At 42.1% G+C, this 144179-nt stretch overlaps 2 protein-coding genes and 2 pseudogenes across 6 annotated transcripts; all 4 read right to left on the reverse strand.

The window, feature by feature from the left end:
- Positions 1-2993: 2993 nt before the first annotated feature.
- On the reverse strand, positions 2994-3423 carry LOC112605390 (annotated as a pseudogene).
- Positions 3424-13423: 10000 nt separating this feature from the next.
- Positions 13424-21094, reverse strand: IL36G (interleukin 36 gamma). 2 transcript variants are annotated; one of them, XM_025354557.1, is made up of 5 exons: positions 21035-21094; positions 20416-20489; positions 19786-19890; positions 18956-19095; positions 13424-14240 (listed from the first exon to the last, which is right to left on the reverse strand). In XM_025354557.1, exons 2-5 carry the CDS (start codon positions 20468-20470, stop codon positions 14034-14036), a joined length of 507 nt encoding a protein of 168 aa, XP_025210342.1. In that variant the 5' UTR covers positions 20471-20489; positions 21035-21094; the 3' UTR covers positions 13424-14033. The 2 variants fall into 2 exon arrangements, with proteins under 2 accessions (XP_025210342.1, XP_025210343.1); XM_025354558.1 differs by lacking the exon at positions 19786-19890.
- A 15806-nt stretch (positions 21095-36900) lies between these two features.
- On the reverse strand, positions 36901-63051 carry LOC112605320 (annotated as a pseudogene).
- An 11316-nt stretch (positions 63052-74367) lies between these two features.
- On the reverse strand, positions 74368-80280 carry IL37 (interleukin 37). Of its 4 annotated transcripts, XM_025354763.1 has the most exons (5): positions 80145-80280; positions 79385-79447; positions 76005-76124; positions 75468-75610; positions 74368-74687 (listed from the first exon to the last, which is right to left on the reverse strand). In XM_025354763.1, exons 1-5 carry the CDS (start codon positions 80278-80280, stop codon positions 74439-74441), a joined length of 711 nt encoding a protein of 236 aa, XP_025210548.1. In that variant the 3' UTR covers positions 74368-74438. The 4 variants fall into 4 exon arrangements, with proteins under 4 accessions (XP_025210548.1, XP_025210549.1, XP_025210550.1 ...); XM_025354764.1 differs by lacking the exon at positions 79385-79447; XM_025354765.1 differs by lacking the exon at positions 76005-76124 and having other exon boundaries at positions 74439-74687.
- Between the last annotated feature and the right edge of the window lie 63899 nt (positions 80281-144179).

A 144179-nucleotide genomic window follows, 5' to 3' on the forward strand; every position in this document is an offset into this window, starting at 1 on the left:
GTCTCGAACTCCTGACCTCAAGTGATCTGCCTGCCTTGGCCTCCCAAAGTTCTGAGATTGCAGGTGTGAGCCACCACACCTGGCCATTCCTTTTCTCTTTTCTGTCATTGGTGTCAGCCCTGCCTCACAGTCTGAATGCTCTCCCTGCCTACTCCTGATCCCTTTTTTGCCTTTCAGGCATGTCCTCCATTGAATCTCTTAACATCTTCTCATGAAAGCACCCAAACTGACATGACATATCACCATGAATCCCAAGAATGTGAATAAGCAAGATGTAAAAGAATACATACAGTATTATTTCATTTATATAAAGTTTAAAGCATATACAACTAAAGAATATCTATTTTAGGAACGTATACATAGATGGTAACACTATAACGAAATTTACGAGAATAGTTGCCATCAAATTTAGGATGACAATTACATCTGTGGGAAGGAAGAGAAGAGGATAGAATAGAGGATGGGCATACAGTTCTTCTAAAATTTCTAGTTTTGTTTGTTCAGCTGGGTGATGAGTTTATATAGGTCCCTTTTATTCAGGCCTTGGATATATTTGTTACAAATATTCCTTCTTACCTACTCAATATTTATCTTATACCATAGAAAGAAAATGGGTTCTAAAGTAATTTCCTGGATTTCCTGGAGATGATCAGGACAATACAACAATAAGTATTATTGTTTATTGTCTTTTAACTGTTTTTGATATTTACCTCCATATTTATTTGAGTTTATTGCTATTCTTTACTGAGTGTTTACATAATCTCATTACTTCATTAAATTTCTATAGAACCTTTTTAAAAAGCCATATGTAAATCTAAAAAAACAAAATAAAATAATAAATATTTAAAAGACAGAAATAAATCAGACATCAGCAATAAAGATGAAAAAATAAAGTCATTTATATAAGAAAGCCAGAAAGTCTTTTATCTAAATCTTACAGAAAGAAAAACTAAAATAAAATCCTTTATGACCATTTTAAGTGTAAGTATACTACATTAAAATTTAAAGACATGGACCCACAAAGAATGAAAACATGTAGTCCCTCTGCATAGACTTGGATTCCAATCCAAGGCAACATCAGAGCAGGGTCCCACAGGCAGAATGATGGTGCATCCTTCCAGTGCAGAAAAGGACGGTTGCTTTCTCAGGCTATGGCCTCCAACCCATTGGTAAAATTGACAATCACAATTTGCTTAAAACAGAAAGAGTATTAACAACAAAAGGAAACTATCTTAAATTCAAATATCAAGGGGTAGACAACTTACTTGAAAATAGTTCACTCAAAGACCATGAACACAGCCTGAGTTTTCCATATAGTACAACAATGAATTTTTTCATCAATCCTCTTGGCTCTGCTATTTTCATCTCCAGAAACAAATGCTTCACATAAACGTAGTCTGTTTTCTCAGGCTTCAAAGTCTTGTTAAAAAACAGAATAGTCATTATTTCCTGCTACTTAGAGAAAACCAGTTTTTACTCTTTTAATTGTTTTTGATACTTGCCTCCATTTTTCAAAGTACTATGGGCGTGTTGCTACTTTTTTATTTTTCGGTTTGAGCCATTATGTGTTAACATCCTTCCATGGAAAATGGTTTTAATTATCATACACAGCTCATCTAACTCACTACTACACACACACACACACACACACACACACACTCTCTTTCATCCATGCATTCTTCCAAAATGTTTATATCATGATTTTGTATAGCGTATACACTATTGCAATATAAACATTACTGACAATTAGGCCACATAGTAAATTACGATTACATTTTGTCTCCTGAATAACTTAATGTTTTCTCTAGAATTAAGAACTGCTGGGGGGAGCCAAGATGACCAATTGGAAGCAGCTACAGTGTGTGGCACTTATGGAAAATAACAAAAAGGGGTGAGTAAATACAGCATCTTCAACTGAAATATCCAAGTACTCATATTGGAACTGATCAGGGAAACAACTCAACCCACAGAGAACAAAGGAAAGCAGGGCGGGGTGACGGTCCACCTGTTAGCGACACAGAGACAAGGGAATCCCCATCCCCCTGCCAAGGGAAGCAGGAAACCACACTTCTCCCATGAATCTTTGCAACCCTCAGATCAGGAGGTGGAGTGAGCACACATTACCGGGACCTGGGGTCTGACACAGAGCTGCTTGAAGTCTCTGCTCAGCAGCTGCTCAGGCATGCACAGAGACCCAGGACTTTTACATACTCCACTAGGTCAGGTGCAGTGGCTCACACCTGTAATCTCAGTAGTTTGGGAGGATAAAGCAGGAGGATCACTTGAGGCCAGGAGTTTAAGACCAGTCTGGGCAACATAGTGAGACCTGCCCTCTATTAAAAAAAAAAAAAGAAAGAAAAAAAAAATAGCCGAGATTTGTGTTGCACACCTGTGTCCCCAGCTATCTGGGAGACTGAGGCAGGAGGATTTCTTGAGCCCAGAAAGTTGCAGTGAGCCATGATTGCACCATTGCACTCCTCCAGCCTGGGCAACAGAGTTAAGACCCTGTCTCAAAAAAAAAAAAAAAAAAAAACTCGAACAATAATAGCGGTTTAATTCTTCCTTTGGCATCTAATAAAACTGGTCTTTCTCTATAAAGTCTACTATGTTGTTCTGGTTTAGTTTCAAAAAGTATAAACACACTGAAGTTAAAACATGAAGTATTAAGAATACAAGATGGCATAGGGGCCAAAAACCGTGAATGAGGGAGTCAACAGTATGGCTTATACGACCCCCCACCCCGCAACCTCGGCCACCTCATACTTCCCAGAGGCACACTCAGGAAGCCACTGGCAGCCACTGCTCAAGGCTGCTCCAAGATTACATGTCACCTGGACCTAAGAGTGACTTGAAACAGCAACCTAACCCACCACCAAGCTGGGCTGTTTTCTCCAAAGGAATTCCCAACTGCCTTCTCCAATAGAATTTCTGTGCAAGTCAGCCACAGACCCTGTGGGGACATAGTTTCTCCAAGCAGCAGTAATGTTTAGAGATTAATACTGAAAGCTGCGCTTTGTCTGGCTACCCTCAAGAATCTGCTACAGCTCCTCATCTTCAAACCACCTCTCCAAGCTTGAGATTAGAGCCTTGGACTCCTCAGCAGTCTCTGGGCAAAGGTTAGCCAAACAGACCAACTTAAATTTATGAAGCTTTTTCTGGAGTAACAAGCTACAAATACTGGCAATGGTCTCTCTGTTTTCAAAACCACTGAAACAGCCTGTGTAGTTTCTTTGTTTACACAAAGACTTCTGAGAGTTCCTGTTCATCCTCTGCACTCTCGTTCTATTGCTTTCGATGTTCCAGAAGCACATGAATTTCTGAATTTAGAAGTGTCTTCGCTGTTTCAAACTCTTCAGGAAACATGAGCTGTTAAGTGTCCTCCTCTACATTGCCAGCCTGCGGATTGCTGCCGCCTGCTGCCATCACTGTGCCACCACCCACATCCTTAATTTCTTTTTATTGCTGAGTAGCACTGAATACACCACAACTTGTTTATCTATTCACTGCTTGATGGAAATTTAGGTTCTTTCCAATTTGGGGATATTATAAAATTTTATTTGAGGATGTGAACTTTTTATACAAGTCATTTTCCTTCAATTTGCTTTTAAATCACTCAAGAGAGAAATTTACAAAAGTAAATGTCAAAAAACAGCAGGAGGTATGTATTTTTACATATCTCTTTATTTCTATAGAAGCACATAGATCATTCCAACCATGATTAATTTGTGTCTTTTTACACACAAAATTCCACTGGATGGTCCGGAAGAGTATTTCCCATGTTTACTTAATAATTAGCACTCCCTATGGTCTTCAGTAAAATATTCTTTAGGTCCCACCATAAACTTAGTAAGTTGCAATTTCTAGAGGTAGGGGTTTTAATCTACTAGGCATGGAGTGAGCACAAGCGCCCTAGTTTTTCAGTGAATATCCAAGTGATTCTAATGTAGTTTCAAGTTTGGGAAATACAGGTGTGCTAAAAACTTCTGTACTTGTGTCACTATGTAATGACATTTGGGTGGCCACAGGTGATCCACCTTGGGTGACTCCACCCTGGGTAGGTCATTTGCTGACGCCCTGCTAGATAGGGACAGCCCTAATGATGACATGTTTCAGACTTTGCTCTGCCATCTTGCTCAAGGTGATTGTTGCTGATTTCTCACAGCAACAGTGTAAGAAACAAAACAGTATTTTATTGACATGTATTAATAATTATGACCATTGTTTTCAGCACACTGTGGGCAGCATCTTCAGTCCCCATGCCCAGTTTTTCGTGAATTATGAGACAATGTCTTTCTGTCCAGATTCAGGAAACAGCCATTACCCTTCAGCAGTACTGACTCTTTGGTGGCATGGTTACAAGACTATCAATTCACCCCCTGCTGGAATCCCCCTTCTCCAAGTGCATCAGACCTTCTATAACACCAATTGCTAACGGTCCAAAAAAACCAAATTATTCAATGAGTATTAGCCTAGAGCTTGTGCTTCCCAAATGCATAAGTATTTGCTATAGCAAATGTGTAAAAACTAGGTGTGGACCAGACTATTCACCTGAAAATGAGGATATTACTCCTTACAGGGATCCTCCACGATTTCATAAACTATGGCATAATATACTATTTCTCATATGTGATGGGCAAGGCAGGGATCCCAGAGAAATCTGTGTTTTCTGGGTTCCACATGCTTTCTATGAGATTACTATAAATTAGTGTTTTCATTTTGATTATACTCTGTCATCATAGCCTCTTCTGTATCACTAGAATGAACACCTTACCCTTGAGTCCAGCCACATGATGTCAGGACTCATATTTGAGCTTTTGTTTGAGCTCACATTTGTGCCAAGTGAAAGTCCAAGGTATCAGTGGCTGAACAAACAAAGTTTTTCACAGTAGAGAAAAGAGGTGGGAATACCAAATCATCACACATCCTGTAGCAGGATGGAGATGCTGTAATACTTACAACCGTAATCATGTTGCAAGCTAATGTGTCATCAGCTTCCAATTAATAATATAAATTGGCAGATGTTACAACCTGCCACCATTTATTAGCATAGTATGAGTATACGAGTGAATATCCAACAACTAATTCGTCTATTGGATATTCCAGAATTAATTAACTTTAATGCTCATTTTAATGTTGATTTTTATAAAACTACAATGCCAACATTATATTCAATTGAGGAAGAAAACTTTAGAGGAGAGTGGCAGAGCAAGGAGGTAAAGTAGGACTTTGCATTAATCATCCCACACAGAAACATCAATTTGATCAACTATCCATGCACAAAAAAAAAAAAAAAAAAAAAAAAAAATCACAAGAGCAAAGGAAACCAGGTGAGAGATCACAGTACTTGATTTTAGCATCATCATATTAAGAGATGCATTGAAGAGAATAGAAAGGACAGTTTTACATTACCCACATCACCCCTTCCCTAACCCCAGGCAGTGCAGTACAGAGAGAGACATTATCTCTTGGGAAAAGGAAAAGGAATTAAGAGTAAGACTTCACCTTGGAACTCAGTACCAGGCCTGCCACAGTAAAACCACCACTGGGTGAACCACTTGATTCCCACCACCAGGCTTATACCTGTAGATGGAGCCTATAGATCTACCTAGCACCAGACAGGAACCTGTGGCACCAGTGAGATTGACTTGAGTTTGGCACAAGTCACTGCCAGCAGTGGGCAGGCCATAGTTGCCATGGTCTTGAGCATGCCCTCTGTAATGCTGTGCTGGTCTCAGAGACTTTAAGCTTTGGATGTGACCCAGTGCTGCCTCAGCCTCTGCTGCCAAAGGATTCTGGCCATCATGGTCCTGGACTTAGAGCAGCTCCTAGTGCTGCAATTGCTGAAATGGTCACAAGCTTATGGACCTCCCCAGTCAAACTTCTCTGAATCTCTGGACAGGCTTACTGCTAAAGAAAGTTCTCAAACAAAGCCAGATTGCAAAGACTAGATAAGGTACCTACATCAATGCACAGACATCTACAAAAGGCTACAAGAATCAAGATAAATCAGGGAATGATCACTTCACCAAGCGGGCAAAATAAGGTACCAGTGACCAACCCTAAAGAAATGGAGATGGAAGAACTGCCTGACAAAGAATTCAAGATATCTGTTTTAAGGAAGCTCAACAAACTTCAAGAACATCCTGAAAAACAATCGAAAATTTTGTCAGAGAAATTTAACAGAGATAATGAAATAACTTTCAAAAACTCAAATAGAAATTCTGGAGCTGAGAAAAAAATTTTTTAAATTAAAACTACAATAGAGACCATCCACAGCAGAACTAAACAAGAAGAGAAAAAGAATCTGTGAATTCAAAGACAGGGTAATTCAAAATATACAGTCAGTGGAGAAAAAGGAATACAAATAAATGAAGAAAGCTTATAAAATTTAGGGAGTAACATCAAAAGAGCAAATGTATGGGTTACTGGTACTCAAGAGGAGTAAAGAAAGAGAAAGGAAAAGAATAACAATGGAAAACTTCCCAAACCTGGAGAAAGATATAAATATCCAAGTACAGGAAGATCAAAGATCTCTAATCAAACTCAACCCAAATAAGACTACCACAGAACATATAATCATCAAACTGTCAAAGACAAAAAGACTCTCCTGAAAGTAGCAAGGGAAAAGAAGGAAATAACATATAATAGAGTCTCTATATGCCCAATAGCAAACTTCTCAACAGAAACCTCATAGGCCAAGAGAAAATAGAATGATATATTTAAAATGCTGAAGGAAAAAAAAAAACCTGCCAACCAAGAATATTCTAGTCAGCAAAGCTGTCTTTCAAATATGATGGAGAGATAAAGATTTTTCAGACATACAAAAGCTAAGGGAATTCATCACCACCAAACCTGTCTTACAAGAAATGCTAAAGGGAGTTCTGCAAGATGAAAAAAAGATGCAAATGAGTAACACGAAAACATCTGAAAGAATATAACTCATTGGTAAAAGTAGGTACATAGTCAAACTCTGAATACTCTATTAACATAATGGTGGTATGTAAATCACTTATATCTTTAGTATAAAGGTTAAAAAACAAAACTGTTATAAATAATAACTACAACAAATTCTTAAAGACTATGCAATATAAAAAGATATAAGCTGTGATATCAAAAATTCAAAATATTGAGAGAGGAGTGAAATTACAAAGTAGAAATTTTTGCAATCAAATTTAAGTTGTCATCAGTTTAAAATAATCTGTTGCAACCATAAAAAGTCTTTGTAAGCCTCATGGTAACCACAAAGCAAAAACCTACACACCAAAAATAAAAATCAGGAATCAAAACATACGACTAAAGAAAATTAGCCACAAAGGAAGACAGGAAGAGAGAAAGAAGGAATAAAGGATCCACAAAACAACTAGAAAACATGTAACAAAATGGCAGGAGTAAGTTCTTACCATCAATAATTACCTTGAATATAAATGAACTAAATTATCCAATGAAAAGACATAGAGTAGCTGAATTTAAAAAAACAAAAAACAAAAAACAAGGCCCAACTTACACAGCCAAGAAGAGACCCACTTCATCTATAAGGATACATGTTCAATGAAAGTGAAGGGATGGAAAAGATGTTCTGTGTAAATGGAAACCAAAAGACAGCAGAAGTAGCTATAGCTATATTGGATAAAATAGATTTTAAATTAAAAACTTAATTTTTTATTTAAGTAAAAATGAGACAAAGGAGGTCATTATATAATGACAAAGGGGTGAATTCAGCAAAGAAAATATTGATAGATCTACAGAAAGGGATGGATTGCAATACAATAATTGTTAGGGATTTCAACATCTCACTTTCAGCAATGGAAAGATCATACAGTCAGAAAATTAACAAATATCAGATTTAAACGGCACTCTAGACAAAATAGACCTAACAGAAATTCACAAAAACGATTGCATTTAACCGCTACAGAATACACATTCTTTTCAATTGCACATGGAACATTCTTCAGAATAGGATATATGTTAGGCCACAAAACAAGTATTAACACATTTTAAAAGATTGAAATCATATCACACATCTTCTCTGACCACAATGGTATAAAACTAGAAAGAATTAACAGGAGAAACCTGGTAAAATATGCAAATACATGGAAATTAAACAACATGTTACTGAACAACGAAGGGGTCGATGATGAAATTTAAAGGAAAATTTTAAAATGTCTTGAGAAAAATGAAAAGGGGAACACAATATACCAAAACTTATGGAATACAGCATTAACAGTCCTAAGAGGCATGTTTATAGTGCTAAATGCCTACATTTAGAAAGAAAGATCTCAAATAAACAACATAATGTTGCATCTCAAGGAATTAGAAAAACAAGAACAAACTAAACCTAAAATTAGTAGAAGAAAAAAATAATGAAAATCAGAGCATAAATCAACAAAATAGAGACTAAAAAAAGATCAACAAAATGAAGAGCTGATTTTTAAAAAAGATAAATAAAATAAACAAACTGTAAGCTAGACTAAGGAAAAAAAGAGAATATTCAAATAAATAAAATCAGAGATGAAAAGGGAGATGTTACAGCTGATACCACTGAAACACAAAGAATCATAGAGACTATTATGAACAATTATATGCCAACAAATTGGAAAACCTTGAAGAAATAGATAAATAGAACTTGGACACGTAAAACCTACCACTATTGAAATATGAAGAAATAAGAAGCCTGAACAGATGAATAGGAAAGGAGATTGAATCAGGAGTTTAAAAGTCTCCCATCAAAGAAAACCTCAGGGCCTGATGGCTTCATTCCTTAATTCTATCAAACATTTAGTGAAGAACTAACACCAAGCCTTTTCAAACTGTTTCACAAAGTTGAAGAGAATGGAATTCTTCCAAACTCATTCCATAAGGCCAGCATCATCCCAATGCCAAAACCAGACATGAACACAACCAAAAAAGAAAACTACAGACCAATATCCCTAATGAACATAGATGCAAAATTCCTCAACAAACTACTAGCAAAACAAACTCAACAGCACATTAGAAAGGTTATTCACAATAGCCAATCATCCCAGGTATGCAAGGATGGTTCAATACACGCAAATCAATAAATCTAATAAACCATGTTAACAAAATGAATGAAAAACATATAATCATTTCAAAGAATGCAGAAAAAAACATTTGACAAAATTCAACATCTCTTCATGATAAAAACTCTCAATGGATTAGGTATAGAAGGAATGTATCTGAACATAATAAAGGCCACATACAACAAACCCAGAGCTAACATCATACTGAATGGGGAAAAGTTTGAAGCTTTCATTCTAAGATTTGGAAGAAAAAAGAATGCCCACTTTCACCACTTCTATTCAACATAGTACCGGAAGTCTTAGCCAGAGCAAGTCAGGCAAAAGAAAGAAATAAAGGGCATCCAAATCGGAAAGGAGAAAGTTAAATTGTCCATGTTTGCTTTTGACACGCTCTTATATATTAAAAATCTTAAACATGACCCCGTCTCTACTAAAAAATACAAAAAACTAGCCGGGCGAGATGGCGGGCGCCTGTAGTCCCAGTTACTTGGGAGGCTGAGGCAGGAGAATGGCGTAAACCCGGGAGGCGGAGCTTGCAGTGAGCTGAGATCTGGCCACTGCACTCCAGCCTGGGCGACAGAGCGAGACTCCGTCTCAAAAAAAAAAAAAAAAAATCTTAAACATGAACAAAAAGCTGTTAGATCTAATAAACTAATTCAATAAAGTTAAAGGTTACAAAATGAACATTCAAAAAACAGTAGCATTTTTTTTTCAACTTTAAGTTCTGGGATACACGTGCAGAACGTGCAAGTTTGTTACACACATGTGCCATGGTGGTTTGCCACACCTATCAACCCATCATCTAGTTTTAAGCCCTACATTAGGTATTTGTCCTAGTGCTCTCCCTCCCTTTACCCCCCATCCCCTGACAGGCCCCAGTGTGTGATATTCCCCTCCCCATTTCCATGTGTTCTCGTTGTTCAGCTCCCACTTATGAGTGAGAACATGTGCTGTTTGCTTCTCTGTTCTGTGTTAGTTTGTGAGAATGATGGTTTCCAGCTTCATCCATGTCCCTGCAAAGGACATGAACTGATTCTTTTTATGGCTGCATAGTATTCCATGGTGTATATGTGCCACATTTTCTTTATCTAGTCTATCATTATGGGCATTTGGGTTGGTCCCAAGTCTTTGCTCAAAAAGCAGTAGCATTTTTATACACTAATAGCAAACACTACTCTAAGCAAATTATTAAGCAAATGACACTTTTTAAAGCAAGTGATCAAGTAACTCTACGACATGAGATTTAATGGTGAAGACCTACTGCCAAGGCACTGGGGACACTGATGAATCAGTCATGGCTCCCACCATTGTGAACATGATATTAACAACAAGCTTTGTGTTAAATAAATATATACCTCTATTATATATTTATTATATCTTAACCATAAGTCTTAATGGTTTGATGAATTGACACTGAGAAAAAATGAAATATGAAAAACTTTAGCATCATCATAACTAATGCTGCTAAACAGAGTTAATAAAGGTATGGGCATTATTACATACTTAATTAAAGAAAGGATCTCTAGATGTAGTGGGCAAGATTATGACATATGCTATAATATAACATCAAAGTCTAAGGAAGATTTACCTAATCAAAGTAGATATTGTTTTGTCCCCAAAAAAGAAGGGAAACATGATTTAAAACAAATAAAGTTTTTTGTAAGTCTCTTGTAATTTTTAATTCATGAAATAGAAAATTAATTTGCTTTGCAACAGAATTTTAAATGGTTTTTGTCAAGACTATAGTAATTGCTTTACACTAAAAAATACTGCATCTTCTATGGGGTTATAGTGCCTTTGTGACAATTTGTAAAATATTAAGACACACACACACACATGCACCTTAGAGTATTAAAAGTCATTATAGTAAATGCTGTAATTGTCATTATTATTATCAAAAAATAATAAATAAATGATGTTGAAAAAATTGGATATCCACATGCAGAAGAATGAAATTAGACTCTTATCTCTCACCAAATACAAAAATTAACTTAAAATGGATTAAATACTTAAACGTAAGACTTGAAACTATGAAACTACTAGAAGAAAACATAGAAGAAACATTGTCTGGGCAAGGATTTTTTGGATAAGACCTCAAAATCACAGGCAAAAAACAAAATCAGAAATAAACAAATGTGATTATATCAAACGAGAGAGCTTCTGTACAGAAAAGGAAACAATCAACAGAGTGAAGAGATAATTTACAGAATGGGAGAAAATATTTGCAAACTATACATCTGGCAAGGGGTAAATATCAAAAATACATAGCGAACTTAAACAACTCAGTTGTAATAATAATAATAAATAAATAACCTGTTTGAAAAATAGTCAAAATACCTGAATAGACATTTCACAGAAAAAGACACACAAATGACCAATATGTATATGAAAAATGCTCAATATTCCTAATCAAAGAAATGCAAATCAAAATCTCAGTGGCATATCACTTCCCCCTAGTTAGAATGGCCATTATCAAAAAGACTAAAGATAAGTGCTGTCAAGGATGTGGAGAAAAGGGAGCTCTTATATACCCTTGGGGAGCATTTTAAATTAGTGCAGCCACTCTGAAAAACATTATAGAAGCTCAGAAAATTAAAAATAGAACTACCATATGATCCAGCAATCACACTATGCAAAGGAATTCAAATCCTTATGTCAAAGAGATATCTGCACTCCCATGTTTTTTGTAGGACCATTCACAATAGCCAAGATATTGAGTTCACCTAAGTGTCCATCAACAGATGAGTAGATAAAAGATAAAGAAAATGTGGTACATACACACAATGGAATACTATTTAGCCACAAGAAGGGATTGAAATCCCACCATTTGTGACGACATGGATGAACCTGGAGAACATTATGCTAAATGAAACAAGCTAGGCACAGAAAGACAAATACCACATGATCTCACTCATATGTGAAATTTTAAAAAACAGTTGATCTCATAGAGGTAGAGAGTAGGATGGTAGTTACTAGAGGCTGGTATAGTTAGGCAGGAGGAGGGACGGAGGGATATTAGCCAAGGGCTACATAATTACAATTATGTAGGAGAAATACATTTCAAGAGACCTATTGCACAGCAAGGAAGCTATAGTAAATGGTGATATATTCTCTCAAAAAATGTAGAGAGTGGATGTTATGTGCTCTCACCACAAAGAAGGATAACCATGTGAGGTAATACATTTGTTAATTAGCTAGATTTAACCATTCCACAAATGTATATGTACTTCAAAACATCATGTGGTACCCAATAAAAACATACACTGTTATCCGTGTATGTTTAAAATTTACATTTAAAAAGATACATAAAAATTGAGCTTTAAAAATTATTTTTAAATTTTTAATTAAAAATAATTAACCCCCCAAAAAGAAAAAGTTAAAGAATAAAGAGATATCACATTAAATCCATGCTTGCCGATTGCTTACTGTAATTGTTAGTAGTGGATGCAGTCTGACTGTCCAAAAGTAGAAAAATAAATAAGTTGCTATGCGATTTTGAAGAATGTACTTAAGCAAACAGAATGCTCTGCATTTTCAGTGTTAGAGTAAAAATAAAGAAATCTATTATATACAGAATCAGATCTGAGGTATATATTTCTACAAGTATACCCACAGTCAGTGTGTTAGGTTGTTCTTACATTGCTATAAAGAAATACCCATGACTGGGTAATTTATTAAGAAAAGAGTTTTAATTAGCTCACAGTTCTGTTCTGCGGGCTTTACACGAAGCTTGGAATTGGTATCTGCTTGGCTTCTAGGAAGGCCTCAGGAAGCTTCCAATCATGGCAGAGGGTGAAGAGGGAGCAGGTATGTCACATGGCAAAAGCGGGAGCAACACAGAGAGTGAGGGTGGAGGTGTCACACACTTGTAAACAACCAGATCTTGTGAGAACCCACTAACTATGGTGAGGAAAGCATCAAGCCACAAGTGATCCACCCCCGTGACCCAAACACCTCCCACCAGGCTCCACCTCCAACCCTGGGGATTACAGTTCAACATGAGATTTAGACGAGGACAAACATACAAACTATATCAGTCAGTTATTTAATTTTGTCAGAATATATCTTCTAAAGGTGGCTGTTGGGAAAGCAGCCTTTCTCTTCCAAGAAGAAAAAAAAAGACACCTTTACTGAAGTTTTTGAAAAAGGTATGTGAATGGTGAGGTGCTCTAAAAGGAAAAGACTAGAGGAAGCTGGGAAAACCAAGGCTATTCGACCATAAAGAAAGGAGCCAAACAGCGGAGCCCTGTTACATACTGAATTTCTCACCCCCACCCCATCACTATCCAGCAACGAAGGCCCTTTTGTCCCCAGCTAAGCCCCAGTCCCAGGCTTACCCACTGTGATGGCTTTATTCAACTACTCTTGCTAATTTCAGTTTACTCTTTATTTTATATCAGTTTTAGCTTTATTATTATATAAATATACAAAATTTATTTAACTTTGAGATCACACATTACAATTAGGACAAAAATGATTTAACACAAGAATTATTTTTGTTTACAAGGTCTTAATGCTAAAAAGGTTCTATTACACACAATGAGGTATACTGGCAACATACAAAGATTATGGATGATATCATCCCAAAAGGAAATAAAGCAAAACAGAAACAGAGATCAGCTCCATGCTAGTCATGCCATCATGGGTAAGACACAGGAGTTCTGAAGCATCTTCCTACCCAGCCCTAGGAGAAAGCTCAGTGTTTGGTCTTTGAGTCTTAAAGTCACTCATGCAGTTGTCTTGTGGCCTACACAGCATCAGCTTGAGAGGAGAGCCTTACACCACCCAGCTCTCCTGCTTCTGAGCCCACATCCTATTCTTCAGTTGCTATGAAGTAATTGCTTCTTCTTCTTTATAAAATGAGATGATAACAGCAGCCTTGCTCCCATCTCAGCACCAGTGTGAAAATGACACTAAGAAAATGTAGAGGAAAACACACTGGGAACCGGAAACTTTAAGACAAAGACGAGCTTGCCACCTCTAGGCTGAGTTCAGTTATTTTATATTTAATTCAAAGGCAGTGTTGTATGACTTCCCAAGTTCTGAAGTCAGGATGATGGGCTGGTCTCTCGTGGAAGAGGCAATGAACCAGTTTGGGAAGGCCACAGACTCAAGGGTGGAGGTCCTACCGGTCTTGACACGGTAGAAAAGGAAGGGTTTCACAGGCTCGGGTTGGCCATACAAATCCATGATCTTCTGCTCCTGAAATGTGAGAACAAGTACCCATGAGGAGAAACAAAAGCTGTTTGAGATATTCAAGGTTATTCATAATAATTCAATAGATGTTCCAATGTCCCAGAAAACCGTATCCATCTATTAGAGCAGGCCTGGAGAAACACACATTTTGAAGGAGCAGCAGGGTAAACATACATGAAATTTTACCTTCCAGGCCCCCACCCTCAAATCTAGAGATGGTGTAGGAAGTTTACAAGGGAGAGTTTAATGAACAAGCAGCCACATTTGAACAGCAAGTGAGAACTCTTCTCACACAAGAGGCTGAGGGGACCCTTAGGAAAAGGAAGAAACTGGAAATTACCTCCCTTACCAATACCACAACAGTGAGAGCCACTACCCTGCAAGAACCACTGGTATGACAAAGGACAGCCAGGTTAGGGTATGAATTTCTGACTAATTGCCAAATACATGAGAAAGATAAATATCAATGATAAAGACACAAGAGGGTCTAACAAATCAAAGGATTTGTATCAAACGAAGAAAGTAAATAGAGCAATCAGAAAATGCCTTCTATATTGTATATGGAACTATATTCTATATGTCTGTATATTTGTATGTACGTGCATTGTATATTTAGGCAAAATAAGTATTTCTAAGTAAATTGCATGTGTTCAAGATCTCAAGAGAGACACAGAAATGATCTGTAATTCAGCTACATTCCACTCTGAGTGGGAAGTTCTTCTCCCATAGGGAGAATAGTAATTCTCCCAATTAATGGCTTCCAGTTAATCTGATTCTTTGAGTGACCAGAAACCTAGGAGTCATTCTTGACATGTCTTTCCCCCTCCCCCCGCCACCCCCTAACATCTAACCCAGGAGCAAGGCCTGTGGACTCTATTTCCAAAATACCAAAATATTTCCTGAATCGAGTCACTTCTTGCACTCCACATACAACGTTAACCCCAATCCCAGCCATCATTCTCTCACCTGGACAATTAGGGTGACCTTTTAAATGTTCTCCTTGAACCTACTCCGTTCTCTAATAATCATTCTCCACAAGGCAGGTAAGTGAACTTTAAACTAAAGTGAATAAATAAGGTTATGATACACTTTTGCGTGATTTTCTATTGTTATTACAGTGAAACTCCTCAGCAAAGCCCACAGGGTCTATGCCACCCAGCTCCTGCCTACCTGCTGCCCTGCCCTCTTACCACCCTCCTGCATGCTCATTCTGCCCCCACAACACCTGTCTTCTTCTTTGCCTTCCAAGACACCAAGCTGTTCCCAGCCAGGGTCCTGGCACTTACTCTCCCTGCACCTCACACCAGCCCCTCATCTTCCCGTGACTGGCTTCTCCCCAATACCTGGGTCACCTCCTTGGGGAGAGCTTCACTGGACATTCCATCCCAGCCAAAATCGGTTTGGAATCCCCCACTCCCACTCATTGCGATCACATTCCTGCATTATTTTCTTCACTAGCACCAACTGCTATCTAAACTTAGCGTATTTATTTATCAATCCCAGAATGATCATTAGACTTCTTCATCACTGTATTCCTCAACACAGAGGAAAGCCCCCAGCATTCTACTCAACAGAGATTTGCTGTTTCATAAATGGAAGAATGCTTTCTCCTTTGAAACTCCCATACCTCCTCCATCATCACCTTCAACTTCCTACCCACTGAGAAAACTGAAGTAATTAGAAGAAGACTTGTACAAACCACCCCATAACATGGGCTCCCGGCACGTGGCACCCACATCTGCACCTCCCCGCTTTAGGAGTACTGGGTGAAAGGTCCCATCTGCACTTGCAACTTAAGGACATCCCTCTAGCCGTTCTCCGTGCTCTCTTGTGCTCCATTAATTTTGCTTGCTCTTCTTAGTCATTTCCATCAGCATATATGCTGTCATTTCTACCATCTTAAACAAAATAACTACTTTGCTTACCCACCACCGCCGCCAGTTCCCGTTTGCAGAAAACTTCTTGCAATGGCTGTCTATATCTGCTGTCTCTGATTTCTTTCTTGTAATTTCTCTCTTTAAACTTACTCCATCCAGGCTTTTGCCCCTACTACAGCACCAACACTGCTCCTGCCAAGGTTCCCAAAGACCTACACATTGCCAAACGCAATGGTCAATTCTTAGTTCCCATCTGAGAACAAAGGCACAACGTAAGGGTGACTTAGCTGATAGGACAAAGTAGAAAATGTCCTTCTCAGTCCTGATCTTATTGATCACACTCACAGTCCTGTTTCCTCCACTTAAAATACTACCAGAATCTGACTCACTTCTCCCCACCTCTGCTGCTGTGTCCTGGCCCATCAAATCATACCTAGATCACCTCATAGTCTCCTGAAGGACTTTCCCCTTTTCCCGCCACAGTCTAAGATCAACAAGCATCCAGAGAGATCCTTTTTAGACCTAAGCCCCTTCACACCATTCCTCTGTTCAAAACATTCTGGTATTTCCCATTTCACTCAGATTGCAAGGCTGAGTCCTTGAAAAGGACAAGCCTTTCATGTCTGCCTTTGTCTCTCTGGACTCATTCCTCGGTTCACGCCTGCACAACTGCCCCCACTGGTCCTGGAACGTGCCCTTACTAGACAGCTGCTGACTAACTTCTCTAGCTCTTTCTACTCCCTGCTAACATCTCACCTAGGCAATGATGCCTATTGCACTATTCACCACTGCATCCTGACCCTGCCTGTGTTCCTGGTACTGCTGGTCTATCTATCCTGCTTTAACCATTTTTATTTTTCTAGGAGAGGTAAAGACCTCTAACACAGCACAAATTTAGCTACTATTACATTTATTGCTTGCCATTTCTCTCCTTTCACTAGAATCCAAGCCCCATGTGGTCAGGGTTCTTTGCATTCTGTGCACAGCTGTATCTCAAGCATCTACGCAGTGCTGGAGGCCAGGAAGTGCCTGTTCATGTGCTTAATTGAATTGGCTTGAGTTGAATCAAATTGAATTAAACTGAAGTTTGTGAAACAAGGACAAACAGTCATTAAAAAAAATAAAAGAAGAACAAACCAGAGAGCTTGGGAATGAAACAGTAAAGATTGAAATTTCAGGAAAGGCTATAGAAGGATGATTTCCAGAAGGGACAACACTGAAAATGTAACCATGAGCTGGCAGAGCAAAGCAAGAAATTCTTCCAGACGCAACACCAAAATTTTGAAAAGCAATGAAGGGATAGAAAGTATAAAAAATTAGATGAGATATCGTGAGATATTGAAGTGAGATCCATAACTTTCAATGATGGATGAATAGGAATTCCAAAAGGAAAATAAGGGTGAGCATATACTCGAAGAAATGATGGCCAAGAATATATCAAAGGTTAAGAAAGACAGAGCAGTGTGAAGAAAAGGCAAGAACGGCCCCCAGACTGACCAAAACCCGCACACCGCTGCATCCCGCACCCAGTGCCTACATCCCCTCAGGGTCGCCGCCACCATGCCCAAGAGAAAGGCTGAAGGGGATGCTAAAGGAGGTAAGCCAAGGTGAAGGATGAACCACAGAGAGGATCCGCAAAGTTGTCTGCTAAACCTGCTCCTCCAAATCCAGAGCCCAAGCCTAAAAATGCCCCTGCAAAGAAGGGAGAGAAGGTACCCAAAGGGAAAAAGGGAAAAGCTGATGCTGGCAAGGAGGGGAATAACCCTGCAGAAAATGGAGACGCCAAAACAGGGCAGGCACAGAAAGCTGAAGCTGCTGCAAATGCCAAGCGTAGTGTGTGCATTTTGGATAACTGTGTACTTCTGGTGACCGTACAGTTTGAATACTATTTTTTATCAAGTTTTATAGAAATGCAGCTTTTTGTTTTACTTTTTTTTAAGCTATGCTGTTAGCACACAGAACACTTCATTGTAGTTTTGGGGGGAAGGGGCATATGTCACTAATAGAATGTCTCCAAAGCTGGATCGATGTGGGGAAGACGCCTTTCCCTTCTAGTTTTGAGAGTTCCTCTTGGCTCCCAGGAGGAGGGATTCTCTGACTTTGACACACATGGCCACCTTGGCACAAAAGCCTTGTGGTATAGAAAACAAATTCGTTTTTATGTCCTCTTCTCCCTTTCCATCTTTCAGCATAGATTTAACTCCCTTAAGCCCAGACATCTGTTAGGACCTGACCCTCAATCATTGGTTACCAGTGTGTCAGGCACTCTGGACTTTCCAGTGATGCCGCTGAGATGGCACCTGTCAAAAGAACAGTGGTTCTGTTTCTAGATTGTGGATCTTCAGATAAAGGCAACCATTTTCATTTCACTTCCTGAAAGTCAGGGTTGGCTCGTGAAAAGTTGTTAAACAACATGCTAAATGTGAAATGTCAACCCTCACTTTAAACGTTCCCTGTTCAGAAAATCAGATGAAGACTTCATTGAGTTTTAGAGTGGCTTTCTGATTTTTGGTAGTCCATTGAAGATGGGAGTTTGAAGGTTGCTGTATACTGTTAAGGACTGTCTGCCCATATCCTGCCTGAAATACTATGATTGTTTATGGAAAGTATATTTAATAAAGCTAGATACAGTTTGGCTTGAAAAAAAAAAAAGGCAAGACGAGGACCTCAACTACTGACAGCCAGGATATAAAGAAAAGTGTATTGCATGCACATAACTTAAAAGAGGCTGGGAATAAATACGCTTAGGAAAATGAGACTATTTCTTTTTTAATACTAAAATTAGGTATTCAACCAAACACTTCTAAAAGAGAAGGCTTTTTAAATATTTTCTTAGTTACTCACTTTTAGCTGCAACGTGGGCTGTCCTCCAACCTCCTCACAACAAAAACACATTTCTGGATTCCGGATTCCCAAATAAATGGGATCCCCTCTGCTTTGGTCAAGAGCCTCTGGATACTTGCATGTGATAACAGCGACAGTGACTGTAAAGATAAGAGGAGAGATGGTATCTGTTTCCTTTTGAAGTCAGAAAATATTATTTGATTTAGCACGGCAGTATCCTCAAGTGGATCTGGAAGACAGCCGAAGAGTGTAATCCCAACTAGACCCACCAAATGGCCAACCTCCATATTCATTCTTCTTTCATTCATTCATTCATTCATACCATGTGCCAATCAGTGCCCTAGTAAATAAGCAAACACAGAGAGCTAGGCAGACAGCAGAGTATGCTCTTGAGATTCTCACACCTCTGCTTGAGCACGTGGAGACGGGGAGCTCCTACACCAAGTAGCCCCTCTGATTCTTGGAGAGCTCGGTCCTTTTTGCAAGTTTTTCCCAATGTGATGCTGAAACCTGCCTTTCTGTGGCATTTGCCCATTTAGTCATTTTAGGACACTTTGAAGTCATGAGAACAAGCTACTCCTCTTCCATAAGACAGGGCTTCAGATGACTGAAAGCAGCTTTCCTATTCCCTAGGAGTCTCCTCCACCATCTCTGGCTTCTTCATCTTAGTGGAACACAAAGTTCTCCCTGACTTCTCTTCCCTATTAGGTGTGAAATTCTCCCCACTCTAGGTAGGCCCCATTGTAAAGTCACACTCTTACAAAAGGCTGGTGCCAGCTTCCCAGTCACAGCAGTGCAAACAGTGGGGCAGACACAGGGTGACCACTCACCTGGGGTCACACTGTCACTTCGTGGAACTGCCACAAGGATCTGACCCTGAAGGGTCCACACTTGCTGATTCAAATCATTAATAGTCCCAGTAATAGGTGTACGCACTGATTTTGGGATAGGGAAAAAAATGAAGAAATATTATAATCAAGGCTGCTTTACTAGACCCAGGAGAAAAGTATCTAACCCAGGCCATTATGTAAGGAAGGTGTGGGGTTTTCATCCCCAAATTGGCAACACTCACATCACCCACCAGCCCAGCCTTTCTTTCTAGTGAAGTTGTGAGCTCTGGTGAGGAAGGCAAGGGCTACCAAGGGAAGTCACTGGGTTAAGAGGGCAAACTATCAAGACAGAGGGCAATGGGCAGTCTCACAGAACCTGTGTGCCAAGGCTCAGCTACCCTCTTTTGTGCCTATTCTGTGCTTGGCCCGATGTTGGGGACTGGAGCTGGAGCAGTGACTAAGCAATAGCTCCCACACTCCGGAAGCCCAGGGTCCAGTGGTAGGTGAGCAGCACCAGGTGGGAAGGGCAGTGCACAGAGAGGAGAGAGAAGGATGGGGCTTCCACAGGAGATAGCATGAGTGCAGACGGTCTAAGCCTCCAGAGCCCCATCCCAACAGCACATGATTCACTTGACTGATAGACGACCCTTCCTCCACCGGCAGGGTTTCCTGGAGTGCCTCTCATGGTGTGGTTGTCTCAGCACCTGTGAAGGCAGACATAGGAGAGATGAACCTCTCCTATGGAGATGTTTCCAAGACCTTCCAGGACACTAGCTCCTCAGGCCCTCATTCTAGACAGGGAGCTGGGAGACCTAGCCTGATATGAAGCTCTGGTCAGAAGTTCTGAGCCACATCTGGGACAAAACTTGAAGGAAGCATCAGCAAAGGGAGAGCAGGTAGAATTTTCCTCCACCTGGAGATCCAGAGAGTATGATAGTGTCTCCCCTAGGAGTCTGAAGGTCAGGCATAAAATTTGACTTTGAATAACCCACAGACACCTGATGCCCATGCCTCCTCTTCTCTGAAGCCTCCACCCCTTCTTCGGCATTGTTTTTGCCTAGGAGCAGGGGAGGGCATGCCAGGGCCAATCTGCTAGGATCCCAGCAACTCCCCAGTGACAAGCAGCCCCACACAGGACAAGGCACAGAGCCAGCCTGATATGGCCCTTCCCTTCGTTAAACCCCAAAGCACAGACGAGAGGAAAGACTCCAGAGGGCCGGAGAAGAGGCTTTCCAGCTATTGACTATACCTGGCAAGAAAGGGCCTTTATCTACAGTTCAGGGGACCGAAACGTGGCTCCAGCAGCTTCCAAGGGCAGTGATGGGCTCTAACAGAGCCTGGATCATTTATCTGGATGAGCACAGAGGGAGGCCCCAGCTTCCTGGGTGGGACATGAGAAACGTATGACATGAAAGAAAACCAGCTCCTCCTACCAGAAGATCCTGTGAGGCTCGGAGGAAGAAATCACAGAATTAGCACAAGTATGACCCATCCGGGCTCCCTGAGAAATAAGTGTTGAGCCAACCCACACAAAATCAACCACAAGGAAATGAGGTTGATGACAGATCCTAGGTTTCTCATAAAGAGGAAACTAAGGGACTTCCCTGGAGTTCAGTTCTCCTTTCATGTCATTCTGGAGCTAGAACTGGAAATGCCAGGCACTCTCATGTCAGGGATTCCATCTCCTGGGACTGGGAGCCTTGCCCTCTGCAGTCAGGCTAAAGGCATCCTGTAAGGGCCAAATTAGCCACACGTCTCAGGCAAGGTCCCTATGGCATTTCTCAACTACCCCACCTAAGGCCACACCTGAATGGAGAGCCAGGCAGTAGAGCTCCCCTACCTAACACTCTTTCAGCTCCATCCACATGGGGAGCCACAGGGACTATGTAGACTGGTCTTTTAACTGAGGCAGTCCTGGTCTCAGGCACCCTCAAAATGCAGTGGACTCCAGAACTGCCTAAGGAAGTAAAGAGGTGGGCAGTGATTTCCCCCAAATCTGAGCCCCAGATGCCAACTTATCCCCCACCCTCTGCCCTATTAATGCAGGACATTTCTAGGTTCCTGCTCAGTGGTAATTGTTATTTTTATATCTTATTTGTATACCCCATCCTATTTTCTGTAGCCAAGCCTAAACATGTACTGAGGTACAAGTTAACTACTAGAGTGAAGTGAGTTTTAGGAGACAGACCTGAAGCACTAACAGCTTCAGGTTTACCCATCTGTAAGGAAGAAAAGCACAAAGAATGAGACAGAACCTTCCAGATAAGCTCGTCCATGAGCCCCTCTTCCCAGCCCTGCAAAGAGTCTCCTGACTCAATATCTCTTACTTTTCACCCTCATCTCCTTTTTGGCCTTGGAAGAACACGATCCTTTCCTGCCATAGCCCCAATTCTATCGCTTATGGCTTCCAGTGTTTCTGTGACCCCAGGAGAGAGTATGGTAATGTCAGGTGCACTTATGTTTGAAGTCAACCTGAGCCAATGCCACCTCACTTGAGTCTCCTCTGCCCTGTTAAAGATCCCCTCCATTACACATCAGTCAACATATTTCCTTTCTTGGGATGTTCATCACAAAACAGCATCCAAAATCCCCATCATTTGACACCCCAAATCCCTTAAGCCTGAGTTTCCAATTGGGATCCCTCTGAAAGCAGAATCCATGCTAGGAATTGCAAACAAAGGGAATTGAATAAAAGGAACTAGATACACATGTGTTGGAAGGCCAAAGAAGATTAAGGGATTGATGTGGTATCCCGGATAGTAACAACTACAGGAAGGAAACAAAAGGGAACAAAAGAACCTAGGGTCTCAAAGGAGGGCTTTTACGGGACTTATCTCCAGATATGAGTCGGGGGTGACGGGTTCTCTGCCTAACTGATGCTCAGACCTGAGGAAGGGGTCTAGGTTAAATGCCTAGCGTTTAAAATTCCTAGACAAAGAACCAAATGACAGAGAACCCTTAGCCTTCTTTGCCCCAAATCACACAAAGTGCAAAATCCATGAAAAAAAAAAATATGATAAATTGAATGTCACCCAAATTTTAGAAATTTGGACAAAACACATCATGAAATGAACTTTAAGAGACAGACTACCCAAGATAAGATATCTGCAACACATCTAACAAATAATTAATATCCATAGTTTGTAAATAATTCTTACTAAGCAGCAGGAAAAGTGCAAATAATTTCATAGGAAAATGAGCAATCAATGTAAAAAGTATTTCACTGAGTAGAAAATATAAATGTCCAATAAATATAAGTAATTACAGTAAACCACACTGGTAATTAGCAAGATGCAAATCAAAGTAATACTGAGATTCAGTTTCCACCCATCAGGAAGGCACAAATTAAAAAGATGGCAAGCCATAGTGTGAGAAAATAGATTCATTCACCACATGAATGTCCGTGTGAATCATTGCAGACTTTTTGGAAAGCAATTTTGTAGGGGTTATTAAAAATGTTAATGTGTTTAACCTTGACCTCATATGTATACTTATAAGAGTCTATCAATTTAAGTTATTTTCAGCTTCAAAACTTGAAAAATCCTATTCAAAGTGGCTAAAACAACAAAAATATTTACTAGGTTACATAATTGGAAGTCCAGAATTATTAATTATCAGAGTTGCTGACCTGATAATTCTATGAGGTGAGCAAGGACCAGCATTTTAAAAAATTATCTCTGGCGTTAAGTTTAATTCATAACTTAAGGCCAGGTTTCTCCAAGGTCATAAGAGGGCTGCCCGTGTCAGTCAGAACTGTGTGCTCAGTCATTCACATCTTGTAGAAAAAAGGAATGGCTCCCCGACATCTATTAAAGTCTTTCTAGTCTGTTTGGACCAACTTGGGAGCCATGCTGTGTCAATTGGGGTCCTAACAAAAAACAGATGACACGTTCAAATGTGGTAATTGGAGGTAAATGTAATGAAGGAGTTATTTATAAAGATATGGGTAGAGTACAGGGAAATCCCAAGGCATAGTACAGAACCTCTGGCTACTAAAAGTGGGGCATACCTCTCGCCATCTCTAGGCCTGAAAGGACAAGAGGAGGTTATTAGAACCCAGAGAGAGAGAGAACTTTGTGAACAAGGCTACCTAATAGGAGCTGTGACCTTCTCAAGAAAAATAGCCTGCAGTGACCCCATAGGAAAGGAACCAGGGAATACAGTCATGCATGGCTTAATGACGTTTCATAGTGCAAACATCATAGAGTGAATTTACGCAAATCTAGGTGGCACAGCCTACTACACACCTAGGCTATATTGTACAGTCTATTGCTCCTGTACAAACCTGTGCAGCATGATACTATACTGAATACTTCAGGCAAATGTAACAGAATAGTAATGATTTGTGTATTTAAACATATCTAAACATAGAAAGAATATAGTAAAAATATGGCGTTACAATCTTATGGAGCCACCATCACCTGTGCAGACTGAAATGTCATGATGTAGCACCTAACTGTAAATACCCTGACCTCATTTTCTTCCTAATATATAAATAATGTATAACGTTTTGTGATCCTAGATGTTTTAAAATGGAGTCACCTGTGACAAGTGACTCAGCCTGCAGTGAAATTGCTGACCCCTCAAAGTGATAAACATATGCATCTGAGGGGATAATGTTATATATACCTGCTGTGGTCAGGCACTCCCAAGACTGGACAAGAAAGCAAAGGCAAAAGCTGCTGAGATCATGACTACAGACACTCCTGCACAGGGCCATAAAAACCACAAAGAAACTGGCATGGCGAGATGCCTGTAGAAGCTCTGCTCATGAGAACTCAGTCCTCTTTTCTATCTGGCATCGCCATCAGGAGCCCTACCGGGAAAAGAGCAATGACAACCACCTCTCTCTAACACCCTGCAAAATATATTTGCATGATTGCTAGTGTATGAAAGCCTTGCAATAAGCCATGAATTTGTAAGCACCTAATTGGCCACTGAGTCACTGTGAAACCTCTTTCCCTCACCCCTACTCCCATTCAAGTTAGCACAAGTACGCTGATTTGAACCTGACATGACACTTCCCATTCTCCAAGTGCCTTTCACTACTCCCGCTTGGCCAAACTCAGAAGCCAAGGGCAACCAGAAGCCAGAAGGCAAGGAAGCCCACAGATGCAGGTCAGCTTCCTGGGCAGACAGCCAGGAGAGAAGCATGGAGAGTGGATTTGGAAGGGTAACTGGAGATTATCCAGCATAGTCCATGCCTCTTGCCCCTCAGGTCCATATTCTTTCTGGGGTAAGACATTTGTGTTCCCTCTCACAGGTGAAATTCTGAATCATCACATTAGGTCAATGTAATCATACTCCTATGTGAAACTTTTAAAAGCCACTCCCAGTGTTACTCATGTAAGGTGGTTAGAGAAAAAGGCAGGGATAGGGAGGAAACAGTTAAATAGAACATCGAGACTCCTTGATTCTATAGTTACTCACCAAAGCCAAGTTTGGTAATCACAGCTGCCTTGTTCTACCACCCATCCCATGTTTCCCTCACCCTCTGCCAGCACCTCTGCTGGATGCTGTTCTTCACTTTACAGTTGAGTCAAGCCTCCATTTCTGCGCAATCCAGGTCCTCAGTGCTCATTTTTATTGGGTGCTTCAATTTTCCATTGACTGAAACTACCAGACATGAAAGAAGCAAGAGATTCCCTGGAATAATAAGACATGCTCCTGGGGAACTCCTGGGCTCCAGACATTGTCCTATTTACTTCTATTGAGTAGCAGCGATCCAGTTTTCCCCTGAGCAATTAAGATCAATCAGCCCAGCCAGTAAGGTGATCCCTTTCTGCCCTTCTATATAAAATTAAACACTGCATGCTCTCATTTATAAACGGGAGCTAAACAATGGGTACATTGTGGGCATAAAGATGAAAATAACAGACACTGACAATTCCACAGTGGAGTGGGGTGGGAGAAGGGCAAAAGCCGAAAAATCACCGACTGGGTACGACGTTCACTGTGTGGGTGATGGATACACCAGAAGCCATGCCTCACCATTCTGCAATATGCCCAGGTAACAAACCTGCACGTGTGCTCCTTGAATCTAAAATAAAATAAAATAACCAAAAAAAAAAGAAAAAAAAATCATAATGATTTACTGGCATTCTCCACAACCTATGTAGTATCTGTACCAGCAAAAAGGCAAATTAAGTGGAGATATGAAATTAATACCCTAATATCTTTCAAGTCTGTGATGGTGACACTAACTCTAGTCACTCCCCCAGGGATGGAGTTTTACTTTGGGTTTCTGGTTTATCATCTTGGCAGAGGGTCAGGAGAAATTCTAGGGGCTTCCCCTTGACCCTCTCTCCATAACAACTTCCACTGTATAAGAAGGAACCCAGTGTGGACATGCTGCCGGTCACTAAATTTATCTTGTTGCACTGTACATTTTGCGCCCAAAGAAATAATCTCAGACTGCCTCTTCAGGCAAAATCAGACCCAGAGTCCATCTGTCTCCTCTGCTATATAATCCTTTGCTGTGATGGATGGACCACTGTGGCATTTTTTTGCCCCTGGAGATTTCCATCAATACAGAAGCAGTATCTGAAACCCTCAGATACTATTTTGCTCTCCCAGCCCTGATAAATGGTATGTCTGGGGAAGGCTTGGGGAAAGATTCTTACTATATTCCAGTCACCACGTATTAGTCTGCTCAGGCTGCCATAACAAAATGTCACAGGCTGGGTGGCTTAAAGAACAGAACTTCATTTCTCACTGTTCTGGAGGCTGGAAGTCCAAGATCAAGGTGTTGACAGGTTTGGTATCTCCTAAGGGCTCTCTCCTTGGCTCACAGGTGGCCACCTTCTCTCTGTTGTCACATGATCCTGTGTGCATCCCTGGTGTCTCTTCCTCGCATTATGAAGTCATATTGGATTAGGGATCCACTCTTATAACCTCATTTTACCTTAATTACCCCTTGAAAGGCCCTATTTCCAAGTAGTCACATTGGGGGTTAGGGCATCAACGTATGAATTAAGAGGGGACACGATTCAGACCATAACATGCCACTATGCAAAGCTCCCCCTCAAATGGACCTGACCTTCATCTTAGGAATCCAGGGCTTCGATCTTCCTTAGACCTGGAAATTGGGTTAAAAGCCGTTCATTTCCACTACAGCAATTTGAGTTCTTTTCTGTACACCAGACCTAAAAACCTTCCTCCCATATGTGTTAAGCAGCACCTTAGAAGCTTTTCCATGTATTTCTTTTCTACAGACCCTGAGATGAATTTGTCATTGCCACAGGATCCTGAAGTTCAAATACTCTAGTTAGTATCCTGCCCCTGTGGTTAACTGTGATCATTTCACTCACCTTGCTTTTGATGAGAGGTGCCACCATCTGGCCTCTTCCACTCTGCAATCCTGTTCATTCCCATCAGAGCTGCAAACCTGCTGCAGCACCCACACCATCACCTCCAGCCTAGAGAGGGAAGTCCAGTGAGCTCTCCTGGATGCCAGTGTGCCCCTCGCGAATACATTTCTTCTTAGTCCCTGGGTCATCCTGAGGTGTGTGATTAATGGACAGCTGTGTGGACTGTACATAATAGATGTACTCCAGCATCCTCATCCCTGAGTTTCCTGTACAGAAATCACTCAACCTTAGCAACATGTGAAAATCACCTGAGGATTCTTTAAATCCCTCTGCCCACATGGCAACACAAACCACTTAAATAAGAATCTCCAGGGAGTCACTCAAGCATCAGTGTTTTTTAAAGCTCCAACTTTAAGGATCATTACATTATGTCAAAGAAATGATAGTATTTCAGCCTTACTTATTGTAAACCACCACCATATCTAAGCTTCCATTAGTCAACCTAGCAGAGAATAAACTAACATCACCTGCAGGTACTCAAGTCAATTCATTGCATCCCAAATCCTTGATGGGCCCACCCTTATTGACAAATTCAGTCCAATCTTGGTTGAACACATTTACAATATATTTCCGTGAACAACACCCAGTTGACAAGTTTCTTTAACTTTTCTGGAGTTTAGGCCATTTCCTTTCACAGTAGCCTTCCAAATTCCCTGTCAGGACTCTATGGGGGTCATGAGGAGAACTCGCATTAGCCTGTGAGGCAACTTGGCTCAGGTGCAGACACTGAAATGCTTCACATGCAGTGGGAAAGGACAGTGATTGTCTACCTCAGTTGTCAATGGAGCCTCAAGGACATATGAAGGTTCAAAGTTCTCAACTCATATATATATGTCTGATCAAATGTCCCCATGTGGTGTCTCAGAGTTGACTCCTTCCCCATCAGCCCCCTGACTTCGGCATAACAAACCTGGCAGATTAAGTGATTAATCAGTCCTACACAACTGTAGCACTTAAGCAGGAAGTACTAAGCTCCATTTTCATTTATTTCTTCCCTGGAACTGCAAGAAATGAGGGATTCCTTCTGCCATGAAGTCTTGCTGATTGTCCACTTTGCTCTCAATGAGATATTCACAGTTTTCAATTTATCTTTCTCTCCTACATGGTCTTCATACCTGTCCAGAGAAGCCAGTTGGCTCCATCATCTGTAAAATCACCATTGTCACCAGAGTACTTGACTTCCTGGTGCCCTGCAATCCACCTGCACTTTTTCTCATGCCACCATGACAATGTAGTGTTACTGCATTTTACAGTCAGCTGTAAGAAATGTCATGTTCATTTACCTAAATCAAATTAAGTCTGCTCACTCAGTCCCCCACAGTGACCAACCTATAAAAGGGAAGGTAAATTTCAGTCATCACCGGGGTTCCCTCTACCACTAGAAAACTGAGGAAAGGTCTAGAGTCCACAGTGGTTAACATCATTGCATCTGTTTTTTCTCCTACTCGATGCAAGTGTCCAAGGTTACTCACAAATTCATAAAGAGAGGTCTTCACCTCTGCTCTCAAGACCAGAGGGCTGGGTTCCAGACTCAAAAGCCAATGTTCCCCAACTTTTTGCATTGTTTCAACATGGGGACAAACTCAAGGGGATTCTAGAATGGCTATATAAGCTTTGTGGGAAAATGTATTATTTTTTTTAATTAAAATACAAAGTATTATGAAAAGCACTAAATATTGAATTTATATAAATATTCCAAATATTTTTCTAAATTTTCAGTGAGAAACTTGAGCTTGCTTCTTTGAGATATTTATTTTAAAACAGATTGTACACTTAAAATGTCTACTCAAGCCTTTTAAATCATGATCTATCTCTTCAAATTCTTTGGATGCCACCATCAATAAGAAACTCTGTTCACACAGGTAAGTGGTAGCAAATGGCAGGATGTGTATCGTTTTTTTTCCTGATGAAATCTTCCTTGCCACTAGTCTGGATGGTTTGATACATTTAAATTGTGCTTCCAGAGTACAATTATCCTTTAAATCTATACCTGTTTCCTTTCTTTTATTGACAAATACAATGTTACACTTTTCTGTTATTGCAGCCACACAACCAGAACACAGATCCCAACAGAGCTGTAATATTTTATTAGTTTCAGAGTTTCAATTTTTTATCGCTTTCAATACTTCACGTGCAGGAGTTTTATTTGGTACTTCTTTACAAAATAAATGATGTGCTTCCAAGCATTTCTTTTCAATAATTCCAATCAGTGTTATCAACTGAGTAATACTAATATCTGTTTATTCATAAATTCACAGGAAATGCTTTTTTACTTATTAGTCTTTGGAATTCCACTGTTTGTATAAACATCTTTCATGATGGCTTTGTGTCTACCAATAGCACTATTGCCAAATGGCACCTTTTTCTTGTTCCTTTACTTCATTGGTCCCAAGCATGGTACTAACAACTATCACATAGGCTGGGAAATGAGCAATTTTGCCACGTGCCTTTAGCTATTGATGGTGGCACTCCGTAATTAGCACCTTAAGCTCAATTTCATGAAAGAAATGTGTCTCTTATTTTGTACTTGCAGGTACTTTTTAAACTTATAATCTTTTATTCATACTTTAAAATTAAAAGAGAGTAATAGAACCCATAGAAGGAAAGAAATACCCACGAGCCCATACTGATATAAATAAATAGTTAAATAAATAAATGGAGGGAGAAATAATGGCTCTTCCTTACAGAAAAATTTCAATTAATAAATGAAGAAGGAATCAGGGAAATACAACATTACCATTAAGCAACCACAGTAATAATCATTACAGGCAACATCCAACAATAAATTCCAAAACCAGTAGGCAAAAGTTTGAGGAGATACAGGACATTAACATAGTCTCCAAATATCTCATGCTATTTGTAAATTACAAAAGGAAACATAACAACTGTAGAGTGAAGAAACTCAGCAGCATTACCTTAGCCAAGTGATCAAGGTTAACGTCACCAGTAATAGGACTTGTTGACATGCTGGACCCCAGTCTGATACACTGATAAGGACACATGACTTCTGCAGTATTCTTACCAAAAACAGACTTCTAATGTAACTAAGGAAAACGTCAGACAAACCTATTCTGAGAAACATTCTATAAAACAACTAACCAATACTTTCAAAATTGTCAAGGTCATAATGACAAATCAGACGAGAGTCACAGATCGCAGGAGACTAAGGAGATGTAACAACTAAATGCACAAATGGAACCATGGGATCCTTGACTGGATCCTGAAACACAAAAAGGACATTAGGAGGAAAAACTGGTGAAATTCTAATACATTCTGTAGTTAAATTAATAGTATTGTGCCAATATTAATTTCCTGGATTTAATCATTATACTATGGTAAAGTTTTTAACATTAGAGAAATCTGGGAGAATAGTATATGTAAACTCCTTTTCATATATTCATTCAGCTTTTTCAGTAACTATTATTTCAAAGTAAAGTTAAAAAAAGAAAACACAATGAATGTATTATAGTAAACTGCTAGAGTGTTTGGTTTGACATATTGATTGTTTTGATAATTTTCTATGCAAACAAGATATTTAGGCTAAAGAGGAGAAGAACTATCAGGATAGGCAGATCCAAACTGAGAAATTCTTTAGTATATCACCTAATTTCTTCTTGGTTTTCTCCAAACAAAACAAACAGTGGTCACCTTATAAACCTGAGACTCCCAACTTTAATCAAAAGTTATCTATTATACTGGCCAGAAAACAAATATCCATAAAACAATATATTTACATATAAAATACATAAAGGCCTTTATGGCTTCAGATAATTCCTAAAAATTTAGGATTTCTCTATTCTTAAGGACGTTTCAAAGCAAATCGCATAAAACATTTGGAAAACTTAAAATATGAAAATACATTTAACGCAACAATAGAATTTCTAAACTATTCACAAGATTTAAATACAATAAAATTTTGGACAATGTTTTCAAAAAATAAACTATATTCCGAAGCCCTAAGGCCATCAGTCCCCCACTTAATGACTTAATTAATATGTCTCTCTACTTACTCTTTCTTTTCAAAATTGACTTAGCTTTTTGGAGATCTTTAGAATAAGTTTATTGAGTTCTTAAAGAATTCAACTGTGGGATCATATTGAACTTACAAATTAATTTGGGAGAAATATAAGTACTTGATACTACAGTTGGCCCTCTGTATTCATGGGTTTCACATCTGTGGATTCAACTAACTGTAGATGAAAAATATTTGGGAAAAAAAGGAATAGCTGCATCTATACTGCACAAGTGTGTGCTCTTATTCTTGTCATTATTCCCTAAGCAATACAATATAACAACTATTTACATAGCATTTACGCTGTATTAGGTATTATAAGTAATCTAGAGAAGATTTGAAATATACAGGAGGATGTGCTTAGGTTACGTGTAAATACTATGCCACTTTATATAAGGGCCTTGAGCATCCTCAGATTTTGGTATCCATGGCAGTCCTGAAATCAGTTCTCCTGCAACATCTGCATTTGTTCAGATGCTTTTCTATATTATTTTTAGATCAGAAAATCTACATAAGATTTTTTAATGTGTTCATTTAGGTTTTGTGTATTTTTGGTTGTTAATCCCTAGATATATGCGGTATTTATTGCTATTATGAGTAGTATATCTTTACCACATTTTCTAGTTGGTTATCGCTGACAGAGAGAAATGTTGCTGGTGTTTCTAAGTTACCTTGTTTCTAACAACCTTGCTGAACTCTTATTAGTTCTCATAGTTTTTAATTAATCTTTCTTTGTTCTGATAACATAATCTGCAAATAATGACAATTTTATATCTTTCTTTCCAATGCTTATATCTCTCAGTCCTCTTTATCCCAAAGTATTTTCCAGGATCTCCACTATAACATTAAATAGTAATAAGAATTTCTGTCTTGTTACTGATCTCAAAGAGAATAAATCTAAATTTCCTCTATTAGGGTTTTATGCTTGATACAGATTTGTGATATATAGCCTTTCGCAGGTTAAAAAAATGCTTTCCTACTAGTCTTAATTTTTTTAAAAAAATCATCATCGATAGATGTTGAATATTATCAAATGCTTTTTCTGCATCTATAGAGACAATCATGTGGCTTTTTACTATTTACCTATTAATGTAATAAATTAGAACAATTTTCTAATGCCAACCCTTCCTTGTATTTGTAGGGTAAATGCTACAGGATTATAAAATACTTTTAATACATTGTTAGATTTGAAGAATTAACACCTCATTTAGAACGTTTTAGTCACAATCGTAAGTGAAATGGTACTATAGTGTCTATTACTATTATCTTTTTCTGGTTCTGAAATCAAAATTATACCTACCTCATACAGTAAGTTGGGCAACGTTTGTTCTTTTTTTTCTGGAACAATTTGTGTAGAGAAGAAATGAATTGTTCCTTGAAAGTTTGATAATAATCATCCACAAAATTATCCCCATCTAGGGCTTCAGGAAAAGGAGACTCTAGAATACCATTTCAGTTTATTTGATGTGTATTGGCCTCTTTCATTTAGGCTTCCGAATTTTTGAGGGCATTTTTTCACTATACTCTTTTTCTTTTTCTTCTTCTTCTTTTTTTTTTTTTTTTTTTTTTTTTTTTTTTTTTTTTTTTTTTTTTTTGAGATGGAGTCTCCCTCTGTCACTCAGGCTGGAGTGCAATGGTACAATCTCAGCTCACAGAAACCTCTGCCTCCCAGGTTCAAGCAATTCTCCTGTCTCAGCCTCCGGAGTAGCTGGGATTACAGGCACACCCCGCCATGCCCGGCGAATGTTTTGTATTTTAGTAGAGATAAGGTTTCACCGTGTTGCCCAGGCTGGTCTTGAACTCCTGAGCTCAGGCAATCTATCCGCCTCAGCCTCCCAAAGTGCTGGGATTACAGGCGTGAGCCACCACGCCTGGCCTGTTTTTGAATATCTATTGATACTGTAGTCTTTCCAGTGCCCTAATGTCAAACAGAACATTTGAATAAATGGCTCTTTTCCTAATGACACCCACCTTTTCTTCACTAAATGATTCTAATACAGGTCCAACAAGAGTTGACCCAGAGATAAATCTAAGATAAACACACTGAACTATGTACAGTGTGTTCCAAATCACTCCTCTGATTAAAAAACGTTGTTATCACTAATGAGGTAACCTCCCCAACCTGTGTTTTTTCTTCATTTTAACTGACTGCTCTCCTGAAAATAGGCTTCTAGTGAACTCATCCTACTACTTGGTCATATATAGCTAGAAATGCCTGAATCTCAGGTTAGATTCAAATTAGAAGCCCCAACAATACCCACATTTTAGAACTGAACAAATAGGAGTGCCAAAACTTTCTCACTGTTAGGCAAACTTTCCACTTTTCCTAGTCCCTGATTCCTTCCTTGACCCAGGAAATGTCCTGGGGGAAGGATATTAAGACAGAGGGCTCATGGGGAGCCTGAGAGACAAGTTTCTAGAAGGCCATTGCATGTTTAAAGAATTAGAAGAAGCAGAAAGCTAGATCAAATCTTCTCATCACACAACAAACCAGGGAGTTAACCTGGCTGGCTCGGTTCACTTTGAAACCACTCAGAAGGAAAGAATTTGGGGGCAGTAAAAGTCACTGTGTAACCATTATTTCTGATGTGAAATTCACTTCAACTTAATACATATCAGTACCTCACTTACCTGACCTGGATTAATTATATCTGTCCATTCCGTCACTCATACATGTTTCCACTGGAATGATCTAATACATTGCTACTCAAAGTGTGGTCCATGTGTTAGAAGGGCAGAACGTCAAGCTCCACCCCAGCCCTATGGAATCAGAATCTGCAAGCATTTTTAATAAGACCCCTATGTGATTTATACATGGAGCTTTTAGAAGCACCGCTCTAGCACCCATTTTAATCCATTAGTTGCTATGAAGGGACACGTATTCAGGTGGCCATATACATTGTGTGCAGAGGGCAAGGCTGCACACGGAGACATTTCCCTGGAAAATGAAGGCAGCCTCAAGGATGGAGGCTGAGGCTCACGTTGTTCCATGTCACTGCTGCTAATATGTCTGCACTATTTCCCCAAATCCCAACCTAGGAAACAAGAATAGAAAGGCTGGGGATGAGAGACTCATTGTGTAGCTCGGATTCTGCTGCTAAGTGTCAATGAAGCCCACTAGAAGTCACTTTACTTCTCTGTGCCTTTGTTAATTTACCTATAGCTGAGGGAAACATCTCTGTAATCACTTAGAGCTCAAAGCGTCAATGATTCTAAACAACCATGATGCAACTCAACGACTCCCAACTCTCAGTAACTGGCACTTTGATTTTAGGGTCCATCAACAGAGATGAAGAGTTGTGATGTAAGTAGCCATCACTCCATTTTACCATTCTGTGCTGTCACTGGTCCGCTATATTTAGCCCCCAGTATTATTTAAGTTTCTGCTACAAAAATGCTACATAAACAAACCCCAAACGTTAGAGACTTATACACGTTTATTTCACTCTCAGGTCTGTAGGTAGCTGCAGTTCAGTTGACCTCATGTGGGCTCAGCTGCCCTTCAGCCTTTGAGTCAAGTTCATTATTCTCCATGTTTGTATTCTAGGACATGGGCTGAAGGTACAATCCAGGTGTTTCTCTCTTCATGGCCAAGGGAAGGAGTTCTGAGGAGGCTGGCATAGGCTCGCCATGCTTCCCAAGGCCTTAGCTTGGGACTGGCTCCCAGTCACTTCTGCCCACATTCCCTTGGCAAAAAAGTCACATGAGTAAGCCCAAAATCAAAAGGACAGGGGACTCCAGTCCATCAGTGGGGAAGAGCATGGCAAGAGCGGAAGAGAAGGAATCCTCATAGGCGCGCGCACACACACACACGCACACACAAGGCATAATCATAAAGCAAACTAAGGAGCTACCTAATATCCTTGTGGGCTTTGGTAACTTATATAGACACAAAATGGGGATACAGCTGGGAACGCTGGCTTACTCAAATGTGAGAATCAGATTATTTCTGTACATGCCTGGTCCAGCTATCTGTGGACTGACTAGAAACCTTCCCCAGAGGATGTAAGGAGACTTCTAAGAGAGAAATCACTCCAAGGGAAGACAAAGCAAGGCTTGGGGAGGTTAACCCAGGGACAGCATCTCAGTTATTAAGCAAAAGAAGGGACTTTGAGTTTACTATGCTCTCTGTGACTCGATCTCTGTGACTTGCATTTGCCTCCTGAAGCAGCTCCCATTGGCCTCCCATCTGAGCATCCCTTTCCAACAACACCCTGGTCACCATGCAAGTTGGTGCTGTGAAGACACAGGTGCTTCAGGCACCATAGCTGGCCAGCCTGTGCAGAGCTGCAGCAGCAGCCTTAGCAAGAGCAGAGGAACAGCACGAGTGGACTCGTTGTGAGTCCACGTCCACACTCAAAGACGGAGCACCTTACAAGGCTGAAAGGTAACCCCATCTCTAACCCATGGGCTGTGAGACCTGACATGGAACTTATTTTAAGGTCCACTCAGAATTACTGTGAATGCAAAGCACAATGTACATCTATGTAAAGACTGATTACTATCCCAGGGGCTAGGCCCAAATGACATTTTTGGGACAAAGGCAGAGACACTGACAAAGGATGGATGTAGACCACAGGTTTGGGAACCACCTATGAACTGTGGTCAGCCAGCAGGACTCCACAGCCTGCTTCAGAGCCCTTGGAAGTATATTCTGGGGGTAAAGCAACTCACTCTTACACTCAAACATTTCCTGGATGCCTCCCATGACCCAGGAGCTAGATCGGACAATGAGAACTAAGCGTTAGTAGAGCTATCCAGAGGCGTTGATTTCCTTGATGCCACTGGGGAATTTGGAAATAAAAGTACCTGGAACATGCCCTTTGCCATGGATACCAAGTTTCAAAAGTAGCTGGAAAGAAAGTCAGGCAGCATCAGAATGACCCTGGGCACCCTACCCAGGAGGTGGCTTAGAGAGTAGGACAGGCAATGGGAAAGCCTAGTCAACCCAGTGTGAGAATCATTTAGGCCGTGTGGGATCTGTCAGTTCAGTGAGATTACAGACCAGAGGGTGAGCCTAGAATGTCAGAAAGCAAGGAATAGAAACAGGTAATTGCCCAAAGATAACTTTTCTTGTTTCAACCTTTTTGGGATTATGGTTAAAACCTGAGAGGGTGGAGTCAAGATTTAGCCACATGCAAGCTGTGAAACTTTGGAGACAGATGTCATTAGCCCCTCTGAGGCCTTGTCTTAATTTAGATTCTAGGCATAGTCCACACAAGGACCTTACTGCCATTTTCCATATGCTACAAAGTTGCCTCTGACCCCTTGGGAGGGTCAGCTGGATCCAAGTTTGTTGGAGAACCTGATATTAGATTCTCCCACCCAATACTCATCCCAGACTTTATGTCTCAAATATTACACAAGTCCTTGTTTCTTCTAAAATTAGAGAGAAGAAAGTCAGGCCAGCCTGCAATGACATGCCAGTGACATGGAGAGATACATACATGGAAGCACTTTGAGAAGTAGAGAGTTCAAAACTAGAATGAGCTCTCCACCCCACTCATCTCCAGAGGGGCTCAATAATCCATGATATCCACATTAAAATCAGTGCTGTATGTGGTCTCCGGTTTTGATGTCACATAGGCAGGCTGGCCTCTACTGCAGGGGGCCACAGTGAACCAGCAGAGTAAGGCCACAGACTCAAAGGAAGGGGTCCTGCCCACCTCCTCAGCTTGTTGTGCCCTGCATGCTCGGCCCTCCTTCTGTTAAGGCACTGCCCACACTGTGCTGTTACTCTCTTCTACATTCAGGACCAGGCTTCAGCAGCCCTGTCTCCACATCCCCTGGCGGGTACTGGAGCATCCGAAGGGCTCTGCAAGAAATGAACACTCACAGTGCCTGACACAGTGCCAGCGACAGTCAAGGAGGCCTGGAAAGAGCTAAGGCCTTGGAATCAGGCACTTCTGGATTTGAACTCTGGGTCTGATTCTTACGGATCCTATGACCTTGAGCAGATTACTAAACCCCTCTGAGTTCCAACTTTCTCATCTGTAAAATGGTGAGGATGCCTGTCTCAACACATTACTGCAGATGCAACCTTGTAGCATATGGAAAATGGCAGCAAGGTCCTCAGCACAGGGTAGGGGCTGAGGCTGTTTTTTTCCCCAGCAACAGCTGCCGGTGAGGAAGTAGAACCTTCTTTCCAGTTGCCCTATGGAAGTTCTTAGTGCTTTCTTGGGAGGAGTCAAGGCCCCTGCTCACCTGACAGCTTGCTTTTCTTAGGCTTCTTTGCATCTGTGTAGACAGGAGGGAAACAGTTACAAGACTGACCAGCCACAGACAAGGCCTCCTGCCTCTGGGACTCAGTTGGGAAGAGACTGGGACAGGAAAGCTCTGGGGCCAAGTCCCCCAGGATGCCATTCTCCTCTCTAAAAACCAGCACAGCTCTCCCCACAGAGCCCAGTGCCTGGTGACTGTCCCAGTGCCTGGTGACTGTCCCCAGATCTCAAGGATTCCAGGTCAGTTTGAAAATTGCCCCACCTACTGGGAATACAGCCATTAGCATCATCCACAGTCTCTAAACAGCTGTGCTTAGAACTGTGTTCTCAAACTTCTAAGACTCCATGCCCTTTGGGAATATAGTCAACAAATACTTTTGAACACCTGCTATGTGCCAAGTACTGTTCTAGGTGCTAGAAATGCACTACAAAAAGAAACATTCCTTCCACAGATTACATGGGTATGGATATGAAGTAAACAAAAAAAGTAAAATTAGAACCAGAAAGTGACTAATGTATTTCATTCGAAAGTAACAAGTGCTTTGAGAAGAAAGCAATGGAGAGGGATAAGAAGGCTAGGGGTGGGGGTACATACTCTCAAATCTCGAAGAGGTGGTGTGGGAAGGCCTCCCTAGAAGGTGATATTTAAGCAAAGACTAAAAGGAGAAGAGGGAGAAAAATTATGTGAACTCTGAGAGAAGTGCATTTGGGGCAAAGAAAACAGCAAACGCAAAGGCCTTAAAGCAGCAGCTCGCCTGGTGTGGACAACATGCGAAGTGCACACTGCCCACACCCTCTCCAAGGACGAGCTCCCTGCCTAGTCACTGGAGCAGTGACTTAAACCGGGACGGTGTCTAATTTACCTCAGATAGTCTCACAATGGCAGGTCCTACTAAAGGCAAGAAAAAAAAAAAAAAAAAGAATTCAAACTGACCTGGTGGTTTCACATTAAAGTGTTTTCAGGGAACGAATGTTCCAAGAAATAGGGTCAACCGCCAATGGCTCACTAGCACCCAAGCTTCCAGTTACGGGCACTCAACTCACAGCCCACCTGCACGCAAGCATCCCGTCTGCAAGCATTCAGCCTAAGCAGCCCTACGTCATCTGTAGCCCTTGCCTCTTTGCAGACAGCCTTCCCTCTGCTGTATTGCCCGTTGCTCCCTTGCAACGTATGTCTCCTTTTCTCTAAACAAATCTGCCTTTCTAAATTCATTATTGTCTTGATTAATTCCTTTATCACCATGCGCTGGCCTCACACAGCCGTTAACCACGACAAGTTGCATCCTCAAAGATATTTAACCCGAGGAAAAAACTGCCACAAGGTGGCGCCACATTACACCAAAGGAACAGATGGATTTGTCTTGAACGTGGTCCCCAGAATTGCTCACAGGCTAGCTGCAGATGCCTTCTAATAACACAATTCTACATTTTATACTAACTAAGTTTGGGACCCAATTTGTGTTTCAAGTGAAATAGGAAACAAAGTCATCAGCTGAAAATGACATGGAAGTGTTGGAGGTTTGCAGAGAGAGAAGAACATATGAGATACTCACCTAGGAACCCAGGAGACTGAAGAAACTAAGGGAAACACATAATGTGTTGCCAGGCAGCACTGAGGCATATGCAAGTATATTGACACATAGTGCCTTGTGTGTGTGTGGATTTTTCCAACCTCCATCAGCCATGCTGTGCGGGTGCCGGCACAGAGCAGGGATAAGGCTAGACGCAACCAGGGCTGTGGTTTTGCCACATAAGGACGATGAAGTAAAAGGGGCAGAAGTGTTGACAGTGGCTGCAAGGGAGTGATTCCAACAGGCCTTGGAATTTCATCTGGGTAATAAAGGAATGAGAACCCTAGTGGGGTGAATAATGGTGAAAAAGGTAGATGACTTAATGGATTGCATGGATCAAAGGATTTTTTGACTCACGGGATAAGAATGAAGAGGTTGGAATGTGAGGTCACAGATTAGGATATTAGAAACTAGAATTAAGGAGGGGCTGGAGTTATTGGTAATGATCTGGCAGTAAGTGGCTAAGCTGGGGGATCATTGCAAGGTTATTGGAGGGAAGAAAATTAAGGATCTGAGAGGCTGCCCTACTAGAAGGAATGTCTATGTGCGTATTGAACCATCAAGGATTGGGACAGGGTTCTGCTGCAGCAAGTGACAGTCACCCTCCAACAAATGAAGGCGAGGAACAGGAAGATGGTGAATGACTGCCATAAGAGGACACACTAGAGGGTGGCAGGAGTTGGAGCTACCACAGTGAATCGGAGGAGGAAGAATGATCTGGAAGCATCAAGGAGGACCTTACTCCATCCCTGGGCCCTGTGACATAAGAGTTAAGGGAGGAAAAAAGACAGCCAGCCCTGGAAAGGACTGAGATAAAGCAGTACCCTCAGGCAGAACCGGGTTTCAGTAAAAGCAGGAGGGTGAAGGGAAGGGTTAAAGAAGAGGTACAGAAACATGCTGAGGATGAACCAAGCCTTCCAGAGACACCCTGGAAGAGCCCCTGGAGGTGGAGAGGAGTGGATGGGATTGGAGCAGAAGATGCAAAAAGCCATATCAAAATTACAGTGCAAGAGATGAGGATGGCCTGGGTGATTATGCAAACAAGGATAAAGAAAATAATGAATTTTGCCCCCATTTTCAAAGACAGATAGCAGCAGCAAGACTGAAACTCTGAGGAAAATCATATTCCCTACTCCTCCAACATAGCACACACACTTACAAAAACAATACACAGACTCCTGGCCAATGGGCTTCGAAACCGAGGAGGATCATTAAATTTAAATGTTCACCACTGCATGAAACCTCCCTGGGTCCTGCCCTTCCTTCCCCACCCTCCTGCACTTGGGTCGGGGCACAGGAGTGATTCTCTTACCTCTCAGAGTGGAGCCAGTGTTGGCTGCATTGAAGGCTCCAGGTACGCACACAGGACAGACATTCCTGGACCAGAGTGCACAGAGTGAGGCTCCAATGCACCCTGTTAACTGCAGGAAGAATGAATGAGCCTCCGGTAGGGGCTGGGACAGAGAAGGGGATTCAAGGGACCCAGGAGGGTTTGGGTGGAACTTATCTTCATGGCTCCTTGCAGGCTTGACTTCAGGGTTAACCAGAAAATGAAGGTACAAGTGCCTTGTGAACTCTAAAACTCCAGACCAGTCACTCTCAAAGTGCCGTCCACCAGTCCAGCACACCAGCATCACTGGAAGCTTGTTTGAAATGCAAATCATAAGGTCCTGCAGAGCTATGGATGAATTAGACACTCTGGGAATGGGGCCCTGCAATCTATTTCAACAGGTCCTCCAGGTGACTGTGATGCAAGTTAAAGCCTGAGAAATTCTGTCCTATACAAAGGGATGTCAACTCAAGCTGCTCTTCAGAATCACCTGTAGCACTTGTTCACCTGAATCCCTGAGAATGGAGCCTCAGGACTGCTATTTCTCAAAGTCTGCCCGGTGATCCTGAGATGGGGTTTGGGGGACAGAGATCCAAGGTGCTACCAGGTGTGAGGAATTGTTAGAAGGCAAACCTGGCTGCCATTTAGGGTGCTTAAAGGGTACAGATCCTAGGATTCTGCCTCCCACAGCTCAATCAGACTTTCCTAGAATGGGATTGCTGTCCAATGGCGTGCCCCCTGGGTGACTCTGATGTACAGCCTGGGCTGGGAACCACCAGAGGATTACCTTCCAATGACCAAGCTGACAAACTTGCTTCAGGCTCTGAGTTTCACATTTGATTTTCTAGCCCCTGTCCTTCCATGAATCACCTGCCCCCTTCCCTCCTAACCAGGGGCACAGTCAATGGAAGCACTAATGTGGCCTCTGCTTGGCTCAAGACAACAGGTGGAAACGTGGCCATAGGTGTACAGGGCTGCCTGCCATGTATTAATAGCTACAGATTTGAAAGATCCAAGGACAAGAGACTAGAAAAAAATTTAAAACAGCCAAGCATTGGCCCAATAATGGCATTTTAGAAATCCGCCAAATATTAAGACGCTTTTTGAAAAATATCCAGAGCAATCATGTAAAAGTGCTTAATCATTAATAAAAGCTAACATTTGTTGGGTGCCTCCTGTGGGTACTTCCTGGCACTAGGCTAATTATGTTTTTAGGAGTTAGTTCAAATGCTCCCTGTCATAATTATGTGAAGAGATATGAATATTAGCTCCATGGTACAGATTAAGAAGAGGTTACATAAATAAAAAGGAATGATACTCAAATTAGTAACCCGAGCCCGTGCTCTTAAACACTATGCTATTATTGGTGGACTCTTACATAGGCGGCAAAAGTCAAACACTAGATTGACTTCTGTCCCACTTCCTGCCAAGATGAAGTACAAGATTCAGGTACGCCCTTCCACATTAAACAACTTAGGAATCAGACAAAATATACAAAGCATTGTTTGTTACACATTGGATAACAGACAGCACTAGATAGTGGGGTCTGAGGAAAGCGGTGAAATGAGGTGAGTCTTAGAATTGCCCCGGTTTACCATGGGGCATAGTAAGGGCATAGCTGCAGCACAAGGAAGCAGACCCCAACAGAGACTGGCGTTCACCTGAATTGAGGAAACCAAGTTGAAAATGTAGGAACACTAACACAGTTAGATATGTAGGCAAGAGTATCAGAGAGGAGACAGTTCCAGGGAAAAAGAGTTTTACAGAGAGAGAGGGAAAGAGAGACAGCGAGCTCCGGAGACCTGCAGAAGATTCCCCTAAAGTCACTAGCTGAGTACTGATCAGCGCATACATGTAAGGATATTACTCAATATGTGGAAAAGAACAGAAGGCATGATGTCCAAAGCTCACCCAAGGACAGGAATCATTTATGTTTCCACCAGCCAGAGTGGAACAACCTTGGAATGCATACGGAATAGTCGAATGAATATTTCCTCAATAATAAGCTCAAGTTAACTGAGATTAAAGCCTGCCCGCTTTGTCTGGACCTGCCTAACAAAGCTTTGAGGGAAGCCTCAAAAGAATGAAACTGTGCGCAAGTAACTTAACCGTGTCCCAGAACAAAACTCAAGAATATTTAAAGAGATATTAAAATATTATCAAACCCAACAAGGTTAAATTCACAATGTCTGGCATCCTATAAAAAATTACTAGGCTTGAAAATTGGCAGGAAAATATTATTCATAATGAAGAGAAAAAGCAATCAATAGAAACAGGCTCAGAAATTCTACATGTGATAACATTAGCAGACATTAAAGGGTTATGATTATTTTACATGTTAAAGAAGGTAGAGAAGAGCATAAGCACATTAAAGAAGGACAGGAAAGTCCCAGTGCTCACACAGGGCCAGGAGCAGTGCCTGTTTTCACCAGTCAGGTGGGAAAACTTCATATTTCATGGAGCATTGGTAGAGTACACAGTGTCTTGCTTTAGTAGAGGGATAAATGCTGTTCTGTTCTCACCTAACCCATCTTAAAAGAAAAACCTGAAAGGATCAAACTGTATCCAAGTAACCTAATCACATCCTAGCACGCAGCTCGACTAGTTATAGAAACACAAAATATTAATATCTAGAAACACAAAAATAATATCTAGCACCCAACAAGGTTAAATTCACAATGTCTAGCATTCAACTGAATTTTCTAGGCCATCAAAGAAGCAGTAAAATATGACCCCTAAGGCCGGGCACAGTGGCTCATGCCTGTAATCCCAGCACTTTGGGAGGCCGAAGTGGGTGGATCACCCAGAGGTCAGGAGTTCAAGACCAGCCTGGTCAACATGATGAAACCTCATCTCTACTAAAAATATAAAAATTAGCCCAGCATGGTGGCAGGTGCCTGTAATCCCAGCTACTCAGGAGGTTGAGGCAGGAGAATCGCTTGAACCTGGAAGAAGGAGGTTACAGTGAGCCGAGATCGCATCATTGCACTTCAGCCTGGGCAACAAGAGCAAAATTCCATCTCAAAAAAATACATGTATATGTGACCCATAAAGAGGAGATAAATCAACACTTCAAAACTGACCTAAACTTGCAAAGATACTATAATTAACAGAAAATGACAGTTTACTAAGTACTCCATATGTTCAAAAAGTGAAAGGTTGAACATACTAAGTAGAGATGTATAAGACATAAGAAGACCCAAAATGAACTTTTAGAGTTGAAAACTACAATATTTAAGATAAAAATACACTGGATGGGATTAATAGTAGCTTATACATTGCATAAGATAAAAAAGAAATGAGCCTGAATACAGCACAGTATAAACTATCTTAAACAAAAACACAGAGAGAAAAAATAACTTTAGAGACTTGGCTCTTATCCTCTATTTGTTTTTAAACAGAGGATAAGGGGCAGAAGAAGTGTTTGAAGAAATCATAATATTTAAATTTTCAACTGAGATAGGAATAGCACTGGGTAGTCGCAGGAGGCTGGAAAGACCCAAACAGCAGTTAAAACAGGAACTAGGCAAAGAAACTGCAGGATAACAGTAAACCTAAAATAAGGGAGAGAAAACAGCCAAAATGCTGATCCAGGAGACGTGTCCATGACTCTTGGGCAAATCCAAACAAAGGTGGGGGGGAGTGACTGGGAGGTCCCTATAATCCTGTCCTTTTCCAGAATACCTTATGACTATTTCACTTCCTAACTAAAGAAACGCTTATAAAACCAGAAACCAAAACTCTCTTGTGTGCGACTCATTCTTACAAGCATGCCCTTCTCTCTTAAGAGAGAGCACTTCTATTGCAAATAATGCTGCAATGAACATACGGATGCATGTATTTTTGTAATAGAATGATTTATATTTTGGGAGGTATATACCCAGTAATAGGATTGCTGGGTCAAATGGTATTTCTGGTTCTAGATCTTTGAGGAATCCCCACATGGTCTTCCACAATGGTTGAACTAATTTACATTTCTACCAACAGTGTGAAAGCATTCCTATTTCTCTGCAACCTCGCCAGCATCTGTTGTTTCTTGACTTTTTAATAATCGTCATTCTGACTAGCATGAGAGATGGTATCTCATTGAGGCTTTGATGTGCATTTCTCTAATGATCAGTGATGTTGAGCTTTTTTTGGTCATATGTTTGTTGGCTACATGAATGTCTTTTCTTGAGAAGTATCTGTTCATGTCCTTTGCCCACTTTTTAATGGGTTTTTTTTTCTTGTAAATTTGTTTAAGCTCCTTGTAGACTCACAATATCAAAGACATGGGATCAACCTCAATGTCCATCAATAATAGACTGGATAAAGAAAATGCAGTACATATATACCATGGAATACTATGCAGCCATAAAAAGGAATGAGACCATGTCCTTTGAAGGGACATGGATGGAGCTGGAAGCCATGATCCTCAGCAGACTAACGCAGGAACAGAAAACCAAACACTGCATGCTCTCACTTATAAGTGGGAGCTGAACACTGAGAACACATGGACACAGAGAGGGGAACAACATACATTTGGGGCCTCTCAGGGGTGAGGTGGGGGAGAGAGAGCATTAGGAAAAACAGCTAACGCATGCTGGGCTTAATACCTAGGTGATGGGTTGATAGGTGCAGCAAACCACCGTGGCACACATTTACCTGTGTAACAAACCTGCACATCCTGCACATGTACCCCAGAACTTCAAACGAAAAAGAGAGAACACTTCTCTCCTAAGTGTCTTTTGCTTTGCAATAAAAACTTCCTGACTTTCACTTCATTCTGACTTGTCCCTGAATTCTTTCTCATGATGGTGTCAAGAACCTGGACACTGGCTGGGGCTGGGGATTCACCAGCATCCAGAGACCCTCCTGAGCCATCCACAGTACAACTTTGACACAAACTATGAAATCACAGATCCAAGAAGCTCAAAGAACCCAAGCACAAGAAACACGATGAAACTACATGAAGGAACACCAGAATCAGATTGTTAAAAATCAGTGATAAAGAGTAAATCTTAAAAGCAACCAGAACAAAAGATACATTATATATGCAGGAGTAAAGATAAGTATGACAGCAGATTTACAAATAGAAAAAAACACAAGTGCAGCAACAGAAACAAAGTATCAATGCAGAATTCTATATCTAGTGAAAATTTCCTTCAAAACAAAGGTGAAATAAAAACTTATTTTCAGGAATACAAAAGTTGAAAAAATTAACCACTAGCATTCGTCACGGCAAGAAATGTTAAAGGAAGTCCTTTAGACAGAAAGAAAATGATATTGGGTGAATATCTGGATTCCCACAAAGAAATAAAAAGATCCAGAACAGATAACTTAATGGGCAAACATGTAATTTTCATCAACAAGTGAATGAATAAACAAATCATGTTATATCCATATGATAGACTACTACTTAGAATACAAAAGAAGAACTATTTATGCACGTGATAACATGAATGACACTCAAAATTATTCTTGAGTGAAAGACACCAGATCAAAACAAAGTACATATTGTATGATTCTGTTTATTTAAAACTCTATAAATTGCATGCTATTCTATAGTGACAGAAAGAAGATCAGTGGCTGCCTGGAGACAGGAAGAGATTACAGAAATGAGAATTCCTTAGGAGGTAATGGACAAGTTCATTGCCCATCATATGTATACAGCCATAATGGTTTTACAGACACATATATATGCACACACACATAAATATAAGTTATCAAATTACAGTAAGTCCTGATTTAATGTCATTAGGTTCTTGGAAAGAACTTAAAGAAACTTGAAGCAAAACGATGTGCAATGAAACCAATTTTACCATAGGCTAATTAATATAAAGAAGAGTTAGGTTTTACAGCATATTTCTGGTCACAAGAACATCATCAAACTTGTAAATAAAGACACAAAACACTTCTAATATTAAATATCAAAATAAATATGAGTTATACTGAATTTAAGAAAGATTAATAAAAATAAGTAAGTTCATTATTTACTGGATTTTCGGTAAGCAGTGAGTCGTGGTGGTAATAGTGGAAGTGGGTTAAGTCAAGAAATAAGTGTTTGCAAAACAAAAATTTTAAACAGCCTCTCCTACCACCACACATCAAACAAGAAAACATGGTGGGCTCGCTAAGCACTTTTGTACCACATCATATCCTATGCATTTGTATGATTATCGTAAATGTTTTATGATATTTTTTAGAGACAGGGTCTCACTCTGTTTCTCAGGCTGGAGTGCAGTGGTGCAATCATAGCTCACTGCCAGTCTCAACCTCCTGGACTCAAGAGATCCTCCCACCTCAGCCTCCAGTGTAACTGGGACTACAGTTGTGTGCCACCATGCTCATCTATTTTTTTATTATTATTATTTTTTGTAGAGACAAGGGTTGTGCTTTGTTGCCCAGGCTAGTCTTCAACTCCTGGGCTCACGCAATCCTCCTGCCTCAGCCTCCCAAAGTGCTGGGATTTCAGACATGAGCCAGCAGCACCTTGACTAAAAATTTTATTTCACAATAATTATAATTCATTCCTTCATTCATTTTACAACCTACTTGTTCCAGTTCCGGATCTCGGGTGACCAGAGCCTATCCTGGCAGTTCATGCACAAGTCAGGAAACAGCCCTGGACAGGACACCATCCTACTGCAGGAGGATGGTGTCCCACACTCACTCAGACTGGGAGCATGCAATGAACCTAACGTGCACTTTGGAATGTGTGTTATATGCCCACTAGAACAGCTAAAATTTAAAAGATCGACCACACTGAGCGTTGATCAGGATATGACACAACTAAATCTTTTAAGCGCGTCTGTGTAAATGGCACAGCCACTTTGGAAAATAATTTGGCAGTTTTTCAAGTCAAATATACCCAAAGTGTATGATCCACTTCTCAACAATCAAACAAGAGAAACAAAAGCCATGTCTACACAAAGATGTGTACACAAATGTTCATAGCAGCGTTCATTATCTTAGCCCCAAGTTGAAACAAGCCAAATGTCCATTACCAGATGACTGAAACATACAAATTGTGGTATATTGATACAATGAAACACTACTTAGTAATAAAAAAGAAAGAGCTATCAATATGTGAAACAACACGGATGAATCTGAAAACAATGATGCTAAGTGAAAGCAGCCACACAAAAGTTACATACCGTATGATCACAACTACATAAAATTACAGAAAAGGCAAACTAATCTATAGACAGAAAAGCAGATTAGCGGTTATCTAGGGATGGGGCAGAAGGGAGGAAAGGACGGATTGCAAAATAGCACAAAAATATTGGAAGGATGACAAATATATTTATCATCTTGATTGTGGTGATAGTTTAATGGGTGTATATATAGATAAAACCTCATCTAATTGAATACTTTAAATATATGCATTTCATTGTGCATAAGTTATTTATCAACAAAACTATAAAATAATATATGCCTACATACATTTTAAAATATTCAAAATCTCACATAGTTATATACATAAATGCAACTGAATATGTATTTAGATGTTTTAACAAGCAGAAAGGACTGGTTAAACTCATAATAGTGGCTGTTTCTGGGAAGGGTGAAGGAGACAAGAGATGGAAAAGAGGATGAGAGCCAGAAGAGACCCTTGTAATGTTTCCTTTCTTTTATTAAAAATACACTGACAGTTAAAGCTGAGAGGTGAGAATAATATTCTCATGGTTTTTGTGACCTTAAAATTTCACAAACTAAGTGAAACGGCAGAAAGCGAAAAAATAAACGTAAATAAATGTTATATTGCCCAAAAAGAGATTTAAAATGGAGGTTAGACACATGAGGCTTACTTTCTCAAAAAAGTAGAATCTGCAGGGAAGTTTAACAACTGTAAAGAATGAAAGCTGGTAGCTTCTACCAGCCCAAAGCCTAAAATGTTCTGCTTATTATAATTCGTAGGTAATATATTTTATGTTTGCAAATGAATGCAGTGATTTTAGACCTCACTTTTAGAGATGTTAAAAATGCAAAGTACATATTCCAATTCTTCCCGATTTTCCTTCTCTTTCCATGAATGAAAAATATACATATTTGATGATTTCCAAGTTCATACAACTGATCTTTCTCTTAGCTTTCTCTTACCAAACTCCCTCCCTCATTCAGCCACCAGCCAGTCCAACTGTGCCACCTGCACAGCAGCCCTCATACCGTCTCACATCAGGATCCTGCCCGATCTGCGAGGAGCAGCAGCAAGAAAGAGACAGAACCTCCATGCTGAACATCTTGGGGCTTTCTCAGAGACTCCAGAGGACCCTGATAGGGACAGAGCCTGGCCAGCAATCCATGTTGCCAGCTGTATGATTGTGGGCAGGTAAATTCTCAATTTAAAATGGGTGTAATAATAACATGTTCTTCCCAGAATGAGCTTAATGAAGATCATATGGCTGTTTGGAACTCAGAAAAGCACTGGTGAGGATGCCAACAGGGGAACCAACAGCCTATAAATAATCATTTAAGAAAGAGCATGAATGTAATTACTTAGGAACAAAGGGCAGAGTGGAGAGATGCCCAGAACTGAGCTGGACAAGCTGCACCCTTTAGTGGCTCAGCCCATGGGCTGACAAGGAAAATGGAGGAGTTACCAAAGAAGGTGGAAGGAAACCAGGAAAGTGGCCCTCACCCTGCCCAGGGCAGGGCTCAGTGGGAGAGAAGAAGATCTGTTACAAAGGCTGCCAGGAGGTCGAGTCATGTTAGAATGTCCATGTGAAAACATCCACTGTGTGTATCTAAAGAGAGTGGCTGTGAAACAGGTCAGAGTCAATGGTCTCATTGTCTCAGATGTTATCTGCACACATTGTCTCATGACCAAGAAAATCAAGCAGCATGGACAAAAAGGGTGAGGTTGAAGCGAGAATTTAATAAGTGAAAGAAGAAGGCTCTCTGCAGCGAAGAGGGGAGCCTGAGTGGGTTACCACTTTGACAGCTGAATCCAAAAGCTTTTATAAGAAACTCCTCTCATCTCTGTAGCTGTTTGAGTAACTTCTCTTATCTGTAAAACTGTCTGTATAACTCTCCCTTATCTATGCAGCCATAGGATGTCTCCAGGTAAGCATAAAGTTAGCCTTTCTTGTTTGTATAACTGGGTTTGTTTTAGGCAAGCCCCCATCCCCTCCCCGTGTAAGCTCCCATGGAGCCCACTATGTACATGTCTGAGAAGTGCAGGAAACTTTTTTCTGGGAACTCGCTAATCATACAAAGAACAAGAGGCTTCTGTGCTGCTTATCTATTCAGGTGCAGCCTGAGTTTTCCCCAGGCCGCTCTATCTTTGCCTGTAGCTATGATTTTTCAGGCAGGCTGCTTCTCCGAAAACGAGCCTTAACTGTCTACCTATCAGATTTTTCCTTTTCTTCTCCCTCAGCTGGTTCCCCTCACCAAGGCTGAGCAAGTGAAAAGGAGGGCACAGGGCAAGCCAATAGTGAGCAGCAACAAGGAACTGAGACAGCAGAAACCACTCTTCACACCTGGGTTGAAAAGGGGTGGGGAGCCAGGACCACAGCTCAGGTAAGAACATAGGTAAAGGAATATTGTTGTTGTGTTGTTTTTAACTATGAGAAAGCATTGAGCTTTAAATTTCTACATGAAAGATCCAGTTCAGACAGGAGCACCCAATATTCAGAAGAGAAGGACATGGTGTAAAGGTCCTGGGAAGGCTGAGAGGATTGGGACTCAGAATCCAGAGCAGAAACTGTCTGTGAACAGAAGAGGTACCTCCCCCAGTGTAACAAGAGGGAGGGAGAAGGGACAGATGCCAAGATGGTTCAGCCAGAAGGTTTGGTGGTAAATGTGAGGCTGTGCCCACCTGCTGGCTTCAATTTTCTCTTTAAAATATCAGATGGAATCATTTGATGAAGGCCATGCCATGCAATGAAATAGCAATCTGAGGCATGGAACAGCTCCAGTTTAGCCTGTGTTTAGGGTAATTATGGCTCCAATCCAGGAGACAAATATGACTAGGGAAAATGAAGTCTAAGAAAAAATGGTCTCAAGTTGACCGCGAGTCTTCTGGGAAGCTGAGACCGCAGGTGGGGCTGAGAGGGGAAGAGGAACCCACCTGCTGAAAAACATCAGGCTGTTGGCTGGGGGAGGGATGAGGTCTGTGTTGTAGAGATGGATGGATTCCTAAATTTGGGTAAAGGTTTCAACTCTCCCCTCTGCAGGGTGTGGAAATAAACAAAGACCACCCAAATGAGAATAAGTAAAGACTATTTATCCAGAGCTTGCTCTGACAAGGGAGTTGGCCACCATCACTTGCTTGGCAGAGACTCAGAAGTAAGCAGGGGAGAAAGCCTCATAGCAGACAGAAGGGAAGGCTTCATGTGTGGAGGCTGTAGATGTGGGTGAGCTGCAGATGGCTAACTAGAAATGGGGCCTCCTGTGTGATTGATTAGGGGCATGTTCGACTTTCTCTGGTTGGTCCTACATTGGAAGAGGGAACAAAAAATTTAGGGCAGCTGTACAGTTATTAATCAAGTGTTGGCCATTTTTGACTGACTGTTACAAGAGTGACTGACTCCCTGGATTGTTTGCTAGAAATAGTGGTCTTCACTTCCTGCAAGTCTGACCTTCTGGTAGTAGGCTTCCTGGGTTGGCTATTGTGGATAATGAGTAGATTTCCTGAGCTGATTCCTGCAGATTGTGGATCAGAGTTATTTTATATAAACAGTCTGGCCATTTTCCACTTACATATTCCATCTTCCAAGAGCTGGCCAAGCTGATCTCTTACCTGTCTCCCCCAGCCCCTCCACTCTGGCTGCGAAAATACAAGCCACTAGGTGAGGAATGGGGGCAATTGAAGACTGAAAGTTTTTCTTTGCTAGGCTTTGCAGAGCTGAGGAAAGAGATGACAACATCCAAGTGTCTGCCCTGGGCCAGTCTTAGGGCTGCAGTGGTAATGCTAGAACTGTGTGAGTTTATATTTTCATTTGTCTCTCTAACTAAGGTGGAAAAAAAACCCAGAAAATTGTCTGTCTGCAGTTTCTGCAAAAGTCTAACACTGTGCTTCCCAACATTGCAGCCATCAGCCACAGGTGATTATCAAGCACTTTAAATGAGACTGGTCCAAATTGAGATGTGCTCTGAGAATAAAACACACAGCAGATTTCGAAGACCTAGTACATGCCCTGATTTCAAGCTATATTACAAAGCTGTAGTAATCAAAACAGTATGGCATTGGAAAAAAATAGACACATAGGTCAATGTGACAGAATAGACAGCCCAGAAATAAACCCATGCATGTAGAGTCAACTAATCTTTGACAAGAGTACCAAGAATACACAATGGGCAGCACTTTGGGAGGCCGAGACGGGCGGATCTCGAGGTCAGGAGATTGAGACCATCCTGGCTAACCTGGTGAAACCCCATCTCTACTAAAAAATACAAAAAACTAGCCAGGCAAGGTGGTGGGCGCCTGTAGTCCCAGCTACTTGGGAGGCTGAGGCAGGAGAATGGTGTAAACCCGGGAGGTGGAGCTTGCAGTGAGCTGAGATCCGGCCACTGCACTCCAGCTTGGGCGACAGAGCAAAACTCCATCTCAAAAAAAAAAAAAAAAAAAAAAGAATACACAATGGGGAAAGTCTCTTCAATAAATGGTGTTGGGAAAACTAGATATCCATATGCAAAAGAAAGAAATTAGACTCTTATGTTTCACAAAATCTAAAATTAATTCAAAGTAGAAAACGACTTACATGTAAGATCTAAAACCATAAAACTCCTAGAAGAAAACATAGGGAAAGAGCTCCTTGACACGGGCATTAGCAATAATTTTTCAGATATGACATCAAAAGTACAGGCAATGAAAGCAAAAACAAGTGAGAGTATATCAAACTAAAAGTTTCTGCACAGCATAAGCAATCAACAGAATGAAGACACGACGTATGGCTTGAGAGAAAATATTTACATCTGGCAAAGGGTTAATATCCAAAATATGTAAGTAATTCACACAACTCAGTAACAAAAACCAAATAACCTGACTTTTTACAAAATGGGCAAAGGACCTGAATAGGTATTCCTCAAAAAGAAGACATACAAATGGCCAAGGGATTTTGAAAAGCTGCTTAACATAACTAATCATCAGAGAAATACACAAATCAAAACAAGATATCATCTCACACCTGTTAGAATGGCTATTATTAAAAAATGAGGTAAGTATCAACCAGGTGTGGAGGAAAGGAAACCCTTGTACAGTATTGATGGGAATGTAAATTAGTACAGCCATTATGGAGAACAGTATGGAGATTCCCTAACAAAATTAAAAATAGAATTACCATATGACCCAGCAATTCCACTTCAAGGAATACATTCAAATAATATCAGTATCTCAGTAAGATACTTGCACTCCTATGTTCGTTGCAGCATTGTTCACGATAGCCAAGATACAGAAACAAGTTAAATGTCCATGAACAGATAAATGGATAAAGAAAATGAGGTACATATATATACAATGGAATATTATTCAGCAAAATCCTGACATTTGTGATAACCTGGATAAACATGGAGGACATTATGCTAAGTAAAATCAAAGCCTGACACAGAAAGACAAATACCACATAATCTCACTTACATATGAAATCTGAAAATGTTAAATTTATGGAAACAGAGTAGAATGGTAGTGGCCAGAACCTGGGAGTAGAGAAAATGAGATGCTTGTTAAATCAAATCACCACATTGAATATATATAATCTATTTGTCAATTAAATATTTTAAGAATAAAAATATCTAGTACCAAAAAAAGAATGCAAAATGTCTCAACAATGTTATATGAATTGCATTTTGAAGTGATAATATTTTGAATATTAGGTTAAATAAAATATATTTGAAAAATTGGCTTCACCTATTTCTTTCCATTTTTGCTAACGTAGCTACAAAAAATTTAAAATTACGTATGTGGCTCACATTATACTTTGATTACACTATACAGGTTAGTGACTATACAGACTAGTCTAAGAGATGTAGCAGGGTTCCAGAAAGACCCAGGTTTGGCCGGGTGCGGTGGTTCACACCTGTAATCTCAGCACTTTGGGAGGCTGAGGTGGGAGGAACACGAGGTCAGGAGATCGAGATCATCCTGGCTAACACGGTGAAACCCCATCTCTACTAAAAAAAAAGATACAAAAAATGAGCCGGGCGTGGTGGCGGGTGCCTGTAGTCCCAGCTACTCAGGAGGCTGAGGCAGGAGAACGGAGTGAACCCGGGAGGCAGAGCTTGCAGTGAGCCGAGATCGCGCCACTGCACTCCAGCCTGGGTGACAGAGCGAGACACCATCTCAAAAAAAAAAAAAAAAAAAAAAAAAAAAAAAGGCCTAGGTTTAATACAAATGAAGGGGCCAGCTGGCTTAGCCCAGCTTGTGTGGGAAATGTTGGGGAGTGGTTTAAGACAGGGCAAAGCACGACATTTTGATGCTATTGACATTTTTGGCACACAATCATTTTGTGGCCTGAAAAAAACCCAAAACATTACATTTACAGCTTTTTAAAATTAGCTACTGGCCAGGCTCACTGGCTCACATCTGTAATCCCAACACTCTGGAAGGCCGAGGTGGGTGGATCACCTGACGTCAGGAGTTTGAGACGAGCCTGGCCAACACAGTGAAACTCCATCTCTACTAAAAATACAAAAATTAGTTGGGTGTAATGGTGCGCACATATAGTCCCAGCTACTTGGAAAGCTGAGGCAGGAGAATTGTTTGAACCTGGGAGGCGGAGGTTGCAGTGAGCTGAGATCCTGCCATTACACTCCAGCGTGGGTGACAGAGCGAGACTCTGTCTCAAAACATAAAAATAAAAATAAAATTAGTTACCAAGTAATATGTGCAACCGACATGCTCATGGAATTGTTTGGCTTCCCTCTCCCATTCTCTGATCCAACCCTGTGGGCCTCAGCTTCCTTGTTGATGACCTGGATTTCTGTTACTGTCTGCTGGTGGTTTGCTTGCCTCAAATTCTCGCTCTTTTGGACCATCCTGGTCACTTCAGACAGATGATTCCACAATACACATCTGTTATCAGTGCTGCCACAGTACACATCTGTTCTCAATGTCCAAAACCCTCCAATGGCCTCCCGTTGCCTGGAGAAAAAAATTCAAACTCTTTGACATGAGTCAGGTGCCGACAGGGGTCAGAGTATACACACAAAAGGTGCATGCTGGAGGTAATGGAAGGAAGGGGTTATTTATAAAAGTGCAGGCAGGTCCAGAGGAAGCAGAAGGAGATGGTGGAGCTCCAGGCGCTGCTGACAGCGGAAATCCACAACCCTCTCTGGAGGAAGAGGAGGAGCAAGGGATAGTGGGTGACCTGCTGAGAAAGCCGGGGGTGTGAGAGGGCCACTGACAGGAGCTATGGCCTTCTATGTAGAGGAATGTGGCCACTGCCAATCTGAAGGGGTGCGGGTGCACTCTAACCAAGCCCTCTTCCCTCCCTCTGACCTCCCATTGCCTGAGCCCAACCAGGAGACAGAGGATAAGAGACCACTAAGGCAGCCCAAAAGGCCCGTCTTGAAGGTACAGAGTAGATGGAGACACCTGGCACCCCCACCTGAAACTCAGAGACACCATTTATCACCTGGATTCCCGGCCCATAACTGCACACCCACCTCTAGCCACTCCCTGCTCTGGGTTGCCCGCCTCATTCTGGCCAAGAAATCCTCCTAAAATGCAAACCCAATCACACCATTCCCCCAAGTAGAACTCTTCAGTGGCTCTGCACCATCTACACAGCAAGTCCAGCTCTGTAGTGAGACCATAAGACTTTTTATAACCCATCTCTACTCACATGCTTGCTCACAGAAGTTTCACGAATGCACACGTTTGGTTCATCACAAATGTCTAAGAGAGCCATCCTCAGCCCCTGCCTTCTCCTGGGTCCTGCTACAGAGAGGACCTAGCTGCTAAGGAGTCCAGAGATTGACTTTTGGTCATCTGTAGAACATCACAACAGCTGTGCCCTCCTGGAGCTACTGGCAGAGCTGCGCTTCCCAGGACCAGTAGAGGGCGCCATGACATTGAATGGCCACATGCTGGAGACCACATCTTGGGCTCGTGGCTGCCAGAGCCCTGAGCTCAGAATAGCACCTGCAACTTTGGGAGGCTAAGGCGGGTGGATCACCTGAGGTCAGGAAGTCGAGACCAGCCTGGCCAACATGGTTGAAACCCTGTCTCTACTAAAAATACAAAAATTAGTCAGGTGGGGTGGCTAATTTGAAAAACTTAGCTGGGTGTGGTGGTGCACACCTGTAATCCTAGCTACTAGGAAGGCTGAAGCAGGAGAATCTCTTGAACCTGGAGGCAGAGGTTGCAGTGAACCAAGATCATGCCACTGCACTCCAGCCTGGATGACAGAGCAAGACTCGGTCTCAAAAAAAAAAAAAAAAGTCTGCATAAAAACTTATCACAGGGAACAAAAGCAAGAAACAAAGAATGGGAACTTCCTTAAGTGTCTACAAGTGCAAAATAAGAAATAATGTACATTTTGAGCTTGGTTACAACAATGTCAAGAAGCCAGTCACAAAATGGTGCAATTAACGATGAAAGGCAAAACGTTCACACAAGGGCAGAATCATTCTCTTTATGAGCTGGTGTGAAAACTCTCTGCACTAGGTATGAGAGCAAGAAAGCAAAAAGAAAGGATTTCATTTTCAAATAATAACACTAAGATTATTCAGTTAAAGTTTTCATTGCAAACTGATTTTTAAAAATGTAGCTGCGCACATATTTTTAATAGCAATAGTTAGGGTCCCTGAAGAAAACTACTACAAGACATGCTAGGAGTGAAATATTCAATGAGTAAATCCAGGCTTTAAAACAAACAAATCAGAGATGATGTTTGTTTTAACCTTGTTGACATTTGTTTAATCAGAGATATGCCAGAAGCACTGCAGAAATTTGTACCCCCAGGATAGGGCTGCTATAATAGAAAGAGGTGGTGGCTTTTATACCAAGTCTGTCTGAAAGCATTGAGGTTCAGGTACTTTGATTATTAAAGTTGCAGATTAGTGTAAAATGTTGCTTGGACATCTGAATTCCACACCAAATGACATTAAAATATAAAATTCAGCTGCTTCCATCCAATTTGTTTTCAGCTCCTTGTGAAGATGTGGATGTAGAATACCCCGCTGAAAAGAGACAGGAGAATTTCACCAAGAGTTTGCAAGCTAAAGGCAGAATTGACATTTCATAACATAATACTTACCCTTACTGTTAGCAAAGCAAGAGCCTAGGAGAGCCAGATGGACACCATTTTCAAATCAAGCCCATCTTAAAACTAGCAAGACACATTCCTTGCCAGTCACGACCCATGGCCCTAAGATGTTTACAGCTAAGGAAGTGGCTTGGTAATGCCTACAAGGACAAACTTCTACAACAACAGAAAGCCCAGATGTCCCAATACCCATAACAATATATGCTTTCAAGATAATTATAGTTAAGCTTGGATGTACTTAAACACACTAAAATGTCAAGGATAGTTTTCTTTAAATCAATAGGAGAATAAATTTTTTCGTGCTGTCAGCCCACCCACACATAGGCAAAGCTTAGTTTAGTCTTTATATAGACAATATTCCTATATAGGAAAAATTTAATGATGGCATATTCCTCCACTTGCTTTCTGTGGATGCTCTACTCTGTAATGGAATAACTTTCAATAAACTATCTCAATTCACCGCACCCTGCAACTCACCTTGAATTCTTTCCTGTGTGAAATCCAAGGACCCTCTCTTGGGGTCTGGTTTGAGACCCCGTTTTCCATAACATTACTATGTTTAATAGATTCCCATCTTTTATTTTCTGTTCTGTTCCTTTCTGTTTTTCAATTGATTTTTATTACTTATGATGGATCGCACCCTTCAGTTGGTAAAGCACTGTCCTAGAATTGGGCTAAAAGAAAATGTAGTTGATTGGCAGTGGGCTCTGGAAGACAGAGGCCTTCTCACCTGCTCCAGGGCCCGTGGAGAGAGCTGAGCTTGAGGACTACAAGAGAAGAATCCTTTTGGTTCACCCTGTCGCAAACTAAGCTTGGACTCCACCTGTGCTTCGTGGGTTAAATAGAGGACTGACTCTTGTCCTTTTTACCTCTGTTGTTATAATGGTCTAATGAGTTAAATCACAAAGACTGGAAGGAAAGGTGCTGCTCTATGTAAGTGTTTCTTCATGATCACTCAGCAAGGACAGCCTGCTCCATGCATACCTCTGTGCCTTATGGCCCTGTGGGTCCGGGCCCAGAGCCACAGCTGCTCACTGAGTACAGTCAAAAGGCACAGGCAGTCCCAGAGCTAGGAACAGACTACATCCTGCAGGTCTAAGTCCATTGTTCAGAGCTGTGAACTCTGAAAAGAGGTTAATCCTGAGTGACTAACTGGGCCTAAATTCAAATTACAGCCAAGTGGCCATTTTCTGACTAGAGGTCATACATGTATTTGGAGTTCCCAGAAAACCCTGCACGGACCAATCCGAATTCAGCAAGTGTAAACAAATCAGAACTAAGCAAGTTTGCATCCTTCATTTGCATGAGTGGAACCTGGGTGGACACTTTCTCTCTAAAAGACAAACTCTCCTTTTGTCATTTGGAGCACACACATCTTCATTTTACACTGAAGGTTGTCTCTCCCTGGTCTGCAAACTGTTTGCTGGAATAAAGTCCCCTTTCCCTAAATTCCTTTTCAGATAACTTTAGTTCACAAAGCCCACAAATGCTCGTGTGACTCATGCTGTGGCTTAGCAGGCAGAGTCTGCCATTGCTCTTAGCATGGTACCGGTAGTGGCCATACCACAAAATACCCACAGAATGCATCAGATCGTGGAACAGTGCCATTCTAACAAAATGCCTCAACACCTCAACCAAAGGAGAGGTCACCTCCTCCCAGACTTACCTATGAACATAGGTGTGCAGATGTACCTGTCATCACCTTTTCCCCCAGAGGAAGCATCACCCAGGCCACTCTCATCCTGTGCCTTTCTACAGGTTGTAACAGCTCTGCTGAGTAGCTGCAGGGACATTTTGATCTGGGAAAAGTGGAGCAGAACCCTGTCAGATATAAAGAGACTGAGAATCAAAGTGGCTGGAATTCTCTTAGGTCAGCATTGTGTTGAGAGTTACCCTGTGTGTTCAATAAAACAACCACTGACTTGTCCTCAGCTTCCACTGCCAACATCTATGTTCATAAGAGGCACTTAAGAAGCCGATTGGCCAAATCTACAGTAATGCGGGATAAGACCAAAGGTTAGAGACACAGCCCTTGCAAATTATTCTGTAACAGCAATCCGCTGTGCCCAGCTGGGGCCGTGCAGACAGGAATAAGGGACGCACCGGTCCACACACCCTCAGGCGCTCACAATCTCTCACAAAGGCCAGAATTGCTGCTTTCAAAAGGATGTCACACAAGCTAGAAAAATGAAATATTAAGACAACAACTCGCCCCCCAAAAAAGTTTCCATTTCCAATATACTAAAAGCCTTGTCCTGTGCCTATTCTTTAACCTGGACTCCTCTTTAGAAGCTATACTCTAAAGAAATATTCGCCTCACTGCTGAGCTTATAGGGTACACCTAATGTCCAACAATATGAAATCCCTTCAATGAACTGCAGCACGTCCACATATAACCCACACAGAAGCTGTCCTCTTTCCTCACCTTCGAGCTTCCCATGCCAAAGAGGGACCTCTTGGACCCAAATATGTCTTAGCAATATAGAACATGCTGGAGACTTGTAGGAGAAGTGAAGAGGGTTTACAGCGTAGCCCCACAGAAAACAACTTATGATCCTGTCACTCACTTGTCCCTTTTTTCCATGCCTCAGTCTAGTCAGAAAACCACTAGATCCTAGATGGCTTCTTCTCCCTTCCCCCTCCTTTCTCTTCTCCTCTCCCTCCCTTGCTCCTCCTTCCTCCCTCCCCCACTCCTTACTTCCAACCAAAACTTGACTAGCTCCAGTCTCATCCCTCCTTATTGAAAACTATTTTACTCACCCCTCTTCCCCCACTACTGCCCAATCTTTATTCCTTACCCATATCGGACTTCACCAAAACAAAGGCCAGGATAATAAACAGGACAAACTGTCTTTCAAAAAACATTTTAATGACCATAATTTGTGATTTTGTTACAATTTGAGGAGTCCGGATCCCCAGGGAAGACTAACAAGAAGTTCTCCTGACAAAGATGGGTCTCCCCTTACTAAAAACTCCTGTAATGGCTGAAAAGAGCATGAGGTTTTTCGCGCATCTTTACACATTCAATAGAACAAAATGCAGCAGTTAAAAACGATCTGTAGAAGGCTATCTTGTGACAGAAAGGCATTGGAGATATACTGTTAGTGACAAAAATAGGTTATAAATTAATTTTTCCATGCATGCCTCTATATTTATAAATACACACACACACGCGCGCGCGCAAAGACAGGAAGGACAGACATTAAATGTTCATAGTGCTTAAGATATTGCATAGTATAATAGTTAGGACCATGGCCCTGGAGACAGAAAACTACAGCCTCTCTTCCACTTATCAGCCATGAGACCTTGGGCAATTTAGCCTCAAAGCCCCCGTTCCTTTATCTATGTGCTAGGGTTGTTATAAGAGTTAAGTGCAATACACAGAGAGCGAGAGAGAGAGTACCTAACATGTATTATGTGCTTAGTAAACGTGCATCATAGTACTCATTGTTACGTATATTCCTAACTGCTTTATACATTTTTCCCTGTCCTCTAAGTTCCCTCCCCTCACCCCCACGCCTCAACAGGCCCTGGTGTGTGTTGTTCCCCTCTCTGTGTCCATGTTGAACAAAATTTTAATAGCACTACACCAACCAGCTTTAAAATCAGGACAAAAATATTCGAATTGGATGCTGCACCTTTTTAAGGAAGTTAACATTCATGCTTTTTTCATCTTAAAGCATGCTCACAAATCAGCAACACCAACAGGAAAAATAAAGCACTGTCTATGACAATCATTTTAGCTTGTTTGCTGAACCAAACAGGTTTACATCAATGAGAATATATTTAATTACTATCAAATAGCAGCTTTAATACCAGTCAAGTCATAGATTAAAAATAAAAACAAACTTATAACTTGGAAATTAATCTTTAGGAGTTTTGAAACCTTTCTGAAAAAGCTATGTGGCTTTTTGTACCTCAGAAAAATCCAAGCAATATTCTTGGTCAAAAAACACTGATTAATGTAGAAAATGAATCAACTCACTGATAAGACACTAAAAAGAAAGGTGTACCAAAACAATCTCATTTTGAGTCTTGGTTATTTCACTGAGCTAACACATACTGTGTGTTTTCAGTACCAGTTAAACCTTGTGTCTGTGTGTGTACTATTGGTCAGATAATGTTGTTACTCTGAAAGAATTCATGACATATGAAGACAAATGCTTGCCCCTAGCACAGTCTCAGCTTCAACTGCTACAGACTATCACTGAAAAAAATGTATTGGTCAGTCTGAGCCATGTCAAGTTAACTATGGAAGTAGCAAATCCACACCACAAACTGTGCTAGCACTTTCTTTTCAGGTCTAACTCCAAAATAGGTACAGCCTGGAAGCCACTACCCCAATCTGTGAAAAGTGGTAGAACTTGGCTACCAGGAAGGTGTGGTTGTACAGTACGTTCTCATGGCCCATACCAGGTTCCCACGGAGAGCTGCACAGTCAGCCCTGCAGCATTCACAACAGTGCATTGACAAGATTCCGATGCAGATCAGCACCCATGTTTCTGATGTGAGTACTGTGGAGCCTGCTGGGAGGTAACTGAGTATCCCATGCTGCTCTTCGGCTGGGATGTACTTGGTCCAGGGTTGGGATATAGGCAGCATGTGTGTTGGAACGCTGATAGTCTGAGGCCATGAAAAGTCCACCTGAGGTAGTGGTAGGAGGAACAAGCCTGACTTTCTTCTGTGTGTGACTGTTGTCTTGATTCCTGGGTGGCCAGTTCCATTCGTGTGGTTATTGCCCTGCTGCTGGTGGTGGTTCCTTTTGTCTCCTTTGTCATCAGGTTCTTCTTCCATTAAAAATTCTGATTTGGGGTAAGGGATTTGATAACCAGCAAAAATGTCTGATGTAGGAAGTGGGTCTTCTAAGAAATGGGGAATCTGTTCCGAGGTAATTCACTTTATTGGGTCCATGGTAAGAAACTTCTAAAGCAAGTGGAATGCTTTACTATCTGGTTTAACTTTGTGTTTTTCCATATACTTGATAAGGCTGCAGTTTAGTATACTTATTTCTTCTGAAATATTTCATTAATGTTGAATGTTCAGGCATCTTTTTTACATCTTCCCAATCTTTATTTGCAGGAAATCCCATTACATTGAGTATTCTGTCCAGCCAGTCATGGTGACAAGGATTACTAGTTTTGATGTCCTCTTGACCGTGAAATACTGGTTTTGACATTAGTAATTCTTCAAACATACACCCCATGGCCCAAATATCAATAGCTTTGGTATAATGCCTTACTTAAAGCAGTAATTCAGGGGCTCGGTACCAGAATGTAACAATCACTGGATCCAAATCTGCTAATGTAAGCTAGTACAATTCTTTAAAATGTTTTGCATTATCCATTTATAATCAATTTTATTAGACCAAAAACATACTTATGTTTCTTTTCAAGGCAGCCTTTCTCTACCATGTGTGAGGCTTCCATGGGACCAGCCCTAGAAGATTCTTAAAGGATCTATAAAACATGCCCTTAAATCGTTCTGAGTTCTTACAATTTCCCACATTACTTCAGGTGAGTTTTGCTAAACTTCCCACCACTACACACCAAGCATCATTTTTTCCTCTAGCTTCCCATACTATTTTCCTCACCATCCTTCAACCCTCCCTAACAGTTTCCTTGATGCCTGCCAAGCTCCCCCTGCCACTCAGACCCAAAGCCAAAGTCACATGTCTTAAGCCTTCATTGCTGTAGCACCTCACTCCAGTACCAAATTCTGTTCCAGTAATCTGGAACAAATCAGCCCAAAGCCTGATGGATTATTTTGCTCATAATTCTGCAATTTGAGCAGGGCTAAGCTGAGATGGTTTACTCTGTTCCACATTGCTTAACTGGGGCTGGAGGATGCCGTCCTGAGTGGTTCACTCACCTAGTGACAAGTTGCTACTAGTTGTCAGCTAGGAGTGCAGCCAGGGCTGTATGCAAGACCCCAGTTTATCACCGTGTGGGCCTCTTAATGGGGCAGCTTAGAATTTCTCACTGTATGATGGCTGGGTGGCAAGAACAAGTATTCCAAGGGACAGAAAGTATTAATAAAAGCTGCAGTTCCTTCAGACTGGAAGAGGCTGGAAATGGTTACAACATCATTTCCACTACATTCTATTGGTCAAGCGATCACAGAGCCACCCCAGAGTCAAGTGGACCAAAGAACCACACGAATGGAACTGGCCACCCACGGAATCAAGACAGCAGTCACACACAGGGACCCCCATTGAAGAAAGTGAGGCTTGTTCCGCCTACCACTACTGTAGGTGGACTTTTCATGGTCTCAGACTATCAGCGTTCCAATACACATGCTGCCTGTATCCCAACCCTGGAACAAAGAATTTGCAATCATCTTTAATCTGTCCCATCAATGAAGCTATTAGCTGATGGCTTATTGCTATCATAATTTCATATCTATCCACTCCCATTTTATTATTCCCAATGATGCAAGAGTCTCAGGTATCATTGTGCTAGAAGACGCACCAGAACTCCAGGCATCCACTCACAGCTGTCAACACTGCACATCCCTGAACCAGGTTTGTGGTCCTCACCCTCAGACGACTGAAATACCTCTCTGGGCTGTGGCATCAGTAACTTTGGCCTTTCCCATCCTCTAGCCCAAGCCTAAATTGTCTTCCTTAGCTGTGAACCTGCATGGCTGGGGAGATGAAATAGCATCATTGACTTGGCCAGGCTGTGTTTTCAACTAGAAGGAGCTCCTCCTAATAGCTTTTCTAACTTTCCAAATTTTATCCTCAATACCTACTCTGAGCAACTTGCTCCAAGGTACAAGAGTAGACTTTTTCTCCCAGGAGGGCTTGCACCAGAAGTCGATGAGTTAATAGTGACATAGACAGAGGGAGAAAATGGAGCATGAGAGTATAATACCTTGGCGCATTGTGGTAAGGTACCACTGGTATCATTTGCTCCTCTATTCCAAGGGCTGGGATGACTGATATTAAAGGCAAATAGAGAATTTGTCTTAGGAAAGTGTTTTTGGAACCCGCTGCTTTGGACTAACTTTGCTCGATGGAGATTGATGCTAAATGTCTGAATATAGCATTTCTTTAGGCGGACTTGTGGCCTTCACTTGAGTGCATACCATCTGAAGGTCTGTTGTGAATTTCATCAGCCTTGTGACCAATTATGTTTGTGACTGAGTGTCAGTCACCTAGATGTCTCCAAGTCCTGCAGGCTTGGGATCATCCTGCTTGTATTTTTTTTTTTTCTTTTTTGAGGCACTATCTCACTCTGTCACCAGACTGGAGTGCAGTGGCACGATGTTGGCTCACTGCAACCTCTGCCTCCCAGGTTCAAGCGATTCTCCTGCCTCAGCCTCCTGAGTAGCCAGGACTACAGGCACGCACCACTACGCCCAGCTAATTTTTGTATTTTTAGTAGAGACAGGGTTTCACCATGTTGGCCAGAATGGTCTCGATCTCTTGACCTTGTGATCCGCCCACCTCAATCTCTCAAAGTGCTGGGATTACAGGCATGAGCCACCATGCCCAGCCCCTGTTTGTAATTTTTAAGTAGAATTTACTTGAACCCCTATCCAACATATGGTGGAAAACCCAGTTTGCTCTACCCTATTTCCTAACACCTGAGGAGTACCTCTCGTGTCACTATCTCCTGACCTCTCTCATGGCTCACATATTTCAATTGTTTCCTGTGTTGGTGCCAAACTGACCCAGAACTCGCCCCAACACACACACACACACACACACACAAAACACTATCACAAAACATTTGTATCAGCCCAGTAATTCCTCAAACCTGGCTTTAGAAACACCTAGAGGACTTTTAAACATCCTGATGCCAAGCCTGCTCCCTGGATATTTCAAGGTCAGCTATGCCTGAGAACCTGTCAACTAGCCCAGTGCTTCTCAAATGCCAGCATGTGTGAGAATCACCTGGGGAGCTTGTTAAAATGCAGGTTCTGTTTCTGGGCCCCAGGTGGGGCTCTAGACTCTGCATCTCTAGCAAGTTCTCAAGTGATGCTGATGCCGCTGATCCCCAGACCACACTTTGACTAGCAAGGAGCTAGCGGATATGAGGGATGACATGGGCCCAGCAAACAGTTACAACCAGACATCAGACACATCAGTGACACCGCCATCGGGAACTTCTCAGAGGCCATCCTGCTCCCCTAGTTCCAGCTCCAGGGCCCCCTCTCACTTCTCATTTCCCTGGACTTCTACCCATTCCCAGGCCCTTGTCTTTCTAGGGATGCCATGGCCACTGTATATTTATTTATTTATTTAATTTATCTTTGAGAGAGGATCTCTTTCTGTCACCTGGGCTGGAGTGCAGTGGCACAGTCATGGCTCACTGTAGCATTACCCTCCTGGGCTTCAGTGATCCTCCTACCTCAGCCTGCCAGGTAGCTGGGACTGCAGGTACATGCTACCACATGAGGTTTTTTTTTTTTGTAGAGGTCTTATTGTTTCCCAGGCTGATCTCAAACACCTGGCCTCAAGCAATCCTCCCACTTCAGCCTCCCAAAGCACTAGGATTACAGACATGAGTCACTACACCCTACTAGGTTGCCATGTCTTTATCGGGCAGCTCAATCTAGTTCCCTCTGTCTCCAAACATATCCTGGTCCCACTCTAAGAGCTGTCTTGCCACACCTAAACGCACCATCGAAAGGATTTGCCGACCCCAAAGCAGTACTGTGCCCAAGGAATGCTACCTCTAGCTTCTAAAGCAGAGGTTCCCAAACTCTCTCAGTTCATGGCATCTTTAGTGTACCAGGAATTTCTTCACAGAGTACTTTAAGCCAAAAGAAACACCTGACAGTTCTGTTTCTCTCTCTCTCTCTCTTTTTTTTTTTTTTTTTTTTTTTTCGAGATGGAGTCTTGCTCTGTCACCCAGGCTGGAGTGCAGTGGCACAATTTGAGCTCACTGCAACCTCCGCCTCCCGGGTTCAAGCAATTCTCCTGCCTCAGTCTCCTGAGTAGCTGGGATTACAGGTGCATGCCACCATGCCCGGCTAATTTTTGTGTTTTTCGTAGAGACAGGTTTTCACTATGTTGGTCAGGCTGGTCTCGAACTCCTGACCTCGTGATCCGCCCACCTCGGCCTTCCAAAGTGCTGGGATTATAGGCGTGAGCCTCCATGCCTGGCCAGTTCTGCTTGTTAAGTAATTGCGTTGAAACAATTTAATGGCAATGGTTTTCATGGGCCTGACAGATGTCACTGTGTTTTTCTCAAAATATTTAAATATCCCATGACACCTCGTGAGTGTGCTGAGGTGCCCCTACAGTCCACACTTTGGGAACCACGGTTCAAAACTAATAGTTGGTATATATGTCACCTCCAAATGCCCTAGCAAGGTAATAGAAACCCATAGTGATGATTGTATGTAATGTAAATGGGGGACTGAATCTGATGGGAGAGGAGGGGATTTCAGAGAGGTGCTGTCCCACCCTTAACACCAGCTGGATCTGGCACAAACAGGCCAACATTACTCTCTGTTGTAGCCAAGAGAGTCACTTTCTAGATTCATCTCCCAGTGGAAGTTCCAAAGGGTGCTGGGATTAGAATAGTATACGAGAGAAAGCAAGGGCAGAAAGATAGTTTGTCTCTTGGTAAAAACTTGTAAACATGACTCATCTAATATCAGAAAATCTAGGAGGAAAGCTTAACTATTATCAGATTGCTGTGACACCTAATGGTGCAAACGGTTTCCAGTTAGGAGTCCAACCCTAAGATACAGTGATTCTCAACCTTGGCTGCACAATAAAATCACTTGGAGAGTTTTCAAAAAATACAAATGGCTGGGCCACCCAGACCAGTTAGTTGAGTCAGTCTCCGAAGGCAAGATCCAGAGATCTATATTTATTTATTTATTTATTTATTTGAGACAGGGTCTTGCTCTGTCACCCAGGCTGGAGTGCAGTGGCACAATCTCGGCTCACTGTAGCCTCAGCTTCCTGGGGTCAAACAATCCTCCCATCTCAGCCTCCCAAGTAGCGGGGACTACAAGTGTGCACCACACCCAGGTAATTTTTTTTTTTTTCTTTGTAGAGACAGGGTCTCACCATGTTGCCCAGGCTGGTCTCAAACTCTCAAACTCCTGGGCTCAAGAGATCCTCCTGCCTCAGCCTCCAAAGTGCTGGGATTACAGGTGTAAGCCACTGCACCCAGTCTAAAAGTTTTAAATTTTGACGAGGTCCAATGTACCTATTTTTTTGTTGTTCTTGCTTGTGCTTTTAGTATCATCTAAGAATCAACCACCAAATCCAAGGTCATAAAGATGTATGCCTGTTTTCTTCTAAGAACTTTATAGTTTTAGCTCTTACATTTAAGTGCTTGAGTCATTTTGAGTTAATTTCTGTATATGGTGTGAGGTAAGGGCCCAGTTGCATTCCTTCACATGTGATTATCTAGCACCATTTGTTGAAAATATGATTCTTTCCCTCATTGAATGGTCTTGGCACCTTTGCTGAAAATCAATTGATCATAGACGTATGAGATTATTTCTGGACTCTCAATTCTATTCCATGTATTTCCATCTCTCCTTATGAGGTAGGGGGTGGGACTTGACTGTGGAGGCAAGACTGGGACAATGGACCAAATTGAGGACTAACTGAAACAGGGCTTGGGTGGAAGGAGCTTTTCATAAGACATACCCACCAGTTCACCATGTCAGTTTGCTGTTTCCATGGCAACACCAGGACATTAACTCCCCTTCCATGGCAATGACTCGATGACTGAAAAGTTATTATCAATTCCCTAGAAATTTCTGCATAAATTGCCCCTTAATCTGCATGTGTTAAAAGTAGATATAAATGACTGCAAAACTGCCCTGACTTCAGGAGTTTGAGACCAGCCCGGCCAATACAGTGAAATCTCGTCTCCACCAAAAATACAAAAAATTAGCTAGGCACGGTGGTGTAGTTACTGTCAAAGCCCCACACTAGGCCCTTTGAAAAATATGGAGTGTGTCAGAAATGAATCCTATACAATGATGTGACAACTGCAATACAAGATACTGCAATATAGCTGACCTCACCAAAGCACAGGCAGGGGCAGCTCAAAGAGGAAAATATCACTTCCAGCAAGGGATTGAGGGAGGCCTTTAGGGAAGAAGTGGCATATAAGCCAGATTTACAGGATGTGGGGGATGTAGGGAGTAGATGACAGAGAAGAGAGTGAAAGCTGGGAATCCCAGCTAAAGGCATCAGGTTTATGGAATTAGTAGGGGACAATACTGAGTGTGTTTATGTTTATGTATGTATATAATTACGTAGTATAATTGCTAATTGACAAATTAATCTATCACATTTTACATTACCAGATTTTACATCTGTTGTTCTAAATAGACTCAGTCATCAGCCCTGTGTGTGGGCTCTTACCCACCCCCATGCACACCTGAGCTCAGACACTGATGGATGGATCATCTGCCGATCAGAGGTGGCAATAGGGACAAGTTCTCAATTTAGAGTTCCTCCTTCTAGGCACAGCTAATGCAGCTGAATGCCTAATTCCACCCATATTCAGGTGAATCCATGGCCACCGCTGCAGCAGGTCCTGCCCACTCAGAAAGCCTCCACAAGAGAAGGCACACCCCTCTGACTGTTCCTAAGCTCCTGCCATCTTCACCCCACGAAGCTTCTGCTTCTGCGTGCTTCCTGCCTTGCCCTGTCATCCCCACCCTTGCACTGTCCTCACCATTGGTACAGCTGATGCCCGATGCAACAGAGATCCATGACACCCTGGGCATTGCTGATGGCCTGGGCCCCCCACTGAGAAGGCACAGAAAAGAGGGTTATTACTGCTACTAATAATCATAATGAACTTTCCGTTGATATTATCAACACTACTACTACAAATGATAATAATGGACTTTCACTGAATCCCTCTTAACTCCTCCTGTCAACCCTATGTAAAATAGGTTTTATTATTTTCCCATTTTCCTGGTGGGTGAAATGAGGTTGGAAATGTACGAACTTGTTCAGCTTTCAAAGACACCTACATGTTCCTGGCCACGTCTATGCCTCGTGATCACACCAGGGGAGGCAGGAAATCAAGGCTTTGTTGTCCAACTCTGTAGGAGAAGATTTAATCATCATGGGTGAAGAGCGGGAGAAAGAAATCGCAAGCCATAAGAGCGGGAAGGCGCTCCAAGCACCATTGTCCAAGGGTTAGGTGTGGCCAGGATGCAGTGCAGAGTTCTCCTGGTTAAAGACTGCCTCCTCTCAAAGGATCTCAACCTCACTGGCTCCTGCTCACTGTACCCACCTGAAAGGGGCAAGCTTGCTGGGTGCTTCCTTCCAAAGCTTCACTTCCTTCTGCTTTTGTAGAGGGGGTTGTTGTGTTATGCTGTTGCTACAATGTCGGTGTGGATAAGTATGAAAAACAAAATACCTAATGGAAACGATACATAGAGTATATACTAAACATTTTTAAGGCATACTTATAAACTTCTTAAAACACACAAAGCAAAATTATACGCTCTTCATAAATATCTACATATAAATATAAGAGCAACATCTGTTCATTTTCTCCTCTTATGTTTATATGTAGATTTCCTGGTTGGATACACCCCCGGTCATGCCTGGGCACTGCTTCTCCATTTACAATTGGGGTTGGCCTGACTGATACCTGTCTCCCTGGAGGGTACGGTCTGCACCTGGGTCTGCTCAGCCTTTCACCCTCATTGCCTGACACAGAGTAAACTGCAGAGGGCTCAGCAGTCTAGCCCACACTGTCCCACTGCATGTAAATAAGCCTCTCCCAGCTGCTGTCTTCGCTGGGTGCCTCACTGCTGGGGACAGTGCACAGCCACCAGATGTGCCACACGATGGAATTTTTCCATGGTTCAGACTCATATCATCTGGAGTAGGACATCTCCTATCATGTGTATTTAAGCCTAGACTGAAAGCTAGTACAGCGGGCTGCCAATGTCCAGTCACCCAGTGTGGGCTAGTCACCCAGAAATGGCTCTCAGGCTGAAAAACATATTACCATTTTCTAATGAAATGTATCGGGAGGAGGCAGTGTTTCTTCAAAGGGTGAACAAGAAAGAACCACTTGCATCAGAATTACTTGGGAGGTTTTTTTTTTTAAGGCAGCTAAATCCCTGAGCTACATCCCAAAACAGTTAAACAAGAATCTCAGGTTGTGCAATCTCTCTTTTTAGGAAGCTCCCTCAAGTGAGTCTTATAGCACAGTAGTTTTAGCACCTCAGGGGCAGTGCAAAGAACTCTGGACTAGGAGTCACAACACCTGAAAGTCTGCCCCTTAAAAGCCACATGACTGTAGTAAAGTTACTTGACATCTCTACATCTATTTCCTCACCTATAAAATGGGCACACAAATTCTCCCTCAATTGGTGATTGTCAATCACCCAATGCATGTGAAAATTCCCTCATGGACCAGGAATCACCAGGACCATGACAATGTACTGAACAGTCCCCTCTGCTGTCCCTGCCCCCTTGGTGCAACTGACCTCTGATCCTGTCCTGAGCCCCTGCATGAAGCCTCTCTGATAAAGCACCTTCTGCCAGGGACTGCGGGCAAGGAACAAGGGGGTGTCCAGAGGCTCCAAGTCTCCTGATTACTTGAACTTTAGAATGCATTTTCCTATGGAAAATTGCCAAGGAAAGGTGGGCTAAGTAAAAAATAATGATGATAACATGTTTTTGCAGTAAAAAATTGAGTAGGCTTTTGGCTGAGAGGTGGAAACCCCAACTATCATGCATTTCAGCCCTCTGGTGGAAACTGCTTCAGGCTCTAAATTTCAGGCTCTAGACTGACTCAGGGATGAATGTTTGGAAGCTGAAGCCAATCTGTGGTCTCTTCTCCTGTAGCGCAGGAGTCAGTACTTTTCATAGAGTGCCAGATTCTATATATCCTGCCACATGCTCTGTTGTTACAGTACAAAGAAGGCCATAGACAGCATGGCTGTGTTGGCAAATACACAAAACAGGCAACAAGCTGTATTTGGCCTTTAGGCTGCAGTTTACCAACCCCTGTACTAACACAAGGAGCTCAAAGGTGGCGGTGGTGGTGTGCTGGAGCTAGCTTATATCAGCTTGCAATAGCCAATTGTTAATATCTCTTCCAAACTCTGTGTCTGTGCCTTCATGTTGGTAGTTTGAAATTGGCCGTATTTGGAGTAGTTATGCCATGGAAATTGGCAAAAGCTGTATACCCATCTTCACCAGCCCCCTGAGAACCAGCTGATCACATCACTAGGCATGTGTCCACCAGGATGAGATTGAGGGCTGGGGTTGGTTGAGCCAGACAGTGCATGGGAATGTGGGAAGAAAATATTAGATGTCAGTTCCTATTTTATTTAGTCCTTGTAAGTTTTTGAATTCTGTGTAAGTTTCATAATGTACCAATGCCCGCATTTCAAGACATGTTCTAGACTTCGTTTAATTGATTAGGATAATTGGGATCAAAAAAGTGTTTGGAGTCTACCACTCCTAAAGCTATTTATTATGTCCTGTGCTGGATAGCTCATTCATGAACAGAGTGCTGAGTGAATAAGGTCTTCTCTTTCTACTCCCAAGACAGCCTTCCTCTTGTCCCCACCTGCCTCACTTGGCCCCAGGACCTCGGATGGGGTAGGAGGAGTGACCAGCTGTGAAAGGAGCTCTGGTTGGAATGTTTCCTATGGGAGTTTCTGCCACAGATTAAATGCCCTGAGATCACCTTTTGAGAGACATTAAATTTCATGAGATGAACAGTTATCACGTTGGGTATTATGAGTTGAATTATGTCCCCCAAAAAGATATGTTGAGGTCCTACCCCCCAGTAGCTGTGAATGTGACCTTACTTGGAAATAAGGTCTTTACAGATACAGATCAACTTAAGATGAAGTCATTCGAGCGAGCCCTAATTCAGTATGACTCTGTCCTTATAGGACAATCTGGACACAGAAACACAGAGAGAAGACAGCCATGTGAAGATGCGGGCAGAGACTGGAGTTTTGATGCCACCAGCCGAGGAACTCTGGAGCTACCACAAACTGAAGGGAGGCTTGGAACAGATTCTCTCTCAGAGCTCTCGGAATAAATCAACAACTGGGGTTCAGACTTTGGCCTCCTGAGCCAGGAGACGATACACTTCTGTTGTTTTAAGCCACCCAGTTTATGGTTCTTTATGGGAGCCCTAACAAACCAATACTTTGGGATTCTCAGGTGTAAGGCATAAGGGCCAAAACTTTTTCACTAAACATAAAGATCCATGATTACAATTACAGTTAGGAAAATGAAATTCAAAGCCACCTGAGTTTATTTATACACTTTTTCCAAAATGCATCTACTTTGCAGGGGAAGTCATATTACTATAGAAATAAGGAGAAGACCATCATTTAAATAGAAGCCTTCCTTTCCTTTCTCCCTCCCTCTTTTTTTTTTTTTCTTTTTTTTCCTTTCTTCATTTATAAAAATCTTACGGAGTTCCTACAAGTGCCAAGCGCTGCAGTGGGTTCTTGGCATACATCAAAGAGCAAAGCACTTGTGGGACTTACATGCTAGTGGGAGACACAAACAATAAATGTAAGAAGCAAACTATATAGCATGTTACAGTGAGAACAATAAGACTGGGTAAAGGGGAGTCGGCAGTGCTGGGGTGAGAAAAGTTTCCAGCATTCAATGGCATAGCACACACATATGTGATCACCACAACCATGCCTTTCGTCAAGTCAACAGTACACAGGGCCTTGTGCTTCAGTAAGGTGTTGATGGATTTGCTACCTTGGTGGAACCTCACAGGAAGCATGAGTGACCCATGCCAGAGTGACTCGCTATATGTCACCAGGTTGGAAGGGGATGGAGCAGGACCAAGCCCAGGCTGTCTGTGTCTCCATTTGGCCTGCATGTTCAGCCTCCTCAAGGCCATGGTCAGTAAGCCCCATCTTCTTTCTGCTAGTCTGTAAGGGAACCAGAGTCCTCACTGCCATGAGACAGCCCTGGCTCAGAGACTAATTTGAATAGCTGTGTCTTTGTCATGAAAATAGTTTTGTGATATTATGAAGAAGACATGCCTTCCTCTCCAAAGTATTGGTGTCACCTGGCCACACTTTTTTCTTTTATATACATACATAATATTTCACATATTTATGGCATACATGCAAGTATTCATTACATGCACTGAATGTGTAATGATCAAGGTAGAATGTTTGGAGTATTCATCGCCTTGAATATTTACCATTTCTCTGTGTTGGGAACATCTACTAAATATACTATGTACTTTTTTGTCACTGGGCTGGTGTTGATCACCATCATCATCAGGATCAGAAACAGAAGCAGCTGACCTTGTCAGAGCTTCCCATGGGTGTCATCTCACTTGAGCCTCCGTGCCTGGGGTGCTGTCCCTACTCCTCCTTCATGGCTAAGCTTTGTCTGCCTGCCCACCACCAACACGCCTCTCTCCTGGGATTAGCTCTCCAGCTCTGCTTTGAGGAACATCACTGGCCTCATTGGATACAGTCTTGTAGGGAGTATTGATCAAGGTGTGCCGCCCTTCACTGACCAAGGAGTTCATACATGACTAGGGCAGTCACATGATTTGTTTGGAATCTCAATCTTTTGCTAACTGACAAAAAACATGATTGGCTCTTACCCATCTGAGTGAGGGGACCAATGTTTTCTGGCTTCTGTCATTTTTGGCCTGCCAGAAATCCCTGACTTGTTCTTCAGCGTGTCTTTCCATTTTGAAAGTTACTTCACATGATAGGCAGAATAATGGCACCCCAAAAACGTGCACATTCTAATCCCCACATTCTGTGAATATGTTACCTTACACAGCAAAAGGGACTTTGCATCTGTGATTAAAGTTAAGCTTCTTTGAGATGTGAGAGTATCCTGCATATTGAGGTGGGCCTGGTGTAAATTGCAAGCGTTATTATATGTAAAAGAAGAAGTCAGGAGTGTCAGAGTAAAGCAGTGTGAGAAAAACCCAAGCAGCGAAGATGGGAGTGGGCCACTAGCCAAGGAATGCAGGTGGCCTCTGGAAGCTGGAAGAGGCGAGGAAATTGACTCTCCCCTAGAGCCCCCCGAAGCATTGCAATCCTGCTGATTCTTTTATTTTGGCCCAGTGAGACACATTCCAGACTGACCTCCATAATTGTAAGATAATACATTGCATTGTTTAAACCACAAAGTTGGTGGTAATTTGTTACAGCAGCACTAAGAAATGAATATACCCAATATCCTTCTAGAAAGCTCCTTTCATAGTATACTTTTTGCTTAAATAAGCTAGAAGTGATTATTATTGCTTGTAACTGAAGAGCTAAAAGTAATAAACTAATTTCCAGGCCTCCGTCCCCTATATCCACCCCCTCATTCTGTTTCCAGGCCCTGATTTCTGTTCGACCAGCCTTCCTCTCCCCCATTATGAGGATCTGAGCCCTGCTTAGTGATAGGACCATGCCCTGTTGACAGGCCTCCCAGACACTAACTGGCTGCTCACCTGGTCTCCTGGCTATCATCTGAGCCAGATTCCTTGTCTCTGTGTCTTTTCCACAGGTCAGGTCACCCTGCTCCTTATCTGGGACCCAACTACCCCTTTTCCGTTATCACTTGGCTGGATCGTGACTTGCTGTTACATTTCTTTCTTGCACACTGTACCCTAGACAGAGACTCAGCCACTTCTGCCCCAGGATCAATGCCCTCAGAACTTACCAAACCCCAGTGGAAGGACTAATTCTAGAGCACAGCATGCACCCAGCTGCTCCTTCCTGCTGCAAGTATCGCACTCAGACTGGCCACATCATAGCATATGACACACACGTGGATATCTGATGGTTCAGGATAGCAGTACACAAGCAGAAGCTGGTCTCTTTCCAACCCAGAACTCTGTAATTAAACAAGCTTCTTGCTGTATTCTAAAAACACAAATCCTTAAAGTATGAATGAGAAATGAAACCCACTGACATAAAGGTTAGTGAGCAGATTTTGTGTTTTATATAACTAGTTCGAATTAGCAAGGAAGGCATTTGATGGGGCAGTTTCCTAATCGCTGACCTCACTGGGGCTCATTTCAGCTTTGCAAACTGGTTGAAATGAAAATTCAATGTGTTTCCTGTTCTCAAATTTGTCTGTCACTCCAACAGGTTCATTACAATTGCAGGAGGTGCAGATGAACCATCCGGGGTGAGCTGCCGACTCCAGCATGTTCCGGGAGCCCACCTGAGCCCTATAAAAGATGAAGGGCCGGCGTGCTGATTCCTTTAGGGCAGCCAGCTTCATCAGTTTCTTCTTCTGTGAGGTAAAAGAGATTAATTAGACAGCGCAGGCTTTGAGAGGCAGAAAAACCCAGCACATGTGCTCATCCTCCGGGCCTTTACGCAGGAGAGGAAGAGAAGAGGGAAGGCAGATGGTCCTTGGGGAAGATGATGTGTCAGCCTTGGTACTGGTATTTAAGGGATGAGAAGCAATCATGTCTTCTTTTCCATACCCTCTTGTCCCCCAAATTAAAAATACATTGAGACAAAGAGAGAGATGTAAGAGTCAGATGGACACCAAAATCTCAGCTCTATAGTTGTTAAAGTTCGTTTAGGGAATATGGCCTAGATCTATATCCAGTTGAGCTTCCTAAGATTTCTCCCCTCAAGTGAAAGGATACTCCATGCAGGACGAAATTTGCAGAGCAGGCACACTGCCCTCCGAGTGCTCCCTCACACCCTCCTGCCCCGCAGCAGCACGCCAGGGTCCTGACCCAACTGTGCTGCTTGCCACATGGAGGGCCCCAGCAGGAGGGGAGCGCCACCCGCCCAGGGCCAGGGCCGGTGAGCCCAGGAGAGGAGAATGGGTGCTCAGTTCCTCCTTGTCTCCCTGCTGTGTGGAGTCCCTCCTTCCCTAGAAGGGGCAAGGAACCAGAGAAGAAGGTATGGGACTCTTCTGCCTGGTGCTTCCAGAAAGGTGGATGTCCCTGTAATACTGGCCAAGATAAGAATTTGCAGAAAAGCGAGAGGCATTGAGGATCTTGGCCTTTTACTTTGGAGTAGCCAAAGGCACAGGAAATTGAGCTAGAATTCTCACCTTCAGCTGAAGGGATGGATGACTTTGTCCTTTATCCTTGTCACAGGAGAGACAAAACTCCCCTTTAGAGACCCCCAAGAGAATCGGACTTCCTTTCTCCGCAGAGGCTGAGCTCAAGGATGAGGCTAACGCAAAGAAGATCTCTGGAAAAAGACAGTCAGAACATGTGTGGATTCTGAGAGCAGGGAAAGGTCCCTCCTGTCTGCTGGGGTTTCAGGCCTGGTGCGCAGCCCCTCTCCCCTTGACTCTGTGGCCCACATCTCCCTCTATCACACCGGTTTAAGCTTCCTCTTCTTCCAACAACCTAAGTGTCTGTCTCCTTTTTTCCCAGCCTTCCAGAAAGACTCTGGTCATCGCTACAGATCTGGTCATCGCTAGAGACCCTTCCTCTGATGCCCTAGTCCCTGGGGCCTCCCCTCCCCGCTTCCACCACCTGCTGGAGATGGGGTATGGTATAGCACGGAGCTGAGCCCACCTGGAGGGAGGCCTTACCCTGCTGAGTGGGGACAGAAAACACAGCCAAAAACCGAGAGTCACCTGGGCGTATGTAGTTTTTATCTGGAACTGCTATGAGATTCCCAGAGTCCACGACCAGTACTTTGTGATCCTGGTCGTGAATGCTGAATTTCTTCGGGTTTAAGTTCTTCACCTTTGGACCTAGATCAATATCACCAGATATCAACAGTTCACATCGAAAATGAAAGACTTAGTCTTCTCTTCCCCACATCCAAGGGCCCCAGCCTCAGCTCTCCACCCTGCCTGTGGGCTCAGACATCACAGCCACTGAATATTTCTTCCACTCCTGGGCTTTCTATCTCGCTGGGACAAGCAATCTAGCATTCTGTGCAAGCACATGGGTTCCAGATTTGGACAGATGGATTCAAATCCAAGCTCTGCTGTAGGACAGAGGACAAGTTACTAAATCCCTCCAAACCTCAATGTCCTCATCTGTGAAATGAGAGTAATAACAGCACCTACTTGAGAGAGGAATTATGAGAACTAAAATGCTTACTCAAATTAAGTAGCACTTAGCCTGAGCGAAGAAAATGTCTGACGTATAAAAAGGACTCTTTATAATCATTGTTTTTCTTAACTCTCTTTTTTGCACCCTCTGATTGGAGGCATCATTCTATCAGCAGTGCCTGGAGTGGGACAGATCCCTGCACTGGCCAGTCTAAGGGAGTGGTGATGGGAGAGTTGGGAGGGTTGGAGGCAGGAAGCATCCAGGAGCCCAGCACGGTGCAAGGTTGGGCTTTAGCGGCTCCTTTGAAAAGCCACAAATCTTGCACCTGGCCCTGGAGGAAGAACTTCTAGCGGCAGGACCAGCCACAACAGTCCTCAGAGGGTTCTTAGGGCGTGGGCTCCTAGCAACTCATTTGGGCCAGGTCTGCCTAGAGTAGGGTCTTAAAAGGGAACCTTCCCTCCTGGCCTCTGATTGGACAGGTGACCCTCACCTCCACAAAGAGCTCAGGCACTTGTTTGATAAAGGGCAGGGGCCCCCAGGCTGGGCCAGTGACTGTCAAGAATGGGTGGGTGGCTGGAAAATGGCAAATGTGACAATATGACAACACAGTAACCACCACACTATGCGAAGCTTTAATATGGGTATCTGTGGTAGGCAATTCTAATGTAGAGAATAATTCTAAGGTGCCATTCTCCCCCCATGCCATAAGCACATGGCCTCTGCCTGGGTTTCTCACTGTGGAACGTCCTCCTGGTCTCCTCATGCCTAGAGAGAGGGGACGACTCCTCCTGTAACACCGGCTCTCCTGCCACCTCCTCCCTGCAGCCCTCCTCAGCCTCCTCTGCACAGGCTGGCTTCCTCTCTGGTGCTGCAGCGCTCTGCACTCGTCAGTGGTACCTGCACACAGGTATTGGCATCCTTGTCTTGCTGCCCTACAGCACTGTGAGCTCCCCAGGAGCAGGCTCCCTGTCTGACTCACCTGTGATCCTCCACCTCCCACCCTGTAGTGCCCCAAGCATCGTGGACACTCTCAGTGTCTATCGAAGAGATGGCTGGCCCCAGGCAAGATCCTAAGTAACTCCCCAGTGATATGGGGTCAGATGAGATCCATGGTTCTCACCCCTGCCTTCCATCAGAATCTCCTCGGGAGCTTTTCTGGGCCCACCCCAGACAGTCTGAGTTCATGGGGCAGGTGCAGGTTGACTGAGAGTCACTGAGCTAGCTGAACTCTAAGCCTTTCCATTTCCCACACTTTAATGTGCAAGAAATCACCTGCAAACTATGGTTCAGTAGGAGTGGGGGGTGCCAAGGCTCTGCCTTTCTGATGTGCTCTCAGAGCTGTGGGTGCTGCTGGTCTGAGGACACCCTTTGAGTGGCACGGCCTAAGCCTGTGGCTCTCAACCCTGGTGCACACTGGGAATCACCTGGTGGGTGGTATTTTAAGACCATGGATACCTGGGCCTCACACTCCTGAGATTCTCATTCACTTAGTCCAGGGTGAGACTGGAAAATACTATTTTTAAGAAGCTACTTTTCTAGCACTATCATCTTACTTTGTACCTCTTAAGTGCTTCTTAAAGCTGTTCTTTCCTTTTGTTTCTATCACAGCCTGACATAGGATCTCAGCGTCTCACATGCAGACCAGTTCACTGTCCTCCTAATCGGTGTTCTTGCTCATGATCCTTGACCCCAAATCTTTCTCAAAGCCACTCTGAAGGTGTGAGTGGTTTCAAGGTGCTTGCAGTTGTTTTATGTAGGGAAGTTGTACTCCAACAGCAGCAGTAACATCAGTGCCAGCGCCGGCTTTAAGGCACTAGTAATTTTCTGCAGGGCAGTAGCCCTCAGACTTTCAAGATGCATCACGACAACCTGGAAGGCTTGTTAAAGCAGCCCCCAGAGCCTCAGCCCCCTGAGTTTCTGATGCAGGAGGTCGCTGGTGGGGCCTGGGAATCTGTATTCCTCACACTTCTAGGAGCTGATGCTGCTGACGTTTGAGGACCAGACTTGGAGAACCACTTCTCCCAGATTTGAAGGACATCCCAGCCCTGACAAGGAGAAGTCAGGACAGGCCCGACAGAGAGGCTTGTGCACTTGGTTCCACCTGAAGTGGACACAGTGCAGATCCAAAGCCAGCAATGGTGTAACTACAACAAAACCAAAACATCAAAGGTCACTGCAGCAGCAGCGGTGGAGCAGTGACAGCAGCCTCCCCCTACTGTGCCAGGCGCCCTTACACAGCTGGTCCCATTTGTCCTCTCTGCCACTTTACCAGTGAGGCTCAGTCTTCATGCATCCACCTGCACTAGAGCTGGGGCTCAGACTGAGGTCTCCTGACTCTTTCCTGAGAAGAGGAGGTGACGGGAGCCTTAAGCCTGAGTCAAGCAGACAGATGTTATAGTACCTTTAAATCTCCACATCTGTCACTGACTACCTGTGTCACCTGGGGCAGGGAATCTCCGCTGTCCGTCTCGGTTTCCACGCCTGAACAGTGGTAATGTTCACAGTTTCCTACTGGGGTGTTGTGGTGTTCAAATGGCAGCATGAGAGGAAGGTTCAGTCTCCGAAGGCGCCGCCCTGAGCCCTTAGTGGTGTGGGTGTCCCTGCACCCCCGCTGGCCACGTGGCTGTTTGTCATCGGTGTTGGGAGGGGGTCTGTGTCTCCAGTCTCTTGACTATGATCAGAAGAGGCACCTGGAAGGTTCCCAGGCACAAACTCTTCCTTGCCCTGTGCCTCTTAGCAGGTGAGCATCACCTGCCCCTCCCCGGGCTCATCTTTCCCAGAGTTCTCTCCTGATGGGATTTGCTTCCACAAAAGAAAGACTTCAGCCCCATCCAGCATCCTTAGGTGTCCCCAGTCTACAATTCTCCCACCCTCTAAGAGGGCCCGATGGCGCCATCCCCCATCCCCACCCTCGCACCTCAGCCACCCCCATCACCTCACCCTGGGGCCTTACTTGTGTGAACAAAATTCATGGAGGGGAGGCTTGGGCCTGGTTCCAGGGGGCTTCCAGCCGGGTCTGCAGTCAGACACAGTGAGGTTAGCATATGCAATTGGGATTTTCCAAGGATTTAGGTGTATCAAGGACCGTGTAATTCCCTCTTCTGTGTATGTGCTGAGAAATACTACAGCAGCATGATAGTAATGACATTAAATCATAGCTTGCCTCTTCAGAAACGTAGAATAGAGATGAACTGGCTCAGGGGTTTGGCCTCTGGCATGCTACAGGCCTCTCCCTTCACACCTCAGTAGACAGTCATTGGGTCAAAAGCCTCCTCCTATTGTCCCCCAAGGGCAGCACCCAACTGCATTCCTCATGGAGTACTCAGATGCCCTGTGCCTGGGTCATTTTTTCAACCCAGCCTCAGAGAGTCGCTTCTCATCAGAGGTTTCTCTTCCACTTGGGAAGGTTGGGAGGGAAGAGATGCATTTTGAAGGATATGCAACCATCCAGTTGGCAAACAGGATGCTAAAGCCCCAAATCTGTAGGTGAGGACGATCCTTCTATCTACCACCTTATGTGCCTGGACACTGAAGCAAAGCTTCCTTTTCCCTTCCAGAATTTCTCTTGTCTAGTTATTTGTCCAGGGAAGTTTGAAAGCTCACTGACTGTGCATGGTCCGCAGGAAACAGCTGGGTCTGTGCACAGCACCTAGCAAAGTCCTGCTCTAGGAATTATACTTTGGCCCTGAGGTGGATTTCTACAAGAACCTTACCTTCTGAGTAGCACTGGGGTTCATCTTTTTCTGAGTAGCACTGGGGTTCATCTTTTTCTGAGTAGCACTGGCGTTCATCTTTTTCCCAGTCTTCAGAGCCCATTTTCACTCCTGAGTTCTCCCCCACAAAGGACATTTTCAACGTTGAGTTATTACTCATCAGAAAATGGAATGAAGTCCAAGGCCTAAGGAGATAGGAAGGGGACCAGTTATGGCATCTTCTGACCCCAGGACACCTTGCTGGATGTCCCTGGTGCTGAACATACCACTGGCCTTGCTCTCTAGTTAGAAATGCTTGCTGCAACCAGAAAGGCCCCAAGGGGCCAGACCATGCTCTCCTGCCTGTCACTCCTTCAAAGCAGAATTTTCCGAACTGTGAGTCACAGTGCTAACACACAGGGTGCAGTAGCATTTTTGTGGATCTCGGCATTTTATAAAAATAAAATAAAAAAAGTTAAAAGTGCATTGCTCTAGTCTTAGGGCTGGCACACTATGGCCCTTGGCCAAATCTGGTCCCTGACTGTTTTTTTAAATAAAGTTTTATTGAAACACAGCCAAGCTCTTGTTTACATATGGTCTGTGGCTGCTCTGAGGCTACAATAGCATGGTTTAGTAGTTGAGAGATCATCTGGCCAGCAAAGCCTAAAGTACTTACCATCTGACACCTTCTATAAAAGTTTGCTGAGTCTCTGCAGTAGCCTAATCTTTGCCTAACAAAAAGCAGTTGCTCTGCAACCTCTTTTCATGAAAACCTAAGCCACTAAAGGTCCCAGGAGGCCCAATCCCTAATATCTTAGGATAGGATTGACTCACATGACTTGCTTCATTGGGAGGGGTTGGAGGAGATATATTTATATATACAAATTCTGCACACCCTATCTCAGTTGACAAAGAGCCTTCCACAACATCAGCCCAGGCCAACATAGGACAGAAGTAGAGCAAAAATTGGTATTCCCATCTTACAGATAAAAAATCTGAAGTTAAGTGACTTGTTCAGGATCATATTACTTCTAAGATTGCAGAGATAGGCAGTTTGTGTACAAACCCAATCCTTTGAGAATGGTTTAGGAGCGAGACAAAGGGAACAAAATTGTTCATGCAAAAAAAAAAAAAAAATGACAAGGAAGGGCTTCAGGACTCAACAATAAGGACGGTGAGCAGGTGCAAGTAGGTAGAGCTGATGCGTCTTTAAGGACAGGGATATCTGCTATTTGATTTTAACCTGTTTGTGGTTTGGCAGTACCCCTGAATACATGAAGCACAACTGCCTTTGTCATGTTGGGGTAAATCAAAGGACACAAAAAATTGGAGGCACTTGACTGAGAATGTGGCAGGCAGAACATCAGAGCAAGAGATGTCTGACAGAAATGCAGGTGTCCAAAGACATAAAGATACTGTGGTGCTGCTCAAGGACAGAAGGATGCTTACAGGCTGGAGGACCTGGGGTCATCCCTGGGAGGTACTCATGAAATCGGCTGCCTGTATTAAGATAAATGCAGGGAGCTTTCACGGAACTCCCTAAAGAAGCAGTGCATCTGGCCATCTGAAATCCATCTCTTTGCACTCAAAATCTGTTCCCAAGGACCAATATTTTCTAGACTCTGAAGTCAGTCTCCTGAGCCTTCAGAGAAGGGATTTCCAAGGTTTGCGGGTTTCCTAAGCTAGTGTCTGCCTGGCCCTCCAGCAATGCCCTACTTGTTGGCGGAAGCCCTCCTGGGAGAGAGCAGGCTGCTACTGGGGCTGAGAGCAAGGTGTTCTGGGCAGGTCTCCGAGATCACATTTAGAAATTCAGATGTGCTTCCAGTGGAGATAAAAAGCAAGGGTCGAGATGGCCAGATGCTACTCTACTTCCCCATTCATGCCTGTTGGTCTTGAAAGCGAGCACAGGAGGACCACCTACCTGGGCCAGGGATCCTCGTGGTCTGTGGCTCTGTCTTGGACTCCTGGAGCTCTGTTTGCCTTCAGTTCTTAGGATCCTTTACCTGAACGAGCTAGGTCTGGAACTCATTTATAATCATAGCCACTCAATAGTTTGTGAGTGGCTATGCAAACACAACACAGTATTCCTTTAGCCAATAATAAATAGCATCCTCGGTTATCAGTCATCACTCATTTCCTGCTATTTTCCATGCCAAGGGTATAAACAAATTCCTGTGGGGGTAGTGCCACTCTGCTAAGGACTGTGCCACACCCATTCAACACATTTCAAGGCACTTGTGATAGATCAGGTGGCTTCCGGTCCAGTCCAATAACAGAGGTATAGAAAACAGAGGAGAGTGAAGAAAAGAGGGTACACAGGGTTTAGATCAGCCAATGAGCCTGGGAGGTTCAAGGAAGCCCTTGTTCTCATGACGGTTCTTTGCCCCAATCCCAGAGTTCATGCAAGTGGAGTCCCCATGTCCCAGAGTGAAGGGGTGGCCTGCCCCTCCACACCTGTGGGTGTTTCTCATTAGGTGGAATGAGAGACTTGAGAAAAGAAAGGAGACACAGAGACAAAGTATAGAGAAAGAGAAAGAAAAAGTGGGCCCAGGGGACCGGCGCTCAGCTTACAGAGGACCCACGCCGGCACCAGTCTCTGAGTTCCCTTAGTATTTATTGATAATTATCTTTACCATCTTAAAGATAAGGGAGTGGCAGGACAATAGGATCATTGTAGGGAGGAAATCAGCAGTAAGACATATGAACAAAAATCTCTGTGACATGAATAAGTTTAAAGGAAAATGCTGTGCCTTGAGATGCCTATGCAAACATCTCCATAAACCTTTTAGCAGCATTGTTTCAGCCTATCACATGGGGAAAAACCTTAGACAATACCTAGCTTTCCTAGGCAGAGGTCCCTGCGACCTTTGGCAGTGTACGTGTCCCTGGGTAATTGAAATTAAGAGAATGGTGATGACTTTTAACCAGCAAGCTGCCTTCAGGCACTTGTTTAACAAAGACACATCCTGCACAGCCCAAAATCCATTAAACCTGAGTCACCGCAGCACATGTCTCTTGCAAGGACAAGGTTGGGGATAGGGTCACAGATTAACAGCATCTCAAATACAGAACAAAATGGAGTCGCTTATGTCTACTTCTTTCTATATAGACACAGTAACAGGCTGATCTCTTTTTCTTTTCCCCACACCAGAGAAAAATGTTCTCCTTTCATGTCCCCTTCCAGGTACACTCCGGGATGCACTGACAGTGCCCTATATCTCTTCTGTGTCCCCTCTTCTTCAAAGGTGACATGCAAAGGAACCTTCCTTGATCAAGCCCTCCAAGGACTAGCTTCCTTCTACAGCCCATTAGCTATTTACCTGCATTTCCTTGCATTTTTCCATTGTATTTGCCCTTGTCAGTTACTGTGTATGGCTATGTTTTACAACGCCACACACAGCTGGTCAGTATGAAGGGAAATCCACATAACCAATTAAGGTAATAGCTTCTGGACCACCAGCAGCAGCATGTCAATAACACAGGAACAACAGGCCAGCACAATAGTCAACCACCATGCTCTCACTGTGCCAGGTCTGGGCTCAGCCCATTTATTTCTTTTTCTCCAGCCAAATCCTTTGATGACCTTGGGGGTAAATACCATCCTTCCTGTTTTACATACAAAAGGCAGCGCAGCTTAAAGAGGATGTACAATTTACCCAAGATCACATCCTTAGTTACTGGAAAAACTATAACCCAGGGCTTTCTGAGCATGCTGCAGCCTCATCTCTTAAACTTCACTGAAGACTGTGGTCTCATCTTGTAGCCTTTCTTCACACACAAATTTATGTAACATACAAATACAAGAATGTGTCTGACAAATTATTTTGCAAGATACATTTCCCACTTAATGTATCTTGACTTTTCTACTCAATATGATATCTCAAACATCATTCCATTTCATCAATACTTTTCTACAATAGTATATCTAATTACTGCAAGGTATTCCATTATTTGTCTAAAGACCTGGAAAAATGTTATTCCCTTGATGGCTAGAATAAAAATCCCTGATTTGTCTGTTAAATTCCCAATAAGGAGACACATATCTTTAGAGAACTTCTTGATAAACCTCTTGGGATGGGATGAGATTGTGAAGGAAAAGAGGAAGTAAATATTTTAAAAAGTCAAAACAAACACTAACTTATCTTCTAAGAAGGTGGTTGGGGTAACTGTGGGCACTTCTGTGGTACTGACTTCTGGAATGAATGAGGATGTGAGTGTGGGGGCAGCAGGTCCTTGCTCTCAGGACAGGGAAAATGGAGATGCGGGGAGGGTGCCATGTTGTGGTAGTTGCAATAGAGACTTGTAGAGATTCAGCCGAGTGGTTCCGGAAAGGAAGGGAAATGAGAGAGAAGAGTTTGTCTGTAATAGGGGTTGCTACATAGTGTAGTATGGAGTATTCATAAACCTTTGCCTTTATTATCCCATATAAAACCTCAGTAAGTTCGATTATCTGTACCAATACTGATATACAAGGGACACTGTTTGTTTGTAGAAGGTTGAAGCTCGAGAGAATAAGGGGCAGCTAACTTGTATGTCACATATGGACAGATCATAGTTTAACTAAGCCTCAATTTTGAACATTTGAGTTACTTTCACTTTTACGCTATTATATGTATGAGATATATATCTATATACACATATATGCATACATAATTCTGTGCTTAATATGCTTGTCCAAATCTTTGCATATATCGTTGATTACTCCACTAGGATAAATTCCTACATGTGTAAATGCTAGGCCAAAGGACATACATATTTTATTTTATATACTTTTTAAAATTTTCTATCTTACAGTGATTTTTAAGGACTCCAATTTATTGAAAAAAAAATTCACTTTTCTAACTACTCACTGCAGAGGCAATCACCATTCAGACTTTTGACAGGTAGCTGAGTTCCCGTGTGTATGTTTCTGTGGTATGTGTGTGTTTGGGGAGGTGCATGATGCATGTATGCTTTGTGTGTGTATGTTTTGTGCATATGTATTTTCATGTCATGTATAGGGTTGAGAGGTGAGGCCAGATGGACTTCCTGGGTCTAGCGGGGACTTGGGGAACTTTTCTGTCTTACAAGAGGATTGTAAAACACACCAATCATGAACTTTTCTGTCTTACAGGAGGATTGTAAAATGCACCAATCAGCGCTCTGTAAAATGCACCAATCAGCAGGAGTCTAAAAGTAGCCAATCACAGGGAGGATTGAAAAAAGGGCACTCTGATAGGATGGAAACGAAACATGGGAGGGGCCAATAAGTGAGTAAAAGCTGGCCTCCCCAGCCAGCAGCAGCAACCCGCTGGGGTCCCCTTCCAGGTTGTGGAAGCTTCCTCCTTTTGCTCTTCACAATAAACCTTGCTACTGCTCACTCTTTAGGTCCGTGCCATCTTCAAGAGCTGTAACACTCACTGCAAAGGTCTGCGGCTTCTTTCTTGAAGTCAGCCAGATCACGAACCCACTGGCAGGATCTATCTCTGAACACAGGTTTGTGGGCATGTTTGGTGTGTGTTGTGTGTATATATTTTGTGTGTGTGTTGTGTGTTGTATGTGTTGTGGGTATGTATGTTTTTATGATTTTGTGTGTGTGTGTTATGTGTGTGCTGGGCGGGGAGAAAGGCCTTTGGTTCCTTTGTATCCACAGCAGGAGACAGGGCTCAGCATGACTAGACATTTGTAATTGATTTATTTACATGAAAGGTATCCCCTTTTGCACTTTAGGCCGAAAATAAAACGGTGTAGTAGAGCGATGCTCCTCCATTTGAATCAGCCTCCTGCATTCAAGGTGGCGGATGTGCTGAGAGACATCCAGGAGTTGTTTTAAGAGGATTACCAGATGGCTCTGGAATTCCATCCATTCCCAAGGATACTCTTTTGATATTTCTGAACAGATGAGACCCCACTGAGAGATTCCACCTTTAAAGAAATTCAAGTGGCCACTTGCCAGCAAAGCCAGGTAAGCTGACACGAGGAGACGGACAGCACATGCTGCGAGGCATTCCCTTCATCAGACACAGCTCCTGCCCAGCATGGGAAGCCAGGGTCCTGGTCACTTTGTGGGGCCAACACTGCTGCTCCTTGGGTGACACTGCAAACAGCATGTGTCCCCAGGTCACTGGCCATCCTCTCTGATACCAGACATTTTGGTATTTGGGACCCTCTCCTGAAGCTTCTGGCAGCTCTGGGGGAGGGGAGCTTGTTCTCCCATGCACAAGTTATTTCAATAATTTACACTCATTTTTTGTTGTTATTTGGGCCATAGGATGTGAGTTTTAACAGAGACGAGGGAAAACTCTCAAGAGAATGTTCCAGATTCCTGGGAATCCTATGAGCCCTCCTCTGTGTGACTAGGACTACATTTTTAAAGCCTTCATTTGTGCAAAGGTCTTTGTGCTGACATAGTCATACCCCATTCCAGGGGCTTGGGCCATGGCCTCCTGTCTCGGCAGCATTTCTGGGTTAAGGGGCAGCCAGTGATTGTCCTCGATGCTTGGGGCACTACAGGGTGGGAGGTGGAGGATCACAGGTGAGTCAGACAGGGAGCCTGCTCCTGGGGAGCTCACAGTGATGTAGGGTGGTGAGACAAGGACACCAATACCTGTATGCAGGTACCACTGACGAGTGCAGAGCGCTGCAGCACCAGAGAGGAAGCCAGCCTGTGCAGAGGAAGCTGAGGAGGGCTGCAGGGAGGAGGTGGCAGGAGAGCCAGTGTTAAGGAGGAGTCTTTCCCTCTGTCTGGGCATGAGAAGACCAGGAAGAGATTCCGCAATGAGAAACCCAGGCAGAGGCTGTGTGCTTATGGCATGGGGGGAGAATGGCACCTTAGAATTATTCTCTACATTAGAATTGCTTACCACAGATACCCATATTATAGCTTCACATAGTGTGTGGTTACTGTGTTACCATATTGTTTTATTTGCTATTTTCCAGCCACCCACCCACCCCTGACAGTCACTGGCCCAGCACAGGGCCTTCCACCTTCCATCAAACAAATGCCTGAGCTTCTGACTGAGGGCTAAATCACCTGCTAGTTGGGAAGGGTCCCTGTTATAATCCCTGTCTAGGCAGGCCTGGTCCAGATGAACTCCTAGGAGTTCCCAGTGGCCCTGGGAAATCCCCTGGCCACTGTTATGGCTGGTCCCGCCAGCTGGAAGAGGTTCTTCCAGGGCCAGATGCAAGCTCTGTGGCTGTTCCAAGGAGGCTCTGCAGCACTAGCTCAGCCTTGTACCATGCTGGGCTCCTGGCGACTTTCTGCCTTCATCTCTTCCTTCTTCACTCCTCCATTATGGCACCCTTGGCCCAGCCCATGAGGAATTTGTCCCATCCTAGGTATTTCTGATGACATGATGTCCCCAGTCAGAAGGTGCAGAAAAGATGTTTAATAATAACAACAATAATAAACGCTTTGTTATTTTCAATGGTCAGGCATCTTACTAAACGCTGTTCATTTAATAACATTTTGAATTCTCAAAAACCCCTATTAGGTGGGCTCTATTATAATCCTTACATCACGCATGAGAAGTCTGAGGTTTGGAAGGATTTTAAAGGTTGCTCTACGTCCCACACTAATAAGTGAGAGAGCTCAGATTTCTACCCATGTCTGTCTAATTCCAAAGCCCGAGTTCTGAATCTCTCAGCAGTTTCTACTGTGACAAAGACGAAGGACAAATCCAACACTTTCCAGGGCTAAAGGCGAGTGGCTCAGGAAATAGTTTTTCTAGTGTTCTAGCTGAATGTCTGTCACTCACATTCAACCCAGAGTGGAAGGGAACCCTGGGAGTCTGGTAAAACTGCTCGGTCTTCACACAAAGGGAGGAGAAAATTGTCCTTTTTTGCTTCCCACATTGTTTCCTTGCCCAAAAGCCAGGGTGCCCTGTCATTGGCACATACTGGGGAGAGGATCTTCATGCATGTGGCTCTGTCCCTTCCCCTCTGACTGTGGGGCTGGGCATCCTGAGGATGAGTGTGTCACCTCCTGCCACTCCTTTCCTCCTGGAAGTACTCAGCACCAACTCAGATTCTATTCTCTGGAGGTCTCCACACAAGTATGGGCTAGGAATTCTCAGAATGACCCTATGCTGTGAGACTGAAACTCCCTCTCGGACAACTAATCCCACAACCTGGACTCAGTGGAGTGAGTAATAGGGAACCCACCTGGGTGTAGATCCGTGACATATTGTACAGTCCAATGTTCAAAGAATTGGAGCATTATTTGATAAGCACCAATTTGATTCCTGCCTCCTGCTTCCTGCAGCCTGCATTGTCATCAGATGCTGTCATTTCTTATGATTTGTCCCGGCATGTATAGCAGCAGGGATAGAAAGGCTAATTCTCCCCTTTAGGACTAACCATGCTCAAGGGGTTGGGTAATGCTGGGGAAACTGATCCAGCTGCAGATGCTCAATGGACACATTCAGTCTGATGCCCAGAGCAGAGTCCAAGGGAGTACGGCAATGCATTGTCTTGGTAAGTATTCAGTTGGGGGAAATGGGAGGGGTCCCACACAGGTATGAGCAAATCCCATTAGGTGGGAGGAGCGCAACGAGGAATCTGGGTAGGCGCTGGATGCTCCAGATAAGCATAGTCAGTATCTACAAGGCCCATGAACAATGACCAGGGGCTCAGTCACAGGAATGAGGATTGGAAGATTAGCAACTTTTAAGGGGCCAAGATATTAGACAGTAAGCAGGACACAGCCCAGAACAAGAAACAGTAGGGAAGTGGAAGAAATTATGTGATTTCATGTTTACTGTCAGAAGCTCTCCAAGTCAGTAAAGACATGGTTGCAATCCCCATCATTAGTGCTCTGATTAACATCTTCTGAATGTCAGTCCACTCGTTTTAAGATTGCGTTTTCCCACAATGTCTGTACCTAAATGTTTGGCGTGTTTTCTGCAGTTGTTAGATTTGGTGTTCTGTATCTATTCATGAGGATCCTATTGATTAAAATGTATTGGTCCTATTGATTAAATGTTTGCTCTCCTTACTGCTCTCTTTTTATTTTTTGGTCATCTTAGTCTATCAATAATATAAGAGGTACATTAAGATCTCCCATGTAATGTAGATTTATTATTTTGATCTCAATTTTGGCATTATATATTTTTGAAGCCATGTTATTAGTGAGCCCTATGATAATCCTCATTTCATGGATGAGAAATCTGAGGTTTGGAAGATTTAGAAATTATCTATATGTCTTACACTAATAAGTGAGAAAGCTCAAATTTGCACCCGAGGCCGGGCGTAGTGGCTCACGCCTGTAATCCCAGCACTTTGGGAGGCCGAGACGGGTGGATCACGAGGTCAGGAGATTGAGACCACCCTGGCTAACACAGTGAAACCCTGTCTCTACAAAAAATACAAAAAAAATTAAGCAGGTGTGGTTGCGGGTGCCTGTAGTCCCAGCTACTCAGTAGGCTGAGGCAGGAGAATGGCATGAACCCGGAAGGCGGAGCTTGCAGTATGCCGAGATCACACCACTGCACTCCAGCCTGGGGGACAAAGCGCGAGACTCCATCTCAAAAAAAAAAAAAAAAAAAAAAAAATTTGCACCCAAGTCTGACTAATTCCAGAGCCAATTCTAATTTAGAATTGTTATATCTCCCTGATGAACTGAAGCTTTTATCTTTAAGGAGACACCCTCTTTATCTCTACCAATGCTTATTGCACTTTTTCAGACACAACTGCTTTCTTTTAATTAGTTTTTGTGTGGTATATCACTTCCCATCCTTTTTCTTTCAACCTTCTCCATTCTTACATTTTAGATGTGCCTTTTTTTGTTGGTTTTTTTTGCTGTTTTTTTTTTTGAGAGAGAGAGAGAGAGAGTCTCACTCTCGCCCAGGCTGGAGTGCAATGGCACAATCTCGGTTCACTGCAACCTCTGCCTCCCGGGTTCAAGCAATTCCTCTGCCTCAGCCTCCCAAGTAGCTGGGATTACAGGCGCCCACCACCAAGCCTAGCTAATTTGTTGTATTTTTAGTAGAGATGGGGTTTTGCCATGTTGGCCAAGCTGGTCTCGAACTCTTGACCTCAGGTGATCCACCCGCCTCGGCCTCCCAAAGTGTTGGTATTACAGGCGTGAGCCACCATGCCCAGCCAATTTTGGCTGTATCTCAAAAACAGCATAGGTTCTATTTGCTTTCCTTATTCAGCTTTATAATATAAATCATTTACATCAAACATCTAAAACACTATGGATTGTAAAACACAGCCATATTTTATGTATGAATTAAAAAGAGAAACACCACCAATTAGGTCCTGAGACACTCACCTTAACAATATCTCTGTGATGTGCATAAATCAATCACATCAGTTTCTCTGAACCTCAAAATTTCTTTCATCAATTCTCAAGATACAGCAGTTTCTCTGGTTTCACATTCCCAGAAGCAAAGAAAAAGTACACAGCTTCTTCAAGTCATGAGTAGCTTCTTTTTTATAGCTCTTGATGTTTGCAAAAAGGAATGGAATTCCTTAACTAATATTAAATTTTCATCCTGCTGTTCTATTTCTATGACAAGGCAGAGGGCATCTTTTTGAAGACATTTTAAACAGCAGTTAAACTCAAAACATGTGATGACAATGACACACAAAACTCAACTTATAACCAAATGAAGAATNCTCAAAACATGTGATGACAATGACACACAAAACTCAACTTATAACCAAATGAAGAATTCCAACCAAGTTGACACAAGCTGACTGACAGAGCTTGTAATACACACAGCTTGGCATATGCCTCCCCATTTCGGAGATGTAAAAATATGAATAAATGTTTGCCCTTAAATCAATGAAACAGAGCATTTGGACTGAAAATCTACGACTGTTATAGTGTTTTCTATTCATTATTCTCATTCTGTTTCTTCTCCCCCTTCTTGCTTTCTTTTGGTTTGAATATTTTCTATCATTTCATTTTTCTTCCTACTAGTCTGAAACTTATGCATTTATTTTCTATTTTTTACACTTATCTAAAATTTCTCTATAATCCATGGATCCTTAATTTATTTAAAAAATTATGAGTAGTTTTATTTTCCTCCCATCTAATTTAAGGCCCACAGAACACCTTCACTTACCTCAATCCTCTCCCAACTTATATGCTCTTAATGTCATATATGTTAATTCCACATATTTTTTAAAACTTTCTAAAATAACGTTATTTTATAGCGTGAGTGTTCATTTACATTTTTGCATATATTTAGAACTTTCTTTGCTCTTCATTTCTTCTTCTGTTTATGACCTCACCTCTGGGATCATTTTCCTTCTACTTGAAGTACATATTTCAGAATCACACTACTCAGTACAGCAGCCACTAGCCATATGTAGCTATTGAAGTTTAAACTAAGTAAAATCGAGTAATATTAAAAACTCAGTTCCTCCATCTCACTAGTCACATTTCAAGTGCTCAGCAGCCACATGTGACTAATGACTACTGTACAGCAAATATATAGGACATTTCCATCATGGCAGAGAGCTCTACTGATAGTGTTCATCCAGAGTTTCTGTTCCAGGACCAAACAGGGCTGGGCTGCTATTTCTCGTGGCCCAATAACGAGATGCAGATGAGCTGGGGAGGAAGAGAGTTTTTATTTCTGCAACCAGTTACAGGGAGAAGGCCTGGAAATTATCACCAGACCAACTCAAAATTATGACATTTTCCAGAGCTTATGTATCTTCTGAGCTATATGTCTATGTGTAAGTGTGCGTTCATCTAAAGACATAAGTGATTAACTTCTTTTAATCTATAACTAAGGTCTGAGTCCTGAAGACCTTCCTCTGGAGCCTCAATAAATTTATTTAATCTAAATGGGTCCAGGTGCCGGGGTGATTACTCTTATCTTGTCCTCTGCTAAATCATGGAGGTTTGGGGAGTTCCTTCAGACACCAGTAAACATGTTTGTGGAGGCCTAGTGAGTTTCTTCATCCCCACAATAAAACTTGTTTAATACTAAATGGGTCCTGTTAAGAATTCCTTCGTGATTTTGTCATATTTTAAGTCCCAGAAAAGGCCTAGGCAAAACTCTTGATGGGCTTTTATTACCCTCCAACCTTTGTGTAAGGGCACTGGCTTTTAATATTTAACTTAACCACATAGTACTGAAACAGTTGTTGTGGAGGTCTGCATTAGTGAGACCTGGCCTGCCACATTCCTTTTCTGAAGATATTATGGTAGTGATCACCTTTGTGAAAGGAAAATAAATCTTGGGGCCCCAAAATCACTAAGCCAAAGAAAGAAGTCAAGCTGGGAAGTGCGTTAAGCAAATCTGCCTCCCATTTCATTCCTAAATAACAGCTACAAGGATAAAAAAGCTGCATACCTCCCTCACAATGTTGCCCACTAGGAAATTCCTTGTGGACCCCCAGATCTTTACCCTAAAAGAGTTCTGTTGAATTTCACTCTGACAATGTAAATTGATAACTTGTCCTCACGGGTACAGGACAAAGGACGGAACTCAAAGTCATCCCTCTTTGCAACTGAGACAAATGCATATCTGATTGCTTCCTCCACTCTATGTTTGTTTTATCTTAGATAAAAATGCAGATTCACTGAGCTAGAGGAATGCACAAGTGACTATTCGTCTACCCGCCTCTCATATGTAAACTGCTGACCAAAGACTCAAAAGAAGGTAACCATTCGCCTCTTATCTACCCACACCTTTTATTTTATTATTTTTTTAATTTTAATTTTTTTTTTTTTTTTTTTTGAGATGGAGTCTCGCTCTGTCGCCCAGGTTGGAGTGCAGTGGCTCGATCTCGGCTCACTGCAAGCTCCGCCTCCCAGGTTCATGCCATTCTCCTGCCTCAGCCTCCTGAGTAGCTGGGACTACAGGCGCCCGCCACCACGCCCAGCTAATTTTTTATATTTTTAGTAGAGACGGGGTTTCACCGTGTTAGCCAGGATGGTCTCGATCTCCTGACCTTGTGATCCACCCGCCTCGGCCTCCCAAAGGGCTGGGATTACAGGCATGAGCCACCACGCCCAGCCCCCACACGTTTTAAAAATTTATTCATCTTTCTCCAGTATCTGCCCTTTCCCGCTTAAGTATTGAAGCCCTCAAAATCACTTTTGGAGAAAGGCACAGACCTGTCTCCTGAGCATGCACACCTAACCTTGGCAAAATAAATTTCTAAATTGATTGAGATCTATCTCAGATACTTTTTGGTTTACACCTTCTATTTGTGTTTGGCCAAAAATATTCTTCTTTCATTTTCATTCTTGAATTTCCAAGTTCATTGTTACTTGAAAGAAGCTTCAGTTTGTTCTCTGCCCAAGTTACTCCTACAAGTCACACTGTCCTGCCATTCACTTCAAGGAATTATCTAGTCTCTGTCAAAAAGCAATCTAAGAAGCTCAAGTGGAATTTTTATTTTTTTCCTAGAGAAACAGTGTTGTCAAATGGAGTATAGATAAGTAAAATGCTAATATTGCACCTAGAAATATAAAAGGAACTAAGTGGGCTTTTGTGAGTGAGACCGGGAAGCCAATCATCACAAATTACATTATTTCTGTTGGAAAATGCATCTTAAGTTCCAAACTCACTCACAAATAAGCTTTTGGAAACTGAAGGGAGCCCCTGGCCTTAGTCCTCTAAGAGGGACCTACAAATATAGCAGGTAGAAAGAAGAAACTAGTATTAGGTTAGTGCAAAAGTGAATTGTGGTTTTTGGCAATTACTTGTGGGCAATCCGCCTGCCTCAGCCTCCCAAAGTGCTAGTATTACAGGTGTGAGCCAGCCTGCACAACCTGTTGCATTTTTTAAATCCTAGGATGAAATGTATACACACTGTAATAAAATAATCTAACTGTGTTAAAAATGTATAAAATAACCTCATAAAGGGAATGAGTGAGAAAGGTATGGACCTAAAGTAACTTTGGACATGAGCAAAGTCTGTAAAACTAAAGGCAAAAAGTACTGTACACAAGCTCTGTACTCTAGTTGATAAAGTTGCTTCCCATCAATTCGAGTTTACAGTTTTGAAACCATTGTACCTGTATACTGGAATCAAACAACTGAGGAAATAGATGGTGGGTGGTAGGAGCCAGGTTTCTCACTGTTAGAGTAAGAGTTTACAGACAAGCGTGGGGGGTAAAGCTAGAAGGATTTGTGTGATAATGGATTAGAACTGGAGACATCAGTATGAACTCATGTTTAGTTTAACAGAGACAGATGGCTACAGATAGAAATATTTATAGCTCTATCTCTATACTACTTGGTATATACACATATATTTCCCTGATCAATCAACTGAGACAGCCTAGAAGCAATGACACCCCAGTAACAGTGAGCATACCTAGGGCCCAGATCTCAATTTCCAGTATTATTCTCCAATAAAAGTGACCAGGGACCTTAGAAAAATGGCTGATTTTAGGGATGGGGAAGAAAAGATACAAGATGAGCCTAGAGCATCCTGTAGTGCCAGAAAATAAGATAGTACTTTAAAAAATGCAATGATAGGATATGTCAAAGGAACACAGGAGCCAACAGAAAGAGCTACCAATGGCCAAAGCTGAAACAATTTGCTGGAAAAAAAAAAAACCAAAAACATAAATGTAGCATTGTATTATAACCTAAATTATAAAATAAATACCCACAAATCCATACTGATGCAAATAAATGATTGAATAAATAAATGGGGAGACAAGATCTCCCTGCAGAAGAATTAAGCAAATTTTAAGGTTTTGTTTTTGTTTTCTTGAGGCAGCATCCTGCTTTGTCACCCAGGCTGGAATGAAGTGGTGCAATCAAGGTTCACTGCAGCCTTGACCTCCCATGCTCAAGTGATCTTTCCACCTCAGCTTCTTGCGTAAGTAGGACTACAGGCATGCACCACCATGCCCAGCATTTTTTTCTTTTCAGAGACGGGGTCTCACTATGTTGCGCAGGCCAGTTTTGGAATCCTGAGCTTAAGTGATCTTCCCACCTTGGCCTCCCAAAGTGATAAGATTACAGGTGTGAGCCACTGTAGCCAGCCAAAACAAAGTTGGGGGGAGGGGGGCGGGAAAGCAAGGTTTCTTATTCCTCTTCTCTCATTTACCCATGAGTTGTGGTCAGCCTAAAATCCACCAAGGTAGAATTGGGAGATGGGAGAGTCATGAGCTCTTCTCAGTATTTCAAAAAGTCAGGAAAAATTACATAGTTAACCACAGTAAGGCCTTCTCTTCATATTGGCTTGCATATAGGGGATAAATAAATAAAGCCTTCTCAGTTAATGTAGGATCAGGTCTCTTTGCTTTTAGGTGGACTTACCTCAAGTCTGTGCTGTGATCTGATGATCTTGTACTGAGCAGATATCACAATTGACCACTGCATGTTTGCAACACATGGTTTAAAAAATAATTCTTGCACAGTAAATACAGTTTGCTTATAAAATCTGTAAAAATTTACAGTGGTGCCAGTTAGAATGGCGATCATAAAAAAGTCAGGAAACAATAGGTGCTGGAGAGGATGTGGAGAAATAGGAACACTTTTACGCTGTTGGTGGGACTGTAAACTAGTTCAACCATTGTGGAAGACAGCGTGGCCATTCCTCAAGGATCTAGAACTAGAAATACCATTCGACCTGGCCATCCCATTACTGGGTATATACCCAAAGGATTATAAATCATGCTGCTATAAAGACACATGCACACGTATGTTTATCGCGGCACTATTCACAATAGCAAAGACTTGGAACCAACCCAAATGTCCATCAATGATAGACTGGATTAAGAAAATGTGGCACATATACACCATGGAATACTATGCAGCCATAAAAAAGGGTGAGTTCCTGTCCTTTGTAGGGACATGGATGAAGCTGGAAACCATCATTCTGAACAAACTATCGCAAGGACAGAAAACCAAACACCACATGTTCTCATTCATAGGTGGGAATTGAACAATGAGAATACTTGGACACAGGGTGGGAAACATTACGCACAAGGGCCTGTCATGGGTGGAGGGAGGGGGGAGGGATAGCATTAGGAGATATACCTAATGTAAATGACGAGTTAATGGGTGCAGCACACCAACATGGCACATGTATACATATGTAACAAGCCTGCACGTTATGCACATGTACCCTAGAACTTAAAGTATAATTTAAAAAAAAAAGAAAAAAATGTACTGTGGTGTTGGAGGGATGAAAGCATAACTAAAGAGGTTCTCAATAGTGCAAAGACTGGGAACACCGATGTAGCAGAGAACTGGTTCCGAATTCTGGCTCCATCACTTCTCGCTCTGTGAATTAGCTTACCTTAACTTTTCTGATCCAGATTCCTCCTGTTATAAAGTGAGATAATATTAGCCTCCCTGGGCAGTTGTGAGAATCAGGGGTATAGCAAATAGCATAGCACCTGATGCATAGTGGATTGTCCTCCATGCAGGTGAAGTTCTGATGAGGATGATGGTGGGGATGACGATGATGATGGTGATCATTATAATGGTGACGCTGATGATGGTGATGGTGATACTAACAATGATAATGAAGATGATATGATGATGATGATGATAATGGTGATAGTGATGGTGACGATGATGGTTATGGTGATGATGACAATGAAGACTTCTCATCCACAGAGATTCTGGCTTAATTGGTTTGCGGTAAGGTCGGGCATCAGTACTATTTTAAAGCTTCCCAGATGACTCTAAGGTACAATCTGGGTTGACAACCACTGTCCCAGTCCAGCAGAACTCAAACTCTTTGATCTCAGGACCCCTTTATACTCTTAAAAATTATTGAGGACCCCAAAGAACTTTGTTTTAAACACAAAAACATATACATACCCCTTTCATTAGCCGTTAGATTAATGACATTATCACATTATGTAGCCCCTAAAAAACTCCACTGGACACTAGTAAAAAAAAAAAAAAAATGACAGAGCAGCCTGGCCAACATGACAAAACCCCATCTCTACTAAAAAATACATAAACTAGCCAGGCGTGATAGTGCACAGCTGTAATCAGCTACTCAGGAGGCTGAGGCATGAGAATTGCTTGGACGCTGGAGGCAAAGGTTGCAGTGAGCTGAGATTGCACCACTGCACACGAGCATGGATGACAGAGCAAGACTCTGTCTCAAAAAAAAAAAAAAAAAAAATTGAGAGTGGGGGAAAAAAAACAAATAATGTCTTGTGCTGTTCTGAAAATCGTTTTGGTTTCATGGACATCCTGATGCTACCTTAGACTAGTTTTCTACACCACAGTATTGCCCCCTGTGCCCCTCTTCCCCCAACACTGCATACACACCCACAGACTGTCAGTCTCCCTCACTCACATCTCTGCCACACCTAGAGGAGGAGTGATACCATTGGCTTTCAGGCAATAGAAAACAGTCAAATCCCACATAGCCTGATACTAAATGATCATTAGAAAGGGGCCAGACCAAAGGTTGCCACGGTTCTTGGTGCTTGAAATAAAACATTATAGATTTGCAAGATAAATGAATAGAATAAACAGGACTGTAAGATCTGCATGGGCAAATGAACCCTCAGGTCCTTCGTAAACAGATGAGATGCTGAGCAAAACTAATCGCTTGACCAATCACACATCACCTTGATGACTGACAATGACAAGGCACACTTGGCTGACCTAACTGAGTATCAAGGGTCCAAACTGGCGGCCATTGGGAGAGATTAGTACCACATACAAGTTCCCTTGTCCCACACAATGTTATTTCAAAATATAAACTAGTTCCCAACATTAAAATCAGGACATTTCATGTAAAAACCTGGATTTCTGGCTTTTCTTGAAACAGAAGAAAATCTGGCAATACTCATGCTTTGTTTCCTCACTGGGATGAAGCAGAGTGGTAAGTGCTGCCTTCAGACGGCACTTGGGTCTCCTTTCTTACCACAGCCTACTTCTCTCAGTTGCATTATATTTAGTATTACATATGCACAGAGATAACGTTATCACTTTTGTTTAAGAAGTTAATGGATCTTAAAGGCCACTCCTTTTCTTTAAGCCATATCAGTAAGGTTAGACTCACTTCATTTATTTAGAAGTCAGTCTTACTATAACCTCTACTATCCAGAACTTATTCTGGGATCTGAAAAGCCATGAAGCCAGGAAACCAAGAGAGTAGGCACAATATCCATGAAATTTCTTCTGAATAAAGGCATTGCACTTGGCTAACTCTATTTTATGTGCAATCCTAAAATGTTTTATCAGATTTTTCAAGTCAAAGAGGAAAATAATTAGACACAGGAAAAAACAAAATCCAAGCTTGTAAACATAAGGGGGAATCCCCCGCCTCAGCCCACCTCTCCCTCCCCCAAAACACCATAACTCAGTGCAAGGAATTTTTTAAATCAAGATTAAAGACCAAATACTCCTCTACGACAAGGAACAAGGATGTCTGCTTTCACCAATGCTATTTGACATAGTGCTAGAAGTTCTAGCCACTGCAATAAGGCAAAAAAATATATGTGTATATATATATAGATTGAAAAGGAAGAAATAAAACTGTGCCTGTTTGCAGACAACATGACTGTTTATATAGAAAACTCAAGGAATTTACAAGAAAAATGTAAAAACCTCCTAGAACTAATAAGTGAGTTCAGTAATGTTACAAGATATACACACAAAAATTCATTGCTTTTCTACACACTGAAAATGAACTGGTGGAATAAAAAACACAAAATCATTTACAATTGTTACCAAGAAAGTGAAATGCTTAAGCATAAATTCAACAAAACATATTCAGAATCTTTAGGATGAAAATTTTTAAAAATTAATGACAGAAATTAAAGAAGGCCTAATGCTTTGAGAGAGATGCTTATGCTCATAGATTAGAAGAATCAACTGAATAAAGACATCAGTTCTTTTTAAATTAATGTATAGGCATAATGCAATTCTTGCCAAAATCTTCATAAGGCTTTCTGTAGACATAGACAAAGTTATTTTAAAATTTACATGTAAAGGCCCTAGAATATCCAAAAATTTTTTGGAAAAGAATAAAGTAGGAAAAACATTTTTCCTAATGCGAAGGCTTACTATATAACTGCAGTAATCAAGACAAAGTGGCATTGGTGGAGGAACTGATGCATTTTTTAAAAGTAACATGATAAAGAGCCCAGAAGTAGACCCCCACAAATATGTCCAATTAATTTCTGACAAAGGCAGTTCAATGGAGGAAGGATACCCTTTTCAATAAAAGGGAACTGGAGTAATTAAACATGTATAGTTTAAAAAAAAAAACCTAAACCTAAACATCAACCTATATATAACAATTAATTAACAATGGATCATGGACTCCAATGTAAAACATGAAACTCTGAACTTCTAGAAAAAAATTTGGAGAAGATCTTTGGTACCTATGACATGACACAGTTCTTAGTCTTAACACTAAAAGTATGAACTATAAGAGAAAAAATTAATAATTTGAACTTTATGAAAATCAAAATATTTGCTCTCCAAAAGACCCTGTTAAGAGGATGAAAACTAAATTACAGACTGAGAGAAAATATCTGTAAATCACATATCTGACAATGGACTTGTATCTAGAATATCTAAAGAATGCTCAAAACTCAACATTAAAAAAAAATTAATTAGAAAATGAGTGAACATTTTACCAAAGGGGACTTATAAATTAGCAAATGAAACACTTGAAAAGATGCTCAGCAACACTAGCCATTAGAAAAATGCAAATTAAAACCACAATAATGTATCACTACACACATGTAAGAATGGCTAAAATAAAAAAATAGTGACAACACCAATTGTTAGCAAAGATGTGGAGAAACATTCATACATTGCTGGTGGAAATGTAAAATGGCATAGCCACTGTGGAAAATTATTGGGCAGTTTCTTTTAAAACTAAAAATCAATCTACCACACAACCCAACAATTTCATTACTGGGCATATATCCCAGAGAAATGAAGATTTATGATCACACAAACATCTGTACACAAATGTTTTACGGTCACTTTATTCATAATAGCCAAAACCTGGAAATTATCCAAATGTCCTTCAATGGGCAAAGCATTAAACAAACTGTGGTATATCCATACCATGGAATACTGCTCAGCAATAATAAGGAAAGAATTACTGCTCCACACAAGTTGGATTAAACTCAAGGAAATTGTGCTGAGTGAAAAACTAAAAAGCCAGTCTCAAAAGACACAGACTTCATGATTCCATTTGTATAACATTACTTAGCATAATTAATTATAGAGATAGAGAACAGAATAGTGGTTGCCAGGGATTAGAGATGGTGGAGGCGGTGAGGTGGGCTTAGGGTTTGGGGATGAAGAGGATACAGCTGTATAGCAAGAGAGAGCCTTGCGATGAGGGCACAGTTAAGTATTGTGATTGTGGTGGTTACATGAAGCTACACGCGTAATAAAATTGCATAGAGCTACACACACAAATGAGTGGAAATGTAGCTGGCAAAATCTGAGTAAGCTATCTGGACATTACCTGTGTTAATTTCCCAGTTTTGATAGTGTACTATAATAATGCAAGATGTTAACATTGGAAGAAGCTGGCTGAAGGGGGCTCAGGAACTCTCTGGACATTTCTTTGTACCTTCCTGTGAATCCATAATTATTACAAAATAAGACATTTTCTAAAGGTTAAATCATTTTAATTTTAAAATGTCCCTGTTGCTGCTGAAACTCACATCTCCATATACTGATCAAGAACAGCACTAATGGCCCCTGGCCTCTAGGAATTCATGATTCCTACTGACATTTCTTTGAAACCTTGGCCAAGTCACTTCTCTTCTCTGGTCCTCAATTTTTCATCTTCAAAATGAAGATTGAATGACAATTAAAATCTCTTGCAATTCTTGAGATGAAGGGTCCTGAAGGAACTGGAGAGGATGCCATGTAATGTAAATAGGGGTTTTACTCCATCAACCAGGCAAGACAGAGGACAGACACCAAGACATGGCAACCGAGGACGCTATGTGTAAACAAAGACCATTTAGACATATGCTCTGGGCTTTGCGGCCCAACTGGTGAGACCAGTTGGTGGGGTATGAAGGAAACGGGGGCTTCCAGGAACCATGTTGAGTGGAGATAAACAGGGAGGAATGCGGAGGACATGGGGGCAGTGCCAGTCTCAGCCCGAGCCAGCTACACCCACACATGGTTATGAAAGACTGATAGCCTGCAAGGTGAACGCCGCCCTGCCCTCTCCAGTCCCCACCAGCCGGTAGGATTGGGAGTGGTCTTAACTGGCCTCAGCTGAGGCCCAGGCACCGGCATACACAGGGCATCTCGTCCAGTCCCATGGCTTCAAACTGCCTATTAACTAATGCCTTCTACATTTGCCTCTTTAGTCCTTACCTTTCCCATGGAATTGAGACTTGTCTAACTGCCAACTTGACACTGTCACTTAGCATCTCTTCTTCAAATGGCCAAAGCCAACTTTCACCTCTCTGCTCCCTGCTTCCTTTCTAGCTTTCCTTCTCAGGAGCCATCCATCTTTCCACAGTCCATTAACCAGTCTTATTGGCCCCACCTCCAAGACATATTCCAAATCTGCTCACTTCCCTCCTTGCCCTCTGCTACCACCCAGCTCCAAGCCACCATCTCTTCTCCTGTGGACCTAACAGAGTCCCCTGCCTCAACCCTGCCCAGAATAAAATGGCCCTTCTACAGTGTCAATTAGATCTTGTCATTCCCCAGCCTAAACCTCTCATTGGTCCCCATCTTAGTTAAAATTCCTTGCCCTGGTTGACAAGGCCCCATCTACTCCTCTGACCTCACGCCGTCCACTCTCAGTCTTGAACTCACCCTGCTGCATGCACAGGGCTTCCCCAGGTTCCTTCTTAGATTCCTCCGATAGCTCAGGAACTTTGCACGTGCTATGGCCTCTGCCCGGCTCCTCCCCAGATCTTCTCACGCCTAGCTGCTTCTCATCAGCACCCCTCAGAGACTTTGCCTGCCCCACCTCTCCAGGTTCCACACCTGCCTCCCTCCGCCAATCACATAACAGTGTCTTCACAGAGCGAGTTACCATCCCAGCATTTCTCTAACTTATTTTTTGTGACTGGTCTGTTGCCTGTCTCCACCACGAGAACATAAGCTGCATGTGAACAGGAGCCTTGTCTATCTGGTCACCCCCGTGGCTGTGACATAACCTGATATACATTAGATGCTCAGTAACATGTGTTTGATGAATGAAATGCTGGTAGTCCCACTGTGCTTCCTTGTCCATGTAAATATGTCTGTCGTGGTTTCCTAAGAACCTACAGCTCTTCCACCGTGACTCCTGTTCTACGGTCCTGATTTGCTGGACTGGAATCCTAAATTCCATGCTTACTCTTAGTGTCCTACCCCTGGAGGCTGAATCCTAGTCCCTAAACCCCCACCGAACGGCTAAGATCCAGTTTCTAACCAGAGAGGCCTACACTGAGACCTCAGCACTGCCCTTCTGTGGTTTCATCCTTAACTCATCCTTCGGGGTCCAGCTTAAATGTCTCTTCTCCAAGGAAGGCTATCCTCCTTCTGCCCCTCAGCACCCTCCATGCCTCCTCTATGCCTCCATCCCTGCTTTCCAACCCTGCAGAGGTGGAGAAGTTGCTCATCTGCTGTGTTGACATGTGCTGGGGCGCCTTGGGCCAGGAAGCAGGCTGGTGGTGTGCTGATAGCCCGTGGCTATGCCCACGTCCACGCTCACTTCCTGAGCCCTGGCGGAGTAGGCTCCCTTTCCCTTATTGCAGCACTCAGAGGAAGGACGTGCTTCTTAGGACAGATCTGACCAACCTCTCCTCGTGAGAGAAGGCCCAGCCATCCTCCTGCCCTCTTTCTTTCTCCTGCCCCTGAGTAATAAAGGCACTTGGTCAGAGCCTTCCGGAAGGAGACCCAAACATCCACCACACATTCCCAGTTCCAACCGTCATCCATATGGCTGGCTGCGCAGGTAAACGCAGAGTCTATTTCACACACCCAACCATCTAGTATTGGATGAGAGGACACTAGAGTGACACTATTCTTCTGACTTGAGCCCAACCATGGGCCCCATCCAACCCAGATACCAGAAGAGCCCGTACTGGGATGTTATTGGATGCTTGTCTAGTCATGTACAAAGTTAGCCCTTTGTTATATAGAGTTAGTAACGTACAGCTTCCTCTATAGGGAACCCAAGAGGGGAGAGGAGATACGTAGTAGGATTTAACCTGCAAATCCTCTGCTGAGCACCCTGCACTGCATACAGTGGGTAGCATGTGGTTGGTGCTCAATAACTATTGACTGATGGATTGAATACAGGTAGGAGTATGACGTAATCTAAGATCCCAGGGGTGGGGAGACCACACACTTGGTTAGGGAGACCCAAAGTGGACCATGTGGCCGGGAGAGTCCCACACAGCACTCTAGTGACAGTGCAGAAAGTCACTGTGGAAGTTTCTGGAGGTTGCTATTTCATCATAGCACTGTGCAGTCCAGCCCTTCCTGCTCCACCTACTGTCGGGAAAAGCTTTCTCTTTTCTTCTAGCCAGGCAGCTCTCGAAGTGCTCCACTCGCTCACCTGGGCCAGGTGTCCTCCATCCAGGTGTGGAGGACGCTTGCCGGCTGCTTGTCTGCTGACTCATCCTTTGGTTTCACTTGGAAAACCTACCACCAACTGACCTCTTTCCAAGCATCAGCCTCCTCATTTTCTTAATCCCTTAGGTGTGATCTCACCTCCACACAGTAGACTGCCTCAAGGCCCAATTCCAATATGAATAAAAATGATTCTTTTGTCATTTTCCAATCTTCCTCTTAAAATATTATTTTATAACTCTCTTTAAGAGGATCACCTAAGTGAAGACTATTTTTACCTAAGAAATGTTAAAATGTAAAGGCATGGCTGTAATCCGGGGATTCCTGTTAAAATGGCTAGCAGACAGAAGTCAGACGACAGGCTAGAAATATGTGAAGAGTGGTTGCCTTTTAAATGCGGAGATGGTAATGATTTTCTTCCATTTTTCCATGCTTTCCAATTCTCTACAAAGGCCTTAATATTACTTTGATAACTAGGACCTCTGATAACCTGCCCCCACTGAGTAAGGACTTAGCTGAGAAAGTCAGCTTCATGGGAACTAAAAGGAACCAGGCAACACACAGTTCCCAGTGCCACCTGTCAGGTGCGCAGGTCTGAGCTTCCCTGGGTGTGGGAGGAAAGAGAAAGAAGAGAGAAACTCCAAGATCCAAGAGATCCAGCAAGAAGGCTGGAGTCTGAGGACCCGGAAAGCTGAATGGCACAGTTAGCAACTAATGTGCTGAAGTTCCGTGGCCTCTGGGTCTCTTGACAACTCGGCAAAGACCCACAGAAAACTATCTCTATACCCTACCTGTGGAAGGAGAAAGTGCTTAAGATCATTTACAGGACAGCCACCTGGACCTCGAGTGGCTTACAGTTCCTTCATCCAGAGGGTCTTCATTTAGTACATAACAGGTGCTAAGCTGGGTACTGGAGACATGACAGGGAACTCATCCACCATGGCTTTGTTCCTGTGACATTCACATATAGGGAAAGCCGGCAAAGGGGAGGGATCGAGGAGAACTTGTTAGGCAGAGAAAATACCCAAGGGTAAGGGAGAAGCCAGCCTGTTCTGAGCACACACAGTGGTTCCATCTGGCTGGGCCTCAGTGCCAGGTTGGACTAGAGGTGGGGCTGAGGAGTCGTCACAGAGCATTCTGGACATAGTCCCTTGAGGTCAGGGTCCTTAGGCATGGCAGCATTCCTTTGAGTTTTCCCTTTTGTAATGTTCCCATTCATGACAATGTGGAAGAGGGGTCCTTGCAGAGAAGAGCTGGGCTGGGAGACCAGTTAGGAGACTAAGCTGTGAGCCGAGGAAAATGAGGAACACCTGAACACTGGGGCAGGTGCAGGGCCCAGCGAGAAGCAGATGGCTTCCTAAGGTTTTAAGTAGGTAGAATCAAGGCAGCTGGTACAGATCTTTTATTACATATAAACTGGGATAAGCCATCTGCTCCAAGACAAAAGAGTAGGCAGAAAACAAGACAGAAATGGAATTAGAACAAACCTGGGAGGAATGTGGAGTTAGGAGTAGAGAGTCCGACACTGGCTGCAATCATAAAAATGTAAAACAAACAAAAATTTGCTAGGTGTGCTTACTTAGAAATAATTAGCTGTCATATTAAGTTCACTTGTGTTATGGCTTAAATGTGTCCCCCAAAGTTCATGTGATGTGTTGGAAGCTTGATCCCCAATGCAACAGTGTTGAGAGATAGGACCTTTAAAATGTGATTAGGTCATGAGGGTTCTGCCCTCATAAATGGATTAATACTGTTATCACAAGAGTAGGTTCCCAATAAAAGGATGACCTCCGCCCCCTCCCCTAAGCCCTCTTGTGCGTGCTTTCTTGCCCTTCCACCTTCTGCTATGGGATGATGCAGTAAGAAGGCCCTCACCAGACGCAGTTCCTTGATCTTGGACTTTCCAGCCTCCAGAACTCTAAGCCAAACAAATTTCTGTTGATTATAAATTATCCAGTCTTAGGTATTCTATTATAGAAGCACAAAATGGACTAAGATAATTAGATTCTCATTTTTTATCAGACTGTGGAAGTGAAAAATAAAAATCAAATAAATAAATTAAGAGGGCTGGGTGCAGTGGCTCACGCCTATAATCCTAGCACTTTGGGAGGCTAAGGCGGGTGGATTGCCTGAGCTCAGGAGTTTGAGACCAGCCTGGGCAACACGGTGAAACCCTGTTTCTACTAAAATACAAAAAATTAGCCAGGCATGGTGGCGTGTGCCTATAGTCCCAGCTACTCAGGAGGCTGAGGCAGGAGAATTGCTTGAACCCAGGAAGCGGAGGTTATAGTGAGCTGAGATAGTACCACTGCACTCCAATCCAGCCTAGGTAACAAAGCAAGACTCCATCTCCAAAAAAAAAAGAAAAGAAAAAGAAAAAGAAATTAAAAGAAGGGCAGGTATTAACCCCAAATATCCCACCATGGGAACACATTAAAGTTTGCTTGGCCACTCCCCTAGTAGAGTGTATGGAATGTCTTCAAGGACCCTCTGTTGTAAATACAAGGACCAGCCCTGCTGGACTTAATACATCCTGCAGGCTTTGAGATCCCTACTCTGTTGCCATCTCTCATAGGATTTGCAGACCAAATCCAAATACTTAAAATAACAACACTCACAAACATGCAAATCAGAGCAAAAAAGAAACTTCTAAAAGGCCCTGAAATTATGCTTTATGAGAGAAGACAATGGGGACCTGAGGATGGTGGAATTTTCTCTCTATGCATCTATGTTTCCAGGGCTCACTTTCTCAATAAACCTTAAGTTGCTTTTAAAGTAAGGGAACAAGCAAACATTACATTGAAGAGAAATCAATTTCATAAAGAAGGGGAGATTTCCAGGGTACTTTTGCTTCCATGTTTTGCTTCCATGAATTTGTGTTTAACAGAAAATGCAGCAAAACACACAATTATTGCAAAATCAAGGAAATCCACTTCACAACATCCCTTGGTTTCCCAGGCCGGTGTCACAACTGAAAATACATATTGTGGCTAATTGTGTGTCACAAATTAGAATGACAAGGCAAGAAAAAAAAAACTCTCTGATTAACTAATAGCAGCCAACACAGACAGCCTGTGTGGCTCGACACTGCTGGTTTATAAAAGGCAGAAGAAGGAAACGGCTTCTGGACCACAACAGGAAGGGCCTCTGCTCTTAATGAATAAATAACATTTAAATTATTCTCCCCCATTTGCAAAGCATTTTCCCACTCATTATCTCATCTGACCACGTATTATTGTATCTGACCAAGAACTTTTATACAAAATAAAGAATAAGAAATAAATATGGGCCAGGCACAGTGGCTCACACCTGTAATCCCAGCACTTTGGGAGGCCGAGGCAGGTGGATTGGTTGAGGTCAGGAATTTGTGACCAGTCGAGCCAACATGGTGAAACCCCATCTCTACTAAAAATACAAAAAATTAGCTGGGTGTGGTGGCACACGCCTGTAATCCCAGCTACTCAGGAGGCTGATGCAGGAGAATTGCTTGAACCCAGGAGGTGGAGGTTGCAGTGAGCCAAGATCACGCTACTGCACTCCAGCCTGGGCAATAGAGTGAGACTCCATCTCAATAAACAAACAAATAAATAAATAATATGGAACTCTCCCAACACAATAATAAGATAAACCCCCAAATGTTTTAAATGGGCAAAAATATTTGAACAGACACTTCACAAGAGAAGATATGTAAATGGTCAAAAAGCATACGAAAAGATGTTCAACACCGTTAGTCATCAGGGCAAAGAAAACTAGAACCACAATGAGATGCCTCTGTACACCACTTAAATGTCCAAATTAAAGAAAACGAGTTTTAGCAAAGCTGTGGAGCAACTGAAATTCTCGTGTATTGCTGCTAGAAAAACAAAATGGCGTAACCATCACAGATAATTTTTTGGCAGTTTCTCACAAAGTTAAACATACACTTATTGATATGACAATTCCATTCCAAGAGAAATGAAAACATAAGTCCACACAAAGACTTGTACCTGGGTGTCCATGGTAGCTGTATTCATAGTTGCCAAAATCTGGAAACAAATCAAACGTCCATCAGCAATGGAATGGATACACAAATTGTGGTACACATATACAATAGAAAACTGCTCTGCGATGGAGAGAAAATAACCACTGACAAACACAAAAACATGGACAAAGCTCAAAGACGTTATGCTAAGCAAAAGAAGCCAGACACAAAAGACTGCACAATGCATGATTCCATTCATATGAAATCACAGAAAGGGTCAACTGAAGGTGCAGAGGCAAAAAGTAGATCTGTGGTTGCCTGGGCATGGGGTGGGAGGTTGACTGCAAAGAGGCATAAGGAAATTTGTGGGTAGATGAGGGGTGATGGAAATATTCTATGACTTGATTTGTGTATTAGTTTCATAAGTTATATATGTGAACCCAACAGTGTCTGAGACAGGCCTCAGTCAATCTAGAGAGTTTATTTTGCCAAGGTTAAGGATGCACCCGTGACCCAGCCTCAGGAGGTCCTGACAACCTGTGCCCAAGGTGATCGACGTACAGCTTGCTTTTATACATTTTAGGGAGACATAATACATCAATCAATACATGTAAGGTTTACATTGGTTCAATCTGGAAAGGTGGGGGAACTTGAAGCAGGGAGCTTTCAGGTTACAGGTAGATTATTATCAATAGAAAGGAATGTCTGGGTTATGATAAGTGGTTATGGAGACCAAGGTTTTATCTCATAGATGAAGCCTCCAGGTAGCAAGCTTCAGACAGAATAGATTGTCAAAGTTTCCCATCAGACATAAGGTCTCTGTTAATGTTAATGCCGGTCAGCTTTTCCTGAATTCCAAAAGGGAGAAGGATATACTGGGGCATGTCCAACCTTCCCTTCCGCCATGGCCTGAACTAGTCTTTTCAGGTTAACTTTGGAATGCCATTGGCCAAGAGGAGGGGTCCATTCAGATGGTTGGGGGGGCCTTAGAATTTTATTTTTGGTTTACAGTGAAGACTTATCAAGCCGTACACTTAAATAAGTATGTTGTTAAAAGTAAACTATACCTAAATAAAGATTATATTAAAAGAAATTAATGCAGCTAACAGTGACGCCTGGCAAAATAAAATAGTGTATATGTACATACATATACATGCAAAGAAATGAGTTGAAACTAGAAGGATGCCAATCAAATGATAACATGGTCACCTTGGGGTCAGAGTACATTTGGGGATGAGGGGAGCTGTAAAAGCAGACTTGGACCTTTTCTTCTCCAAGTACTGTGTCGTTTGAATTTTGGAAAGAAAAAAAAACTCAGAAGGAGGAGAAGGAGCAGGAGGAGAAGAAGATGGATCTTAAGTGATTTGCCCGGGAGCACCTTACAAAGGTGAGATTCAAGTCTAGGTCTAAGCTTTCTAATTCCGTGAGTGGGAGTGACCCACATCCAAGAGGAAGCTCAAAAGGAAGATGTTCTCCATCACCTCTTGCTCATCCTGACAGCATGCAAAACCACATCCAATGCAGCTCAGAAAACTCCAAAATTGCCCAATTTCATTGGAAACACTTAATGCTGTGGTTTCCAATTTCAATTGTAAAGCAGATATGTATGCCATTTTTACCATTAACTTCTCAGAAATGGAGAGAGCTCTCTTTCCGCCTCCTCCCTCTCTGCTGTGGCTTTGGTGAAACGTGCACTCAGGCTCACCTGTCTCAATGATCTCCAGTAAGTACACATGAGCAGAGAGGCCTCAGCTCAGCTCTTCCTGGTCCCACCAGGGTTGATTCTTTAAGAATTCTAGAGTGCCACATCCTAGGCCCCCCAAAGAAATCCTGCATCTTACCCCTGGAAATATGAATCATAGCAAATTTCAAATCAACCATCTTTTAATACTCACAGACTGGGCACATCCAAAAACATATTTTCAGTTTTACAACAGTGCCTGGTGTATATCGGCACTATTTGTGGAAGCCGTAAATCGACACGGAGCTGAAACACAAATGCCAAATTGCTTTTATAATACTTGATTTTCTTTCTATTTCTTTATTCAGTTTAGTTTTGTTTTGCTTAACTCTAAACTCACCAGCCAGAAGCTCCCTTGAAATGTGGGTATACAGCCACTAGGTGGCAAGAGAGAGTCTCCTGCCTGGAGGGAGAACCGCCACTCTGTCCCCGGGCCAGGCCAGGGCCACCCCACTACCTGCAATTAGCATGGGGCTTTATGAACCACGGCTTTCTAATAAACACAGGATCTGTTTGATAGAGACTCCAAAACAGGCCTACCTAGTGATGAAAGACTGAACTTCAGAAGAAAACCTTCATGGCAAACATCTTCAGAGATGTTCCCAACTTAAGGTTCTGAACACAGACACTTCCCCAGAAAGCCATTGTTTCTCAGCCCCGGGAGCCTTGCTTTGCTTTGCTTAGACTTGCTGTTCTTAACTCACACTACAGCCAAGATAACATCTGTCTCTTCTCTTACCCTCTATTTCAATATAAAGGACTCCTCACTCTTGTTGCTTCTTATAGGCTACCCCTCCACAGGGAGAAATAGCTGATTTAACAGCAGTCAATAACCCAAATCTGGAACAGGGAGAATGGAAGCATTGAAACATTGGAGAATTTAGGCCGGGCACGGTGGCTCACGCCTGTAATCCCAGCACTTTGGGAGGCCGACGTGGATGGATCACTTAGGAGTTCGAGTCCAAGCCTGGGCAAAATGGCGAAACCTCATCTCTACAAAAAAAAAAAAAAAAAATCCACAGAAATCAGCCGGACATGGTAGTGCACAGCTGTAAGTCCCAGCTACTCAGGAGGCTGCGGAGGCAGATTGCTTGAGCCCTGAGGTCGAGGCTGCAGTGAGCCGAGATCACACCACTGCACTTCAGCCTGGGCAACAGGGTGAGACCTTGTCCCAAATAAATAAATTAATTTAATTTAATTAGAGGATTTAAGGATTTTCCCTACACACACCTCCTTATTTTCTCTGGCCCTTTCTGACTACTCTTCCTAACTCCCTGCTCATCTGGTCTCCCAAAACTACTCCAGAAAAAAAAAAGGTTGGGGACTAAAGGAAAGCCAGGTGACAGTGCCAGCGTGACAAATGACAAAGCCTCTGCCTGACAAACCTTAGGTCCCTGAACTTTCTCCGAGCCCTATCTGTGGACTTACCTATAAAAACCAGTTTTAGCAAAAACCCTCCTAAGCCAGTTTATGAAGATCCCCTTACCCTCAATATCCATCTGATTGGATTCTTCATCCCCCACCAGTCCCCAGTGATGTCTGATCACCAGACCTTTCTTCAGCAAGAGTCGTTAGTGTGTTCAGCCAGGACGCCCCCTCACCCCGATATGCCCTTTTAGTCATTCTTCATCCACAGGTTCCCACCCTGTCCTAGGCTGTACGTTCCCATTTACCCATGCTGCATTCGGAATTGAGCCCAGTTCTATGCTGAGGTCTCGCTTCACCTCTCACCACAGTCCTGAATAAAATTGGTTTTCACATTTAAAAACTGTCCAGTTCTGGTTGTTCCTTGACGCGGGGTAATTTTTATTCTATGTGACAGTTTGCCTTACCTCAGCCTACACCCCTCAAAGCTGCAACTCTATGTTCAAGAACCAGACAGCCTTTTCCAACAGATAGGAAGAGGCTGCCCTGGTGAAAAGGAAAAGGCTCTAGGAGGAGAGGAAGGAGAGAGCCCAAAGGCTGCCCCCTTCTCTAGACTGAGTTCTGGGAAGGGTGGATGGTAAAACCCAGAAATATTTAGACATCTGAGGATGAAGAGGATTTTGCTTTGCTTCCACAGGGACCCCAAGGAAACTGCAAGCCCTCCAGAGACTAAAAACAGCAGAACAGCAAGAAGTGGCAGCAAAGGTCTGGGCAGAATCATCCTATGTGGGCACAGACACATACAGAGCCCCTGTGGCCCCAGGAGAGTTTATAAGAAGATCCAGAGGCTGTCCTATTCCATATCTCAGCAGAGAGAAGCCCGTGAGCCTAAAAGCTGATCATCAGGACAAGAAGGACACGAAAGGTCCTGCAGTGTGAACCGCGGGGAGCAAGGCCAATCACCAGACACCAGACCGGCCAGACACGGCTCTGCAGTTCCCCAAGACCACCACAGACCCATCGCCCCTCACCAACAGCTCCAGGCTACATAGACCCCTCCACTTCACAGATGTCCTCAAAGGAGAAAGGGGAGGCAGGAGTGGAACCCTGACTTGGTTCAGTTGAAACAAAATGACTGCACTATTGTTGAATTGCTGAAGTTTACCTGAAAGAAATGAGATTAAGTTTTCGGCCACAATGCAAAACAAGAAATGAGGCTTCAACCGAGATTAAGGTGCTTATAGGAAAATGTGCTCCCTTGAAGGACCTGTGAAATGTGTTCGCTATAAGAAAATGACCAGAATTGATGTTCTTAGCTGTGGGACTCAGGCTGACTCCTGTTTCTGGAGCCTGCACAAAGGGCAGGGAAACCCCTGTTTCAGGCACAGTGATTTCAATGTTTAAAAGAAAACGAGTGGGCCCTGGCGATCACAGTAACATTTCATAAGTTTACATCTCTGTGAGGCAGGTAGTGTAATCCACATTTTGCAAAGGAGGAAACTGAGACCGAGAGCAGTTAAATGGCCTCTCCAGTGGGGCCCAAATGTTGGAGAACAGAGCTTTAACTGAATCCAGCAATTCTATACTTAGAACTGACTCTCTCTTTATTATATCTCACTACTACCTTGATAGTTAAAACATTTAACTTTTTTTCAATCAAAAAATAACAATAATTTAGGCATAATGACTACTATGTCATTTAATTTCTTGCTGATATTTTCAATATTCCATGCCAGGATTAATTTCAACTCCTAAAGAGCTAACCATGGCATCAACTCCCAACAACCATCCTTCCAGAAATGTTTTCCCCTTTCTTTTGTTCTAGAGTGGCACTGCCCTGTATGGTGACCACTTGCCACATGTGGCTATTGAGCACTTGAAACTGGCTTGTCAGAATTGAAGTGTAAAGTGTAAAACACATACCAAATTACAAAGAAGTGGCACGTAATAAAAAATGTAAAATATCTCATTAACAACTTTTATATTGACTGTGCGTTCAAATGATAACATTTTGAATATATTGGATTAAATACATGGTTGATGCTCCAACACCCACAGTCCCTTATCAAGTCTCCGCTTCACATTCTTGCACCTCTGACTTGGAAATAGCACTGGCATCTAAGAGCCTGTTAATGTCATCGATAGGTTCTTGGAAACCACAATTTTTTAAAAAATGACATATAAGAAAACAAATAACATTGAACAAAATGACATCATTCCAGGATCTGCTGCACATTGTCTCACTTAAAGTCAGTCTCCAAGAACCTATTGGTGACATTCAGTGAGAACTTGCTGTCCTTCCTGTTTGCAGGTACCTGGGCAAGTTACTTAACTTCTCTAAGCCTGGTTTATGCCCCTGCAAAGAGGGAAGGATAATAATCACCAGTACTTAGTGATGCCGTAAGGAGAAAATAAAATAATAAATATGAAATGGCTGACAGTGTCCTTGTCACACAGAAGACGTGTGATCCACAGTAGCTGCTGTTGTCTGCCTCACTTCACTAGTAACGGTCCAGGGAGGCCTGTAATGTGCATGATGCAGCACATTCACATGTTGGACATGGGTGAAGGGAAAGGCCAGGCTCATCTGAATACAACAGGATGCTTGTGATGTTTTGAGGCAGAATCAAGGACTAGTTATCCACAGCACGGATCAAATGAGATAATGCATGCGAAAGACTTTGTCAGTAGTAAAGCATTACAAAATGCAGAGACCAGTTGTGGGTGATGATGAGTCAGACCCAGCTTCCCTCCGTGCCTGGCTGAAGTCACGCCATCCGTCTTGATGCCCTTACTCATCTATATAGAGGGAGCAACTGAGGCCCCTTCCAATACTGAAATCCTTTATTTCTGCTACTTTAGAAATATCCACATTTTTGGTAAATTCAAATGATCAAAGGATTCCATTTCCTAATGTTCAAAACCAGCCCCAGAAACATCTAAATGAATCAAACCAATAAAATATTTATTGTGTATGTTTTGATTGCTGAAACTTCTATTTTGGCAACACACACACAGAGAGAGAGAGAGAGAGAGAGAGAAAGAGAGAGAGAACCCATAAGCCTTCATCTTTCCTTGGATAAATGAGCTTTCCTGTCTGGCCGTTTAAGTCATGATTAAGTAAATGATTTCCAACTCGCCGTTTGCAGCAGTTCAGGTGGGTCCTTCCTGCGTGGCAGTGGCCCTCCTGACTTACGATTTCCTGTGTGTCAGTCTGTTACCATTGCAGCTTAAATGAGGAAACAAGAACAAAACGACCTCCGACCCCAAGAGACTGTTGGAGGCAAAGGCTTCAGTCCCCAGAATCTCACACGTGGGGAGCCCGAGAGTCCAGCCCTGACCTTTTCTCCAGTAATAACACAAGAAACAACCGGCACTGGCTTTATTTTGGATACAAAGAGCGTGCTTTTCCTTAAATCTTCCTTTAGTCAGGGCTGCCCCTTCATGGACACCCCGACATCCGTGGCTCCTGCTTGAGTCTCTGCTTCCATATTCCTGCACTTCTCACTTGAAATATCCCTGGAGTCTGTTAAGCAGCCATGTTTGGAAGTTCTTGGTGTGCAGGCGGATGTGTGCATGTCCTCTCTCTCAGCAGGACACAAGCTCCCCGAGATCGGACGGTATGCCTCCACGCCCCTTCCCAAGCCTCCCCAGCAGCACTGAGCATGTGAGGGGAGCTGGGGCCCAGGCCATGATGGGAAGCACTCTCTGCCTAAAGACTAAGGTGCTATACCCTCAACTGTGGGAACGAGCCCCAGCTCTGGTGTCTGCCTCGGTTCTTCCTCCTGGACAGTCAACATGTCTTATCCACTTTGCATAAACTGAAAATAACAAACCCAGGGCTCCTTCTGTCATAGGAAAGGGGTTTTTGGGGTTTTTTTTTTATATATATAAGATTAAACAGAGATGATTCAACACACCCAGGATATAACACATGGGCTATGAGTCAAGGCTGGGCATTGCTCTGGTCAGCCTGGTTGTTTGGGCCCCCTTGGCAGGGCTCTCTCCTGAATCTGCCCCCTCAGACTCCCCATCACCACGGCATGTCCAGCTACGGGTACAAGGCCAGTAAATGGGGAAGGGGGTCAAATGACATCAAGATCCCTTCCCCGTCCCAATGAAATATATTTGGATAACAGACAGCATTTTCCCCCTGTGTGTCTTGCCCAGGGCCCAGAGCCTCCACTTGTTAGAGGCAGAGAGAGAATGGAGAGCCCCTTCATTAGATGGAGGACATCACAGGTGGGCAAGAAACTGCAAGCTTGCACTGAGGCCTAGCCTTGAACCAGCAGCACCTGCCGGCACCTGTGGTCTGGGGACAGGGTCACAGGATAGAGGGGCCTCCTAAGCCTTTTATCTCTATGTACTAAGTACAACCCATTTTCTCACCTCACAGAGCCAGGTCAGCGTCTGTGAGGTCCTGGTGGCAAAAGGAGAAGTGCCTGCCCGCCTGCCTGCGGTGGGGTGCTTGTGCTTGCATTCCTGGGAAGGTGTTGGTTAGCTCTGCAATAGGCCCCTCTGACCAGCTCACCCTCTACCTGCACACCTCAGACCCAGCTGCAAAGAAGATCCAAGCACTGATGGGACCCTCTGGTAGCCTGACGCATGGGCGGCCCCAGATTCCTCTCTCATCTGATCTGTCATGGAGGGCTCCCCAGTTGAGAGTCCTCAAAAATACAAATCTGATTGACAAGCTGCCTGCCTGTCTGCCTTCAGCTAGTCTACCTGCTGCTGCCTTCAGGTTTCCTCCCAGCGTAGCTTAGACTCACCTTGGATTGCCTGATATGGCAGGTGCACTGCTCTCACACCAGCCAATCATCTGCTGCTATACAGCCTAAAATGAACCCAGAGAGCGTAGGAGCCTGGTCAGGTCACCAGCAGTCCATAGGGTTTGTAGTCCTCTGATTTTCTACCACCTCGGCCTCCACCGTCACTACCATGACCACTTTTGACCCCCACGCCCTCTGCTGGGATTTCCTACAACCACACAGCTTCCTGACCTCTTATTCCCTCTTTTGCTCTCTTCTCTAAGAGCCAGCTCAATGGCTTGTGGGTACACCCCATCCCACTCTGTAAAGGGGCACACGGCCCAAAGCCAAACCATTCCTTCCCAAAACTCTGGGACTAGAAAACCTAAAAACTGGCAAAAGTCCTTCCTTCCTCAGGGCCTCTGGGGTCTGGTCTCCTTGAAGGACCCTTCCAGGTGGCTTAGGACATGGTAAGTGGGCTCCTGCTAACCCCATGCCAGCATTCTCCCAACAGCTGATGACAGGCTGCTCTGAGCCCAACTTGGGCACACAGCAGAAAGGACAAGCAGCCTATGAGCCCCAGTGAACACCTCCAGTCGCCGTGTCTGTGTCTGTATCTTTGTAAGATGGTCATACCTAATATCTGCCACAATGATTTTCTGAGATCAACCCTGGCGTCAAGCTTCCTGAGCTATAAGTCCCATAAACCACCAAAATGGTATGCTTGAAGAAAACTATTGATGGTAGTAGTATCTGGGCGGCAATATCTCTCTCAGCAGAGACAGAGCATTTTACTTTTCACAGTGAACTCTTTTGCACTGTTGAATTTCTTACTCTAAGCTTGTATAATTTTTTAAAACTAATAAAATGTCCTAGGAATTTCCATATTATACTATCCAATTTGCATACTCTGGGATTCCAGTTGTAGCACAAAAGTCCTTATTCAACTATGCTGTAATTCATATACATGTGAAATACAGCCATGATGCTTAGAACCAAGATTAATCCAAGGGGATTTCCTCACTCAGCCAGTGTGCACTCAGCGCTGTGCTGTAGGGACACTGAAGTGGCATGGGCGGCACAAGCCCCTGTCCTTGTTGAAGTAGGAAGCCTATTCAGAGAAAGTGGCTGTGTCCTAATTCTTCGGGAGGCCCCAAAAGAAAGAGTGGGGAAAGTGGAGCAGCCCCAGAAGGGCAGGTTTATTACTAGCACAAAAGGACCCTGATCTAGGACACCCCCAGACATACTACTTAGATAGAGCCATCCTACTCTTCAACAGCACCTCTCTTTTGTACCTGAATTTAATTCCTTCGAAACACTATGAATGGGTATGTTATTTAGCTTGACATAATCATTTCACAATGTACACATAGATCGAAACATCACATTGTATACCGTAGACATATACGATTTTTATGTGTCAATTATGTATGCTTTAATAATGCTGAGTGGAGAAGAGTTTGAAACAACAAATTAAATTCTTAGGTTTCAAACCAACCTCCTCCTCTCCATCATGAGGTCAAACTTGGCCACCACATCCATTGCTTGGAGGGTTACTGGCCCGTGTTCCTTAATATCACATAGGATCATTTCCTTGGGGATGACTAGCCTAATATTCCAAGATTTCCTGGGGGGCTCAATGCTCAAGACTTGGGCATTTCCTCTAAGACATGCCCACACATCTCCAAGGAAAATGCTGTATGTTCTCTTTCTCTACCTTTCCACCCCACCTCCACCGGGACGATCCTTTGACTGCTGCGGTTACCATGACTAGCTAGCTCCTCCAGTTCTCCCAGCAGAGCTGTTCAAGGAAAGTAACACTCTAGGAAGCCATTTGGCCTCCACATGCCCTCAGCTGAACTACAGGTCTGGGCATGGAAGGCAAGATGCCCCAGAGACGTCACCCAGAGGAATGGCAGGGCAGGCATCAGAACGGGTGCCACGGCATCTCCCGGCACTCTCTCCATCCTGTAGTCCCCAAGCTTGTTCTCAGAATGTCAACCAATAATATGGAGCTGTTTTTCCAGGACGTAAGTGAGGCCCCAGAGGCCCTCTACCAGCCCACTAGTGCTTCTGCTCTGCCTGGATTAGGCAGAATCAGAAACCCAGCCTCAGTGCGAGTCACCCCCAACTCACTGCTAGTCATCCTTTACATAGCAGTCTTGATGATGAAAATGCCATTGTACCTCCAGAATTACATCAGGCTGGGAGTGTTTTCCTAAGCACGCTATCCCTAGGGCCTCATTTCCACTCTCAAGCTCCATGCCCCATTGTCATTTGGAAAAGTTGGAAACTATCAGGAGAATAACTCAATAAGTCATTCTGCATCTCATCACTGTCAAAGGACAGGAACCCCTGGAAAAAACAAATATAGGAGAGCATGGATCTGGGAATTGAAGAAGCTGCTATAATCTTGGGCAGCCGCTACCTATGAGCATGCACCCCTTCAGATCAGGCTTGGGATAGGATGACAATACTTGCCAAGCACCATGACTGTTAATGCAATTTCTTAAGACTCTGTCTTCCTTACACTGCTCCAGGCCCTCAGGGGCCCAAGACTATGCAGAAATGACCTTGGCCCTGGAGGCCTGGAGTAGGGTCATTTGCTCAGTAGAAAATGACAAGGGAAGGCAGGTGAGCCATGCCAACGCAGCCGTTCATAAGCCAGGCTCTCTCAGATGCCTTCCCTCTGCTCTCCCACTCTGCACTCCTTCATTAACCCTGCTGTCATTGAAATTCCTAGAACCACCTTAATCCTCATGCAAAAAAAAAAAAAAAAAATTAGTCTGGGTCTTCATGGGTTCTTAAGACCGCATGGCTTAAACCCTGTTCAATTCCATTACCTCCTCTTCTTTGATGTTGCCTGGTGCTGTCCAGGGCCAGGCTGGTCTCCATTGGGTCCTCAGCCATCTCTGCTGGCTCCATTTAGATCTGCCCTCCAGAGTTCAATAATCCCTAGAAAGGATTAGTGTTTGCTGGTTTGCATTTATTTATTTATTTATTTATTTATTTGAGATAGGGTCTCACTCTGTCATCCAGGATGGAGTGTGGTGGCACAGTTATGACTTACTGCAGCCTCAACCTCATAAGCTCAAGCAATCCTCCCACCTCAGCCTCTCAAGCAGCAGGGACTATTGGTGCACACCACCACATCTGGTTAATTTTTTAAAATTTTTCATAGAGACAAGGTCTCCCTATGTCACCCAGGCTGGTCTTGAATTCCTGGGCTCAAGAGATCCTCCTGCCTTGGCCTTCCAAAGTGCTGGGATTACAGGTGTGAGCCACTGCATCCAGCCCTATTTGTTTTTAATTTGGATTCCAAAAATTCCTCCAGTGGCATCTTACTTTGGAAATAAATTACAACAATATTTATCAAGCATTTATCAAGCCCTTACTACATGTGAAGCCCTGTAGGAAGTATCCTATGTTGTTTATCACTTATATTCCTAACAACATATTTCACAAGGTTGAGGTTCTTATTATCCTCATTTCACTGACAGAGGCTTGCTCCAGTTGTAGGGTAGCATGTTCCAGGTATATCGTCCAATCAAGTTTGCTATTGTTTCCCTACTGATGTGAGTCTGTGATGTCTATCAGTTACTAAGAAATCCACATGTTCAACCACTGCCTGGAGGATCATCCCAAGAGTATATCAAATTAAAGTTCAGGCATATCCAAACTTTAATTCATTAACTCCTCTTACATCACTGCCCTTCCATTCCAAAGCAAAACAATATAGCTTCTCATTCCCCTGGTTTCCTTGTGGTGTTGAATAATGTAACTTCAGTGGATCAACCTAAAAGTCTCAGAATTATTCTCAACTTTGCTTCCTCAGCCCCCACGTGCATCCAGTTGGTCACTATGTCCATTCTGATTCTACTTTGAACGTATCTCAACTACCTCCCTTCCACTCTGCTCCCACCACTGCTACCTTATCTCAGGGCCTCGTCATTTCCCCCCAGCCTCCCTGTCTCCCTGCCTTGAGCCTAGACAACTCCAGTCCTTTCTCAACCACAATGCAAAACATGAACTTGCTAAAATGCAGATCTGATTTTGTCACTCAAATTTCCCTACTAGTAGGCAACTACTACCCAAGGTCCTTCCTAATCTGGTCCCTTCCTGCTTTCCCAGCCTGATCTCTCATCACCTTCCTGCAGAGACCCTGCCTGAAGGGCTTCTGCCTGACATTCCCCATCTCCCCTTGTCTACCACTCTTCCTTCAAGATTCAATGCAAGTAGTAGCTTCCCAGAAATGTGCTCCCCTTGGCCAGGCACAGCGGCTAATGCCTGTACGCTTTGGAAGGCCGAGGTTGGAGGATAGCTTAAGGCCAGGAGTTTGAGATCAGCCCAGTCAACATAGTGAAACCTCATCTCTAAAAAAGAAAAACAAAGTGTTTCCCAGTGCTCCCAGACTCAATCACTTGGCCCTCTTCTTGGTGCCATGCACATACCTCCATCAGGCATTGGTAACATTATCATCATTATCAAGTATTTTCTTCTGTCTTCCCTAAAAGTACTGTGCACTTCTTGAGATCAGAGACCATGTCTTATTCAACTTTATATTTCCAAAGCTTATCATAGTAGGATAAGCACTGCATAGTAGAATCAAATGCACAGCCCTCTTCCTTGAGGTTCACTGGCCCAGTCTCTCCTATGTTGTAAGTCAACCAGATTGTGTCCGGCTTGGCAGTGACTCTGAAAGTCCTAACTCCTCTCCTCCCCTCCTCTCTATACCTGAGCTAATAGTTAAGCCTGGAGTAGATGTCAGTAGTATGCATCTCTAAGTAAGTTCAAATTATTTCTTGGGCATATCCCTTTCAGTAAATGGCTCAGTACTTCTCCACACTATACAACTCAATATTTTTGTAGAATTCAGACCATTTTGCAACAAAATTAGATATGGTCTTGAAATAGGTCAAACCACTATAGACAACAGCCTACTCTCCACAAATTGTACGCCTACCAGCTTTTCCAACCAATAGTCTAAAACATGGGAAAGTTTCTTTAAAACTGTAAATTGATATTATTAACTTTTTTTTTTTTTTGAGACAGAGTCTCACTCTGTCACCCAGGCTGGAGTGCAGTGGTGCGATTTTGGCTCACTGCAACCTCCACCTCCTGGGTTCACGCCATTCTTCTGCCTCAGCCTCCAGAGTAGCTGGGATCTGCCACCACGCCCGGCTAATTTTTTGTATTTTTAGTAGAGATGGAGTTTCACATGTTAGCCAGGTTGGTCTCGATCTCCTGACCTTGTGATTCACCCACCTTGGCCTCCCAGAGTGCTGGGATTACAGGCATGAGCCACCGCGCCCAGCCTGATATTATTAACTCTTATTTTAATTCATTCCTGTGAGTCAGGATCAGTTGGGACAGTTTCATGAGGGATGACTGATTTCCAACATTATGAAACAGAGAGTGCTTTGCTGCATTTATCTTCTTAGAAAACTACATTTTAATCACTCGATTTTATTTTGAAGACAAACTAGATTCATATTTATAGAGGACAGAAGAATAAGCATTTTTCCACACATCATAGATTTTACCGTCATATTCTCGGAAAGGTCTTACAAAACAAATGGCCATGCTGTTTGATTATTGCCAGAAATAGTAGCTTCAGAATAACTCTTCTAAAACCAAAGCCATCGTTTATGAAGGTATCTCCAAATATCCAATAAGCCCATAACTAAAGCTAAACCACCAACTAAAGTATTAATGAAGAAATGTAAAACGAGATTCTTCAATGCGTGAGAAAAATTCTCCAAGTGTTAGCCTCATTATCAAGAGTCTACATCAACAAAATTCCTGTCCTCAGTTCCCTACACTGAAGGTAAATCTGTATTTGGGTAAATGATGCAGCTATAAGTCCCCAGAAATAACGTCATGATAAAGTCCCACCTGAGCATGAGGGGGACCACATTCTTACATTGTTTAAAAATGGAAGATTTTGTCTTTGCACCTTTCCCTGCTGTTTTTCGGCCCCCAGGGGAAGGTTCCATGGTCCTTCACATTGCACAACCCTACTTTTGTTATGGTTCATGATCTCCTGGTTCCACTAGAAAGAAAGAATGAATGGCCCAGAAGTGGAATATGTCCATTTAAATACAGTTTACTTTCAGTCAATAGTCATTTATTAGGCACTCACTGTGCCATGAGGAATGAGCAAATAAAAAAGAAATGACCCAACCCTTCAGGAGCTCCCAGGGTCTAGAAAAGAGGAAAGGCAGACACGAAGTCAAAAACTGTGGCACAGATATGATCAATAATATAACGGAAGTAGGAAAAACAAAAAGCGTAATCAAAGAAAATGGGAGTAACTCCAACTGGACATTGTCTTGGAGTAGATGGGGTGCTAAGACAGGAATTCAACAGCAGAAGATGTATGAAGTAGTTATTCCAGGCAGAGAGAATGATTTGAGCTGACAGAACATGGAATTTGAATCAAGAACGGTGAGTAGTAGCCCAGAGTATGCACTGCAGTGTGCTGGAGGATAAAGATGCAAAGGTAGAGGAGAGTGTGGAGGGCTTTGAATTCCAGACTCAGCAGTTTGTGTGTCATTCTGCATGATAGCAACTTTTTATAATTTAGGCCTCCGCTAAATTTTTGTAAATGTTCCACATAAACTTAAAATTAGTATATATTCTCTAATTCTTGGGCACATATCCAATATATGTTCATTAAATCAAACTTCTTCATTGCATTAAGTTTTTTCATTGTGTTTTGTCTGTTTGACCTTTACATAATCGAAAGAAGTAAGTTGAAATCCCTCTGCGATTATGGATTTATACATTTTTCATTAGTACCATACTAGTTCTGTTTCATTTAAATAGTTATTTGAGGCCAGGCACCATGGCTCATGCCTATAATCCCAACAATTTGGGAAGCTGCGGTGGGAGGATCACTTGAGCCCAGGATTTTGAGATCAGCCTGGTAACATGGTGAAACCCCATCTCTACAAATAAAGTACAAAAATTAGCGGGGCTTGGTGGTGTATGCCTGTGGTCCCAGCTACTCAGAAGGCTGAGGCAGGAAGATAGCTTGAGCCTCAAGAGGTAGAGGCTGCAGTGAGCCGAGATCAAGCCACTGCACTCCAGCCTGAGCAACAGAACAAGATCCTGTCTCAAAATAAATAAATAAATAAATAAATAAATAAATAAATAAATAAATAAATGTAAATAAAATAAAACTATTTGATTAGGTATATACAAGTTTATAATTGTGTCTTTCTGGTGAATTAAACCTTTCATCATCACAAGTTGACTCACAATAATGCTTCTTGTCTTAGAGCCTATTCTGATCAGCACTACTATAGTCACTAGAATTTTTTGATGTTGTTCATTAGTTTTCATCTTTTAATGGTGATTTAGTGTATCAATGATATTTCTGGACCTGTTTCTTCTACCTTTTTCTTTCCCACTTCTATTTGTCCTGTGTTTTCTATGCTTTGATTTTCTCCTTCTAAACCTTTTCTTTTCTTTCTTTCTTTTTTGTTTTTTGTTTTGTTTTGTTTTGTTTTTTGATTGAGATGTTTTTTGGCCATTTTCTTATTCCATATTTTTCCCTTGACTGTTTCAGAAGTTATATTCTCTATTTCTATTTTTTTATGGTTATCCTTAAAGTTTTTCACTGGGTAAGTAACAGTCAAAAAGTAATATATTGACTCCCCTCTAGAAGGATAGAAGGACCCTAGAACATTAACCTTCAAGTAATTCCTGAATCCTTTCCACGTTTTAGTTTTCTAGTATTTTAATTCTGTCCTTTTCTTTATCCTCATCAACTCATTATTAATAGCATCATTGTCATTATTATCATTTATGCAGGCAGTTGTTTTTTTTAATTCACCTATAATTTTAACAATTTCTTTGTTCATAATTCCTTTTTGCATCTCAGACCTTCCTCAGGGATTCTTTTCCTTCTTCCTAAAAATTGCATTTAAAAGTCCATTTAATGAATGCTTGTTGGTGGTAAACTCTCTCAGTTTTGTTTATTTGGAAACATTTTTATATTACCTTTGTTCCTTTTTGTTAATGTTGATATTTTGTATAAGGCAGAAATTTTCACCCTTTTCACCCTTATTCTTCAAAGATAGATTAAACACTCATTTTGAAAATACCGTTTCACTGAATTGGGTTTCCACTGTTGTTGTTGAGTAGTCTGCCATTGTCATTTATTTCTAAGAAGTCTGACTTTTTTTCTTTTAATTAATTTTTTTTTTTTTTTTGCTGATTTTAAGATCTTCTCTTTGTCTTTGTTTAGTATTATTATTACAATTTGTTCGTAGTATATTTATTTATCCTCCCCAGTGTACACTGTTTTCTCTATTGGTAAAGTCATAGTTAGCGCTGGTTCTGAAAACTTCTCAGCCATCTCTTTAAATATTGCCTTGTTCATTCTCTCTATTCTCTTCTTTCAAAATTCCAGTTAGACCAATGTTAATTCTCATTCTACCCTCCCTATCGTTTAACCTCTCTTTTATAATTCCTGTGTACTTTTGTAAATTCCCATTTACTTTTTCTATCTATGCTGAATTCTGATTAATTTATTCAGAACTACCTTCTGGTTCATTAATCATTTCTCAGCTATTTAACCCATTCACTAAGATATGTATTTCAACAATTATATTTTTTATTTATAGATTACTTCATTTTTTTAAACCTGCCTAGTTTTATTTTTAAATTACGCCTTTCATTTCCTTAGATGTTTTCTACATGATTATATGTTATATCAACCCCTCCCTTGACTAAATGTGCAACTTTAGGCAATTGACTTTATTTCGCTGCTCCTCTGTTTCCTCATCTGTAAAATAGGAATAATTATTGTACCTCCTTCATAGAGATATAAGATTAAATGAGTTCCTGTGTTCTTACCAGACAATGTCTTTTCAGGAAACAGAACCCAGTCTGGCTCTTTCTATCAGAGAGTGAAGCATACGCAGGGAAGTCAATTACAAAATTAGAAGTGGAGGAGCAAAAAAGGGGAAGATCGTGTGACCCAGAGATCAAGAACTACAGAAAGCTGCTACCACACCTGCAGGAGCCAAGGCTCCTCTGAGCTTCCACAGAGCCATGCAGCCACTCCAGTAGCCCCTGGTCATCTACTGGCCACTGTCCCTTTAGGAACCCTGCTCGTCTCAGTCCCATGCCTTTAACTCCACACTGTGAGAAGGCCACTTAACTATGACTGCCACTGCTGCTGCCCATTTTGCATGTGCTGCCAGAGGCACTGCCAAGAACAGAATAGCTGCCTCTTCCTTTCCACCTTTTAATCTGGTGCAAATAAAGACGGCACAGTAGGAGGGTGAGTGTGGAGCTGAGTCGGTATCTGGCACAATGTGCAAAATTCTTAGAACCTAGCACACAGTAAGTACTAGATGCATGTTTGCTATTGTGGCAGTTTCATTCCATATTCAGTAATTCTAACAGCTGTAGAGCACCCCAACTGGTGGTTATTGTTTCTGTTTACTCTCATTCACGTCACTCATGAATTTGATTGTTGCTCTGTGTGTTTGGTGCCCTTTGACTGTGAGCTTGCACATGGTTGATCTTAGTCTGTGGGAGTTGTACTCTATGGCTAAACTGGAGAACTTGCCTCCAGAGAGGATTTGTGTCTGCTTTGGGTGGAAAGGCAAGGAAATGCCAACAACCTGAAACCACTTTAATATGCTTCAAAGGCCCCAGATTGAGGCAGGCCCCTGGGTTCAGCACCCCCTCTTATCACTGGCACATAATTAAAGAAGCCCATTGATTGTAATGCTGATATAAGTGTTTTCCCTTAGAGAGGAAGACTGCCTTTGATGTGTGTTTACCTGCTGCTCACCACCTCTCCTGCTGAAGCCCACTTGGAGTGGGTAGGGAGAGGGGGACAGAAAAAGGAATTTAGGAGATCTCCTTTCCTTGCTATTCATCCAGAAACGTATTTCAAAATGTGTTTTACCGAAGCCTTATTCGTTTTGAGTCAGGAAGACCCTGCAGTGTCTACACTCAACCATGCTGCCAAAAGCAGTCATCTGTATTTTATGCAATAGACAAGGGAGGAACCATTAACCAATGGGGGCCAGGGGATGATGGGACCCAATCACAGTTTTAGGTAGAAAACCAGCAATAAAGCAATCTGATTTTTTTTTTTTTTTTTAAACGGAGTCTGACTCTATCGCCCAGGCTGGAGTAGAGTGTTGCAACCCCAGCTCACTGAAACCTCTACCTCCTGGGCACAAGCAATTCTTCCACCTCATCCTCCCAAGTAGCTGGGACTACAAGCACGCACCACCACACCTAGCTAATTTATTCTTTTTTTTTTTTTTTTTTTTTTTGTATTTTTGGTAGAGATGGGATTTCACCGTGTTGCCCAGGCTGATCTCAAACTTCTGAGATCAAGCAATCTGCTCACCTTGGCCTCCCAAAGTGCTGGCATTACAGGCATGAGCCACTGCGCCCAGCCAAGCAATCTGATTCTTTTTTTTTTTTTTTTTTTTTTTATAAAAAAATAAATTTTTAAACTTTGCAAAGTACACAAGTATTTTACATAAAATACACAAGTTCCAAGTGCTAACAATGAAATACTGAAATCAAGAATATTATTTAAAGAAACTCCAGTATATTTACATCTTTTATGTCTTCGATCCACTCACTTTCAGGGTTTCCAAAGACTGAATTGAGCCTTATTTCTAAACCAGCACAATTAGCATATTTGTTCATTAAAAATTTGCCTTTTAAATATTTAATCTTGCATATTATATCGGAATTGAATAAAAACTTATACAAATATATTGAAAAGATTTCTATATCCATTTTAAAACCCTTGTGAAAGTCAGGCAAACCTGGCCATTTCAAACATATTAGAATTTCATAATGGGCACAAAAAACTATGGAGAAGGCAGTATAATTATTTTATTGAAGGGAAATGTATAATTGAAAGTAGAAGTGTACAAGACTGCCTCAATCACCCAATGTCTGTTTTCTAGTCATCAGTTGAGCTGAAAGATAGAGGTAAGCTGTCAAGTTCACTAGCAGTTTTAAAGAAATATCTTTTCTGTTCATTTCCAGGCTGAGAATTAAAGCACATGAATGTGAGTTTTGCCACATTGTGCACGTGACTGACTTTAAAATGTCTGGGTGCAACAGATGTCACCTGGCAAATGATCCTGACTATCATAACAACTGATCTCGGAGCACCTGTCCTTCTTTACTGTTACCACAGTCCCAGCCTCTGATTCTCTAATTCTATTTTCCGCTAAGGAGTGGCACCTTATTTTTGGACAGTTTTTTTTTTTTTTTTTTTTTTTTAAGTAGTGTACTGGTCCTGGCATTTTTTAAAAATCTTTTCTTCAAACTTATTTTTAAAAAACTGCAGGAAAAAATACAAAAGAATCCTGTATATCCTTTANTTTTTTTTTTTTTTTAATTTATTTATTATTATTATACTGTAAGTTGTAGGGTACATGTGCATAACGTGCAGGTTTGTTACATATGTATACTTGTGCCTTGTTGGTGTGCTGCACCCATCAACTCGTCATTTACATCAGGTATAACTCCCAATGCAATCCCTCCCCCCGCCCCCCTCCCCATGATAGGCCCCGGTGTGTGATGTTCCCCTTCCCGAGACCAAGTGATCTCATTGTTCAGTTCCCACCTATGAGTGAGAACATGCGGTGTTTGGTTTTCTGTTCTTGTGATAGTTTGCTAAGAATGATGGATTCCAGCTGCATCCATGTCCCTACAAAGGACACAAACTCATCCTTTTTTATGGCTGCATAGTATTCCATGGTGTATATATGCCACATTTTCTTAATCCAATCTGTCACTGATGGACATTTGGGTTGATTCCAAGTCTTTGCTATTGTGAATAGTGCTGCAATAAACATACGTGTGCATGTGTCTTTATAGCAGCATAATTTATAATCCTTTGGGTATATACCCAGTAATGGGATGGCTGGGTCATATGGTACATCTAGTTCTAGATCCTTGAGGAATCGCCATACTGTTTTCCATAATGGTTGAACTAGTTTACAATCCCACCAACAGTGTAAAAGTGTTCCTATTTCTCCACATCCTCTCCAGCACCTGTTGTTTCCTGACTTTTGAATGATCGCCATTCTAACTGGTGTGAGATGGTATCTCATTGTGGTTTTGATTTGCATTTCTCTGATGGCCAGTGATGATGAGCATTTTTTCATGTGTTTGTTGGCTGTATGAATGTCTTCTTTTGAGAAATGTCTATTCATATCCTTTGCCCACTTTTTGATGGGGTTGTTTGTTTTTTTCTTGTAAATTTGTTGGAGTTCTTTGTAGGTTCTGGATATTACTGGGTACATAACGAAATGAAGGCAGAAATAAAGATGTTCTTTGAAACCAATGAGAACAAAGATACAACATACCAGAATCTCTGGGACACATTTAAAGCAGTGTGTAGAGGGAAATTTATAGCACTAAATGCCCACAAGAGAAAGCAGGAAAGATCTAAAATTGACACTCTAACATCGCAATTAAAAGAACTAGAGAAGCAAGAGCAAACACATTCGAAAGCTAGCAGAAGGCTAGAAATAACTAAGATCAGAGCAGAACTGAAGGAGATAGAGACACAAAAAACCCTCCAAAAAATCAATGAATCCAGGAGTTGGTTTTTTGAAAAGATCAACAAAATTGACAGACCACTAGCAAGACTAATAAAGAAGAAAAGAGAGAAGAATCAAATCGACGCAATTAAAAATGAAAAAGGGGATATCACCACCGACCCCACAGAAATACAAACTACCATCAGAGAATACTATAAACACCTCTACGCAAATAAACTGGAAAATCTAGAAGAAATGGATAATTTCCTGGACACTTACACTCTTCCAAGACTAAACCAGGAAGAAGTTGAATCCCTGAATAGACCAATAGCAGGCTCTGAAATTCAGGCAACAATTAATAGCCTACCAACCAAAAAAAGTCCAGGACCAGATGGATTCACAGCTGAATTCTACCAGAGGTACAAGGAGGAGTTGGTACCATTCCTTCTGAAACTATTCCAATCAATAGAAAAAGAGGGAATCCTCCCTAACTCATTTTATGAGGCCAACATCATCCTGATACCAAAGCCTGGCAGAGATACAACAAAAAAAGAGAATTTTAGACCAATATCCCTGATGAACATCGATGCAAAAATCCTCAATAAAATACTGGCAAACCGGATTCAACAACACATCAAAAAGCTTATCCACCATGATCAAGTGGGCTTCATCCCTGGGATGCAAGGCTGGTTCAACATTCGCAAATCAATAAACATAATCCAGCATATAAACAGAACCAAAGACAAGAACCACATGATTATTTCAATAGATGCAGAAAAGGCTTTTGACAAAATTCAACAGCCCTTCATGCTAAAAACGCTCAATAAATTCGGTATTGATGGAACGTACCTCAAAATAATAAGAGCTATTTATGACAAACCCACAGCCAATATCATACTGAATGGGCAAAAACTGGAAAAATTCCCTTTGAAAACTGGCACAAGACAGGGATGCCCTCTCTCACCACTCCTATTCAACATAGTGTTGGAAGTTCTGGCTAGGGCAATCAGGCAAGAGAAAGAAATCAAGGGTATTCAGTTAGGAAAAGAAGAAGTCAAATTGTCCCTCTTTGCAGATGACATGATTGTATATTTAGAAAACCCCATTGTCTCAGCCCAAAATCTCCTTAAGCTGATAAGCAACTTCAGCAAAGTCTCAGGATACAAAATTAATGTGCAAAAATCACAAGCATTCTTATACACTAGTAACAGACAAACACAGAGCCAAATCATGAATGAACTTCCATTCACAATTGCTTCAAAGAGAATCAAATACCTAGGAATCCAACTTACAAGGGATGTAAAGGACCTCTTCAAGGAGAACTACAAACCACTGCTCAGTGAAATAAAAGAGGACACAAACAAATGGAAGAACATACCATGCTCATGGATAGGAAGAATCAATATCGTGAAAATGGCCATACTGCCCAAGGTAATTTATAGATTCAATGCCATCCCCATCAAGCTACCAATGAGTTTCTTCACAGAATTGGAAAAAACTGCTTTAAAGTTCATATGGAACCAAAAAAGAGCCCGCATCTCCAAGACAATCCTAAGTCAAAAGAACAAAGCTGGAGGCATCACGCTACCTGACTTCAAACTATACTACAAGGCTACAGTAACCAAAACAGCATGGTACTGGTACCAAAACAGAGATATAGACCAATGGAACAGAACAGAGTCCTCAGAAATAATACCACACATCTACAGCCATCTGATCTTTGACAAACCTGAGAGAAACAAGAAATGGGGAAAGGATTCCCTATTTAATAAATGGTGCTGGGAAAATTGGCTAGCCATAAGTAGAAAGCTGAAACTGGATCCTTTCCTTACTCCTTATACGAAAATTAATTCAAGATGGATTAGAGACTTAAATGTTAGACCTAATACCATAAAAATCCTAGAGGAAAATCTAGGTAGTACCATTCAGGACATAGGCATGGGCAAAGACTTCATGTCTAAAACACCAAAAGCAACGGCAGCAAAAGCCAAAATTGACAAATGGGATCTCATTAAACTAAAGAGCTTCTGCACAGCAAAAGAAACTACCATCAGAGTGAACAGGCAACCTACAGAATGGGAGAAAATTTTTGCAATCTACTAATCTGATTCTTAAGTTAGTTTTCTATGTCTTTTAAAATAAGAGTATAAGAATCACCATCCCCAGAAAGGTATGTGAATGGCAATCACATTCAGATTTTCCAGAAAAGTCCAAATTTCAAGTATTTAACCTCATAGTTCTCACGTATGTATTTGTCAGAACTCTAATCCTAATTTGAGCTTGAGCAGATACAATTACTGTAAATATGGTCTTCATCAAAAATGTAATACACTGGCATTCTGGCTTATTAATCAATTCCTTATGAATCTGAGTATTGTTACTTAGACCACAAAGAATTGGATCCCTGACAGTTCAGTAGAAACAAGCACTACCTACGCAGGTAATGCCGCAGGCAAGCATTTGAACAGTGGTGTTCCCACCAAGGGCAGACACACCCCTGGCAGCCAGCCAGGCTCATTAACAGCAACCCAGAGACTTGCTGAGGTCCTTCTAAGAATCTGATTTCATGAGTCACGCTCCATGGGCACACCCCAAATTTCTGTTTGTTTTGGAAAACTCAGTTACCCTTTACAAAGAATAACTCCAAAAATGATAATGAGAATAATTAAAGCTAGGTGTGCAAAAACAATTAACTTAGTACTGATGCTATCAGCGGATGTTGCCAACTAATAAATCTGTCAGTAGGCAAGTGAAGAAACGTGGCATGCTTTCAAACATAAATATAAAATGTTTAAGGAAGAAAACCTGATAGGCATAACTGCGCCCAATTGTTTTGGTTGCATTTCAAATGTCCTGGTGGCACTAATGCATATGTTTGACATGACAGGCAGCACCAGGAAGGAAAGGGAGAGGGCTTAGAAGGAGGAGGGTACAGCCCCAGGATGGGCAGCTGGAGTGAACTGGGAGACAAAGGCAGGATTTATTTCAGAGGCAGGGCCCACAGAACACTCATGGATAGGTGGGAAGGTGAGGGAACAGGCAGAAATCCAAGAAAAGGACTTAGATTTTTTTTATTTAAGCATTTGGGTAACTGGAAGAACATTTGTTAAGAACTGAGGGACTAGGGGAGGAACGGGAATATCAAGAGTTCTGTGTAGGACATGTTAAGTTGAAGGTGCTTACAGGACAGCCAGATTAAGTGTCAGGTGTGCAGTCAAAGATATGAGTCTGGAGCGGTACATCCTAAGCCGCTGCCCACACCAACACGGAACTTCCGGGCCACTCACTTGAGCTCTCCCAAATACTTTCAAAGTGTCATTATGTTAATAACCTATGAGCTTGAGCACCAGATTCAAACCCCACTCCTTGGCTTTTAAAGACCATTTCAAGGACTTGGCACTCCGGGGAGTCAACTAAAGATGCCTGGTCCTACCATCAACCTCCACCCCACTTTTTTTTGTTTTGAGACAGAGTCTCGCTCTATCACCCAGGCTGGAGTGCAGTGGTGCCATCTCGGCTCACTGCAAGCTCCGCCTCCCAGATTCACGCCATTCTCCTGCCTCAGCCTCCCTAGTAACTGGACTACAGGCGCCCGCCACCACGCTTGGCTAAATTTTTTTTTTTTTTTTTTTTGTATTTTTAGTAGAGACAGGGTTTCACCATGTTAGCCAGGACGTTCTCGATCTCCTGACCTTGTGATCCACGCGTCTCAGCCCCCCAAAGTGCTAGGATTACAGGTGTGAGCCACCATGCCCAGCCCCTCCACCCCATTTTTTATAGAAAATATTTCTACCCGTCCTAAGGCAGGGTCCTGCCCCACTCCCAGGCCCCTTTAGATCCCCCAGTATTCCTCCTCCCTGAACCAAAACCCTCATCATCTTCCAGCATGGGTGGGGCCTCCATTCTTGCTTCTGGTCCCCTGATCTTCACTCCCAACTTGACCTAGGCCTCCTCTTAAGTACCAGTCACTGCTTTGTTTCTGGAATGAGAGAAAAAGACAGAGTGAGAGAGATAATCCAGAACTCTTGCTCACTCACAGCTGGGCTGGGCATCTGGGAGGATGGCTGTGTCCATGGGAACCCGGGAAGAGCCACACCCTTGGCACCCTGGTCGCCCACCTGTCTCCCTGGCAGATTCCCCACTGCTCTCTTGCACCCTCTACCAGGGCTAACCGGCCTGCTCACTCTCCCTAGCATGTCTTCCCATGCCCACTCTCTTTAATTATTACATTCCCTTCACATAAACTGCCCTTCTCTCCCAATTACCACATGTTCACTTCCCACCCAGCTGTCAAAGTCTGGCTCAAACTCATTCTTGAAAATGAAAAAACAAACAAACAAACAAACAAACAAAAAGCCTATGATGGATTAAGAATACACTTCATTCCAGGAACATGCTTATCTCCTCTAACTCTCACAACAACCACAGCAGGTAGGTGTTATCACACCCTACTCTCGGGTGAGAAAACAGGCTCAACAAGTGCAGGAGGACATAGCAAGTCAGTGACAAAGCTGAAATTCAAGCCCAAGCCTGTTGGCACCAATGTCTGTACCCTTGATCGCTACCTCATTTACCACCAAATCCAGTGGCCTCAGCCCTGGCTGCACACTGGGATCGCCTGGTGCCCAGACCACGTCTTAGACCAGTCATGCAGAATCTCTTGGATTGGGATCCTCCACAGTACATTTTAAGAGTCCCCAGGTGAGTCCACTGTGGACCCAGACTTGAGAACCACTACCCTATACCATCTCCTTCTTCATCTCTTCTTAGGCATCTCTTGCTCCCTCTGAACTCCAATACCACTTTGTTCAATCATCCAATCACTCATTCATTGAGTCAGTCAGGAGCTACTCACTGGTCCCCTGCCAGGTCCCAGTCACGACATGGGGCTCTGGGGACCCATGCCTCCTACTCTCATGGAGCTTGCTCTGCAGCAGAGGAAGCAGTCAGTGAGATGTAGCAAATGTGAAATGTGCACAGATAGGAAAAGCAAAACTTTAAAACTTTTAGGACAAAATACACAAGAAATCTTTGCAGCTTTGGGACAGGAAGGAACAACATTCCTTACACATGACACCAAAGGAATAAATCATAAATAAAAACCTGATCAATTTGACCTCATTTAAACGTTAAGATTTTTCATTGAGAGGCACCATTAAAAATTAAAAATACATGCCACAAACTGGGATACAATATTTACAACACTTATGTCTCACAAAGGATTAGTTTTCAGAATATATAAAGAACTCCCGGCCAGGTGCAGCAGCTCACGCTGGAATCCCAGCACTTTGGGAGGCGAGCAGATCACATGAGGTCAGGAGTTCGAGACCAGCCTGGCCAACATGGCAAAATCCCATCTCTTCTAAAAATACAAAAATTAGCCAAGCATGGTGGCAGGTGCCTGTAATCCCAGCTACTCAGAAAGCTGAGGCAGGAGAATCACTTGAGCCCAGAAAACAGAAGTTGCATTGAGCTGAGATCATGTCACTGTAAGCCTCAGTGACAGAGTAAGACTGTCAAAAAAACAAAAACAAAAACAAAAACTCATACAAATAAATGAGAAAAAAACCCAGCAGGAAAAAATATGTACATTTCATAAAAGAATACTTTCTCTCAGTTTTCTAACCTAGATTTTTTCAGAGTAAATACAAATGGCTAGGAAACATTTTTTAAATGCTCAACCTCATTAAAAGTTATAGAAGTGAAAATTAAGCCACAATAAGATACCATTTTATACCAAATAGAGTGTCAACACTTTACAAGTCTGACCTCACCAAGTGTTACCAGAAGTGTGCACTGATGTGGCAACTGAGATACTGATGGTGGGTGTGTAAATCCATACTACAAACAATTGCAATAAAATGTAATCAATATACAATAGGTGGAGCAGGAAGTGACCTATAACCATATAGCAGGTGGGGCAGGAAAAAGCCTATGAAAGCTGACATCTAAGAGATAAGTTCCACTTACCCAGCTGAAGGGAGGGAGGGTGTTCCAGGTAGAGGAAGGATAAGCATGACATATTCAAGGCCAGTGAAAGCAACATGCAACAGCCAAGTCAGGAGAACCTGAAATTGTGTCAAAGAGCTTGGATGCAAAGAGCCATGGGAGACTATTGGGGGTTTTAAGCAGGGACATAACATTCATTCATGCATGCAGTAAAAGGTCACTGGCACCTGCCATGGGCCAGGGCTTGGGCTCTATCTACATGATTGCATCTGTTTTGGAAATATCACCCTGGCTGTGAGATGAAGAACACGTGGGAGGGTCACACAACTTGAAGCAGAGAGACTGTTGAGGAGCTAAGCTGTTTTTGTGTGGACTGTGACAATCACAGAGGCAGACGATATAAATGCACAGAGACACAAGGCATGTGGGAGGCAGAAGGAATCAAATATGATGAGTGATCAGATGTGGGGTTAGAGTGGTGAGTGAGAAGACAGACTCAAGGTGACACGCCCAGGTATCTGGGTGGATGGTAAGACATTCATGGACTAGGAATCGAGGAGGAGGGTGGAGATGGACAATACATGCAGTTTGGAAGGGGCAGACAAAAGAAGATTGTACAGGAGACTGAGAGAGGAATAGACAAAGGAATCCCAGTGCAATATTACAGAAACTGAGGTGGAAGGGGGTTGTAGTTCAAGAAGGACAGAAAATTGTCAAATAGTATGAAATGCTGCAGAGAAAGTCATGGATTTTTTTTAAGCTGAGGATTATTCATTGACTATGGGAATAAGAATAACTTTTATGAAAGTTTTGGTTAAGCAGTAGGAAGAAGCTGATGAGTGGGAGGAGAAGGAAGTGAAGGCACTCTTTCAAGAGAAATAAAGCAGAAGGTGAGGAGAACACTAGTGAAGGAGGTACTGCCTTCACCATTTTGTTTTGCTGTAGATAAGCAAGACTTGAGTGGGTCTGGTGAGGAGAAACAAGTAGAGTACAAAGTTAAAGGAGAGACAGACAGAGATAGAGACAGGGACAGAGAGAGAGACAGAGACAGAGCACAAAAAAGCAAGGTCCCTGAGAACACGGGCTTTCTGTTTAAACCCCAGCCAGATGTATTGCAATTCAATTCCAGGACTAACCACCCAGAGTTAGTGTAGACTCTACAAGTTAAAGAGCATGGTCCCCAATAAGACTGCTCCTACTTCAGATGCCAGGCACACTTCAGGGGTCCCCAAGCCACTCACATTTTTTGAATGACTGCCATAAGCTCAAAAATTCCCACAGTTCTCTCAGATTCAATAACTGGGTATAACAACTCAGGAAAATGCTATCATTATTATTACAATTTTATTATATAGGATATAGATCAGAAGGACGAGGCCAAATGAGGAGGCACATAGAGAGAGGACTAGTAAAAAACACAGAGCTTCTGTGTCCTCCCTTCAAGGAATCAGGATGCACCACCTCCCAGCACATCAAGGGCTCGCCACCCAGGAAGTTCCTCTGAGCTCCAATGTCCAGAGATTTTGGGTGGGATTCATTACATGGGTATGATTAATTAAATCATTGGCCATGTACTTGAACTCAATCTCCAGGGTCCCTCTCCTCCCTAGAGGTCTGGAGGGTTGGCTAATATCATGTGGCTCAAAGCCCCAACTCTAATTACCTGCTTGGTCTTTTCAGGGACCAGACACCATGCTGAAGCTATCTGCGGGCCCTGCCGTGAGTTAGCTCATTAACATAAAAAAGGCACTTCGATTACTCAGAAAATTCCAACAGTTTTAGAAGCTCCATATCAGGAACCTGGAACATAGATCAGACAAATTATTTTCTTTTTTTTTTTTTTTTTTGAGACAGGGTCTTGCTGTGTTGCCCAGGCTGGAGTGCAGCAACAGATCACAGCTCAATGCAGCTTTCAACTTCCCAGGCTCATGTGACCCTTCCACCTCAACCTTCCAAGTATCTGGGACCACAGATAATGGAATTATCCTGATTTTTACACTTTTTTTTTTTTTTTTGGTAGGGATGGGATCGCCCTGTGTTGCCAAGGTTGGTCTCAAACTTCTGGGTTCAAGCAATCATTCTACCTTGGCCTCTGTGATGGTTAATATTGAGTGTCAACTTCTGTGGATTGAAGGATACAAAGTATTGTTTTTGGGTGTGTCTGTGAGGGTGTCGCCAAAGGAGATTAATATTTGAGTCAGTGGACTGGGAAAGACCCACCCTCAATCCAGGTGAGCACAATCTAATCAGCTGCCAGTGAGGCCAGAATAAAAGGAGGCAGAAGAACATGGAAACACTAGACTGGCTTAGTCTTCCAGCCTACATCTTTCTCTCATGCTGGATGCTTCCTGCCCTCAAACATCAGACTCCAAGTTCTTCAGCTTTTGGACTCTTGGACCTTCAACCACAGATTGAAGATTGCACTGTTGGCTTCCCTACTTTTGAAGTTTTGGGACTCAGACTGGCTTCCTTGCTCCTCAGCTTGCAGACGGCCTATTGTGGGACTTTACCTTGTGATCATGTGAGTCAATATTTCTTAATAAACTCATATATATATGTGTGTGTGTGTATGTATATGTATAGATATGTATTAGTATATATATGTGTATATCTATGTGTGTATATATATGTATATATATTAGTCAGGATTCTCAAGAGGGATAGAACCAATAGGATATATATATATTGGATAGAACCAATAGGACATATATATATACAACCAATATATCCTATTGGTTCTATCCCTGTTGAGAATCCTGACTAATACAGCCTCCCAAAATGCTGAGATTACAGGAGTGAGCCACATTCACCATGCCCAGCCCCAAATTCATAATTATACAACAATGGGTCCAGAGATCAGGGCCTGGGTAGGATGCAGCAATAAGACAACAGATGGTGGATGGGGACATATGTTGGACGTGTGGCAGGACATGGCCAAGGGAGCTCATAGGATGGTGTCTATTTTCATGGCTGAGTGTGAGGAATAGTGTGCGGTCAAGATTTTAGGTCAGTGGTGAGTTTTTGAAATTGTTGCTGTAAACCCCAAAAATCTGACCCAGGTCTCAGTTAATTGAGAAAGTTTATTTTGCCAAGGTTGAGGACACCCACCCATGACAGAGCATCAGGAGGTCCTGACCATATGTACCCAATGTGGTCAGAGCACAGCTTGGTTTTATATATTTTAGGGAGACATGAGTCATCAATCAATATATGTAAGATGTAGACTGGTTCTGCCTAGAAAGGCAGGACAACTTGAAGCAGGGAGGGGGCTTCCAGGTCACAGGTAGGTGAGAGACAAACGGTTGCATTCTTTTGAGTTTCTGATTAGCCTTTCCAAAGGAGGCAATCAGATGTGCATTTATCTCAGTGAGCAGAGGGATGACTTTGAATAGAAAGGCAGATTTGCCCTAAGAAGTTCCAAGCTTGACTTTCCCAGCTTAGTGATTTGGAGGCCCCAAGATTTTTTATTTTCCTTTCACATTTCCCCTCTTTTCTTTTTTAAAATATTTTAGAGAAAGCATTTTAGAAGAAAATAAGTCTCTGGTCATCTGATTGCTCAAGGCTAGGATGGTTTATTCCTAGACGGGTAGGTTCTGAGTTATTAGGAAATTTCATTTTTAGCAGGTTGTGAAGTTTCATGTCCTATGAAGAGAAAATAGGGGAAGGAAAGGAGAACAACAACAACAAACAAAAGAACAATCTGTAAAATTGATATAGGCCACATTCCTCTGAAGTCTATGTATCAGTAGGCAGATATGAAAGTGGCTTACGTATGCAAATAGGTTGCCATTATTTTCTTCTGAAGATTAAGTTGTCTAGCTTCAGTTTGCAGGGCTTTACAAAAGCACAGCTTAGTTTTCAGTGACTCCAAATTAGGAAAAGTGGAGGTGGAAAAGAAGAAAAAAAACGGAAAACATTATTTTGAAGACTTACAGCCAAGAAAAATTAGAATTCAGTCCAAACTGTAAAAAATAATAAAAATTGAAAAACATTAGGCAAGATTAGAATCTACCAACAAGTGTACTACAGTTTTTTGAAATACATTTTTTCTCTCCCCAGTTTCCCATTTTTACTAGACAAATCATGATAAGACTGATTTGCTGTATTATACTTGACCTGTTTATTTGTATACAGTGCAGCAAGAATAAACATTTTTCATGGACTTTTAAATTGGCTTTGATGTAACTTTTTCTATAGAAGGAATCTCAGGTAAGACTTTTGTAAATCTGAGCCCAGCCATGGATTTGTACTGTCAAAATACCTATGAGTTGGGTGAATTCCTCTCCTCTTGAGGTTCCAGGATAAACTTTGGACTCCTGGGCCTGTCAGAGTGACATTCTTTAATTACCACAGATCAGGAACCCTGTACAGGGACTGGGTAGACAAGGTATGAAGCTAGTTTTCCCAAGGGGCTTTTATTGGCTCCGTAAGTCAAGTTTGATTCCTTAAAGTAAAGACAGCATTCCAGTCAAAGCCTTGGTAAAATAACCAGTTTGCCCAGCTGTGTTCTGTTACAAATGAAAACAGATTCTTATTGTACTTATGTAAATAATTATATTGCCATAAGTTAAGAATACCCACAAATTGTTTCCAAATTCTAGAGAAATCAGATAGAGAGAAACAAATATGCTCCAAATTGTGTTCACAGGAGTATACTTAATTGTTGAAAGCTGTCAATAGCTCAAAAGAAAAATTTCCTTGACTCTGAAAAACAAAACAAAAGATCATCAACATTTTAAGAAAAAAGGTCAAAAAGATTACTTCAGCATTCTGTTAGTTCCATCCATGAAGTTACTTCCTGTTCTGCTTGATATTCATGAATATTTCAGCACTCCATGAATCCTGAAAGTTTTTCCTCTATTCTGATGTCACAGTTTCCAAAGTTATCAGAAGCCTGCATTCAAGAGCACCCGTTAGAGTTTTATAGCTGATTATAAAACCACCTTTTCTAAAGAGGACCAAAGCAAAACAACAATTGTCCAAGGATGACAAAAAGTTTTAGGGCAACTATCGTCAAAGACACACTTGACGAGGAAATTTGTTACCTCCATGGCACACAATAATTTACCATAACAATTATAATTATTACTGATAATGTACACCAAGTCATATCAGAATTATAGGAGTTTCCCATAATGTTAGAACACATACCAATAACATATTTATACAAATACAGCCCAAACAAAACCAAATACTATTTCATATTTGACAATGGTTCCTGTAAAATCTTTATAGCAAATAAGCCACATTATGTTATTTTTTTTCTTTTTTGGACTTTAGCGAACCTCGTATCTTAAAGGATTCATTAGGTCAGAAAAACACATAATTTATAGTTTGATTTTGGAAAGTTTGTCAAATATCAAAGGTTTAAAACACTTGTTGAAAGATCATTGTAAAATAAGTCATTCATTTGATCAAAGTGATAACTAAAGAATTTTCAAAAAAAAAAAAAAAGTGAAAGCCTTCATTCTTTCAGAGAGGAGACTTAATTTTCCAAATAATAAGCCCTTAAAAAAACAGCATGAAGCCAATTAAATTTGTTTTTCAAAATTGTATTAACAATCTATGAAATTTTTATCTTGACCATAGCTATAACTTTCAGAAGCCTTTTATAACCTCTATAACCTTTATTAAGGAGTAGGTTAATGCTTCAAGAAAACCTTGTTAATCTGATACAGGGGTCCATATGCTGATCTTGCATCAGTGTGCCGTTGACATTAATTATTTTGATTAATTTATAGAGAAATCGAACTTATTTTATCTCTCAAAATTGGCCCTTACAATCTCACACACCCACCTCTTCCAATATAGTCCCTGGGCTTGAGTTGAATAGCTTTAATTTCTGGCTCTGTGTTTCAAGAATGCAGTTTATTTTGATTGGCATCTTCTACCAGTCCTGAAGATGAGCCTTTAATTGCTGTCAGTGTTTAAGATTTAGCAGGACTGGTCCTTTTAAGACCCAGGAGTCAAGCCTTATAACTCAATGTCACAAGAACTTTAAAAGCACATACATAAAGATACATGAATGTAATAATCATAATTTTTTTAAAAAATTAGTAATTTCAGTGTTTTCTAAGCAAACCGAAACTTAATAATAATGGCATAGAAATTATTTCAATAAAACATAAAATCTGTTAAGCCAGTTACCAAAAGGCAAAAGAAAAGACCTTCTGCAATGCACAGAATACTATGTTGGAAGAAAATACTTCCTTTAGACCTTTAAGAAAACATTGTTAGCATCAGGACACAACAAACAGAATCTGAGGGGGAAAAAACGTATATGAGCTGAAGGAAGTTGAAGGAGGGCATTACTATTTCCCACCCTTTTAGAGGGGAGAGAAAACCAGAAGCAGCAAGATGCAATAAAAACTGAGCTTTAGGTTAAAAAAACTTCTTAAGTCTCTTATAATTTACTAAGAGTGAATCTACTCCTTAAGAAAATTTCATCATTCTAACCAATTTTTTAGTGTATAAGTAGTTTTTTAACATCAAACTCAATCTCTAGAAAGACCATTATAATTTCCCTTTAATTATAGACAACTTGATCATGTAAAAGTTTTTTAAAATAAATCCTCTTATTGTGACTTACATAGACTATTTGTAACATGCTTGGACTTTCTGGTTTGTCCTGAACATCCCTTTCTTTCTTTCTTTTCTTTTTATTTTTTTTCTTTTTCTTTTTTTTTTTTTTAATTATACTTTACATTCTGAGATACATGTGAAGAATGTGCAGGTTTATTACACAGGTGTACATGTGCCATGGTGGTTTGCTGCACCCATTAACCTGTCATCTATATTAGGTATTTTTCCTAATGCTATCCCTCCCCTTGCCCTTCACCCCTTGACAGGCCCTGGTGTGTGACATTTCCCTCCCCAAGTCCATGTGTTCTCATTGTTCAACTCCCACTTACGGGTGAGAACATGTGGTGTTTGGTTTTCTGTTCCTGTGTTAGTTTGCTGAGAATGATGGCTTCCAGCTTCATCCATGTCCCTGCAAAGGACATGAACTCATTCTTTTTTATGGCTGCATAGTATTCCATGGTGTATATGTGCCACATTTTCTTTACCCAGTCTATCATTGGTAGGCATTTGGGTTGGTTCCAAGTCTTTGCTATTGTGAATAGTGCTGCAATAAACATATGTGTGCATGTGTCTTTATAGTAGAATGATTTATAATCCTTTGGGTATATACCCAGTAATGGGATTGCTGGGGCAAATGGTATTTCTGGTTCCAAATCCTTGAGGAATTGCCACACTCTCTTCAACAATGGTTGAACTAATTTACACTCCCACCAACAGTGTAAAAGCATTCCTATTTCTCCACATCCTCTCCAGCATCTGTTGTTTCCTGACTGTTTAATGATTGCCATTCTAACTGGCATGAGATGGTATCTCATTGTGGTTTGATTTGCATTTCTCTAATGACCAGGGATGATGAGCATTTTTTCATATGTTTGTTGGCCACATAAATGTCTTCTTTTGAGAAGTGTCTGTTCATATCTTTTGCCCACTTTTTGATGGGGTTGTTTGTTTTTTTCTTGTAAATTTGTTTAAATTCCTTGTAGATTCTGGATATTAGCCCTTTATCAGATGGATAGATTGCAAAAATTTTCTCCTATTCTGTAGGTTGCCTGTTCACTCTGACGATAGTTTCTTTTTCTGTGCAGAAGCTCTTTAGTTTAATTAGATCCCATTTGTCAACTGGCTTTTGTTGCAATTGCTTTTGGTGTTTTAATCATGAAGTCTTTGCTCATGCCTATGTCCTCAATGGTATTGCCTAGGATTTCTTCTAGGGTTTTTATGGTTTTAGGTCTTATGTTTAAATCCTTTTTTTTTTTTTTTTTTTTTTTTGAGATGGAGTCTTTGTTTGTTGCCCAGGCTAGAGTGCAGTGGCATGATCTCCGCTCACTGCAAGCTCCATCTCCTGAGTTCATGCCATTCTCCTGCCTCAGCCTCCCGAGTAGCTGGGACTACAGGTGCCCACCACCACACATGGCTAATTTTTTATATTTTTTAGTAGAGACGGTGTTTCACCGTGTTAGCCAGGATGGTCTTGATCTCCTGACCTCGTGATCCACCTGCCTCGGCCTCCCAAAGTGCTGGGATTACAGGCATGAGCCACTGCGCCTGGCCATGTTTAAATCTTTAATCCATCTTGAGTTAATTCTTGTATAAGTTGTAAGGAAGGAGTCCAGTTTCAGTTTTCTGCATATGGCTAGCCAGTTTTCCCAACATCATTTATTAAATAGGGAATTATTTCCCCATTGCTTATTTTTGTTAGGTTTGTCAAAGATCAGATGGTTGTAGATGTGTGGTGTAATATCTGAGGCCTCTGTTCTGTTCCTTTGGTCTATATATCTGTTTTGGTACCAGTAGCATGCTATTTTGTTTACTGCAGCTTTGTAGTATAGTTTGAAGTCAGGTAGCATGATGCTTCCAGCTTTGTTCTTTTTGCTTAGGATTGTCTTGGCTATATGGGCTCTTTTTTGGTTCCATATGAAATTTAAAGTAGTTTTTTCTAATTCTGTGAAGAAAGTCAATGGTAGCTTGATGGGGATAGCATTGAATCTATAAATTACTTTGGGCAGTAGGGCCATTTTCACAATATTGATTCTTCCTATCCATGAGCATGGAATGTTTTTCCATTTGTTTGTTTCCTCTCTTATTTCTTTGAGCAGTGGTTTGCAGTTCTCCTTGAAGAGGTCTTTCACATCTGTTGTAAGTTGCATTCCTAGGTATTTTATTCTCTTTGTAGCAATTGTGAATGGGAGTTCACTCGTGATTTGGCTCTTTGTTTGTCTATTATTGGTGTATAGGAAGGCCTCTAATTTTTGCACATTGATTTTGTATCCTGAGACTTTGCTGAAGTTGCTTATCAGCTTAAGGAGTTTTGGCGCTGAGATGATGGGTTTTTCTAAATACACAATCATGCATCTGCAGAGACAATTTGACTTCCTCTCTTCCTATTTGAATACCCTTTATTTCTTTCTTTTGCCTGATTGCCCTGGCCAGAACTTCCAATACTATGTTGAATAGGAGTGGTGAGAGAGGACATCCTTGTCTTGTGCCAGTTCTCAAGAGGAGTGCTTTCAGCTTTTGCTCATTCAGTATGATATTGGCTGTGGGTTTTTCATAAATAGCTTTGAACATCCCTTTCTTATCCAGTCACTTTATTCTAGGACAAAATTTATCATACAAGATTCTTTCTTTCCTAAAATTATTTCTCTTTAAGCTTTCTTACCAAAAAATACCACTTTATTTCTATAATTTTCTTTATATTTCCCTTATTTCCTCATTCCTTTTACCTTGTTTTATACATAACTTTTCAATACATTTTGAATTAGATAAAAATTATTCACCTTTTTAAAAGGACACTTTTTTTTTTAGAAAGAATGGTTTCATACAATATGTTTTTCTTGGAAAATACCCGAATAATGAAATACTTATTATTTAATTTAACTTTATATTCTCAATTATGATGAGTTTGTCCACAAATATTTATCCCATTACATTTACCTAATTATTTTAACTGTTTACCTAGATTATTTATGAAAACTGTGATAGCCATCATTTAAAGTTATGAAACTGCCATAAATGAGACAGCAAAAAAGATCTGAGCTAGCTGACTCCATCTTGCGTCTAGCCTCCAAACTGTCCTTGTTCATGCCTGGGCGTAGGCTGAACTAACTTTGGGGGGAACTTAGTTATAGTTTAGCTTTGAAACAAAGATTATAACAGTCCTTTTCCAAAACAAACCTCCTTCCTGCCTTTGGACTAGACTGCGTAAAGCCATAAGGTTAGAAGTTATGGTAATTTTACTAAATAATGCAAGATGTAGCTATTTTCATTAAACCAATATTAATGTCTTATTTATTAAAGATTAAACAAGCAAAGATCACTCTGTTTTGGGCTGGGTTTATAGTTTTGTAACCCCTATGCCAAATTTTGACATCTTATGGTATTTGACAGGGATAAGTATAAAATTGCTTGATTAATAAATCCAAACAAAAATGTATGCTGGCAATTATTTTTTTTCAGGGCAGTCATTACTTAATTTTTAAAACTCTTATTTAAATTTGCAATATTTTAAATCAACATCACTTAAAGTAGTAATCAACAGAGGTTAGGAGAACATAACAATACTCTTTCTCTTAGAAAATAACAGCAAAAATATAATTTTTTACAGTTTTTCTCCCAAAGTTTTCTCTGCAGTAACATGCCTTACTCACCTTTACAATAGGTTTGTTGTGAGAATCATGTAATGTAAACACTGGGCATTCTATGAAACATTTTT

The sequence above is a fragment of the Theropithecus gelada genome, chromosome 13 (assembly GCF_003255815.1).
Source record: "Theropithecus gelada isolate Dixy chromosome 13, Tgel_1.0, whole genome shotgun sequence".
NCBI classification, from domain to species: domain Eukaryota; kingdom Metazoa; phylum Chordata; class Mammalia; order Primates; family Cercopithecidae; genus Theropithecus; species Theropithecus gelada.

What these genes read in the sequence shown, in the direction of transcription:
- IL36G (XM_025354557.1), bottom strand. Translation starts at nt 20,470, where the DNA reads ATGAGAGGCACTCCAGGAAACCCTGCCGGTGGAGGAAGGGTCGTCTAT. An exon ending in AAGGGTCGTCTATCAGTCAA is followed by an intron (nt 19,891 to 20,415) that starts GTGAATCATGTG and finishes TCCCAAAATCAG; the next exon opens with TGCGTACACCTATTACTGGG. An exon ending in AAGTGACAGTGTGACCCCAG is followed by an intron (nt 19,096 to 19,785) that starts GTGAGTGGTCAC and finishes TTATCTTTACAG; the next exon opens with TCACTGTCGCTGTTATCACA.
- IL37 (XM_025354763.1), bottom strand. Translation starts at nt 80,280, where the DNA reads ATGTCCTTTGTGGGGGAGAACTCAGGAGTGAAAATGGGCTCTGAAGAC. An exon ending in ACCCCAGTGCTACTCAGAAG is followed by an intron (nt 79,448 to 80,144) that starts GTAAGGTTCTTG and finishes GTCTGACTGCAG; the next exon opens with ACCCGGCTGGAAGCCCCCTG. An exon ending in ATCCATCCCTTCAGCTGAAG is followed by an intron (nt 74,688 to 75,467) that starts GTGAGAATTCTA and finishes TTTACCTCACAG; the next exon opens with AAGAAGAAACTGATGAAGCT.